Below are 131,781 nucleotides of genomic sequence, written 5' to 3' on the forward strand. Positions count from 1 at the left end.
AAACACATTCTCCACACATGCTCTGCTCCAGGGAAGGAGTGTTATTTTTTTACAATATCCTTGCATTTATTTGCCTTTCTTTCTACTATCACAGGCAAAAGGAACATGGTGATCTTGCAGACACATCAGGCATGTAAATTAATTCACAGAGGTCATTCTTGCAACTGATGTTTTCTTAAGTAAGAAGACATTTAAAGATCAAGGCTTCTTAAATAAGAGTGTTTATTTCTAGGTGTAGTGATCTGTTGAAGCATTCTGGGCACCTCAATAAAATTAGGAGTGCATACATGTGTATGTCTATTTTTCCCTATCTTGTAATGGTCAGAGGAAAAACTGGTTTTGAATTAGTGCTATGTTGAGTCTAGCTGGACTTTGGTGTAAACCTCCTGGAAATAGTTTTGTCATCTGTGGCAATATTAAATTGTCTGCAGTGGATGACTGCAGTTGATCAAGTTTTACTGCCTATAATAGTTCAGTCATTAGCCTCAGTTTGACTAGTACAGTTGGGTTTATCATGCAGCCTAGTGCATGCTGAATAATGATTTTTGGACATCTTTATAGAGATTTTCAACAGAGCTGATGGGACTTCATAAAGCAGCTTGGTCTTTAGTAACAGAATTGTAGGCACAGTTCTGTATTTCCAGCTTAGCACACTTCCTCAAGTCAGCAGAACTATATGAAGCAGGCTTGTGCTAATTAATCAGGGCACCACCAGCGTAGCCTTCCAGCACGGAGCTTAGTTTGTGCTCCCTGCACCAGTGATTACCATGTTCTTGGGCAGTTTCCTCACTGGCAGGGTTAGTGCTTGCTCAGGTGTGTGCACCTGAGCTGCAGAAGTGTAACCCAAATGATAGGACTGAAGTGGTTCACAGATCAGAATTTCCAATCTGCACAAAATAATTCCATAATACTTTCCCTTTTAAGAGAGCAGGGAGGCTGATGAGCGACTGTGCTTTTTGAGCTATAGGGTAGATGTACCTCCCTCAGTGCAAACTTGGGTGTACTATGGGAGTGTGTATGAGATTCATGGGCCCACTGCTTAGAAGGCCTGAGTAAGGAAGTATGTGCAGTTTGATTGCTCATTGAAATATCTTCTGAAAATATAACTTTGAAGGTCTGTGCACTTGCACAAAGCTTTAGCAATCCAACATATATGTGCGTTATGGAATTGCCCTGGGTTGTTTATGACAACTGTTACTGCACCTATGCTCAGCTGGAGTTTTTCCTGCATGAGCGTGTCTGTGCATTTTAAGATACACAGCAAGATCAGCTGAATGCTTTTTCCCCTGGGTCCATTCACTCAGATGATGTCCTAATTAGGTCACTGAGAAAATCAAAGATACAGAAACTGTACTGAGTTCTCACCAACCGGCCTCTACATGTAATTGCTGTATTTTAGTTTCATTTGTCTTAAGATATTTTCTGATGTCTCTGAGAATGTTAGCCATAAAAAGGCAGACTGCATGTCAAGAAAGCAAGTGAACGAACACATGAATATTTTGAGCTGCAGTGTAGCATTCAGTATTTGTCACTACAGGAAAGAGGCATGTGACTTCTCTCTCACATGGCAGCTCCCTGGTTTATGCCTTACTGATTGGAAAATAGCAGAAGTATCTGCAGAATCACTTCTGAAGAAACGGCAAGGCACTGGAGCGATCCAGACAGCTACCATTTTGCTGCAGAATGATCCCCACTCAGCCCATAAGAAAGCCCTGTGTACTGGAAGGGAATGGACTTGCTGAAGGCAAAACAATCCCTCAGTTTGTTTTCTGCTTAAATAGAAGTGTTCTGCCACAAGCATGACCTCAGAAGTAGCAGTGTGACCTGACAGGCAAGCATATTTAATCTGCTCTTTGGTGGAGTTGAATGTATTTTATCCATGAAAGCACATGCTGTGTCTGCATACAGGTAGGAGTGAGTGCATCTCCTTGTTGGTACAATTTGAGGGGGAGCACTTCAGGTATTGCTACTTGGCAAGAACACACATACTTCAAGGCAAACAGATTTGCTCAATGCTTTAATGAATCTCTGAGCTCAGCTGGTTCTGGCAGGGATGACTTGACTTCATCCAGCGAGTCAGTAGGAGGGGAGATCATTCCAACTTTCCCTTTATTTAGGTAGTGGAACATGAGTAACTTCTTCCCAGAGCTGTGAGAGTTGCCTTGGGCTCCTTGTCATGCACAGCGTGTCATACCGCATCTCTTGTGTCCCTCCACAACATCTTGTGCAGATCCCTTGTATGGCCTAACCATAATGCAAAATGTAATTGCCTCTGATGCAGCAATTTCAGCACAAGCTCTTTGGGCTCTGTGGAATAACAAATAATAATAAAGAAAATAGTCTTGCAATAAATGCTAATCATACCCTGTAGGATTGCACTGAGCTTGTCATTAGATAGTGGATATTAAGTACAGAAATACTAACTTTTCCAGAGCCTCAGAGAGTTTAGAGCTCTTTTTAAATATGTATTACTCCCTCTAAACATACAGTTTATTTCCTAATAGAAATTCTTCATTATTTCATCTTTATGGCTGAAAGGCCTCATCATTTACCTGAGTCAGAAATGCCCCTAAGAAAACACAGAGAAAATTTACAGAGATGAGCAAATTCTGGAAATTGAGGCAAAGGTTCTGTTCTGCAGGTGAAACCAAGCTGCCACTGTTTCTGCAGTGGTGCGGGGTGTGTGTTTGTGACCATTTAGACAACTATAGCTTGGCAACCTTTACTGTTCCTCCTTTTTTTCTGACCTTTTGATCTTGATTATTGCACTGTCTCCTGTTCTCCTGAAGCTAGAACTACTGCCTGCTTCTGTCTCACTTACCTCTCTCTTTTGCAGTATTCTGCAACTAGACCATATCGTCTCTGTAATGCATTCATTGCTTGGCATGTGCTTATAGTGCCAACTAATGCTGTTCTGAACTTATGAACATCATTTATGTCGAGCATGTGTCTCTACTATGTGCAAAACTGAGCTGGAGGCTGATTCCTATTTTAATCTTTCTCCTGTCTTAGCAGTAATTTTCTTGATGACACAAACCAAAGGATAGAATTTTGATGCCAACCTATTGTCAGCCGTAAATAGGAAATATATTAGTCAAATTTTCAGAAGAAGAGCAATGTGTTCCTGAATTCTGATATCCCCAAAATATATGTAGATATTTGCTTTGGAGCTCTCCAAGATTTTTGTTGTCAGCTGAGAACTGTCATGTGATATTTATGTTGGCTTGATCAACATTTAGCAAAAGAGGGTAAGAACAAAACTGGGTATAAAATTGGAAGGTTTTTTAGCAGAAAAATTGTCTTTCGATGATACAACAAAGCAGCAGTATGTTGAAGTGTGATGTTTTACAGTACTACATGTTTACAAGAGCATTTTGTGTTAGCTTCCTTTCCTGTGGGGTATATGTAGGGAAGAGTGGATAAACGCACAATCTCTTTACGCTCTGCTCTAACCAAGCTATGATGTTTATCAATGTGATTTTGTGATTAAAAATTTGTGATTCCTCCATTACACACCTGAAATGATAGCTGTAATCCTAGCCTAAGCATTAAAAAAAAAGGCCAAGCACTTAAGTATTCTGGAATATATTTATTTAAAATAATATCGGGTTTTTTTAGTGGTCATCTACTTTTTTAGCATGTAAATTGTGGTTTTGATTGCCACAACAGCTAGAAGTGTATCTTTTGTTCAGGTGCTCTACTGCAAATATTAAAACAAACAAACAAAAAATCATATTTGTATGCTCAGACCCAAAAACCTGGAAATAGGAGGAGAAAAAGAATGGAAATTTTAGGCCTAAGGTAGGATTAATATGCTAACCATTAAATTTAGCTTTTCACCCTTCTCTCACGAAACCTGCTGATCTCTAGGGCAGAAATCCCTATACGCTCTCTGTGATACTCCAAACCCCAGGTAATTTGTGCTACTGTATAAATTGTGGTATATATGCAAATACGGCAAAGAAAAGAGCTAAATAGTATGTGCAAGCAGGTAGGAAGGCTGGGAAGAGATGAAGATAAGATACACTGTTAGCGCTGCTGGTGAAGGAAGGGAAATTGTCACAGCTGTGGCTCCTGGCTGCTGCTGCCGGTTATGAGTGTCAACACCAGGCAGTGGCACAAGCTGCTGCAGGGAGGACGCTGCACTCCTCTGTACCCTTGCTCTGCTTGGTGCTGTTGTCATTGTCACAAACAGCAAAGCTCATCAGATGATGTCTCCACTGCCTTCTCCTTCCCCACCCAAGCAAAAAAAAATAAATCTGTAGCAATGAGATATTATCTTTTCTTTTCTTTCTTTCTTTTTTCTCTTTTTTTTTTTCCTTTTTTTTTTCTTCCTGCTGCTATACCTGCTGCTATAAAATTTCAGGATGATCTAACAGTGAATTTATTTACTGTATTTGAGAGGTGGTGTTTAAGGGGGGATTCCACAGCTGCCTCTAAACCTTCAGTTTAAGGTATCCTGAGTTGACCCCTACTGAATGTATTTCATAAGGTCTGAAATATTTTGTGACAGGAGCACGTCAGCCTATGCCTTTCACAGGAATGGTTTCACCTATTGCTTGCTGCTAGCTTAATAACCTTTTACTATCCTTTCTGCCAGATTATTTTTTCCCCTGGGGTTTGTCCATGCGCTGAGTGTGTAAGGGACCACTAAACAAGAAGAAAAAACCTCCAGAGATCTTAGCTGAGCAACCCTATTTAAGTAATAAAAACAACTGTGTTTGAGCTAATTGCATAGAACAAATGTTTAAAGGATGGAATGGCAGACACTTGTTTGTTAACCCAAGCCTTTATTAGCAGCACTGTTACAGTTATGGAAGAATATGATCCCTTTCTGAGCCTCACAGACTACCTGGATCCCTGTAGTAATTCAAAGCGCTGCTGGATGGGCTTTGTGAGTGTTGTAGGATAATCCCTATGGTTCCTTGATTATGAGCATGTGCAGAGCAGCCGAAGGTACAGTCGTGCATGTAGAGCTAACACACAGAGGCTTGCCTTGCAATGCCATGTTTGTGCATGTGCTCCTACAACTGAGGAGGATTCAGGGAGCCTGCCTGCCTTGCTGACTTATCTGATGTTTTCTTGTTTCTGTTTTAGCATTCAGGATAAATCCTTCAACTCAACAGCTTTAGCAGAGTAAGTGAACACTTTAAAGATGTCCTTATTTCTAAATAAGAATGATGAGTTTAATTGCTGTAGAGAATAATTGTAAGTAGTATGTAGAATTACAGAGCTATCTTCCATATATTTTAATTCAGTCTTCTGTTATCTAAGTATATTATTAACTGTATGGGAAAGATTGCATGAAACAGCTGCCTTTACATGCTCTGTGACCATTTACCAGTGAAATATTTTTCTGGGAGAATGTATGTTTGCTGCACATCACACGTGTTTAAATGCATGATTTTCAGTGAAGGATAAAACTTCCGTGAAAATATTGTTTATTTATGGTACTTGACAAACCCAAGTATGTCAGTTTTCTAAGAACACATGGTCTGTACTTCCTGCAAGCATTATTAGAAAAAAAAAATTGCAAATATTGTGAAAAAAACCCTTGTATATTATTTAGACATACCAAGTACCAAATATGTCATCTCTTTATAATCAATTCCATAAACTCATTAAAAGCCCTTTCATATATATAATGAGCATAACAATACATAAATGTGTTGTTTTTGTTTTTTTTTCTGTCTTAAAGAGACAGCAGGACAAGAGAGAACATTAAGAAGTTAGAAAGGCAAAGGTTTTAAGGAACTATTACCAATGAAATCATCTTTGTTTTATTTCAGTCTAAACCACTTCAGTTTTGGTGTTCTCTATGTTATTACCTTACATGCTTTTGATTGTTTCAAAAGCTTCTTGGGAATATTCTTCAGCAGTAATGTGCCAAGCAGTTTCTCAGGAAGGAAATGATTTATAGATTTATTTGTGTATTAGGTGAGTTTTGCACTGGAAAATTACTCAAAATTCAAAACACACTAGCTGGGCAGTGAGCTGTTTTCCTAAGAGTTGTGGGGACAGGATACATTCTGAAAGCAGGCCGCATTGTAATTGTTTGAGCCATCCCAAAGTGTTGCTAAAATCCCTACAGGGAAAGTAACATTTCATAGGGATTCAAGGAATTTCCCTCTCTTACATTGTTGTGCTTGTTTACAATGTCTTGCTTTATTTAACATATTAACTTAGTCAGACTTTCTGTGTGACTGTGGCAGATATGGGAAGATTTAACAAAAGATAATAAATTATTAAGAAATTTCTTAAATAAATTATTTTCTCATGTCCCTATTAGTTAAGTCTCTAAAATTCTGGGATGCTCCCCCTTCGCAAAAGAATAACCACATTACAGATAGTACAGTTTTCATTAACTTTTTTTTTTTCTCTTTCCCTTTTCTCTCTCCCTGAGTGCATCCATTGTTTCCCACAGAGATTTCCTTGGAGCAGTCCCTGTGCTAGCCTCACCCTTAAGGTTTCTGGGACCTTAAGGTGATGCCTTTCTCTGTAGTACTATGTGTGACCATTATGGCAAGGGCCAGGTTGGCATGAAAGTTGTCTGCATAGTGTCAGCACTGCCCCTGGGGAAAGGGCAGAAGGGTGCAGACAGTGCTGTGTTGTGCCCTGATGCGCCGCAAGGCAGCAGCATGGCAGAGCCGAGACTGGGCCAGGCATTGCCTGAAGGATGAATCTCCCTCATTTAAGCTGCTTTCGGTTTTGTTTCAGAGGCTTTGATTTTTAATCTTATCTTTACAAACACGGAAGTAGAAACATGTTTTTAGAAAATAAAGCAAGTGAGCAATGACATCTGAAATGTGTTGTACAAATAAATAAACTTGGTTTCCAGAGTTGACTTCTCTAATTCTTGTTTAGAGCCTCCTTCCATCCCACAAACCCCTCCTCCCAGCCTGTTTTTAAGAGCTGCAGTTCTTACTGATTTCAGCTCTAGTTGCTTGTGCTGGTCAGATCTAAAAATAGGTTACTTTTGTTTAGCAGAATAGAGAGCTTGCCATGCAACTTTAGACATCCTTGTTTAACATTTTCTGTCTCTGTTTGTGGTGAATTCAAAATCAAATGCTCCTGAATGGTATAAAATCGGTGATACAATACTTTCAGGAACATTTCTCCAGACAATGCGAGTGCCTGGGGCTGCTAAGCAAGCCATGGGTGCAGCCTGGTTGAGTAGTTCATGTGAACATCTTAAAGGTCAGGTCAGCAAAAGGGAGCAGTTTTCAAGTGGTACTGAAATGGCTCCTATGGAAAGGTGAAAATGGAAGAAAGTTAAAAAAGTTAATCCTGTTAAACCAGAAATCCTTGGAAGAATCATAAGAGGCAGTACTATAAAAAGTATGAGCAGCAGTCCATTTAGACTGGGATCCCATTTCTGACCTGACTGGCTCATGACATGAGATGTATTTACTGCTGAGAGGATGTCCTTACTTCTGAGAGACATATCCATCAATCAGTAGGTAGATTGGCCACTGAAGGAAAATGATTCACATCACTGTTTTGGTCAGAAGACATGCTTCCTGCTCAATGTAATCTTCAGCCCATATGGATTTATATCTTGAGGCAGTTCTGGCATGTTGTCAGATGTTTTAGGAATGCGTGAGATGCTGCTATAGTTTTTGGATTGGTGAGAACTCTCATGTAGCCACAAGCTGTTCAAAACTGATCAAACTCTTGCCTATCCCTTTATCTGTTAAATATAGCTAAAGTTGGACAACAAGATTTACAAGTTGCTGGTGAGAAGTATGCGTGCATGTCTGTGTTGATATGTGCAGACACGTGGCATGAACATGTAAATTACATTTCTTAAAGAAGCCAAGGTAAAAACACTGTGCTTTAGTAATGGATATATGCATTATATCAGGAATTTGTCTTTTTAAAGGTCCTGCTATGGTCTTAGCCTCAAGCACAGTCTGTGTGAATAAGCTGTCTTGGTTAGTATTTATTTTTATGAGGAGAAAAATTTCTGTTAACAATTTCAGTGTGTTGCTTCTGAACTTCCTTGCAATCTTTTATTACATGATGGCCACAGTCTTCTCTGATTCATTATTGCTTATCTTTCTTATCTAGTGCTATCTGGTTATTCAAATACATTTTGTCATGCTCACTTGTGTTGTTTATAAGTTCTGTCTTGCTTTACGACTTTAATCAGTTGATGGATGCTAAGTTAGGATCTCTACTTCTTCAAGATCACCTTATGACAGTCAGTTTAGGGAAATCAACCCCCAGGGAACTTTCCCAAATTAGGGAGCGTGCACATAAGTATGTGCACATAGACTTGGCTGATAGACTTGTGCTCAATCATCTATTGTCCCTCCAGTGAGCGTTCCCAGTTACCAGACTGGTCTTTCAGGACTGAAGATTGCCAAGTGTGGTGATTGGTGAGAGAAGGAGGTGGATGAAATTGGTAGCAGAGCTGCTTCCTCCTACCTCCTCTTCCTGTGGCACATACAGGACAGAGAGGTTGTCCCTTTGGGGAGTCTTTGGGCTTCCTTCTTCATACCCCCAGTATGTCCTATCCTTATACCTTGCTGGTGTTCATAAGGTAATTAGTGATAGACCAGAAGGGAAGGTGTGACTGGCATCTTGGAGGTAAAGGCAACTAGATTTCTACAGTGAATTTATTCATTTTGTACATCAGCCTCTGTCTTCCATCTGTCACCCCACTTTGCCTTGTGGGGAAAATTGCACTCACTGAAGGAATATTGTGTGATTAGGGGGGATATGCAACTGTATTTATGTGTTCCAGTTGTGAGCAGCAAATGCTTTCATCCGTATGCTGATGTATTCAGGAAGTGTAAACACTTGAGTGTCCCTTTAAATACTTTCTGCTGCAGTCTGGCTTTTGATAAAGATACTAGCAGAGGACTGGTGGGAAAGAGGAATATATTTAAAACCTTGCTATCAAATTGCAGCACAGAGCTGTTATCACTCAATGTGCTCTGTCCTTAAGCTCTTCTGAAAATTTAACAAGTCAGCGGAAGTACAGGCTGCTTCCCCCATAATGAAGAGATTCCTCTGCCAGGAAACTTCAAGTGATCCAGGCCTGCTTAGTGTCTGTACTCTGTGAGTATGAACATAGGGGTGACAGGAGGACCCCAACTTTTGCCCCCAAATAATACCTTGAAAGGATGTATGCCTAATTTTAGAAGTGTATGTAAACATATGCATGTATATTATTTGAGGAAAGACTGCTCATAGCCTTTGCAGTTATTCTACAAAGTTTAGCCAATCTACACAATATAGTGTTCAGCACTGAGTGGTTAGCATATTTATCCAGATTTCTTTTTTGATTAGGCAGCCTTATGTTTTTAACATAGGGGATGTAATTGATTATGATTCTTCTTGTATCTTAAAAAAAATCTGCTACTTCACTTTTTAAGACTTTCTAATGTATTTGGGGATTTATTTTCCTGCTGTACAAAGAATGACTGCTCTAATATAGTTAATATTTTTGAGAGTCTTGGAGAAAAACACCCTTTGCTACTTGTTTCTATTTTTTTTTTTTAATGTGAAGCACATATAAGCAATTAAAACACAGTAAGTTTCCTGTATTTTTTATGTAACATTTGAATTCTTCTTCATCATTATTTCCATCTGGCTGAAGATGACATACCAAATCATGTACACTTCAAATCTCACATCCTTTTCTTCCTCTGAGATTTAGACTATCATGGAGCAGCTATGGAATTAAATGACAATGGCTAATGTGAGAGAAGGAGAAATGTGTTTATGCTTTGAGCTGCATTGTCACGTTATTAAAAGCTAAATTTCTGCAGCTGGCAGAAAATCATCAATTATCTTCTCTCCATTTTCAAGGTGTGACGGCGATTCCGACTCTGTACATCAAGATCAAGCAGGCAGTTCCAGCCCCAGGTATTCTACTGCAAATTTTGTCTGAAATCACTGGCAACAAATAAAGCTGTCAGAATGCTTCTGTAAACCATTAGAAAGAAACTGTTATTCTTAAGGGAATGCAGAATTCCTAGGGTATTAACTGCTAAGGCTATTAGTATTTCTGGGAAATGCATATTTGTCTTGTATACTTTTGTGTAAAAGATATTAAGTTGTTATTATGTAAGTAAATTTATTATGGTCTGTGTTCTTAACTTCACATCAAATTGCTTCCGTTCAGATGCACCACTGATGCTAATTTTACTGTATAGCAGCTAGTACAAAGTACTAGTACGTGGAGTTTTGCAACTCTATAAGGATATGCTGATACACTCATTGATGAGTATCTCTGTGAAAAAAACATAATTCAAATTGTAATTCAACTGAAGTATTCTTGAGGCATGTATTTCTCATGGCTATGTTAGTTTATGTTGATTGTTATAGGATGCAACTTAACCTTTCAGAAAGAATTTAAAGCTTTAAATCAGATGTTACCTTAAAATTAGCAACACTTCTGCACATTGTTGAAATGCCCTAGGATATAAAGCACCCTACCCTGTAACTATAACAACTGTCTTTTGAGCACACTTGCATAAGGCTTGGGCAGCAATGGTGTTTAACTCATAGGCACCCTGCAAACATCCATCTGGATGCTGATGGGCCACAGATGGAAAGTGAGTTTGGCAGCTCAGAATCCTTAGGAAAAACCATCGAATTAACAAGTTATGCTTGCTAAAAAAAAATCTCAGGGGCATTAAATCAATAGTTCTTGAACCCCTCAGTTATGGAAGTTCCACACCAGGAGAGAGGTCGTCTCTCAGCTAAACATTAGGATTTTACCAGCTGAAACTGACATCTGGAATTTCACCTGCAAACTGTGCAACAGCCAGGGAGCAGTAATGCCAATCTGCTCACCCTGCCAACTAAGCAGGCAGCATTGCATTGTGCGTTGCGGTAGCTTTCTTAATGGTACCAGGGCAATGCTCCCAGTGAAAGGCATTACACCAGTCTAAGTGTGGATTGACAGGGTGTGGATAAGGCTAGCAGGGTCTTAGAACAGGCTGCAGATTGATGGCTAGGTCTGTAGGCTAGGCGGAGATTGAAAATATCAGATTCAGTGATTACCTGAGCATCCATGAGCAACAGTGTCTGTTTAAACCACCATATGTGCTGTTACACAGGAGGACCTTTGCTCCAAACTGGGAGTACATGACGCTTGTCCCTTCCACCCAAACACACCTCTGGCTGTCCAAACCCTACTTCATATGCCTGCCTCCCTCACTTTGTCCAAAAGCCCTCAAAAGCAGACTGTCAGACTGTCAGAAGGGAAGTGAGACTCTATAAATGGGGAGGAATTACTGGATGTGATGACATTTTTGTGACATTATAACCCAGATGGGGAAAGGTCTCCTGCATGAAAAAGACAGTTTCAGGTTTTATTTGGGGTATATGAACTATAGGGCTGAAACCAGAAAGTGCCTTTAAAACTAGTCTTATTTAAATGGCTCCACAGTTGAATGTGTAATAATACTAACAGTAGTTTAACTTGTGATTTTACAGTAAACAGTAGCCTCTCAGGTGCATGTTACTAACATATGCAGTGTTTGAGGTGTAGACTACTCAAATTGGTAAAATTAAAATGCCATGAAGAGTTAAGAACTTATAGCTGTTTTTCCTTCATAATGTTTTGACAGGTGTCTGAAGTCCTACCTGATACATTTCAATTTTATTTTCTTACAGAGATGATGATAACAAAGAAAACTATCCGGACAACACTGCTGTCTTAGAAGAAAGGCAGCTGCCTTTGCAAGATACTCAGCATCACAAGCAGCAGGCTGTAATTGACTATGCTCTAAAGCCTGAAATGGGTAACTTGAAGCTGAGAAAACCTAAGCCCATTGCAAAGCTAGAAAATGGAAAAAGCCATGAGGAAAGTCAGGTAAAGAACTAAACTTATCAAGGGTAGGTTTATGCCACAGTGTCTGAGCAAATACACTTTTTGAAATGCAAAGTGGGACTCCCTGGTAATCCGTGATGTAACTGAGATCCCACAGTAATCTACCCTCGGTTTTTGACAAGGCTTTTTCTGTTTTGTTTATTTCACTGAGGATCTCTTACACTGGTATTTTGGCTGCCAACAAAGAGTTTTCATACTTTATCTGACTTTCTGGTTTTGTTTGTTTGTGGTTTGCTTTGTTTGTTTGTTTTTAATTTTAAAATAATAATCTATTCCAGTGGAGATTTTGGTACCAGCACTCTTTCCCACAGGCTTCCCAGGTTGAGCTGAGGGGAGCAGAATTGTAACTTTTCTAAAGGCTATAAAAGAAGACTAGAAATGAAGAAGCTTCTGCTGCTGTCTGTGGTGGTACATTGCTGTGTAGACTCCAGAGTTACGACTTCCCAGCAGTTGCTGGAAGTGCCTCTATTCTCTCTGGTGCTTCCCAAGTCATGTCTTATGTGAGGTCTAAGGGCTAGAGTTCTGGTCCAGGTTTAATCCCTCAGCTGGAAATATTTTCATAACCAAGAGAGTTGATGTTAATGTGTTGGTGGATTGTTGGACTGTATTTGGCACAAGACCTGACATTGTTAAATACAGATGTTTGCATTTACATCTCTTCTTTGATGCATAATTATTTGGTCATTTACTGTCTCTCTTTTCTTGTTTGTGGTTAGAAATTTGCAGAGCGCTTTCTAAAATGCTTTGAACCCATCATAGACCAGGAACTATTTTGGTTCAGTTTTTCAAACTTAGGGAATTCATAATTTTGGATGGCATGTTTTACCCTGTAAGTGAGGAATAACCTTTTGAATTCCAGAAGAAAAAGTAAAAGCAAATGGCATCCAAATGGTATTATCACGGTCTCTTTTAGAGTATTAATGTCAGGTCTTGTCCTACTCTTCTTGCATGCTTTTCTGGAGTTCACCCCTGAGGTGAAGTGCTAACTTCTGATCTTTTGCAACTGTATTGCTTTACTAGGAAATATTATTGAGGCTGCAGGGAGGCAAGATGTGCATGTTTATCGGCAGATAAGAAAAATGAGGAAATTTTGCCATGTAAAGGGCAAGTGGAGGCATATCAGGAAGAAGAGTCATGAAGAAGTCATGAACAGGGATGTATCATAGATCATCTGTTGCTCTTTCAACCACTTCTGAGTCTGTCTGCCTGTTCCCTGCATATGCCATGCATATATCTTTCATCCAATGAAAGCTAACAGCACAGATTTACTGCTCTATAGTATTTTATGTGGCTTGAAGTGGTTAACTGAAAATGTTGATATTCTTTCATGGGAAACTTTTTAAGCATATAATTAGACTGCCATAACATACCAGTGAAACTTAGATGTGCAGCCTCTGGAAGTAAAAACAGTGTCAGGCAGATAATTTTCACATGACTCAAAGGCCTGAATTAGGAAAGACCAAAGTGGTCCTGGGACCCTACAGAACTCATTGCTCCCATTTCTGGCATACTGGAAGAGGTGAGATGTTTAGGTACCATTTCATCTCACTTGAGGGATGAGAGCTCATGTAGAGCTTTGAGTATAATATACAACACAAACACAAAGCGAACATTGCTCCATAATAGGAACTCCAGTCGTTCCTACAAGGAATTGTATCCTAGTACTGAAAGACTTTTCGATAGGTATCTTGTATCCACCCTGATTTCAGTTGTGCTTGCTGTAGAGGAAAGAGCTTGCCTCTTGGAATAGTTTGCAGAAGGAAGCTGTTTTGGAGAACACATCTACAAAGCCTTTCATTTTGCACAGCCTTCATATTCATTAGTAAGGGTGTGCATGCTCCTTGACCCTGAGTGCTTGCCTTTCTGCATCTTCAGCTACCACAACGGCTTTTCTTCTTAAAGAAGCCAGCACCTGGCTCCTGGCTTTGGTTGCAACACCCATGAAAACAAGGCTCTGCTTGCAGAAGACTTCTGCAAAGGGTTTGTTTCTGTATGTGGATTCTCATTGGGATCTTCAGTATGTTATGACCTCCCAAACGCTATTACAGCTGTCTATGTTAGCAGCCCTAGTTGTGAACTGGTAGCAATTGCTTCTCTCCATTTTGAAACTGAAAGCAAGGTGCTCCTGTGTTGTTTCTAGTAGCTGCTAGATAGATAGAAAGAATCAGTTTATTTACAATTCATTAGTCCCTACAGTTACATATGTACATGGCAGGTTGTTATTACCTGGAAAAGTGAGCCAGGCTGATGCTTTGAAATACTGTGCAACTCCATATAAATTCTTTTTGTGAAACACCTTGCCACCAAGTCACTCAGTGAAACAGGCGATGTACTTAGAAGCAGCTGAGGTTGAGCTGACAAACAGCAATATCTGAGTACATGCACTTAAGAAAAAAAAAGCATGATGCACTGCGTATCGTGTTCAAACTTCATCCTCATTTTCCTGAGTTTATTGATAGAGCACTCTTTCAACAGTCTCCTCAATTCCCCAATCTGACTTCTCTGAAGCATCAGTGACAATATTGCACTGACAGTATCTCTTTCAAAGGCATTGTTCTGATAAGCCAAGGAAATATTTGCTATTTGCTCCTATGTGTTATAAGCCCACGAGTTGCTTTTTCAGAAAATTCTCCATTTAAAATCAGTGGGTTATTGTGAAATAAATAAGTTTGCTATGTGTGTTGAAAGGATTAAAGTCGATTTGTATGGGAGCCAATTTTGCATGCCTTTCTACTGGTGAGAATTCAAGGGGTTTCCGTTGTAGAAAGGTCAGTGGGAGTGAACAGTCCGCTGTGCTCAAGTAGACAAGAGATGGCTGTCTTGGGGATTTTATGCTTCACAGCCTGCTGAAGTGTGATTCCTGTACCCCTGATTTTTTTGGACACAGTTGTAGTATTGTGGTCATGTAACCTAGGTCTTAATGAAGAAAAGGTTACTACATCTACAGATAATTAAGAGGATCAAGTTTAATAAAAGTGCAGTACCAAATAACTTCACTTGACCACTCATAGGCTGATAAAATGTCACTAGAGCTATTTATTCGGGGGCAGGAGCTGGGTATGGGGGGCAGTTGGAGCCTTTCCAAAGTATGGAAAGAGAGGCAGGCTGCTGGAATGTGATTACACCTCTGTACTCCAGCTACTTAGTTTAATCTTTCCTATGGTTTCATGAACTTCTTTAGCAATTCTGCAATGTTAATCTATAGGAAACCAAATTAATTAGGATTTATTTGGCTTCAGGGGGTGAGAAAGCATATGCTCAGAACATACACCAGACAGTCAGTGTAAGAACAGGTGGTTAGGAATGGAAAGTCTGCTTTCCTTACCTAATCCTCACTCACCTTTGATGCAGTCATAAATATAGATTATTAAATGAGTCATCCTCAAATTCCTTATTGATACTGAGACATACTTATAAAATGACACTAAACATGCTAGCTAGCAGGTAGAGACTGCAAAAATTCAGTTTTATTATTAAGGTAAATGACTATAAAATTAAATAGTGGCTTGACAATCAGTGCCAGGACAGGAATGTTGAAAACTGCTGTGTGAAATATTGTATTTTGAGTATAAATTATGTGGGCAAATTGCACGGATTTCAAATTAAAAACCACAGAGCTGATGGTAACGCATTAGCTACATAAACACGTAAATGTCAGGCAGTCTGCAAGTTCCACTTCAGTTTTTAGTTACACTCTGTTTATGTCTAAACAGGACCTCCATCATGGATTAAATCTGCTCAATTCACTGTCCATTCACTGTACCTAGTTATTTTCTTGTATGAACTGGCATTTTCAGGAGGGGTAGGAGGCACTTCTGCTGAGGACTTCAGTTCTGGCTATTTTCTAACTGACACAGCGCCATGAGGTATGCCAGGGCTGGGGTCCAAAATGCCAGTACAATGTTTGCATGGTCCTTGCATTTGAAGAGAGATGGAAGTGTTTGTGTTTTGCATAAAGCATATAAAGGATTCAAGGCACTTTCTGGAGTCCAAGAGCAGATGAAGCTACTCCATAAACACAACAAAAGTTTGTATGCCTGTACTATAATTCAGATGCTCTGACAGAGATGGGTTATGACATGCTGTGGCTTTTTTGAGGGAAATAGATTAAAAAAAGATAGCTTGTGAAGCAGAAGCTTTAATTTTTGTCTGCTTTTTAACCCACATATTATTTAGTATATAAAGCAGGTATCATGGCAAGTATCAGTGATTATGCAGCACTAAGACTTGTTGGAGATTTCCTTCTTCACAGACTTCTTACCAGATGCAACCTCGTTGTACAAGCTTCACTCCATAGTTAAGAAGAAAGTAAAATACAAGACAGCACTATACTGTTGAATGCCTTTGACACATGAGGAATGGATTTCATTGCTCTCAAGAAACAGAGACTTCAAGGGTGTTCCCTTAGAGATTACCTTAATCACATTGCTGATGAGCAACAACAAAGGGAAAGAAGTAAAGAAAATGAAAAAAAAAACAAACACCAAAGCAAAACCCACCTATGTCCTCAAACATCAAGCCTGCAAGTGAGCACTTATGACCAGCATATATTCTTGTCCTCAGCTTTCCATCTAGCGGAAAGCATCTTGTATTGCCATGTCCTCTCTTCTGATATTGGAGAGGGTTATATGTTGCAGAAGATGCTTCTGCTGAAGAAAGTTTACTACTGTAATGCAGGTTTGGTTTTGCACCTTAGCTGGACTGACTTTGCTTAAATAGTACAACACTAAATCTTCAGCCATAAGAAACAGTTGCTTAATTTGAAATGCGCTTGTTTCACTCATTACATAGCACCCAAAATTTTCTTATAAACTGTATTAACAGCTTTTGCTGTCAACGTCTAAAACTAAGCATATCTAAATGTAGAATGACCTTAGCCCTCCATGTTCCCATTCGAACAGTCCTATCCAAACTTCTGACCTCCATTTTTGTTTTGCAAAGCATGTTGTATGTTAATTTTATAAACTATTAGAATAAAATACTGGATGATAAAAGCTAATAAAGACGTAGGAAGAAGTCACACTTTTATTATAGCATTTTCAAAGAACTTCATTAACTTACCTCTTTGAATGCAAGGGAAATATTATAACCCACTTTATAGGTAAAGAAATTAAGGTGAGCTGAACATGTCTTGTCACAGCCATGCAACTGGTTTTCAAAAGCTTCAAGTAAAATGCATAGTTTTCTACTTCCTACTCCCTCAATTTGTTGGAATAAATTGGCTTTTTTATTTTCTGTGGCAGGTTGGTTAAAGTGATTTCTTTTTTCCTCCCTGCCTTTCACTCCTTCTGCAGTAATGCTCTATTCATAAAGCTATGCATATGCTAGGGAAGGGAAAGAGCAAAATTAAAAAGGAAACTGGTTAAATCTTGCAAATCTTACTTAAGAGAATTTCATTTGCTTTTGTCAGCCAAAATTTTTCTGATAGTGGCCAAGTAATAAAATATTACTGACATATGAGTAAATAATTTCAAATTAAATGTGAGTGTATATATAAGCAAAACAATGTTAAATTCTGTGTCTAGTACCTCTTAGCTCAGAAGCTGACATCTCTTATCTAACTAATAAACAGAAAATGGGTTACAGTCTGCTTTGGTTTCATAAAATGTTTTACAGTGAAAGAAGATACTACTCTGTTTAGAACCTTTTCTAGTCTGTATTTTCCAGTTGTTTCTAGATAATTACCAAAAAAATAAGAGAGAAACACAATCAGCACCTGGTCTCATGGAGCTCTTTTTTTCTTAAAACAAAATATTCAGCTAAGCCTGATTAGTGCTGACAGGGCATTCAACATTTCTTTTCTTTGTGCAGGAGCTGGAAAGTGCATTGCCAGGCCTCCCAGAGTGGCAGGGGAAGGCTGGATCCTCAGCTAATGACTATGCACAGAATGTAGCTTTAAGATGCCAGGAAGCAGTCGTGAGATTTCAACCAAGGTAAGCCTTGGCATAAGACAGCACATTTCGCTTCTGATTAACTGTAGGAAAGGCTAATTAATTTGCTGCCTTTTGTATAAAATATTCAGACTCCTGGCTCTCATTGACAGGTGTAATCTGTATTTATATGACTAGAACTGGTTGGAGAAAGTGAAAGGGATGAAGATAAGAATGCAAATTTCATCATTCTTTAAACCCCTTACATTTTAAGCTGGAAGAACATCCTCAGTTCAGAAACTTCAATTCCTCTGTGCCAAGTTTCAAAAATATCTTGGCACTTCTTTCCCTTTCCCCAAAATGCTGATTTGCTTTTCAGAGCTGTATTCTCACTGAAAAATGGGAATCAGCACACCTGATTTTAGCAAGGGTATGTATTTATGTGTAGTTTAGACTCCAGGTGCTATGGCAACTGTACTTGTCCCAGTTGAAGGGTGCAGGTTAGGCATTAGTTGAGTCTTGATGGCAGGTAACTCAGCTGTAGTGACTGCTGGAAGTCATAGTTCTCTAATCCTTCATGGCTGTGCAAAAGGCTAAAAATGGTGTTTCAACACAACCAACTGACCCAATCTATCAGTCAAGGTGTGTCTTAAAGATAAAATTTAGCTCTTATTTCAGGCTTGGACTGTGCAAATCATAGAATCATAGAATCATAAAATAGTTAGGATTGGAAAGGACCTTAAGATCATCTAGTCCAACCCCCCTGCCATGGGCAGGGGCACCTCACACTAAACTATCTCACCCAGGGCTCTGTCCAACCTGGCCTTGAACGCTGCCAGGGATGGAGCATTCACAACCTCCCTGGGCAACCCATTCCAGTGGCTCACCACCGTTACAGGAAAGAATTTCCTCCTTATATCAAATATAAACTTTCCCCATTTAAGTTTCAACCTGTTACCCCTTGTCCTATCACTACAGTCCCTAATGAAGAGTCCCTCCCCAGCATCCTTATAGGCCCCCTTCAGATACTGGAAGGCTGCTATGAGGTTTCCACACAGCCTTCTCTTCTCCAGGCTGAACAGCCCCAACTTCCTCAGCCTGTCTTCGTACGGGAGCTGCTCCAGTCCCCTGATCATCCTCGTGGCCCTCCTCTGGACTTGTTCCAACAGTTCCATGTCCTTTGTATGTTGAGGACACCAGAACTGCACACAATACTCCAGGTGAGGTCTCACAAGAGCAGAGTAGAGGGGCAGGATCACCTCCTTCGACCTGCTGGTCACACTCCTTTTGATGCAGCCCAGGATACGGTTGGCTTTCTGGGCTGCGAGTGCACACTGAAGCTGGCTCATGTTCATTTTCTCATTGACCAGCACCCCCAAGTCCTTCTCTGTCGACCTGCTCTGAATCTCTTCTCTGCCCAACCTGTAGGTGTGCCTGTGATCATGCTCTTCACAGAGCATGAGATCATGCTGTTCACAGCCATCAGTTTTCAGGGCACTATTTTACCCATTTCCCATGCTCAGGTGCTGTTTTGACTTTGCTTTGATGTGCACATAAAGTTTCAGGCAGGTGAGCCAGGTCTGTGCTCTTTGCTCTCTGTTTTGAGGTGCGTGACAGATTTGCTGCTGTGTGGCAGGGACTCTGGCTCGCTTTGGGGGCCCTGGAGCAGCAGCTGTATATCCCAGGGATGCTCAGTGCCTACAGGCACAACTAGCTGACATGCAGAATTTGTTGCCTCCAAGGCCTGTTTCAAGCTCTAGGTTAGCAGTGACAGTTGCCATCCAATGGCAGTTTAGTGCTTCATATGAAATGAACTGGTTGCCTTCACTACAGCTTTTAGTAGGCGATGTGGTAAATGATATTAATTTATGCTCCCAAAGGAAGTTTTAGCACAATGACCAAACATTTAATTAGCTTTCACAAAGAACCTTTCCACCCTACAGTGCTTGTATGTGCAGTTGAAACACTGCATCTCTGAGTGTTTCTAATTAGACCCAGCCAAGGAAACCTGGCTTCTCTTTTTCTGGCATTTTTAATGGTAGGAAAATATCACATGGATTTCTTGTACAAAGGGGCAAAGTGAGTTTGATATCAGAGAGTTAGACCTATCTAAGGGCTTTGCTGGTTGGAGGTCTGTGTATGGGTAGGTAATGAAATAACATTGGTTAATTTTGATTGATGAAAGGAACATGATTAAATAAATATGGACTTTAAAGATAAGGAGTAGAGTATGCCCGAATAAAACAAGCCACAGCAAAGTTTCCCACTCCATTTCAACAGTTTGGCCTTTTTAGATTGCTTGGTATTAAACCATTGTTCATTATGCCATTCATTCCCATTTAACATCAGGGTAGCTCCTTAGGAAGCCTGCTGTCCACAAGTGCTAAACCTGTTAAATAATGGTACCTGAAGTTAACCACGCTAAGAGCTATGAAGGCATAATGATCAAACCTCAACTCTGCCCATGTCTTTATTTGTTTATATTACAACAAAACAGAGGAGGTTTTACTCTTAAATAAGGAACTTGGAGTAGAAAAGCATTAATGGATAGTGCTTTGCCTTACACGCACTCTTTGTTTACTTTAACTGCCTTAAGTGTCCTTGGAAAAAACATTCCCACCACCCAGGTGGGGCAGAGAACTTTGAGTCACATATGTTGAAGTTAGTACTTTCAGTTTGAGGGTTACTGTGTCTGCTGGCTCTTTTGAAGGGTCGCCAGCAGCTTGCCCCAAACATCTGCTGTCAATCAGCTTTGATAGGGCCTGAGCAATTACATGCCCATATCTCAGCTCATGTACGTCTCTGGCTGCTACATCAGAAGAATAGAACTGGCTCATGAACAGGCTGTGAAATATAGCTGCCAGAGTGTGACATCTTGCCTTGTTTTCTGCCTTTTCTGCTCTAGGACATGGCAAAGGTTAAGTATTCAACCTTGGCAGCAGACAACAACCATAGCTAGATTTTGACAGAACACATCTGCTAGCCTCACAAAAATCGAGTTTTACCATCTTCCACCTTTTTTTTTTGCAAGGTTACTGCTAAAATTAGCAGTGCTTTGGAACACTACATCTGCATAGGATCCCTAAGTCATAGACCAAAAGCTGAATGGTCTTTTGGAGAACAGGAGATGGCCACACTGCTATAAGTGTGCCACTTGATACAGTCCTAGATGTCTGTGTGGAGGGTAGGACAAGAAGGATTTATTTGTCCCATACTAAGAAGCAATGTCAATTGTTTCTAGTGTGGCTTGTTACTTCTGCTCTAATTCATTTTCTGCAGACTTCTGTAGCTCTGTCATTAGTCTTACTGGAGTTTCAGGTAAATACCTCTGAACTGTACAGAGTTTTTAAAAGATCTGTTCTAGTGAGTATGGAGCAGCTAAAACCAGCATAGTTTTAATTTGTCTAAATATGGATCAAAAACTGCTGAGATATGAAAACTTTTCAGTATAGTCCCTGTTAAGCAGAGCAGTCTAAATTCAGGGTAACCTAACAAGGGATATTCATAAACAGGTATGTGACAGAAAAAAACAGGCAATATAAGAGAAACAATCTACAAAAATACAACTTAGAAGTATATATGTTGATTGTGTTTTTTTGGGGGGGGAGTGTGTGTATTTACTTTCATTATATGATAACCACTGAAACAGTGAAAGAAAAGTTTTAGTAGGATTTGAGGGAAATGGAAAAATACTTTATGAAAAGACTACAGTCAGAAGAATGAGGGAATACTGTCTTTTTCTTGGCTAAACTATACATGACCTGTAAATCAAGAATTTTCATTTTAAGAAGTATGTATCATGCATGATTTATGAAAATCAGCATCAATTTAGAATATGAAATACCATCTGCAGGAAGGAAACATTTACATTTTATTACAAGAACATGAATTTCTAATACTATTTCAAGTGATTACATTGAATATTGCTCTAGACATTGTGTGTAGTTGGGTTTGGGTATGACTGTAATATAATCTGCACCTTTGGGAGGTAAAAGTTATATGCAGGCCCCAGGAACAAATAAAAAGAATTTCCTTTTTTTAAACAGAGAATAGGAAAGCCAGCGTGGAACAGTACAGATGATTACAAAAAGCTGCTTTTACCGATTGCCTTCTCAAAGGCAATCAGCAAAGCTGATGTGGGTTGCAGAGCTGTGTATGCAGTTACCCGAATAGAGGATGGTGTTTTCTTGATGCCTGTACACAGAGAGGGAGCTGAAACATGGGACTCCTGGGCAATGGGGATATCAGTGTTTCACAGAAGGTTGCATTCCAAGTCAGTGTCGGAATTACACTTTGGGGTTAAATTTTATGCCAAAGAAAAAGTCTTTGAAAGTTCCCCCTCTTCCCCATTCCCCAAATAAAGTGGGAGTGGAGTGGTTTAATTTAGTAGGAATCAGCTGGTCCCTTGATTGGTGCCTAATTTCTACAGAGGCTATAGGGTGGCAGTTTCTGTTAGACCTATGACTGTTCTTCAGGAAAACTGGGAATGCCAGGAACAGGCTGCCCTGGATCTTGGACTCAGACAGTTTCTGTGCTCCCCTGTGGGAAACTAAGCTCTAGTGAGGCTTTTAGTATTGAAGCTTTCAAGGCAAGTAGCTTTTGAGAGTGCAGTTCAGGTGGGGACTCTTGTATTTTCCATGCTTTCTGCTGAGTACCTACAACTGAGGGATGTGTGGGAAGAAGTAGGGAAGCTGCAGAACTGCTGATGTCCTCATGCCATATGGCAGACCTGCACAGTGAGGCAGAGCTTGCGAGGCTGTGTTCCCACACAGGCAGCCAGGTGAGCAGGGGGAGAACTTGGCTGGATTCCCTCTGAGTCTTGCCTCAGACCTGGCAAAAATTCATCAAAACCAGTATGTGTTTGTGAATAGCTCTCTGTCAGCAAACCAGGATTTGCTGATGAAACACTGATTTGCTGGGAAATGACTGAACAGTTCCTAAGAACAGTTTCTTCAGGAATCTTCATATTAAAACATTGTTTCTGTGATAATTCCTGTATCAAGACATGGAAAATCCCTGAGCAAGCTCTTGGGTTGCAATACACTTAAGGAAAAAAAAAACAAAACAACCCCCCCCCCCAAAAAAAAAAAGAAAGAAAAAAAGGGAAAAAGGCAGAGAGACCAAAAAAAAAAAGCCATCTTACTGTAGCCCAAGTAAGGATTGTGCCTGGTGACTGGGAGAGGTGCTCATAAGATGAAAAACAAGTGTGGCTGTCCAGCTGCCCACGGCCAGCCTTTATGTAAGTGCTGTGATTGATGAAACACGCACTGGTATGCTAGCTCTCTGGCTGGTTGCTTATTCCAGCAATCAGGGACTGACCAAGGAGTAGCCTAGGATGTATCCAAACAGCCTTGGGCCCTTAATGGTGTTGTTTCTTTCACTGCAAATGTGCACTTCATCCGGAGGCCTGTTGCAGTTCTGTATTGCTTTGTAAGGACTCATAGGTCTGTTTTTGAAGTATTCATCTGCAGGCCTGTATTAGGGTGGTGACTATGAACTTCATAACACTTTTTGCCAGTTGTGGAGGTCTCAGAAAAGACCTTTGTGTTTTCCTGGCACTGAGGTGTGTTGGTTGCAGGTTCTGTTCTTCAGTGAAGTTGTGTAATGTAACCCCTGGATAGGCTGGATCAGTCCTCTGATGTGGTACTGAGGCTACCCTTTCTGAGCTGGTGGGTCACTCCTATGCTGGGATTACTAGACTAGAGACAGGGAAGGAATACTGGGTCAGGATAGTTTGAATCTGGAAAAAGGGGTTCATCCCACAGCATAGTGTGCAGTTTGTTTGCCAGAATTTATCTTGGCACCAGTAATGCATTAATTGGGCCAAGATATGGAGCAAGTGTGGCATTGTGGTTCATAGACACATAAGCCTCCTGAGGATAGAGTTAGTGTAACCCAGGGTTGGACTGGATTAGGGCTTGCAAATTACAGAATGTAATGCTCCTTTATGGGTTTAGTCTGGGAAATAAGAAGTGAATTTTCTTAGGTTATGTTTAAACATCCTTTTTAGTTTTTTAAATTATGTGGTTTTATTTGAATTTTATGCAAGTTTAGAAGTGATATGCATAATTCAATAATTTACATGTTCTGGTTGGTTTTTTAAACAGCGTACTGCTCATGCAAATTGATCTTCCCTTTGCAGTTTGGTTGGAGCTCTGTTATGATAATTAGTATTTGGATTTTATTTTGTGATGTCCACAAGCTTCAAATGTACACGTTACTGAGCTGCATCTTTCTCATCTGTGCCATATAGAAGAGGGTAATTCTGCCAAAACCAGAGTCTATAGGGAGAGTGGGAGATCAGGCCTTTCATATTTTAGAAAGCATATGGTATAACATATATTTGAGTGGTAGCCATGGAAAGCATTCCATTTTCATTATTTTACATTATGAAAATTATACAAAATAAGGGTTGCCTACAATTATTCAAAATTTCAGCTAAGTCTTAAAATACGTTTAATGTACTCAGCACAGATGGAAAATTAGGGCTTGCTCCTGCTGCTTTTGAAGTTAATGGATATTTTGTGATTGACTTTTAATGTGAGTAGGATCCAACCCATAGTTATTAAATTGCAAGCCCCTTGTTGCCTGGTGACAATCAGATTAACTGCTCTGCTAGGCAAATGCAGGTTATCTTGGTGAAAACAAAAAACAGACCCCAAAATTTTCTATATCGAGTAAGATCAGTTCAGCATACTGTTATGTAAATGGTCTTCTCCCAGAAATGGTTATTCACCTTAATGATTTAAATATATCCAGGATCCAAAAAAATGCAAACAAAAAGCATCTTACTCCAGCATTTTCAGTTTAAAGGAAGCAGCAAAATGCAAGACTTCTGCTAAAAGACTTATTCTAAAAAATCAGACAAGATCATCAGCCTGAATGGGAGAGAGGTGGTACTTCAGGGATGTTCTGAACTTTTTAATCTCAAGACTGTGTGAGTGATACAGCTCTGAATTATGTAGAACATTGTATTGCACATGTAAGAACTGCTGCTAGCACTTAGTTTTTTGTTTTCTTTTCCTAAGGAGAGTTCACATTTACTGTGTATTATGACCTTGAAAGGAGTCATCCAAATGAGAAGTGTACAAATCTGGCATGTGTCCTTTTCTTCTTTTTTTTTTTTATGTCTAGCTCTAGTTCAGTGAAATAAATCACTCTAAGTTTTTGGTTTTTTTTTCACTACTGAATTAATTCTCCAGCTGTTTGTAGCCTTGCTGGTCCTTTTTTACATGTTATTAAACCAAACTATGAATATTTCATTTTTTTTCTATTAAATTACTCCTTTTTTTCTCCCTATGCTTTTTCTTAGTTTTTTTTTTAACCCTCTTCTGCAGTCTCCTACAGTTCTCTCTCATCCCTAAAAGCTAGAAGCTAGTTGTTTGGCATTAACATTTTTGATTCTGTAGTTCCATTTTCTTTCTGTTCTCTTCACATTATGGTGACATTTGCTATTCATTTTCAGGTGAAATGGCAGAAAGCATATGTATGTAGAGAGCTACACAGAGATCTAGATAAGTGCTTGCACAACAGTCAGTCAAGGCACCTTGCTGATAAAGTGTCTCCAGAAATCACTCGCTTCTGATCATGTGCATCTTGAAGGGGGTTAAAGCTGGCTGGTCTGTGGAACTTCCCATTCTGGTGCTAGATGTATACCACCTAAATGACTCATTTTTTGTTTCAGTGTGAATTGCACACCTTGTATCCTGTTTGGAGTCAAGTGTTTACTCTCGTGTAGATATCTAATATGTCTATTCTGGTAAAGAAAGTGGCATATCCATCATTTCAGTCTTTAATGTCTCATAAATAACAAAGGCCTGCGCATCTGTCTGCACTGTTTTTGAGGTTTCTAGACTTTTAAAACCATTTGGTTTTGCTTAGAAGACTCTGAGCACAATAGGCTGAAAAATATTAATAAATTTGGCCAAAGGAATCTGGATTTTGTGTTACTTTTGATCATGTGAGCCTCACAGGGGCCAGCAAACATTGATGGTACCTTTTCAGCAATGTGAAATCTCATTCTCTGAGGCAGCAATAGTTTTCTTTCTTCAGCTTTCTTGCTTTCTTGTGATATACCCATGTCAGGCTTTGAAGCTGACTGGGGAAATCTGTTTGCTTTGGGGAAGGACAGTGCTGTGGTATGAGCCTATACAGGTTTCTCACCTAATCCATGGGAAGGTTTTTTTTAGGCTTCAATTTCATTCACTGGTAAAGTTAATTTGTGACTAACTAATCCTGAAGCTGGTAGGCTGGTAGGTGTGTGGAGTCTTAGGTCATGACCACATCTGCCTGGATGGGGCACAGTTGACTCTAGCTGTAGTCTGAGGGAAAAGATTTTCCCCTTGCCGGTTCAGGACCTTCCTTTCCTTTTTCCATGTGATACACTGAGGGAAAAACAAAGGTAGGGACATATCCAATGGCTGCAAAGTGACACTAGAAAAACTTTCTTAGTCAAAGGATTTCCAGCTCCACATAAGAGTCCTTTGGGTCTTTGTGGAATTTGCAAAACAGAACTTAAGCAGAAAGTTGAAGATTGGGAGCCTGAAATACTATCAAATTTAAATATGGAAAGAAGTATTCTCCATGGCTCTGATACAGGAAAACTCTTGTTCCTGACTTAAAGCATGGGGGACAAACTGTGCTTCTATCTAAACATATGCTAGAGCTTTCTCTTGGCTTTAATTCCATTAGCTCACAAAGATATTGGGAGCCGATCATACTTCTGTAGAACTTTTTCTCTGTGGCAGAGCAAGCCAGATTCTAATGTCATAGTTTCCAGGACCTTATTCACAGTTTAAATACATTATTTAAGATTCCAGTAAAATCACTGTTGTTTTGAATAAGGCATAAAATACAGATGTAACTTTGATAAAAATGTTATTTTTTAAATAAAAAAACTTTATCCCATAACTTGTAATTTATGTGCAGACATGATGGAAGGTTTTAAATATTTGCATCACAGATAAGCAATCTATTGAGTGAACATTCTTGTTTTATTTCGTAGAATAGATCAGAACACATGCATTTCACCAAAAGAAGCAACTGAGCAATTTAACAGCTTAAATGAGGTAAGCTTAACCAAAAGTTGAAATATGATGTTACAGCTTTGGACTTAGATGTTTGTTTGTTTTTTGTTTTTGTTTGTTTGTTTGTTTTTTGTTTTGTTTTTTGTTTTTTTTTTTTTTTTGTTAATTTTAAGGTTTTGGAATAATGTAATTTCTTGAGAATTTAAGGTTAGCTTTTCACTAAATCATCCTAGTCATGTTTTTGGAGAAAAGCTTAAAAACGTGATACAGGACTGCTATAATAGTTTAAACGCCAGAGGCGAGAGATTTAAAAAAATATTTTAAGCCAGCTTTCTTTTTGTGCTCAGAAAAGAATTAAACATTCAATATTGGCTGAGTGAAATGCCACCTTTCTAGAACATTTTATTTTTTTCCTCATATTAGAGCTTAAAAGTGTTCAGCTACCAATTATGTTTTGTTTAAAAATGAGTTCTCAAGATTTCTACATCCTACATAAATAATCTATGAACAGTACAATGTGGTCTAAAAGGTACTTTGGTTGTAAGGTGGGAAGAAAAGAGAGTTGGAGTGAAGGGAGAAAGTAAGGAAAGTCCACTAGCACCTGTGACATTTGAAACGAGCTGTTCTCAAATGGATTATACTAGGAGGATGGTGAGAGAGTAGAGCACAAAGAAGTTGTTTGTGTGATCATGTCAAAAAATAGATGAGCCCGAGCTAGATTCTCGAAATCAGCAAAATGCTGGAAGTCAAATCCAAGTTTTGCAATTATTCAAAGTGAGAAACCTTATAAAGCATCTTCCATAAACAAGGGTATCTGCATGCTAGCATAGAGTATGCTTACACATGGCAAGGCAATGAACAATACTGGACTTAAACACAGAGCAGGTAATATTTCTAAGTGTAGACCAAGACAACAGAACATTGGAAGCAGTGGAAAAAAAGAGTTGGGAGGGAAGGGAATCCCATTCCTTTCAAACCATGGAAAAGACAGCTTTGTTTCCATAATCAGCCAGAGAACATGTATGTCTATTAATAGATGCCTGCCTTTCATTAGGAGAAAACCACAATGTGTCCTTTTAAAGGAATTCAGACTTAATCTTCTCCTTACAACGAATTATCTCCTGTGCATTTGTGACATTGTTGTGCAGTTCACTGTTGAAAATTGTGATGCTAACTAGTGAGGCACATCCCATGACCAATACAAGGGATTATGTTCAGCCTCTGCCTAGCCAGTTAAGGCTCTGGAAGAAATCAAGTTATTGTTTCTTTTGAGAAGCCCCAGTGCAAATAATCACCAAAGCTTCCATCTGACAGCTTCCACTTAAAATCCTTGCAAAGGATTCCTTAAAGGTTAAGATTAAATGTAATAAATGAAATCAGTGTAAGATATTGAAACAGATAATTAGACATTAAAGCAAACTCCCAGTAATTTATGAGGAATGAGGAAGGGTTACCTTCTGATGGTTTCTTCTGCAAAATTTTAGATTTTTTGGTGTCTCAGGTCTACTGAAAACCCAAATGAACATGGGTTGTAAGAAAATAAATTCTCTTCTTGATTTAGAGAAAGCAGTGTCTCTCTTCACTGCTCATCCATGGCATTGTACAGACCCAGGGCATATCTTGTTCTATCTTACTGTTGCTTGCTTGTTCCCCATAAAGGAAGCTCTGAATTGAAAATGTCATATGCCTCAAGACACAAATATTGCCATAACAGATACCACAGAGATTTATTTATGTTCACAAAAAATATGCCTATTTTATCTTAACCTGAACTCTCAGATTAAAAAGCAAGAAGATGCTGTTATACATCACTGTTCTAATGTGACATATAAAAGCATTTATTTCCTTAGAGTGAAGGAATTGAACAGGTTGATATTTGCTCAGTTTCTTTTCTATATGAATCATTTCAAAGGCTATTAAATGCTGAAGGGTTGGGTTATTCTCCTTCTCTGCCCCAACTGATTTCATAAATCCAGTAAATCCATCAATAAACTAGATAGAATAGCTGTCTTGCTGTCCTGGAGAGGCAGGAGCAGGCCCAGGGATAGGGTGCAAGCATGCTTAATATTCAGTAACAGTGTGTGTGGGGCAGGGTGTTTTCATTTTAGGCAGAAAGCACTAAGTTTGGGCTTTGCTCCTCCTCCCTTCTGCCTATCAGCCTTCAGACTGAGACAGAGCAGCATCTATGGGTTGGCAGATATATTTTCTTTCCCTCTTCCCTCAGTTATTAAATTTACCAGTCTTTAGGATGTCTGCAAAGCTGAAACAAAGGATGCTGATGAGGCTTCATTTGGGATGCTCTTTCCCACCAGTCCGTGGTCCCTTGGATATGCTGACAAGTCACATGGCACTGATCCTGTGGGCCCCATCCAGCTGGAGAGGCAGTTACTGATGGCACTTATCAAGAAAAGGTTGATGCCCTTTCAGGGGACTCTCACTCATTGCCAAAGCATTTTGGTGATAACTTGGAAGAATTTGATCATTCATTGTTCCATTCTCCAGAGGCATTTAACAGTGTGAGTGTAGGTGTGTGATACTTAGATGTAAGAGGTTATCTATCATCACAATAATTCCTTGTCCTAAGGCCTCAACTCTTGTAGATGGAAGGAATGACAGTCAGTGCCTTACCTGTTTGTAAAGTCAGTTTATTAACTGCAAGGCTAAGCTTCCTCTTCAAATGGTAATCCTTTTGTACTGTGTGTTCTCCAGCAGGTGAGAATATGATTCCTTTATGCATATGTTTTCTTAAAGCATTAGCGAAATTAATAAATAGACTTCTCTCTTTGTTTTCCTCAGACTTCCTGTAAATGTCTATTTTTCCATTATCTTTGAACTGGAATAATGCAAGATGTTTTCTCTTCTAGTGGAATTGGCATAGCTCAAGTTCTCTGAATTGTCAGTTACTTTAAGAGGACAGAAGAAAATACAAGAAACTTTTCTCCAAGACAATTATAATTGCTTCCTTTTCAAACTTGCAAAATGCTGTTCTTAAGAGGCAACAATTTTGTTATTTTTCCAAAGAAATTTAAGGACCCATCTAAAATATAATAATGTCCTTTCATTTGCATTAGCACGGATCAGGAATTACTGCATCAGAAACACTACTGTTTACTAGAGTAAAACTGGACTGAATATCAGTTCTCAAATATTTGAACTTAGATAATTAGCTGATATAATATGCCATATCTTAAATTACTTCAGTGATATTGGTTTTCCATAGAAGAGCTTACTAAAATTTGTGATGGCACTCAGCATGACCTAACATTTCCCTCTCTATGTATTTTAGCTGTTTGTGTTTGCTTCTGACGTGTTTTGCAACTTCTTTTAAACAGCCAAGTGCAAAGATGGCCCAGTTGGGCCCAGGGACAAGTCTGGACCGTGGCAGAATTTTAAGTAACATGTGCACAGGCTGGTTCATCTTCAGATCAGATGTATTGCTGAGTGTGGGCAGGACAGAAGAGTACACATCCCCACTATTGTGGCAGGATGCCTACAGTCACATCAGAGCTGTACAGGTACTGGAAAGCATTGGAGAACTAGGGGGAAGTTGGAAGTGGTGAGCAATATTTAAAATTAACCTGAAAGGGTTTAGAAGATGAAGACATCTCTCTTCTTGCCTTCTATTTGCCAACAGTTGGTAGCATGTTAGCCAGCCCCCTGTGAGCCCAAGGATAGAGAACCTGCTGCAAGTTGCTGATATATGGCCATGTCCTCTCGCAGAGCACCTTCTTTCTGTGGTTGGGCTGCAGCTACACTGCTGCCAGAGAGAAAGAGGTTTGAGGCTGGCAGGATCCAGTCCAGCTGGTCTGGCATTGTTAGTACTGCAAGCAGCCCTGAAGGGGGCAGGACAGGCCATGCGGCAGGACAGGCAGCAGCGTCATCCCTAGCATTTTCTAGGATGCTGCTGTTGCTAATGAGTTAGTGAAGTGAGCAGCATTGTGTTTGGCCTTTGCTAAAGCTATGTCTCCTTACATGTGTTCCCATAAATGTATGATGGTTTTTCATTTATAGTGTGCTGTGGCAGTACCATAGTACTCAGCTGTGTTTTAGGAGTAAGATGAGGTTGATGGCGTACTCCAGATTCATCGTCTCCCTGGTAACATCAAAGTGATCACAGCTACTTACCCCTTTTCTCCCTACATCAAACCCCTGTCAAGGACACAATCACGAAATTCTGTAAGGTTTTCCTATTGTTGTTGTTGTTATTATTATTATTATAATATGATTATTTTTTTTTAGTATTTGGCAGTGACTGTAAATTTGCCGTCTATCCACCTTCCAAAGATGGATGAAAAATATCACTTTGAGCAACTGAATATAAACCAGCTGGTGAATTACAGCCTAAGCATTGCCAAAATACAATGTTTAACAATGTAGTCTGTGTGAATGCTTTTATGCTGAATTTTCCATAAATATTAATGTATCATAAGAAATAGTGATGCAAAGGGACATATTTTCTTGGTATGGAATATTTTTTGGTTTTCAAATGCTTGAAGTAACAGCCTGTGATGGTTAGGTATTTTTGTCAGTTATTACCCTATGCTCTCCTTATTGGTATGTTCTGGTATGTTTGCCTATGTTCTCCTTATTGCCATCAGCAGTTCTTCTGGAAAAGGTCTGGTCTGGGATCAGTCTTCACTGGTGTGTAACTGGTATAATCATCTTTCGCTAGATAATATTACTGACTATAAAACACAGCCCATCTGCAGTGATAATTACACAGCCACTTCATTGGGGCCTAGCTGGGATGACAGGAAGTGGAACATGAGGCCTGTCATATTATGGAATCCCTCCCCAGAACAGTGTCATGGGTATGATTCAAGTTAGCATCCTCCCCTTGACAAGGAAAATTCACTGCTACTTGAAAGCTGTTGAAGGTGAGGTGGTTTCCATCGTTCTGTCTCTAATTGAAGAAAGCCCTGTAGAGGATTAAAGAAGACTTTGAAAGTAGATCATAAAAGATGCTCAAATTGATCATAAGAATTCTACTAAATGCATCAAAAGCAGGAATCTAGGTAGGGGTCACTGTGACTGCTGGATGACACATAAAATGGGTACTAATTTCATATCACTAGGTGATATGGCTGTAAACAGAGAAGCTGAGTGAATTCATCATATTGGTCTTCACTTACAAAGACCATGTTCGGGACATTTGCATACCCGGCACACTCTTTCTAGTAGACAGGTCAAAGGAGACAGATCAATTTGAAATAATATATGTAAAATATTGGACCAAACAGTGTCAGTAAGTGACGAGGAACTTAAGGCACTGCTGGCCAAGATGGATAAATTATCCTTACAAATGGCAACAGGAACAGAGGATGCTAGGTTGTTAATGCAACTTATGCCTGTCAATAGTAAGGGTACCTTCTGCCTTATATTATAGAAACCAGCTCTAGATCATGCCGTATTTTTAAAGAACAGTAGTGCTTGATCTTGCAATCACTTCTTTCTGGTATTATAGGAGGATATGTCAAATTATATCTTGACAACAGATGAGAGGAACTTAGTCCTAAAATGTATAACACAAGCCATTTCTTTGCTCACATGTCTCTAATTAAGCTGCTTCTGATAGGAATGGTCAGAACTGTTTGCTCTGGGACCAGAAGAAGGAAGTTTTTCTGGATTTTCCTTTTGGCCTAAGCTGAGGCCAAGGTCCAGGTGTTTGCAACCTGATCTGTTTTGTGGAACAGGATACAAATTTTGAAGCACTCCTGACATAGAGGGTCACTGGATCTAGTTATGGTGATCTTGTGCTTTTTTGAAACTTCCCTATTTTGAGGTATCTCCTAGAAAGCACTACTTTCTGCTCCTGTTTCACCACCTGAATTCTAGAAAAGGAATGAAAGGATCAAGGCTGAAAGTCTTCCCCGCTGTTTTCAGCCAAATCAGGTTCCTTCTTTATTTTTTAACCTAAAACCACTGGCATCTCTAGGTTTATAAAAGAGCTGTGTTACAATTAAAATAATGCAAAGACATTAAACTACTCACTACATAGGTGAGAAACTTACACAAAGGAAATGTTTCCAATAAATCTGTTATTTCATGAAATGAATCAGTAAATTGATTTCATGTCTTTGACATAGTGGGGAAAGAGGCTTTTGAGGATCTTTTTTTTCTATGGCAACTCATGTTTTTTTTTGGGTGGTGTTTTTTGTGGTGGGTTGATTTTTTTGTGGTTTTTTTTTTTTGTCTTCTTTATTTGTTTGTTGGTTGTCATTTGGTGGGGTTTGTTTTTTTGTTTCCCCTTTCTCCCCCCCTCCTTGCCCCCTTCCCCCCCCCCAAGAAAATGCTCTAAAAATATGTACCATTTCAGTGACTTAACATTTCACGTATATTCTGTTTGTGCCAGCTGTGTGATTATTAATGCAGCCTTGTGTGATTTTATTTATGTGACAAGATGTGTTTCCCTTGGAAGAGGGGAACTGAGTGCATGAGGTATTGGTAGCGACTCATTTTGCCCAGTCAGATGGTGATAAGGGCTTTCACAGCATTTACATCACAGCAAGATGCTTGTGTCAGATTGTACAGCTGAATATTGCATGCAGCATTAAAGATTAAAATGAGAAATGGACCAAGCACGACACAGTAGCTGATGTTATATTGTGATGTTATAGATAATGAGCATTGTCTTCATTGATTTATCTTCAGCAAGTGACAATGATCTGTTAATTTTGCCTTTCCAACGGATAGGAAATGATCTGATTGCCCTGTAGCAGCAGCTGCTGCCTACATGAAAGCTACATCTACATAAAGAAGTATGTCTAAAAAAGCCAATTAAAAAATATTTCTTCCAAGAATCCCATGAGGGAGTGTGTTCTCAGTAACTCTTTGTTCACTGCTGTGTATGGCACTCAGTGGCTGGAAGAGGGAGACTTGTTTTTTTATGAATGGTAAGTGGGGAGGGACAGAATGTCATCAGATCGTGATGTCAGTCCAATGAATAAAATACTTGCTTAATGTATTGCTTTGAGACCAGGAAAAGGGACACCACCTCAGCTTGGCTTCCTAGAATAAATCGTCTTTTGCTGACGAAGTCATCTTTCCCACGTGTCATGAATAATCCATGTGAATTGGGATTTAAATAACCAGAAGTCAAGAAACTCGCAGAATAGTGCACGTTTGTTCCCTTGCACGTCCTCGCAGAGCTGTTAGTGAAACACCCCTTTGCAGGAGCTGCTAATGGGCTGAGTTGAAGAGCTATCGCTGTGTTCTGTTGTTCTCAATCTAGCCCAATGTTCTGCTTTTGTCTGCAGAATTCTTTATTGAAGCTACAAGCCCTTGAAACCGATCTGTGCTCTGCATTTCTGCCAACCCAGGAAGAAACACCTCAGCTGCCGGCATCCAAGGATCCAGCCCCTTCATCAGCCCAAACCAGTGTTCAAGCTGATGGAGCCAGCAGTGGAGGTAACTGATCATGTCGTGATGTGTTCTCATTTGCAATTATAAAAAAGACTTGTGACTTGCAGTTTAATATCAGATTTGCAGTCCTTTGGGAAGCAATGCAGAGCTAATGCTAAGAACCATTTCACGAGGTAAATGCTGTGTAACGTAAAAAGGGGCGATACCGCTTAAAAGAGGTATAGCATTCTGATTTTCTGAGAGGGAGTCTTGCTTTTCAGACAGGTTTTAAGAATCCTCATTCTTTTATTTTCAGTTTGTTTTCTTTTTGTTCAAGTAATTTTATGCTGTTCCTATTTCTGTATTGTGTGAGATCACCTGCCATACCATGTAATTCTATTATTGTCATTCTTTTTGTCAGAGCAATATCACTTCACTTCTCCTATTGTTGATTTTAATTCAATGCATCAGCAGAGAAATAGCGAAAGTGAGTTTTACAGCACATGGATTTTAATCATTCACGAACCTGTATTATTACCCGTCTGGGCAATCTGTGGTGTGTTATCACTCTTTCTTTTCTCAATATGGAAATGAATAGCCCTAAGGCTCAGTGCTATTTTTGTCAATTCATAGCTTGTAGTCACAGGGCTGACAGAGTCGTGATGCTCAGTAGAAGAGGAATCACTGTTTGTGAAAAATAGGTCAAAGGCAATATGACTAACACATCTCACAGACAAGTGACATGAATACACAAATACTTAAGTCATTTGCCATGTATGGTTCAAATTAAAGCAGATAGGTCAGTAACCCGTTTGCAACTGATGTTATATGTCAGAATAAAGATGATGTAGAAGAACATATTTAGAAGCTGTTTGCTCAGAATTTTCAGCAAGAAATGAGTTATTTACAAAAAAAAATCACAAATGATAGTGATCTACTTAGGAAATTTTAGAGTATGAGGTTTGCATTGCACAATAAAGGAAAATTGTAAATGTAAAAAATACTAAATAACCTGGGGGGTTAGGTAAAAAAAAACAAACCTTGATACCTTATAAAACTTGCAATGGTGCTAGTCCCTCAGCATGGATCTGAGGCAGAGACAGGTCTCATAAGTATGCTGCACAGGCAGAGACATTTTGTAGTCCGTAGAAAATCTGCACTGACTCTTTTCCTTTATGTCAGGGTGGGGTTTTCCTCCTCTTCCAATAGTTTACTGAACTATTTTGTTCTGGTAATTTCTCAATTCATTGTTAGGATGGTTCATAACTGTTTCCTTTTCTTATTTATGCTGTTTTGACTGGATTTTCTTTTAATCCATACTGGTAGTGACTTCTGCTACCCTCTCTAGCTCCTATTTGCCTGTCTACAGGTACACAGGCAAATACTGGATGATGTAGCATTTCTCTCACACAGTTCAGAGCATACTTTGTCACTCTAGCAGTTCAAATTTGTGCTTTAGTTAAAACTTACCTATTTAATGCATTTCAACATACTTCCATTCCTGCTAGCATCTGCTTTGTGGTTTGTGGTTTTTGCATAATAACTTGCCATTTTGCATTGAGAGAGCTAGTCCTAATTCTGTCTCTTAAATTACTACCAAAATCTTCTGATACATTGAGTTAGGTACAGTTGTCACTTGGGACTGTTGGCTATTTCAGCTTAAACTTGGATAGAAGTCCAGAGAGTTTTCCTGGGCAAAGAACACAGTTAGAGGATGTGCCATATATACCACATCTCTAGTTATTAGCCTTTGCTCAGTGAATTAGACAATGAAAATTTTAATATTACGAGTGTATAAATACATTATTTTTAAAATAAACATGATTCTGTAGTCTATTTAATTTATTTTGTTTCACATTCCAGTCAAGAAAAATTACAAAAAATACATTATTTTAGGTATTTCAGAATGCAAATTTTAAGAAATGAACAGGAGTTCTTATCTCTGAGCACAGTCAGAAAATTCGAGTTTACTTTTGTGTATGTAAATACTTGAATTAGACCAGAAGTGAGACCATGAAGAATCACAAGAGGGTATGAAGAATTGCAAGGTTTTTTTAAGGGAAAAAAAGAAAAGCAGAGCTTGAGTAATTTCTATAGCTTTTTAATATGAGTATAAATTGATTACGTGACTTGAGCAGTGAGCAGATGAACTTGACTACAAGGTGTTCTAAATGTCCTTTAAGTCATAAATACTGATACTGGCATTCACAAACATAAAAATACACACATTACATCTGCATAACCGTTTTAGATACAACAGATTTCAGTGTATTATTGGTTTACTTCAGAAAAAGAAATACAGACTTGTACCAAATGACTTGTCATATGATCCAAGTCCACATTATGAAGTATGCGGCATATTGTCAGTTACCAGATCTTGGCTTTAACTCCTGTGGTAAGATCTTGCCAGTCCTAAGGTGGGCTGAGTAAATGAGATGGAGTAAATACAGGCCAAAGGGTAACTTACTGGCTTAGCTAAAGATGGCTTTAGTTCACATTTTTGGCAAAGATAGAGGCTAAAATCAGACACTTGAAGACAGGCAGATGTTTGGTCCATACATGGGCTACTCCCAGGATAATGCTTAGAGTCTTTTTTAGGATCTGTGCAGAACTGGAATAAGGATGATAGCACAAAGTTTTAATTAAAAATGGGTCTGGTTACAACTTACCATCCAGAGATGTTCCTCTATTATAGTAATCAGGCTGTGTAAATGAATAAGTCTGAACGACTTGCTGACCACTTCTGGACATTAGATAATGATTTAATGCATCTGTAGCAGCGTTGGAACTAAAACCTTTCTTGGAGCCATACCAAAATTGCACCAATTTGCAAGCTTTAGTAGAGCAATGCTGTCAGGAAGCCCTGGTGCCAAGGAAATTGAAGATCCCTGGCCTTTGGAAAAATTCTGAAATTCACCTGGAACACAGGTTGTCTTCCTTTCTTTGCTAACTGAATAAAAAAACCTCCTTGAATTCTCTGCAGCTAAGTGTGTTTGCTTTTATACCTAAGCTGTTCCAGCCACTACTTGTCCTTTGCATTTATCTTCTAGGAGTGTTTAGTCTTGAATGTGTGCTTTTCCTCCATTTTTGAGTCTTGGTTGGGGATAATAAAATTGCCTGGTTGTAGATGTGAAAAGCAGCAAATACCTGTAACTGTGTAGGTTATCAGCAGTACAGGCCGCCTCCTGCAAGACAAGTACTTCTAGGTCCACAGAAAATGAGAGTACAAATGCTGGAAACTTTTACTACACTGACCACACACAGACTGGCTCCATTTTTTTTTTCATGACATTGTTTTTGTTTCATAATATGGAGACTGCTACTTAATATGATGATAAAAAAAATTTATTACTTTTAGTAACAGTGTTTGAGAAATAGTGAAACTATTCTTAGTCACCCTGCTTCACTGTGGTTGTTTCTTGAAGTTCAAAGATGGTCAAATAAAAGGAAGGAATCCAGTTTCTTCTCATTGACAGTATTGTTTTTCAGAAGTAAAAGAAAAACCCAAACAAACCAAAACCCAACAAATCAAAACACAAACAAAGCTATTAATTTCTTTATGTCTTACGGGCTAAGGAAGGATTACTTACCATAAAGAAACAATACTTTTATTTGTAGAAGAACATTTATCACTGTCTGTTGTCTGTGTACATAATTTCCCATGACTGGTACAATCTCTACACTTGCTTTTCCCACATGTGTTTCTGGATGTCTCAATGTGTGGATTTGAATCTCATATACAATTTTGAAGTTTAGGGTGTTGCTCTCGTGCCTTGGAGAATTGAATTTGACTCACAGAGTATGAAGTACTTAGAGGAAAGGATCAATAACCAAATACATTGTCTCATTGTGGAAATGCTTAACGTATTTATAATTGATGGCATTGTTAGAGTAAGATGAACTTAGAGATACAAAAGCTGTGTAGGCTTTGCATGACACGCTGAATTGTGATCATGTAGTATAAAGTTAGATTTTTTGTTGTCTGTAAAGCAAAAAGAGTTGGATAGTGCCTAATAAAGTGATATTTTAGACCATTACAACTATTATTTTTTAATTCAGTAGTTGCGTTCTATGCAGGCAATGGTTCTATCAAGGGTAGCATTCAGAGCTGTTTTGTTCCCACTGTCCCAGTGCAGCAATAGGGATTCGTAGCTTCCATATCTCTTGGGCAGAGGTCAAATAAAAGCTACTGCAAAGGTTCAGTTAAAATCCAGAAAGAAATACCAACTCGCTATGGGAATGTCCTGTCCCATGTACAAAGGAGAAAATGGAAAGAAAGTGAAGATGAAAGAACTTTTCTAAATCTGACCGCTCTTTTGTGAATAAGTCCATGTACAGTTTTTCTGTGCAGTTTTAGACTTCCATTGAAAAAGCAGTTTCTGTGAAATGTATTAGAATGCATGCTAGACTGCAGGTATAATACTGATTAGAAATAACATGCATGCTGCCTGAAAATACATGGTTTTAAAGGAAAAAATATAATGTGGCTGGTGTAAAAATATTATGCACTATGGAAACTGATATAGGGGAACCTGAGACAGAGCTCATTCTTTGTTTTAACATATACTAACTCTTTTTTTTTGGAGGGAGAGCTTTTATGAGATTTTATGGATTTTCTTTCTGAAAGTATAATCTGCTTTAAAGCACAATCATCTGATAGCAAAAAATTGATTAGGCTAGATCATCCTCACTCATTTTACCCACAGAGGGTGGGGAACATTTACAAGTTCTTTCCGTGAGCATAACCAGGTACAGCAAAGGGAAGATGAACTCTTCGTATTCCCTGGAGGTAGGCTCTGTAATGTGCCCATTATTTTCCATGTTGTCCATAAACAGTGCAATGAGGTTCACCAATTCCTACTTTTCCAGCCCAGAATCAGTCATTCTGACTTCTAGCTTGGCCATCTCTATAAATCATCTTTTACCTTTTGAGGCACCCAAGGTGAGGCTTCCCTGTATAGCCCAAGACAATATTAACATAGTACTGTAAGCATGACTTCCAAGTAGCAGTGACTACACACTACCTTGAATAACTACCTTGAAAGTTATTGTTTGTTTTTGTTTTTTTTTATTTTCGCATATTGTGTGTTTTAGACCCATGGGTATGCAACTTCAAACATTACTGAAATTCTGCAGGATATAGCAAGCAACACTGGAGGCTCTTAGCATCAGGACATGTTGTATTTTTGACCTGCCTTTCTCTTGACCAAAGGACTAAATGCTACATCAGAAAATAAACTTCTTTTGTGGCTTTCAAAAGCAAACATATATATGAAAATGTAATTAATGCTGCTATTCTGGAAAACTCTCCATCTTTGTATTATACTTTACATTATAGCTTACAAACATACCTACCTACCTTCTCTCCTGGAACTCAAAATTGCTTTATGCTAAGGTAGTAACCATCCTTTCTATTTTCTTATCCTTTGTAGTACATTCATCCTGCATGTGATACTTTGCTGAGCTATTTGCTGTTTACTTTGAATACTTATGCTTTGAATACTTCTGTAAGTGTAGATATGTATTTATCTGGGTAGCTAAATATCCTGTGTGTGACCCTCAGTCTGTATTGGCTTATGCTTTCTTTCTAGAGCCTGTGCCAGCTCACAGAGACTGGCAGAATGACATGGACAGCAGCCCTCAAGAACATCACTCCCTAGGGACCAGTCGACTGCTGTATCACATTACAGATGGCGACAATCCTCTTTTGTCACCACGCTGCTCTATCTTTAGCCAAAGCCAGAGATTTAATCTAGACACAGAGTCTGCCCCTTCTCCACCAAGTGCTCAACCTTTCATGATGTAAGAAATTATATTTTAATTCTTATATATGTTAAATAATTTTTATACAATCTACAATCATAGAATCATATCATCATAGAATCATAGAATGGTTTGATGTGGAAAGGACATAAGATCATCTAGTTCAAACCCCCCTGCCATGGGCAGGGACACCTCACACTAGGCCATGTAACCCAAGTCTCTGTCCAGCCTGGCCTTGAACACTGCCCATGATGAGGCATTTACCACTTCTTTGGGCAACCTGTTCCAGTGCCTCACCACCCTCACAGTAAAGAACTTCCTTATATCTAATCTGAACTTCCCCTGTTCAAATTTAAACCCATTACCCCTTGTCTTATTGCTACAGTCCCTGATGAAAAGTCCCTCTCTGACATACCTGTAGGCCCCCTTCAGATATTGGAAGGCTGTCTTTGACTCTTCAGGTTTTTTTCAGCTATTTTTTTTCTTACATACTTCAGCTACAGTTTTTTCATAGTGTAGCATAATTTGGCATGGTTAATTTGCGATATGAGAAACAAGATCTAGCATTTTTTCACTGATAACACAGCAGGCTATTGTTTGTCATCTTTGTTAATTATAGTTAGCAAGAAACAGTTTTAAAAGTTAGTGATTATTCTGAAGAGTGAATGTAGAGAGGGCTATCAAGGTAAAAAATTTCAGCTGTAATAACACAATAGCTCCCATCATTCACTAGATATGAATGTCAAAGAACATATGAACAGCCTATATATGTAATCTCCAGAAACCAAACTTTCTTAAAATCTTATGTATATAGCTTTCAGTTGCATATGAACACTAATCAGACCTATTATTTGAAATTGTAAAAAATCACAAATTGAAGAGCCTTCAAAATGAAAATGTTTATTTCTGGTAATAAAAATCTCCCTGAGCTTACTTTGACAAATCATGGTGTTACAGTCTCCCATTACAGTTGGAAGATTTGTGAAATAAGATGTAAATACTGGACCAGGTTGTGACCTACTAGATTAAACTTTTGAAAAATATTAAAAAATCCCACAATTAACTAAAAAAAAAAAAAGGGTAAAAGAAATATGGTGAACCCAGTAGTATATTCTAGGGGTATCTTCAAGCAAAAGAAATTATTTTAGTTTCGCTTTGTAAGACTAAACTGCCTCTAGGTGAAAGAACTTAAATATGTATTCTGGAGTGCTAGAAGAGCATTAAATGTGCCTGAAACAAGGCATGGTTCATTATAGCCACTTTTTTGATCCAGCTACTCTGCTTTCGACTTTTGCAGGCCAAGAAGTTCTTCTAGATGTAACTGTGAAGACTGCAAAGAACCACACACAGTAGCACAACTTACCAAGCATCTTCAGAGTCTCAAGAGAAAAATTAGGAAGTATGAAGAAAAATTTGAGCAAGAAAGAAAATACCTGGTAAGATAATAACTGAAAAGGTAAAGGGAAACACTGCAAGAGGCAGGCAAGAATCTCAGTGTATTAAAACTTATGCAGAAAAAATAACAGAAAGGGTATTTTTGGTAAAATGAAATAGGATAATCATCAATGAGGGAATATGTTTTTATTATCTTTCAGGGTATGCAGTAGTTCTGAGACTCTAATTCACATTTTCTTTGAATTATCTTTATTGCAAAATACCCATCTTCTAGATGCGTGAGAGGTGCGAGTCAGTGAAGCATAGCTGACTGCTTTTGAACTGAAAGGATCCAAAAGATGGAAAGCTACTTATTTACTTTGTAGAAGTCATTTGCTTGTAAACTGTTACTTCTCAATGAACATTCCTTCATTTGGGCAGACTTCTGTAAGCATTCAAAGCGTACAGCTCAATAGAAGCTACTGGCAGAAATTAGAGAAATAAAAATTAGGATGTGTTGCTGGGGGGAGGTGGTTGTTTGAGGTCAATGGTATGCTTTATGCAGTGTATGCAAGATCGTTGCTCATATCAAGTTAATTTTTGTAAGGTGAATTGTGCAGTATAAATGTAACAAAACATCTGTCATGTTATGTACAGTATGAAACAGGGAATTTTGTGATACCTTATGACTACGTTAAAATGAAAATAAAGCAAATTATATATTACCTTGTAATTTCATCAATGTCTGCAAACTTAATCATACATTTGTGAATTGTACTGCCTTATGGTCATTATATATGTTTAGGAGTAAAATTTCATACCTAAACAGTCATTTCTAGCACTGTGACCAGAAAAAAAATTATTTCAGAGGTTTAATTTTGCAAAACTGTTTTGCCATTTTAAATGTCTGAGTGTTGAAGATCCAGTGTAAATTGTTTTTAATTTGGAGGCAATTTCTAAATGCAAAGAAAGGACTGATATGCAAAGATTCTGTGGTTCATCCTCTGTTGCACGGGACTTTTTGATTAATTCAGGAGTTCAGTTGAAATTTTTTAAATGCTGTTTCACAAGAGAATCCCTGTCTTAAAGCAGTAAGAGCTTATCCTTTTAAGGGAAAGAATGCTTGCGTTACTAAGCTGGAAGATACTTACGAACTTGACCAACATTATGTATTTGATCAGTACTTTGAAGTCACTGAAATTACTTACCCAGTTAGTTAAGGACTTAAAAGTTTGGTTTTTTTTAGGATCAGAGCCAAAATACTCAGACCCATGTAGCACTGTGTCACAATGGGGAGAGACAAGTCATGACAAATTTGTATCATGATCAAGCCAAATGCTCTTCGTGACACTATGATATAGTGCAGTTGGAACTGTGGACATTTTTCAGCACACTGTGTGTGGATAAGTTTTTATCTGTTTGCTTGTATAACCACCAGTTCCTTTGTTTTATTCTTCCCTTTATGCTTTATTTTCAGCCTTCTCATGGTGACAAGACTTCCAATCCTGAAGTTCTGAAATGGATGAATGATTTGGCCAAAGGTCGTAAGCAGCTCAAAGGTACATATAGCATGTCACTTCGCTTTTTGCCAAAGCTTTTGGAAGCATCAGTGTATCTGGAATATTTGAGAGCTAATTTTCTAACCTCTATGTTGTGCTTATTTTTCACAATGCATGGCAATAATTCTCTCAATGACAACAAAGTTTATTAGAGGGTATGATTTGCCTTGATTCCTGAAATCAGGGATAAATGTAAGCCAGTTCAATCCTCATAACAAGGCTAAAAAGGGGAAGAGGAAAAAGATGTCACCTCTCCCTCATCACTATAAACATTCATATGAAAGGCAATTCTGGATATTTTTATATGTGTCTGAAATACAGAACTACAAAGTTGAAAGTGTCCTTGTAATAGCTCAAATGTAGTGCAAAATGTTCCTTTAGGACTGAGGTTATGCAATTTTAAAGTTTTTACTTTTTTGATCATAAAACCAGATCTTTCCCTGATATTAGATTTGGTCTTCAGGGTCAAATTTTGCCCTTGACTGTCTGTGTACCACCCCACTAACGTCTGTGGGTGTGTCACATGCTTGCCTTCAGGGAGAGTGTAGACAAGAGTGATTGATTTTTTTTATTTTTTTTTTAAAGGCTATTTATAATTTATCTATTTTTCAATTATAAATGGATCCTCACTACTAATTAAATTGTAGTATTATCTTTCATCTCTGGTTTTGATATTGTTAAGAATGTAGCTATAGAAGGTGTGACTGTAGTAAATAAAGAAACTCATCACTCAGTAAATTTCTTCTGGAAAAATCTCTCTTAAATACTATGCTGCATGATTACTAGATCTGAATTTTTTTCCCCTTTGAACTTTGCTGCAAATCCAGGAAGGGCAAATGAGAGGAAATAGTTAACTTTCTGAAAATTATCTCTCCAACTAAACCATTCCTTCAACTAGCCAAGGAGCCTAGCTTTCATAGATCAGCCTCACCTTCACACCCAAAATGCCTCAATCCTGTGAACACCCTTGAGTTTTTTATCCTGCTTTTAACTGAAGCAAGATTCACAATGTTCATGAAACAAGTACAACTAAAAAAGAAAAACACTCAAGTGCTTGTAGGTCATTCAAGTCTGTAAGGCTTTGTCCATCCTTCTTAGCTCTCTGAGTTTATTGTTTTCCCCTACAAACCTGACCTGTATCCTCAGACTGTCACAGCTGAAAAAAAAATTTCTGTCTCTGTGCAGATTTCAATTAATCAAACATATTTGGAGCCATCAGTCTCCTGCCTTGCACACTGTCCCTCTCCAGCCAGTCATACGACTGATAGGTACAAAGCCTGAGTTTGTGTGCGCTAATTCCAGCCTTAAGTCAATTTCCCTGTTGCTCTGTGCAGGTCTCTAGAGCTCCATGGTCTTTGGCTTGGTATCAGGCTAGTATATGTACACCTTTACTGCATCCAGGCAGGTTGCTGACTGGGAAGCTAGGCCAAGCTGTAACCTCTACGTCTTCTGCTTGGTTGCTCAGGTACTCTTCTGCCAAGGGAAGTCATTGAAACAGTGTCTGGTTCTCCATGTAAGGACCAGCTCAGCAGCCTGGCTGGGATAGCAATGCAGCCTCTGAAAGGGAGCGTTATGGTTTGAATTGCCCTAGAGAAGAGCTGGACTGGTTATGCAGACCTGGAGTACATGGCTTCAGAAGCCTGGCAGCTGGCATGGAGGGCTCTGTGACACAGTTTGGGCTCCCCAGCCATGCTCAGGTGAGGGCTTTCACTCTCCTCACTTGCACAGCAGCACAGGAGAGCAGGCAAGCACAGCTGGAGTGAGAGCATGGCAGGTGCCTGCGGAAATGCTACCTCTTGTCCAGGAAGGTGTCCAGGAAGGACTGCATCCTTAGACAACAATCCCCACAGCATGCATGGACATGTTTTTACTCATCCAGAAATCAAATCAATTGAGAGTGCATGGGTTTGGTGAGAGGAAGAGGGGGAGAGAGAGCTCTGCTTCCACATCCCCTCTTCTTCCCCCTCAAACCTCCCACAAATATTCTCAAGGGCTGTTTGTCTTTTTAAGCCCCTTTCCTAATCTCACTCCCACAGAAAGTCTGCATTGATTCTCCTACCCAGGCCCACTTTTTAACCCTGTGTCTCCTCAGTCCTCACCTTTTATGTCAAAGATGGACTGCGAGGGAAAAGAAAAATACATAATTGTGTGCAAGAAATAGGATTTTTTTTTTTCTTGTAGTATTGGAAGAAACTTCTTTGCAAATATTTCTAATCAATTTACTTACCAAGTAATTTTCCTTTCAGAGCTGAAACTAAGAATGTCAGAAGAGCAAAACTGTACCTCTAGAGCACCCCAAAGAAATGATCATAGTGAAAGCACTGGGACCTCTAAAGAGGCTGGGACACAGGAAGCCACAAGCATGGAACCAGGTCCCTCAGTAGAAGAAACCATGGACAGTGTATTGAGAAGATTAAAGGAGAAAAGACAGCACTTCAATCTTCCTGAGACTATTAAGGTATTTAAGAAGTTATGGCTGTTTCTTTCAGAGCATTATCATCTGAGGCAGATATTATTTAGCGTGTAGCTGTCTCAGGGTATGCTGGTGCATGTGCATCCTATGACTTCTGGCACTGCAGTGCATTTTCTCTCAAGATGGGAACTCTAGTGCAGTTTTCTGAAGTCTACTTTTCTGTCAAGAGTTGCACAGAAAAAGAGGTGCAAAAGGGGTTTTCATATAGTGCTAAATGCTTTTTGCTCAGAGATGCATGTATAAAGCTGTTTGCCAGGCACTGCTGAAACTTACCTACTTGAGGTTGTGTGTGCAGTTAAGTGTGTATTCCAGTGTATTGAAGGTAACATCAGCAAAAGCATTCCAGTCCACAGAAACTGTGTGAGTAAAAACATTCCTGAAGTTCCCCTCTCACCTGAGAAATGCTGAAAGCCTCTCTCCTGTCAATAGATAGCACTGCACTAGGATCATGTGGATAACACAACCATCCAGACTGCTTTGCCCTTCTGATCTGATACTGCTTCTGCTCTTCCACGTTCTCAATTATTGCTCTAAATGTAGGAGCAATATTCCATGAAACATGCTTGCTTGGGTGGCAATTTATTTTTGTTTTGAAATTAGTACATATTGAAAATCCTGCTGTACCTTCACACCCCTGGCATGTTATAGATTCTGCCAAAAGCTGTTCTGCAAGACATACTGCTCATAAGAATGCTACTTTTTTGGCTATTTTTGCTGTCAAATGATGCTGCTATTACTGATGATATACAGCTGAGCAAGGCAATGAATTGATCCTGGGTGGATTTCAGTAGCAAAAAATACCCAGCAGATAAGTCTTTGTTTTGTTAGTTTGGTTGCTTGGTTGGTTTGGTTTGTTTTCTTCTATTGTTTGTTCTTAAACAGCCAGTTACTATATAAAACTGTGTATAATGATATGTGCTTCTGAGGATCTTGAGCTCTGCATACATGACTGATTTTTTAATAATTTCTTTTTATAAACTACTGATTTTGAAAACCTGAGATGGAAAAAGTGTTTCATAACCAGAACTCCTTTGTAAGAAAATGAAGGATGACAACAAACCCAAGCTGTTCTGTACGTAGTCCGAAAATCCCAACAGTGCAGACTGTACTATCCTATTTTCATTTTTTATTTTAATTATGCAAGGAGTGAGGTGAGATGACAGCAAAACAGATGCCATGAGGAAATCCTGGCCAGGAAAAATCTCTTATAAGTTGGGTGTGCGTCTCTGTCCCACTCATTTTTTTGGTTAATTACACTTCTGATTTTCTAAAAGAGGACCTCCTAAATCTGTGCAGTGGCAGTGCTGGCTTGAAATATTCACAGAGAATTCTGTAAATGCAAATTAAATGTTTGCACAGTTAATATTTTCAAATATTTTTTAAGATCCTATTTATTTTCTTCTTGTATTCTTGTGGAAAGAACTTGCTTTGAGAGAGCTACCTGTTAGCAGAGGCATTTGGTAATAGTTCTAGGTAACTGTTATGGAATAGAGGCTTGAAAATGAATAATATGAAGTCAAAAATATCTATTTCACAATTATATATTTTAGTCGGTCTTTAACTATAACATTAAAAAAGATTGGCTTTTAGTTATGAATTGGAGGAGAATGAAGTTTGTAGCACTAAGGAGGTGAAACGAATCAAGGATATCTGCAGGTTACAGCAGATCAAAGTCTTCATTTCAGCTATAGGCAACTTTAGTGCTGCTGTAGATACTTTTTATGTGCAACATTTTATTTTGTATATAGCATTTAGATGCTGTACCAGAATCTGAGTTAGATTAATAATAAACTAGTAGGAGTTACATGTTTCTTCTTTCAAGGTTTAAGATTTAGTTATTTTGGTCAAGGATAGTGTTTCCATAAAAGCCTGCCAAGTTCTTCCCCAGAGTTCAGCTGTAGAAAACCTCTAAGGCCCTGCTGAAACAAAAATGAGAGAATGTGTGTCCTTGAGAGAGGCACAGAGTAAAACCCTGAACCAGCCAGTATGTTTAAAAAGGACAAACCACAAGATCTGAATATGAAATAGCAAAATGTGGTTTTAAGGACAAAACACCCCTCTCACAAAAAAGCCTGTGAGTAAATTTATTGAATGAGAAGATGTAGAGAAAATTGGGGTTAACCTGTGAGTGATTCAGTAACCCAAAAAGGGATAGGCACCTGTTGCTGTTTGTGTCACTAGCTCCTTGTGCTGGGAGCTGGCAATTTATCTTAACAGTTCACCGCATTTTTAGGTACAAGACTTCAGGAAAGAGAAAATAAATTAAGATCATGGACGTAGGATCCTGTTCAGGAGCCAAAAGGCAAATTGACGTAATTTGAATTATACTGCTAAAAAGACCCCACCAAATCCCCAGACTCCAAATTCAAAGCCCACCTCCTGATTTTTAAGCCAATCTGAATGTTTAATGGCCGGCGATGTAATTGGTGCCTCAGTCACACCAAGGAGGGGCAGCAGCCCTGCGGTGCTCCACTGTGGTTCACCAGCAAACATGGCCTTTCACAGTGGGGCTGCAGTCAGACTTGGCTTGATCTTCAGCTGAAGGAAAGGGGCATTGTTCTGTGGATGTATCATGTCACTTGCCTTCCTTAAAATTTTTCTTACTGCTTTTGGGTTAGAAGCTGCTACCACACAACCATGTGTCAGACATAGCAGGCCTTGGGAACCCAGACTTTGTGCCTGCATGGAAACCAAATGCTGCCTCTGAGAGCGAAAGGCCTCACCCAGGACCAGTCCCCACTATCATACTGCCTGTCCCCAGAGTTTGTATTTTCTGCCTGGGAAAATAGCAGTGAGTTTAAAAGGCATAATCATTCAGGGAACTATCTAGTGAGGAAGACAACTTCAAACAATATTTTGTATGCCCTTGTCCTGAGTTTTGAAAACCAAACTACAACCTGAACTTTATTTGCATGTGTCTGTACCTTTTTTCTTTATATGCAGCAAATAACTTCTGCCGTATGTTTAGTTTGAGCATTTGCAGTCTGTCCCCCAAGGCTTTTCTCAGTCTGGCTGCCTTTATGTATCTGTCCTCTCATTATTGATCTGCTTCAGTTCATCTTCTCCTTGGCTATGAAGCAGTGTTTTTATTTAATTAGCATTGAAGTTTGTGCTGTTGTATGCAGCCTACAGTCCTAAGATGTCTCAGATAATTCCGTAGTTTGAGATTCTGCCTGCCTTCTCTGATTTTGAAATTATTATCCCTTTCAAACTTAGCTGAATATAAACTGTCTTGAGATGGCTAATAAAATGAGCTAATGAAATAGGCCCAAATGTTAAACCCTCTTGAGATTGTTTCTCATGTGTAAAATCAATACTAATGATCATCCCATTTCCTCCTAACCATGCAGCTGCTCCAGGCTTAATAGGTTTTGAAAGAATTAACCTTGTATTAATTATAAATAAACAAATTAGCCACTTTATAATACTCTTGCATTCTAGTTGCATTCACGTGAATGACAGAGTTTTGGAGTGATTAACTCATACAGACCTTCAAGGCAAAATGTGATTAGTGGTTCTGCACTGGTTTTGCATTTTGGCAACAAGCAAAAAAGGTTTTGCTCCTGCTGAAGTTAATAGCAAGGCACTCCTTTGACATCAGAAAAGCATTCCTCCTTCTGCACTTGATCTGTTTTTAAAAAGTAGAGGCTAATTATTAAAAACGCTTCTGCAAGTTGTCAATACAATGACCTAGTCATCAGGCCATGACTTCAGAAAGGCACTGTGTTCTCCCCCAGCCCCCAGTGCCACTTTTCTTCACATTACTTCATTGCGGTGGATGAGCGCTCCTCCAAACCTCCAAACACTTGGCCCTCATTTATACAGATCTGTCATGCCTGGCAGAGACTGTGGAAAAGGACATTAGCTTCACGTGCTTCTTGCTGTTCCAACCCAGATGAAAACATGCAAGTGCTAGGAGCAGATCTTTTGGGGAATAAGGGGAAAGGAGAGAGGAGAGAAATACCAGTTAAATTGTGTGCTCCCGGCACATACACTAATATGGTCATCTGTATATATACTAATAAATCACCAACTGACAAACTGCACTGATGAAAAACAAACATTCTTTTTTTCTGGTAGCAGTGTATCATATTGTTACTTTTGAACAGAAACCAACAGGAACCAACTGCAGTGTTAGGTCAACAGCAGAGCAAAAACTGTGAGGCAACAGAAAGAAAGCCTGCCCTCATTCCCAATATTATTAAAGGGCTGCACTTTCTGCAGCTTCCCCGTAGCAGTTCTTCAGATGTGTATGTACACTTCAGCTTCAATTTCCTGCTGGCTGATCAGATTATTCTTCCATTTCATTTTAGAGATAGCACCTTTTTCTAGTAGGCTCAGCATTTATGGGTTATTCACGTAGTATATCACGATGGTTGGATATTTACAGATTTCATTGTGAATCTGTCATTCCACTCTGTAAATGTTATGTGTTTGCATAGCTGAAACTTTCTGTTCTTAATCCCCTACAAGCCAAGGCAAATCTCAATCTTTCTCAATGAAAAATTAAAAAGTTGAATTATGTCCTCTCTGTTTTTGCAAGTTTCTATGATTTTGTCTAGAATGGTGGTTGTTCTCATTTATTACAACTAAATCATATTTAATATATAACAGGGAATGATATCTATGATTTGTGAACTGACTTGGCAAGTAGAAGTTACCAACATACAGATCTCATTAATTAATTTCTCCCTAGGATGGATGAGAAAATATTTCTTTAGTTTTCTGTTACAGTGATTACTCATAAATGTTACCTAAACTTTGGAAAATGTTCTGGGAAAGTACTGCACTTAAATCTATGCAACCTTCTGCTCACGTGCTGCAGTGGTCTTTTGTGAGCCAGCCTTTCCAAAATGCAATCGATGAGATATACCTCATGTGCATGCAATTTGGCTACAATATTGAAGCAAAAACCTCTGCTTGTTCAGACTTTCTGTCAACCAGTATTCCCAGAAACAGTTTTCAGATGCACGCTCTGATTGAGTGACACACAAAGCTTCTTGCCTTATTGACTGAGACCATAGTTTGTACCTTTGGAAACTTTCCATCTCAGGATGAAGTGTTCTATCAATAGCCTAATACCGCTTCCTGACTTTCAGCTTGTTAAATTGCTTTCATAGAAAAGTGACTTTGAAAGAAATCAAGGCAATCAAGTACTACATCTTTGTATAATGACAGTTAAGAAAAGTAAGGTTCCAGCCTTTCAGTAGATTTTTATTCATGCCTCTTTCTTCAGAAGAAAGAGCACAAGTTCAGACCTCAAGGAGTCCACTTTGGCCGGGCAAAGTAAATACAGTGTGTTTTCTGCTGGGAAAGGCCTAACCTAAAGCCTACTTTAATCAGTAAAGTATCTCCACAGCTCTCATCAGCTTTGCATTAGGCTTTCAGGGGGTAACATATACTTTGATTAACTTGAAACTTCAGTCATGTAAATTTGGACTCTGCTCTTGCTAAGTCAATGCCAAGTCCCTATGACCTCAGTGCAGACAGAAGCAAAATTCATTATTAATGTTTATCTGGGGAGAAAAGATTATTGAGCAGATACGTACCTGTAACCTTGTCATGAAATCCTGACTCATAATCTTATAAATAACTTTTTTAAATAGGATATGACAAAAAAAACAAATGGCTTTGGAAAAAATCAGTCTTCAGAAATGTCTACTATATTTTGAGACTATTCATGGACAATCTGTAAGTATACCATGGAAAGATTGGTAAATTAAAAATTATCTAACTTCTCTAACAAATTTTTTTGACTCATATATTAAATATATTTAATGAATTTTACACAATTAACATAATTTTAATTATTTCAAACTAATCTTCAGATATAAATGTTATTGCTGGATACTGATGAATTTGGTTTTTATTTAAAAAAAATAAATTAAAAAGGCAAGTTCCTAGTGACCCTGTATCTCTCTTCATGATTGGAAGTTGCAGGTTTTTGTGATAAACGTGGATGAGTCTATATCCACAACAGACTTTGCTCATGCATACGGTAACTCTGCTTGGCATATGAAAGGTTAGAATGCATAGCAGTGGTGAAAGGCTTATAGGGCATCTGCTGAGACATGAATGACAGGACCTGTCATCTGTGTTTTCCTTTATTTCACAGCAGCACTTATAACTATTAATTAAAATCCTTTCAAGAGACTTCATTGCTGAATGCAGGTACAAAACAAAGAATTGCCACCATTGGTGAGATGATGAGTTGAAAATTGGTCTACACACAACTGAGGAACTCCTGTTTGATGTCTACATTCTTATGACTGTCTCTGTTTTTGACCTGTAATTGTTGCAGTAGAGGAAAAGAGAAACGGCACCAGCAAGTGTCCAAAAATATGCCAGCTGTTAATATTATTGTGATCTGTGTCTGATCTCTCTGCATCCTGGATAAAATAATTTTTGTCCATCTTCTTTGGGCTTGGAAAGAGAGCTGAGGGAGAGAGAGAATACCTAGGAAGTGTATGAAGAAATTGTATTTCCTATGAAGAAGAACAAAAAAGAAATTGAGTTATTAGTGCCATATAGAGGTAAAAGAGATTTGAAGATGCAAAGAAAATAATAGGACGGACTTTGCAGCATGGGGTTCAGAGAGTCTGTTTCTTCTCAAGGTTTAAGGAGGTGAATAACCAGCTAAGCAGGAGGATGCTAACTGCATAAGGAAAGAGGTGATCAGTGATACTAAGCTGTCATGAGGGAGCCTTAGGTCTGCCGAACAGCTCTGACTTGAGGTCACACAAAGATCAGGGACACGAAAGAATTTTAAGCAAGGAAACTGAAGTTAGGCAACATTTTTACATCTCTTTTTTTGTTGTTGAAAATGACCAAGCTATATGGAGATGTTCCACACAAGGTTGCACGCTTAAATAATCATGTGTCTTAGAGAAGCAAATTTTAACCTTTGTATCTATATGATTGTATTTTCCCGAGGGAAGGAGTCTGCATGCATCCTGGGCACCAAGCACAGCTGGAGAGTGAGGCCAGCGAGGCCTGCACTCAGTGGCCAGCGCAGGCCTTGTACACAGTTCAGAGCTGGAGGGGCCCAAGAGGTACCTCCTAGAGAAACCTGCACAGGTTGTAAAAGCCAGGGGGTGATGACTTGGAGAGGGCAAATTGATGAGTGCACAGGTAGCAGAACTCCAGTGACATTAGCTCACAAACCAGATGCCTCTCTACTACCAAAGAGGTTTGCCAGTGCAGAAAATGGATTTTCACAATACTGTACAGCTATTTCTCTCCTTAGTAGCTGGTGCAGTGCTGTGTTTTCAACTTTAGCCTGAGAACAACGTTGATAACAGACTGATGTTTTTAGTTGTTGCTAAGTAATGTTTAGTCTGACCAAAGACTTTTCAGTCTCATGCTCTTTGAGTGAGGAGGGCCATGGGTAGCCGGGAGGACACAGAGACAGGACACCTGACCCAGACTAGCCAAAGGGGTATTCCACACCATAGCACGTCATGCCCAGTATATAAACTGGGGGCAGTTACCTGGAAGGGTTACATCGCTGCTTGGGTCAGGCTGGGTATTGGTCAGCAGGTGATGAGCGGTTGTGTTCTCTCCCCTTGTTATTTCCCTTATCATAATTATTATTGGTGGTAGCAGCAGTGATTTGTGTTATACCTTAGTTACTGGACTGCTCTTATCTCAACCCGTGAGAGTTATACTCTTTCGATTCTCCTCCCCATCTCTCTGGGAGCAGGGGCGGGAAGGTGGGGAGTAAGCGAGAGGCTGCGTGATTCTGAGTTACCAGCTAGGCTTAAACCATGACAACTCAACATTCCCTACTTAAGATGTTTGACCTAGGAACCCATGACATGCCTTGTCATTTAACAAATATCACACCATGGCATTATCAAAAAGTTAATTTGAATGGAGTGTACTGGATTTCCATGACAATTATCAAAAATTTAGCCAATTATGCAAAAACATTGGTGGTTTGCTGCAGTTTTTGTTTTGGTTTGGTTTTGCTGTTTGTTTTTTTTTTTCTGCAAACAAAAAGCAAAATTCCTAGACAATGTCACAGTTATTGTAGAAACTTTCTTTGGGAGTACAAAAAGAGAACCCACCAGAAAAAAATATCAAGTTACTGCATGTTCTGAGTATTCTGGCTACAGCAGCCTGGAAACAGTGGAGAGTACTGGTGATGATGTTTGTCCTCTTGATGTGTAGCGTGGGTGAACACCATCTTTATCCAGACTTATCTAAGCAAAGTCAGATGGAGAGGGCACTCATAAGGTTTTAAACAAAGAATTATCTGTTCTGGCTTGTTTGGCATTTCCCGGTGCTCTTGTGTGTTGCAATCAAATGGAACATGAAGACTGGGGAAAAGAGGTGGACTTGGCTGCCTAAGCAAGCCCTGACATTCCCTGGTGAAACATGGCTCTAGGAATAGTTCCTAACTATTCACTCAGCCAGAAATATGCAGTGTCACCAACCTGCATTTGTCTGCTGTCACCCTTGCTCCTGCTGATCAGATATTTGTTTTTGCACAGCTCTGAACTATTGTTCATACTGTCAGCCAGTCTGTCTCTTCAGACCTGCTGTTTGTTCACTCATCTGAGCATGTGTAGCTGGGCTTCAATGCAGCACTGCAGTGTCAAAAGACAGTGAAATTGTACTATGTGTGCTGACAGGCATGTGAGTTGAGGAACAGGGGCTGATAGCGGACTAGTTTGCAAATGATTGTTTTGGCATTTACTCACTGGAGAACATGTTGGTTTTCTGTTTGTTTCTTCCTGTGGGATTTGCTCTTTTTTTTCCTAAACACAGTAACTTGGTCTACTGCACAGATAGTTTCCATAAGGTTTTTTTTATACTTACAAACATTTGTGGCTAGATAAGTCTCTTAATACCTGCTCTAAAATACTATTCTCCTCCAAATCCATGCTCCTAGTGCTCATAAGAGCCCAAACAAAATGAATAGACAGTTAATCCCTATTGTGGAAGGCAGTTCCAGCAAGGGATGCACACAGCAATTCTGCATGGAGCCAGCTCACTCGCTGAGGCTGTAAAGCTGCACTGGCAGCTGTCCCCCTGGGCTCCTGAGTATATTGTCCCAGGTAGACTGTCACATTGCTGTAGCTAGCCTGCTGCCATTATTAGAGTTAATTGAGATACCAGTGGCACAGTAGAAGCATATCTTAACCTTTATGACTCTCTTAGCATCTTCAGAAAGAGACAGAGAATAGTTTACCCTCTGCCTAGGCCATGTGGCTCAAGGAAGTGAGGAAACCACATTGGGTATTTCCATTGCAAAACAGATTGTCATTTTCCTTTTTAGAAATTTTATGGATTAAATTACAGTTCCCATGAAGTATCTGCAAAATACACATCAGGTCATATTCTTCTAACATCTTTCTTAGCTTTACAGGAGCAAAATTTCTGTATTTTTTTATTTTGGAGGAGTATATTTTGTTATGATTTCTCTTTAGGTAACTAAGCAAGAAAAGAATCTCATGAAACCTCTTTATGACAGATACAGAATTATCAAGAAACTTCTTGTCACTCCATCTTTGATCACAACAATTGTAAGTTGGAAAGAATTTATATCCATTGTCAATAAAACATGCTAAAAGCTGTGTTTGGTTTGTACCTGCATGGGAGTTTGGCAGCAATAGATCTACTGATATGTGAAGACTCTGCTCATTGGTTAAAGCAGGGTGCTTCACACAGAGCAAGTGCTCCGCAAAATTCAACGTCTAAGCATGCCAGAGGTTGCAATGTGTGGCAGTGGCTTCTGAGGCAATCACTTCAAGTGACTGGGTAAGAGGTCAAAGGCTGGTGTTAGTTTTCCATTAAGGCTAACACATGCAACACAGAAAGAAACTTACCTGTGTCCATGAAGAACTATGGAGTCACTCTATGTTCTATATTTTGTTTTTATCAATCATGTAGCACATGAATATAATTTGTAGTACTTTAATATCAATGTAATGTAACGGTGCTGGTCTTACTTTGCGTAGAGGTAATGGAATCTGGCTGGTTGGAAGTTAATTAGCATGCCTACCAAAAATACTAATCTAATAGTAACTGGGGAGGGGTTGATTTTAAAAATTATGAACTATAGATGACAGTGGAGCTTTAGATTTATTTGAAAAATCCCAGTGTAGACCTGTGTACACATGGACATTTTATTTAAAAATTTAACTGAAGTTCCCTTGTGTTACTTTTTAGGAGCCTTGCTCCATGGAGTTTTTATGTTTAAGCTTTAGTTTCAAAAGCTCAAATTTTCTTCTGAGGATGAGGGAACATGAAGAAGGCAGTGAACATCACTCTATTTTGCTACTTAACGTTTGTAGCTATGAAACTGGAATCTCTACCTCCAACTCTTGTTACAGGCAGAATTTCTGGGCATAATACAGTCAGTGGATGGTATATAAGAGGACTACAAGTTCCAGCAGGCTTTTGAGTAAACAGAAATAAATTGCTGTCTGGAGATAGTCAGAAGCAGGGCAAACTTCTGTGGTTTTTAGCCTCAGTGGACAATACACAGTAACTCAGGGGGCCCTGGGAGAGCTCTTATGAACAATCTTGGGCAGACCAGGGTGAAGCTTTCAATATGTGTAATCTATTTCAATGAATACATCCAGGAAGTTAGATCCTAATTCTTTACATTGTCATCCTATTCATTGTTAGTATTGTAATGTAAACCCATTTAATAATGCTTTACATCTTACAAGCAGGAGGAGGAAGACTCAGATGAAGACCATTCTCAAAGCAGCCATGAGTTGTCATTTGGTCCAATATCTTGCCTTCCTGTTGACGAGCACCTGTGTTACTCTCAGGAGGAAAGTGAGCCTGCATATGTTTCACCTCTGGATGAAAAGAAGGTTTTCAGGCAAACAGCCTTGTCTATGTCCAATTTACATGAGGCAACAATGTAAGTTCTTTTTTTTTTTTCCCCCCAGATATTTTAAAATATTTCATGTAGACTTTGTAATTTAAACATGATCCATACTTATTGCATGGGAATACTCTATACCAAACAAGTGATTCAGTGTTTTCTTACTGGAGAAAAGAGGCAGAGGATATTTGTTATTTGGGCAGCTACCTATGGTTTGAGCAACTTATTCAAAGTTTTGTGCCAAGTCCATGAAGAGAAAGGTGGAGGAATGTAAGCAGGTAGGAGAAATAACTACATATACAGAGTGGTAGGTACAACACAATGACATAGTAAAGATATGTAGACCTATTATTCAGACCTGTTATTACCAGATAATTACTGCAAAATTTTTAGATACCTAGTTACTTATGTTCTTACAAAGCAGTCATAAAACAAATCACAGTTTGGCCAAGCAGGGTAGTCTGCTCTCACGTGCTGGGACTGACAGTGTGAGTGATGCAAAAAGGCCAGAGACATGAGGCATACAAACAGCCACAGGTGAACTGAATGAGGGATCAGTCATGTGGGGGGCCACTGAATGTGTGTAAAATCAATTTCTTCCTTGCATAAGAATAGTTTAGTGTCTGGATGCCCAGAACACTTAGCACCACCCTCCTACCTTCCATTATAAAACTCAAAACCTTCTGATTTGTAGTTAAGATTTTCTGGTTGCATGACACAACAAATCTCAAGATGCACATGGGCTTTTATCACTCAGCCCTGCAACTTGCTGGGGAATATGCCTTCCAGAAACAGATGCTCTTATGACAGAACTGTCATGTTGCTGTAGCTTATGATAGAACAGAAAGTTTATGGATACTATCTTTTTCTTGTTTTGTTTTTTTTTTGTTTTTTTTTGTTTTATTGGGAGCTCTTAGGTGCTTAAATGAAGTTGACTGGGCTCTACCAAAATTGAGTAAATAAAAATACCTTGATTTTCTAAGTAACTCAACTATGTATGTAACAGTTTGGTTGCAAATGCTGTGGAGATATTTCTGTGATGTTTGTTATTATGGAAAAAAAATACCAGCTGCATATATCATGACAGAATTTTTTCTCTGCTTAACTTAATCTACAAACACCAGCTGACATGGCCTCCAAAAATGTTGATTCTTGATACCACTAGCATTTCCACTGCATCACAGTAATGTCTAGTAACAGCTGTTTTCAGGAGTAGGGCTTGGATGTTGACTTTATTAAATCAGTTACAGAGATGCACATTTCCTGTGAGATGCCGAGCCCTGTAAACTCCATTAATTCCACACAGAATCAAGACCACAAGCAAGACTCAATCCTCAGTCCTGAAAACTTTTCCTCCTATGCTGTCCACAAAGGCTCTGTCTTCACTTTACTGGAAGGGTGGGAATGGTAGTGTAAGGGAAGGTGCACAGCACAACTGTTTATCACATGTGATGGTACAGCTAGTTATATCTGTAGTTGGGAGGGATGTGGTGGAATGCCTAGGGGCACTGAGAGCAGCACCTGCTGTGGCCCATAGCAGCAGGCTGCTTATTACCCAAAGTTGCAGTGTTTACAATACTTCCAAACACAAGGGTTCCATGTTCTTGTCTCCGTTTTACAGGCCCGTCCTGCTTGAACATCTCAGAGAAACAAGAGCAGATAAGAAAAGGCTTCGTAAAGCTCTGAGAGAGTTTGAGGAACAATTCTATAAACAGACAGGAAGGTAAATAACCAGCTCAACAAAAACCCTCTCCTTCTCACTGAGCTCCTATGCAGGTGTGTTGGGTTCTGCTAGGGTAGCTACTCTTAGGTGAGCAGGACAAGAAAGCTGCAGCTAGAGACTTGAAGATACCATGGAGGTGTTTGGTCTCTGTGGAGATGTCCATTTCTGTGCTTAGTTCCTCTGGGATGTGGGCATCCCTGAGGAGGGTCTATACCTGAGGATGTTCCAGGACATGTCTGCAGTGGGTATAAATCCTACCTCAGCACAGGATCTTTCCTGGGCTGAAGGGAGGCTCCTAAAGACTCTTTCTGAGGATGTCAATCTGCAGAGATTACACTTGGCAGTTGGGTCATTTCTAAAAGGCCAGTTTTCAAACCAGAAGCCACTGTTTCTTTCACCCAAAGCGAAATATTGGTTACATTTCACTCTTTGCTTATCCTCCTCCTCCTTTCATTTAGCAAACTTGTTTGGTGAAAATGGAAGATATGGGCATGTAGTATCCTGGTAACAGTTTTCAAAGCACTATGTGGTGTCTTCTCTGCATATTTCAAAATGAAGTAGTTAAGCTTGCATAGCTGACAAGAAAGAAAACTACTTGGTATATGAAAAGTCAATATTTTAAATACTCTTATTTCATTTCTGCCCATTAGAGCTTTTTGGCCCTGTCAAATTATCTTTAGAGACCCACAGTAAAGGGAGAAAAAACAAACCCCAACCCAATCCTCACTAGCTGTTGCTGAATTAATTTTAAAGACTGTTTCTCCTCATACTCGTAAAAGTGATGGCACTTTCATTTATTTTTCCTAGAAGTCCTCAAAAAGAAGATCGGGCACCAATGGCTGAGGAATACACTGAGTACAAGCACACAAAAGCCAAAATTAGGCTCTTGGAGGTTCTCATCAGTAAGCATGATATTTCCAAAACGATTTGAAGTGAATGTAATGCTGTGTATTGTCCTGTAGCAAAAAAGAAACAAAAAACCACAAGCAAACAAGTAATGAAAAAGAGGAAGCAATTTTACAGGTCTTGGTCCACTGCACAATTGTTTAACACTGAGATTTTCTCATGCACTTTACCAGTTATACTAGCTGGGATGAGGGAGGACAGCAATATGCAGGAATATTAAGCACAGGTGAGTGGACTATAGTATATATTTTTTTCCTTTTGAAAAAAGCCTTGAAATGCACTGTGAGAATGTTAGAAATTAAAAGTACACTGATGTAATGTAAACCCTCAGTTTGACCTGCTCTTAGTTTAAAAAGGTGCGAGGAAATACTCTGCAGGTTTTTAGTACATCTTTCTTAGTACACGGTAATGTACCACACATTTCTTACCAGAATTAACTTGCACCATAATTAACTATTAATGTTGCTTCTCAATGTGTAATTCACTAGATTAAAAGAAACAAGAGCATAAAACAAATGAAGGAAAAAATCATGACTATAATCTTTCGAGACAGAGGTGCCATTCAATTACAGTAGCTTCAAAGAAAGGTGCATTCAAAGAACCAGGATTTGGTCTAAAATTCTGGGAGTAAAATAAAGCGATGCTGCCTATGCAAATAAAATTTAAAAAAAAGGAAGAATGGATGGAATGTGACTGCCAAATAAAACTATTGTTTTTTCAGAAATAAGAGAAAGACTTTGACAAAAGAAAATAGATACAGTTTACTGGGAAGAGATAAAACAAATGTACTGGCTGCTGTCCTTTTCAATACAGTTCACACAACCTGGCTCACCATACTTAAAATTCAGTAAATAGATCAACTACATGCTAATTTTAATTTCTGTATTAAACTTTGCACTTTATTTTGCCTGATGCTATAACAAATATTTGCTTTTCTAAGTACCAAAGCTCGTTTAGATGCATGCACTTTGTAAAATGTCAAAGTATTTCTTGTGTTACAGATTGCTACGTATATATATATATGTATTAAAAAAGGCTAGATAATTGCATTATGCTATTTTGGATAGATGAAGTACATGGTATATAATTGTTACAGTTATCTGATGAGGAATGCTAGACTTCTTGTTTACTAAAAAATGAGATTATATAAGGTTATTTTTCCATTGGAATTATGTGTCTTTCTTAACTTTCAGAGCACCACACTTTCTAATATTAAGATTTTTTCACTATTTGTGATAGACCATTTGTGTGAAATGTGGACTATTAACAGAAGGATTATCAATGGCTTTTATACTAGAAATGAAAAGCAGGGATTCTAGGAAATAGCTACCCCAGACATAAAGGAAGGAAGTATTTCACAAAAAAAAAGGGACTTGAATAAGTTAAATCACATTTGGTATTTTGCTTTAACTGTCATTTTGTACTGCCCCTGTCATATAAGCAACCTCTTTTCTATCTTGTAAGAAGATTTTCATTTTATAAAGGCTATTATGTACCACTCATGTTTGTATTTACATTGTATGTAATGGCTTGGCATGATTTTGAAGACATACACATCTTGAAGTAGTTTGGAAGAAAAAGTATGAATACTAAAGAAGGATTTTTTTTTTTTATTTCTCAGAGGTTTGTTGTTTGTTTGAGTGGAGTGACTTAATTTATAACATTTATGAATCAGAAATGGTCTCCTTCATAAATCTGTTTTAATTAAAGTCATCTAGAGCAACAGGAACAGATACAGAGCTATTTGAAGTTTACAAACTACATCTTTGATAAGGGAAAATGATTTCACGACATATGTATACAATTGATATTAAAATGTAATCTATATATTCTATATGATTGTATAATATTTTATACAACAGTACAAATAAAATATTTTTCTATTATATTTATTATGTTGAGACACAGTTTCTGTTTTCAGTTAGCTAATATAAATAACATAAATAACACTGTCAAACGACACGTTGGAAGTGCTGACATTTCTAGGCTCCGAAATTCAAATCATGCTGCAATTACAACCTTTCATGCTGTTTGGAATTATCCCAGTATTTGTTCAGTAGTTAAAATGAATGCATATTTAAACACCATTTATAAGCCGTTATTTTTATTTTGCTAAAGCAGTTTATATAGGATTTTGTTACATTTGGCAAGAAACAGAAAACAATTTTTGCAGCATCTAGTTATAAATGGTTGCCAGAAAGAAATCCAGGACTTCTAATCATTTAAAGCATTAGGGAAACAGAAGGGAAAGCGGGAGAGAAGAAATACTAAAAACTCTATTGGAGATTCTGAAGACTCGTATTTGCTTTTGGTGACAGCGGCATGTGCATGCTTCCGACAGAAATGTCTGACTATGGAATTGGGCAACAGAGGTTTGAAGGCTCCTAAGTAACGAGGGAAGTTTTAACGTCCAACACTGATGTTGCAGGTTTTGCAGCTGGGATCTTTCTTTGCATTTGCAGTAGACAAGCTCATTAGTTGGTGACCGGTAATTTCTGCAACTGTGCCGAGGGAGAGATCCACAGGATCAGTGTAAATTACTTCCAAAATAACATCCTGGGCATGATGGTAAACCATAACACCGTCTTCTTCATCACAGGTTAGAAATTTATTATCTTTTATATTTAGTTGAGGAAGGCGCTGCTTACAGAATTCATCTCCTGGTGATCCAACAGGGGCGACAACGAGAATGACATAGTGGTAGGCTGTGTACATGCAGTAGAAGTCTCCAAAGTACAAGTTAGTGTTTGGGTTGAAGAGTTTTTCAGCTTCAATCTCAAACCTGTATCTTCCATAAGGTGAATCTTGTGGTGGCTTCCCAGTGTTAAACTCAGTGTTGCAGCTAAAGAAGATGCCTTCCAGCTTCCCACTGATCGGAGAGCCGTGGCTGCCACTGTTATCCTTAACAGAGGGCTGCATAGCATTCCCATGATGCTCTCTACAAATGAATGACTGGCATTGTTTATTTTGTAACACATGTTAAAGAAAAAGTGGAAAGTTCGGTCCTCATGCTCTTTGGTAATAGTACGGAAGGGACATAAAGCAAAACCCTTAAGCTGAGAAGTGTGGTTAGTGTCATGATTTCAGAAGCAAGGAAACCAAGTGATGCTAGACTCAGGAAGAGCTAGAAAAACTCCTGCTGAAGGGGAAAACCTGATTTTCCAGTCTGCTTCTCTGTCAGCTGTGAGCTGTGTGGGTGTTATGTGCAGGCAAAGAATAGCACAAACAAAAAAGCTCCCAAACCACCAATATCTTTAATTAGTCGATTTGTTCAGCCTTCCACTACAGTTCTAACAATAAACACATATTAATTTAATCACATGTTGAAAATTGCAAGTCAGTCTCAATATGCTGGACATACTGTATGTTACCATGTATATTTAGCATAGGCAGTATATATTTAACATAGAAAACTGCCGGCGAAAGTTGTTTCTAAATAATGCTTTTCAGAGAGCTTATAGGAACAAATTTACTGTCTGCCATTGTTGTTTTTTTTTTTCCCCAAATGGTAATTTCAGGTCTAGTTTCTCTACTGCTGACTTTAATCAGAGCATAGCTGGGCACAGAATATTGTTTTTTTCCACTTTGTTGGTATCCAGCTCCTGCAGTCACCGGTCCTAAGGGGAAAACATGTACAGGACTAACTCCTTTTTCTTTTTGTAAGCTTAGCTCAGTTTGGTTCCCGTGAAAAGAAACATTCAGTGCAACAAGTGAATTTTTAAAACCCTAAATCCCAAATTGCACTGAGCAGCATTAGGCCTCTGAATTCAGGAGAATAGTCCAAAACACCTCATCTAATCCTCCTTAGCACCTGAGATTTTGTGTCTAGCAGGATGTTTCCTAGAATGTGTGCCCAACACCTCTCTGGAAATGCCATAGTGACAGTTTTGGCATGCTCTGCACCCAGGACATACCAGAAAGGGAAACATCCCCTTTCGTAAGTCCTGCAACACAGCATGTTTACTAGGCACCCTATGAAAGCGCCATTATACACAATGACAGATCAAAAATGCATGAGGCTGTGGGGCTGGAGAGTCTTTCATCCATCTCTTGCTTTACTTTTTTTTTTTCCTTTGAAGAGAGAGGAAACTAGCCAAGAAAGTCTGTCCCCTCCCTTGCGCTGGTTTTAACTTGTAAAAGCACCAGGTAAATGATGCTGTGCGGGAGAAGGTTTTACTTGGTTAAAGTGGAGGTAGGAGTCAAAGCAAACCGATTCAGGTGTACATACACAAATCAACTCTAAATAACTCAGTAATGTCTCCAACTGCGATTTTGTCATTATTTCTAATCTCTGCAGCAGCATATCTTCATTTAACTCTAAAATAAATTATTACAAAAGTTTTCTGCCCATTCAAAGGCTACAGTTGTCTCAAGCCCTTTTTCACAAGACGTTGACTGGTGGGCACGTGTATGGGGGTACAATTACTATTTTATGACTGAAGCTATTACTACAGATAAAAAGAAAACCAACAAAACCATCTTGAATAACCCCGGTTTCTGCAGCTTGAAAATCCAGGCTCCTTGCAGTGCCATTTCTACGGCAAGATACTGACATCCAGCGGCCAATTAGGCTGCAAGATACTGACATCCAGTGGCCAATTAGGCTAATTATAGGTCACGCTTCCCGGGAATCTGAGCTGCTTTATGATGCTCCCGGCTGAGGCAAGCAGCAGAGTGACATGAACACTACTTACAAGCTCACACTTTAAACCCTGCATTTAGGGGTTGCTGTCTTAGCACCGTGACTGTTGCTTGTTTGGCAGCGTACTAGAACTGCTCTATAAGCTTTTCCAAGATTGTTTACTACTTATGACACCACAGAAGCCATTGACAGGCATGGTATGACAAGGAATTTTTCATAAAAGGAAGCATGCGGTTAGGGTTTTTAACCTAACATGTGGAATGGTGTATTGTAGAAGGACTGGCCCTTGTGACCATATGAGTGCATATTGACCTGATGAAACACAGCTTTTGGTCTCTATAACTCACTAACACAAAGGAAAACAAACTTGTCTCTATTTGTAGTGACTCAAGAGAGAACATAATAGGAGGGAGGGGAAAAGATACCATGTAATCAGATTCACATTTGGCTGAATAAGGCCAAACGCACAGCTACAAATGCACTTCCATAGCAATCTTCAAAGCTCTATGAATACAAAGGCAGGTGACTATGGTCACATAGCTGAAAACAAAGCTATACGAAAATCAGAGCTATCACGGGGTTTTCCCTTCTGTGGTATCTAGTCCAGGATGGCAGCAGAGATTTATAAAGTCCTCAAAGAGCCTCAACAACTGCAATTAGTTTTCTACCTCCATTGAGATTTGCAGCTTTGTCACTATGTGCAATAAAATAATTCTTCCAAAACACAGAGGGAAAAAGCAAACTCCATGCTCTGTAATATACACAACACTTCTGGAACTGAGCAGATACTCATGACTACAACATGGGGACATTTCCAAGAGTGGTGGACTCTGCCCTTTGGAGTTGGACTCCCTTGACTATTTTGTTTCTTCACCAGTTTTAAAAGCCTTCCAGCTCTAGACAGGTGCTAGTGTGACACCCACAGGAAACTGGAATTATGTGGCACAGCAGCAGCCCCATCTCTCAGAGAAGCAGTCAGTGCTGCTGCCCTTCTGACACAGTGCTGAAACAGCTTTCCACACACTGCTCACCTCTCAACCACATCCTTCTAATGGTGGAAGGTTACCTCTGCATGGTGGCTGCTCCTGCTCAGTCAGTGCGTGAGCCGTGACTCCTTCTACAGAAAAGTCTTCTTTTTCTGTTGTAATGATGCTTCCAGATGTATGTACAAAGGCACACTGGGTCTCCAACGGGAATAAGGAACCTACCTCCAGCTATCCCATTTATCCATTCCAGCTGAAGCAGTGTTGTAGAATTGTCTAAATATCACCCCTCTCCTTCCCCACTTGAGCTGTAAATTAACATTCAGATTGCAGAGCCCCACTTACTACATCTGGAAATAGAAGTGGGTGGTTGCATGTGAAAGGGAAATATTTGAGATGGAACTCTTATACGCAGGCAAATGCCTTACGCACACTGTTGTGCCCTCCTATCATTAGACATCTCACTCTGAATTTCTCAGTACACTGGGAGTATTTGGCTACTAAACACTCCACTATGACAACAGACCCTTTAATCAGGCTGGAGACCCTGTGCGTTCTTCAGTTTCTGCTTCAAAACATAAACTTTTGCCTAATGGAAGTGCTGAGTTAAGCAAGGTGGAAGAAATGAGTTATATATTTTTCTTCCCTTCTTCTGAATTGGCAAATAAAGCATACAGACATTGTGCACCAGCTTTAGTACAGCTGCCTCCATTTTCTTATTTTCATTACTCCCTTAATTTGACAAACAATGTTGCATGTGTTTACTTCCTTACCTGACATAATCAAAATATTCTTTGTGCTGATTCCGATAAAAAACAGACAGTTTAAGCATACGGCCTGCAATAACTTCAGCTTTTTCCAGTAGCTGCGTTAGGTGAACTTTTGAATAATCTGGAAAGAAAAGACAATCTGCTAGTACAGGGGGCAGGAAAACCCACATGACTCTCCAAAAGCTACACAGATGTGCAGCAGGGAACACAGCCTCAGTAACATACCTCACATCACGCAGCAGCATCAGTTTCCAGTGGTGGCAACAGACAAATGGCTGGAACACCCATGTTTGATTCTCCCCACTCCTTTCCCTGAAAATACTCTGCAAGCCTACACTAACTTTCAGCTCAGAATTTCCTGTGCTGGTTAGAGCTGGTTTCCTTGTATTTGGGACTGCAGAGGAGGTGAGAATTGCCCTCTCTGGCTCATGCCATTTGATCAACTGTTTGCTACAATGTGCACAGTTGTGAGACAATAATAATTAAAATAAAAATAAAAATAGCTTGCTTAGGACCCAGTCTAAACAGTATCACAGCCAAGACGGGATTCAGAGAGCTCACTTCAGCACTCAGCTTTCACACAGGTAAGCACATCGGCACTAGGCGACAAACATCCAAAGGAAGACTTACTTATAAATCAATGACAGGCTAAACTAATCATCGAGACAAGGTGTTGGTGGTACTCAGGCTTTGCAGCATCCAGAGGAGGGAGAGCAGTAGCAGCCTTTAGCAAGCTACCTGCTAGGGAGATGCCACACTGTTTTCTCCACTGGTGCTAGTAGCCAGCAGCAGGCATACAAATGGCCCTGCTCCCCTTTGGTTCACTAGCCTGCTTTCCTACCCTGGCACAAGCAGTGGTGCCAGGCACAGCACTCTGGGGCAGCTACACTGCTGCAAAACAAAGGGGCAGCCCAGCTGCCTCTCATTAAAGCACCAAACCTGAGCACATGCAAAGCCTGAAGTTACAATTCTAGTTTCCAAGTGTGACTGTTCTAACTCTACCAGCCTAGCTGGCACTGGTAGATGGCTGACGCACTCAGACAGCACAACAAATGTTAATTGCATACATCCTGTGGTGCATGTTTCCTCAGCAATATTACCTGCTGTGCAAAACTCGATGATTTCACTCCACTCAGAAACAACGTAATCACCATCAACTTGCTTTGAAGCTGTCTGCACTGCTACTGTGTATTCTGTTCTTGGGCTCAAGAACCAGTGCCCGCGGACTGTCATAGGCAGAGGAACAGCTTTGGCCACCAATTTCGTAGGGACATCCTGACAGAAATAAAAAGACAAAGCAATACACAAGTCAGCATGCAACCAAATCAATTCACAACCCATTGTTTTTGCAATGTAATTCCCAACCCCTGTCTCTCCTGCACAAACCTTAGTTATGTCTCACAGTTGATTGCTGCAGCAATGAAAATTATACAAAGAAAATTAATAATAAAAATAAATATAATAAAAAATATCAGTGGCAGAGGACAGTGGTCTACAGTCTGCTATAAAAGAGCTATGCTGATAACTTGTATGTATATTATTGGTTCCAAGTGACTATAGACTGATACTGTTATATATAACCCAAACATATAATTCAGACTAGGGCCTAAGACATGCTACTGAGCACAAGGATATCTTTAAGAGCTTCTTGTGCTCTCATTGCCATAGTTTTCTTTCAAACAAAATTCCTTCTGCTGTCAATCTGTCCACCTCTACTGCTGTTGTAATCTTCCAAACCAAACCTTCACAGATAAAATCAAACACATCATAGCAAGAGTAATGTTGTGTGGTTCACATGTATCAAAATACCCTTACGTAGAGGAAGGGATAGAGCAAGCCATCCAGCTAGACAGTTTGCGCCTGGCAATGCACCTCTTGCTTCCCACCCAGCCATCCAGCTAGACAGTTTGCGCCTGGCAATGCACCTCTTGCTTCCCACCCAGTCACCATTTCAGATTGATACTCTTTTGCTCTTCCATTGTATCGCACTACAGTGCAACAAAGAATAACTGCTTGTTGTTGAAATTCCTCATCTCCACAACATCAAAGGCTGTAGCACAGACCACAAAGGGGAAGAAAACAATTGAAGAACTGGGCAGTTTATGCTAGAACTGTGGGTGAAAGGACACTCAGTGAAGTCGAATGATTCTCTGCACAGTGTACCCGAGGAGCTGTGATAGAGAGAGGTATAGACAGATAGAGATATACTCTTGGATGTATCAGTAATCACAGAATAATAAGATGGCTGCCTTGTGAGAAGCAGGAATTTTAGATAACATCCATAGCTCTCCACCTATAAATACTAGTCCATAGTCATTATATAAATACCAGCACAATAGTCCCTTAAGGAAAAAAGAAATAGAAAAGAGACATTTTCTGTTCATGATCTGTAAGCAAGACTTAAACCATTTTTTTTTTTTTGTACTTGTCTTCTATTATGGAAAAATATCTTTCTTTCATTGTTTTTCTGTCAGCAAAAAATATTCTTTGGTTTCTGTATTAACAAAGTGTAAAATTAGCAGCTTGTGATGTAACAAGAACTGAAATGTGACTGACTGATAATCAAGGGTAACATTTTGTTGTCCTGATTTCTTTTTTGCTAATTCTTATTTAAATCAAATAACAGTTGGGAAAAATTACAAGGGAAAATAAAAGAACTCCCAAATGACATTTAAAGCTGCCACCCTGGAACTGCCTTGCAAAGGCATCCCACTGGACTGAATTTGCTACTGCTAATTCTGTCAACAGCTGTGACAGTAAAAATCATTAGTCTTCTTGTCATCTTTTCTTTGGCTATGTTAAAAACTGCCTCCAATAGGGTCAGGTCTCTGTGCCCACACACTGGTGATGGCTTTACCCCCCATAAATTTCGCCAGTTTTTATGTAATATTAAAAGCCTCATTGCCCCCATGCATCAAAGCCTTACCTTTGAGCTGTGTATCAGGAAACTCTTCAAATGTACCAAAAAAGGGGCTGACTACTTAACCCCATATTAAACAGAGGGCAGAGGGTTTTATCTCTTGCACAGCTGTGGAGGATGGGCAGATATGATGCTTTTCAAAACTCTTATTTTGTTGCTCTTTTTCTAAGCAAACACTTTATTTAATTTTATTTTTTTTCAGGTCCCTGACCTCAGAAAAAAATGTTCAAATGTTCATGTTGGAATTCCTCTGGGGATTCTCCATTTCTTCATCTCTTTTCTGCTCAGCTCTCATTCCTGGCTGAGCCCCCAAAGAAGTGCAAAGGAGGTCACATGCCAGCTCAAGGGCAGCAGGGATTCTGGTGCAGCAAATGGCTTCTCCATCACCAGCACCCACCAGACAACTCTGAAAGTACCTAGATGGCAATAAGAACAACCTGCAAGCACTGAGTAACTAATACACAAGTCACACAACCTCTTCTCCTCTTTGGGAAAAGATGCCTGCTTTGCAGTTCCTTTTCATTGCCAAAGCAGCAGCTTTTATTTTTCAGCTTTGACTTTCTTCCATTTCATCTTACCCTTCTCTTTTCCAAGTCTGCTCTCAGGACACATTTTGGGAACTCAGCACACCCAGGTTCTAGTCCTGGTTCTGCTGAATACCTGAATATCTCATTTCCTATTACATGGGAAGAATGTCTTAAAAAAAGAAAGGAGGTATGCAAACTGCATTGGGAAAAAGACAAAGCCTTATTAAAATTTTAGTCTTTGCACACTACTACCAATAGAAAACTCCTCCTTCACAGATACAACAATAGTCTTAAATAATAAAGCTGTGCATACCCTGAGTATGCTGAATATACTTTATATATTTGCAAACATTTTAACACTAGTCTCATCGCTGTGATACAGGTTTTGAAGTGTATACAGGTTTTAATCTGCCAAGGTGGCTCCACTTTATACAAAACCAAATTTTACAACTTTACACCAGTTTGCACATGAATTAGAAAAACCCATGTAGGTTAATAAAATGAAAGGCATTTGTGCCTTGGCAAACCTTAGCTTTTAGAGATATTGCCAAAATAGTTTTTAAATTTGCAGATGATTGTGTTGTTTAATCTTCTATCTATCTCATTCCATGTTTCCATGGATATGTCAGCATTTCAACTATTGTGAGGTCAAAGCAAATTTTGCTGGGCTTGATAAGTACAGATTCTGCAGTGCATTCAGTATGTCCCTGCATCAGTGGCTTGAGGAAAGAGGACAGATGAATATTCAGGTCACAGTGCTGAATGCTACAACCTAAAATTGCTGGAAGCCTTCTAGAAGTGCATTAGAATTTGTGACTCTTCTGTTGAAAAGATGTGTTGCTTTCATGAGTCTGTCGCTGAACAAGGACAGGCACAAAACACATAAATTGTTTAAATACTGATTAAGAACTAGTCAGGAATAAAAATATCTGTCTTGCAATACATTGTACAGTCACAAAAACTGTTTTCAAATGAAGAAGGGAAAGGTAACATTCAGTTTTATTTGAAATAAATGCATCTGTGTGTACACAGGCTAGAGATGGAGAAGATATTCAGAGTTAAAAAGTAAACAGTCGATCAGATTGTCAAAACCCACCTTTGCTGGATGTCCAATACGTGTCTCTCATGGTTTGCCTTTGAAAGGTTAATAAAACACTGAGATTCAGCTATTTAAACTCGAGATTTTAAAACGAAAATTACCTTGTGTTTAAATTTGTTGGAATTCTTGTTTTCTTTCTTGTTGAGATCAATGAAGTAATGAGTAATACGGTCCTTGGATTTAGAATCCATGTCCCAAGAAATCTTGAAGGAATCACATGTGATGTTACTTATTTTGATGTTGTGTGGCACTGGAAGTTCCTCCATCTCTGCAATCCCACTATCTTGTGATTTATTCCCTGCATAAAAAAAAAAGCACAATTTGTTCATTCAAAGAACTATTAGGTATATGCTTTCTGTGTTCCGATACAATCCCATTTCTGAGCAGCCTTCAACAAAGGCTCATAGGTGGTACTCAGAAGCAACTATGAGTTACAATTATGCAAGTGTCCATGTCAGTGATGGAAAATGCTGGAAAGGGATGAAATTCCTCACGTGAATAAGCACTAATAACATCTAAGCAGGCTGCAGAGACTGGTTAATATCACAACTGTGTGCAGCTGCAGTTTGAGAATAAAAAACATTTGAAGCTATCTGGTCCTACAGCATTTTATTAAGATGGCAGCAACATCCACAGTTCATATAATGGCCCTATCTGTACCTGTCAGTGAGATAAATATAAATAGAAATCATATTAATCCTAAATCTATTTTTCAAGAACAAAGTAAACCCAATCTCTTCAAGATTTATAGATGGCATATGTACGTACACGTATACATAAAGTACTGTATCCTTCACAATGAAACAATTAACATTGCTCACCTTGTTGAGCCACAGTAAAAGGGACATACACACCCGTTTCATTTTCTGGTCTATTCTTTCTATTCTGTTTGCCCAGTTGAGATCCTGCAGTGTTCTTGGGATTTTTTTTCTAATTTTTCTAAAGGCATATGGCAGATGAACAAATAACCACTGACCCCAAAAAGCATCACAGGTTCTAAAACTAGGTTTTCCCTTAGTTCCCAAGGCTACCTTGTAGTAGAGCATTCCATGAACATTAAACTTCAGAAACATTAGGTGATATTGTACTACATAAGACACAAGTCAAAAGTGAATAAACAATTTTTAAAAAAAGCAAAAATATGAGAAAAATGAGTGGGTAAAAAGGAAAAAAATACCGAAGATGATGTAAGAGAAGGGGTAAAGAAACACAGCATCAAAAAAGAATAAAAAGTCAAACATAGATAAGATTATAAAGAAACAAAGGAGAAAAACAAGACTAAAGCCTGTGTTAGAAAGAAAGGTTCCAAAATCTGTCTGGATGAGGAAGACAGGAAGCTCATGCAGAGACGTGAGGCAACACACTGTCAGGATTGTTTTTAGTCACATCTAATTACAGAAAAACATACTATTTATATTTCCACCATAACTGATGAAAACCTGGACACAGAAGGTGAATCTGGTCACTAATAATATAAAAATTTGACTTGGAAACATTAGGGACATTTCAACCTCCCAACATGCTCTGTCAAAGAATTACACCAACGCCTCAATGCAGGAATATTAACGTTAGCCTCGTTCAAAATTCTCATGGACATGTGAAATTCAATCATAGAGTTTGCAAAATCCACAGATTTGCAGCTAGTATTCTGAAGAAAGTAATTTTACTCATGATTTCAAGAACCAAAAATAACACTTCTCTGTTTCCTGTTCCATTTTGTGCCTTTACATCCAACAGGTTACCTATTTTTTACACATCCTATCACCTTTTTTTTTCTTTACTTCTTAACTAACATCAAAGTCAGAGAGTGCACAGTCTTGCTAAAATCCTACCCTATTTGTGCCATCCACAATGACATTATCAACAGCTGGACTGGCTGCTGTAGATGCAGAAACAGCAGTCATTACTGAAAGCTTCCTGTTCATATAAAATACACAGTAAATGCTTTTCCCAACGTGAGACTTCAGGAAGCCAGCAGGGAGAAAATGGCACTGCTTTCTTTTATAACCATTTTTTATTTGAAAAATGACTCAAACCTCTACTAAGTACACTGAAAGGGTTACATATGATCACTTGCCTAGGAGCAAGGGTCTGTGCTTAAGCAGAGAACAGAGTGATGCTGCTGCAGTTCTCAGACCTGGAGAGCTGGACAGACTTGGATCCCAGAACACCAAGTAACTGAACAGGCATGCAGTTAGGAAATCCAAGCCACATATATCCACCATGTGTTAATGCGCAACTTCTTTTCCCCAAAAGTGACCTTCTGTACTCCATACCTATGTGCCTTAGTCAAGTTACACAGAGCCACAGTAGTTTAAGCTTCAGGACACATTTGCAAAGCAGAAATAACCATTGACAACAAGTAACAGATATGAAAAAAGACTTTTTTCAGGAGCAAAAGTGCTTCTGTAAATAGGTATTGTCTTCTGTACATTTATTGGAATTGATGGCTGGCATACACCTTTAGATGTCTGCACCCCTGATCCTTTTAATTTTGTTGCTTAAGAAATGAATAATAGTTTAAGTAAATGTCTAGCAGAAAATCTTTGGGTAATCCTTAGCAACATTTTAATATCAGTCTAAGAAAACAAAACCACTCGCATTACTAAGTGCTAAGATATCCTTTTCTTTACGGTGGAACAAAATCCAAGATAAACACTTCCCTGAAGCATTTAAAGCTCTTTGAGAGTGAAAAAAATAATTTCACACATTTCTAAATACAAACAGAATATAAACAGAATATTAAACAAGAAAGTAAAATACAACACAATCATCACTAGCAAGCAATACTCTGGTTTCCCTTCTATCTAAAATACGAAATATCTGTGATATTTGTAATGCATACTTCTATTTTGATACATATTTGTGTTGTCCTGCATGTCAGAATCCGTTAAGTTGACATGCAGTAATAGGAACCTGATAATGATACATAGTACTAATAAGGAGGAGGATGATTCAGTGAGCATTGGTAATGGTGACTTTCGAATACCAACCGGTATACCATTGCATGGGAACAAGATAGAAAAGGGCAGAGTACGCTCCTCCTTTCTTAGATTTGACTGATCCTGGGAACCAAACATACAGTGATCAGCTTTACCCATGCAGCAGACACCCTAGCACTCAGACCACCAAGAATTTTTGAAGAAGCATTCTCTTGTAGAGCATAAGCTCTAACTGGAATGTGGGTTCTGAAAAAACTAGTGCTTTCCAATGTTAGGAACAGCATTCTGTCCTGAGATGTACCGCAATATGACATAAAAATGTGAAATAGAGGGCTTAATATCACTGCACCCTAATTAAGATGACAGGATAGCACAGAGAGTAAGAATATCCTATCCAGTCTGATAATATATGTACACCATTTATAACAAGCACATAATGCTGAATATTTCCATTAGAGTTTATCAATATTATAAAAGCATCACAACTACTACAATACACAGTTACATATTATAAGTCAAAATAGTAAGAACAGGCAGAACTTTCAATAGCACAAGGTTAACTTTGAGCTAAACTTGGAAGTCAGGTGTTTAAGAAAATACTGTTTGGTGTTCAAGTGGGGGTTCAGTTAGAGTGTGATAGTATTGTCATCCAAACCACTTAAAAATGCTGGTTGCTGCAAAACACTGCTTAGCAGACTACCTGCTAGTTAAAACTGGAGACTTCAAGGGTGTTGTAAGAGTACTGTAAGTGTCATGGAGATCAAAACCTGACAGATATAACTGACTAAGAGATAACACATTTGTACCTTGCCTTTTTTTCCGCTTGTGGTTTGGTGAGCATTTTGAACTGGTTTTCATACCGGAAAGCATATCCACTTCAAGACACTTCTTTATACCAGGATCAACTTAAAGAATAGATCAACACCAGGAAACAGGATCTCTACTGAAAACAGAAAGAGCAGCTGAACTTACTCAAAACCAGCATATAGTTTCCCTAAAGCACTCAAAAACTCCAGCTGATATGGATGTGAAACTATGTGGAGAAGGACTTAGATCTGGCTGCTTTCATGTTCATCACTTTGCCACTTCACTGAAGCTAAATTGATCTTTCTTTGATGAAGCATCACAACACAGACAAAAACTGAACATGAAAGTGGTGTAGAAAATGCTGCTCTGAACAGCTGCATATCAAAATAAAATAGCGTCCAGTTAAAATGGCCATTTCATTGTGCACATTCATGCTGCTTTAACACTGGAAGCCACAGTGGGACTGTATAGAGTCACTGTTTTCAGGTCTTTTGGGCAGAAAGAACTACTAGTCAGACAAACCTGGTCTCCCCTGCCAAAAATACTAGGCATGTCACCCCTGTGTGCTGCAGAAACACCTCTAATTTAACAAAAAAACCACAAAACAGTTCACCTTTAGAACAAGTGAAAGGGTCCAATGATTCTTGACCCGTGTAATAGGAAGACAAAGACCACTCACGTGTGCATAGGTCACACTGGAAGTGAAAGACTAAATTTCTTGAAAGCCAAAGAATAAATACAACATGCCAGCTTTATTGAGATCAGCTGGAGAACTGCAGGATTAATGTTTTATGCTCCTATTCACAGGCTTATCTCTCTCTGCCATATCCAGAGTTAAATTTCAAGTTAAATTGTCTAATGAATTTTAAAGCAGTTATGATACTCACTGCTGCAGCTGAGCCAAAATGCTGGCAAATGGATAGCAAACCAATTTTATTTATATACACACAGACACACTTAATTTAGTATCTGCATTATAACTTCTGCTTACATAAATTATCTCTGAAGTGGGGGGGGGGGGGGGGGGGAAGGCAGAAAATTCCCATTGAAAATTCGTGGCTTTCATCTGTCACTACTGGCGACAAACGATGACTTGGAATTTGTTAAGTCCACACTGAAAAGATCTGGAAAAGGATGATGGGGTTTTTTTAGTTTGCCTCATCACTCAAAACAAGTTGAACCCTTACATCTGCAGCAGTGGAAGGATGGTGAAAAGAACCTTAACACACCCTCTGATTGGTACTTACTGGGTATTCGCAATCACAAATTTTTATCAGTTTAGAATACTTGTTCATTTTTTATCCCTTAGTTCTAAAACCACGCAACTTCACAGCAGGGCAAGGGAGTATGTGCCTACTGATTTTTAATTTCATATACAAACTCTTAGTTATCCACAAAAGAAATACTGAAAGGGCTAGTCTGTAATCTACCCTCTAAGCATACTTACAGCTCACAGAAGTGAGTTTTATGAAACCAGGTAAATAAAATAATACATTTCTGGGTTCCTCTGACCTTGCTTATAGAAGTTTTGATTCATATTACCTTGGCAAACACATTCCTGCTATTGAGCATTAATAATGGAAAAAAATTAACTGCAGCAGTATGATATGCATTTAATGAAAATATACAATCCCTATACAGACATCCCATAGTTCAAATGTTATTATTTAGTTGGAAACATTAGAAATACGGTCTCATGCTGAAAGGTTGTATACCAGACACACTGCAGTAGAACTCAAGAACTCCTAAGTATTCAGAACTCATGCAATTTGTATTCAGCAATAAAATCACACCCTATTTCCTAACTCCATCCATAACACTAATACATCACCTTTTGCAGCTTTAACCATGTAGCTTGCTGAACTATGCAAGCATGAAAAATTATCCAGCAGTCAAGAAACAAATTCACAGAATACAGAACCTGCAATGACTGAATACAATGACATAATAGCCATCCATCATCAGAGGAAAAACTACAGATATTTCAGCCATAATAAGTGTGATTGCTTCTACTCAGTGTGAAATAAACTTGTGAAATATTCATTCAACTGCAGTGATGTCCATCAAATCTGGAGAAATTAGAAGGCAGCGCCAGGTAAAATCCTTTTCTCTCTGCTGGAGCTGTGAAAGCATCCCTTCAGTAATCCTGGATGACAAAATATAGCTGTAAAATATTACCTTTTTTTTTTGCAATTTAGACTTGAATACTAGGGGAAATGACCAAGGTAATATACGAAGGCTTTTCAGATAGCTATTTCCCCTTCATGGGGTCTAGATTCAACCAAATCAGCTATTTGTCCTATATCTGGACAAAAATAATTTACTCAATTTGTATGTGGAAAAAAAATGTAAATATCTAACCAGATTTGGAATAAATGGGGAGAAAGGGGGTCTGTTTGAACCCTCATGCCACCAAAATCAGAGCTGTCCTAAGTAGTGGTGGAAAGTTGCACACCTCTGAAGTGAGGTAAATGTGCTTTATCTTACTGAGCCCAAACACGCCAAGAGAACAACCAACAGAAAGGAGAAGAAACAGTAAAATAGCTTTTCCTTGCATAATTTAAAATCTCTTGTCAGTTGTGTTTCCTGCTAATGCTTTGTCCTTCTGTCCCTCAAGATGCAAATTGCATCAGCTTAATGAAGTGTAACTTAACATTTAAAATTTAAACACATTATGAACCCTCCTCAACATGTATAAATAGGCTTGCCTCATTGGGCATCTTCAGTTGTATGGACCAAGACAAATCATTTGGTTCCTTTTTTTTGTACTCAGGAATGAAACTTCAGTGTCTTTAGCGTCATGTTGTGGGAAACATGAACTTCTGATCCTCCTGGGGCAGACATTCAAAAATCACTATTATGCCCCTCCTGAGCTGCCAAACCATTGCCATGGATGAAAACACATTCGAGAAAACACATTCTCAAAGGATTCATAAAACCATGAAGGCATTTTAGACTGTCAATTTGTAAATCTCATGCTTGTCCTTGCATCTGAAATGGTTGCTATTAAGAAGTTTCTTTATCTGAGGATAGCACTCTTTGCACTTAACACAGTCTAGATTTAAAACAAAACACAACGCAAACAGTGGAATGCTTGGTAGTGATGGCTGTAAGTTACAGTGAAACATCCTAAGAGCTCACTAGTTTAGCTACCACATTTTCAGCTGACGAGGTGACAACTAATACTTGAGGACAGCAGTTTCTTAAACTTCGACTTCACAATGATTTGCAAAAAAAACAACTGTTAAAAAACTCAGTTTAATTTTCCAGAAGACATGCCTGTATTTAGAGATTTCAAGTAAACATAGTGTTAAAAGTCATGTAATCTAATAATTCCCAAGAATCTAATTAAGATACAGAAATGTCAATACTTTTAAAGTCAAGGCACTTATTTAAAGCTTAATTAAAACTTGCTAGACAAAAGTTAAAGTAAATAAGAGGTCCTACTCAAAGTCTGTCTGAAGACCGGCTGTTCTCTGAACATACCACTAGCAGAACAAGAAAGAAAACAGTTCAACACACTTTCAAAAAATGAGATCTTTTGACATTTGTATGATCAAAAATGGCTTTGTGATGGGGGGGGGGGGGGGGGAAATATGGAAACCTATGTGATACCAAGCACGTATTTCAATCAGACATCAACTTGATGGATGGACCACTTGGTGGATAAAGAACTGGCTGGATGGCTGCACACAAAGAGTTGTGGTCAATGGCTCAATGTCCAGCTGGAGACCAGTAACGACTGGTGTCCCTCAGGGATCAGTGTTGGGACCGGTCTTGTTCAACATCTTCGTCGCTGACATGGACAGTGGGATTGAGTGTGCCCTCAGCAAGTTTGCCGATGACACCAAGCTGTGTGGTTCAGTTGATACCCTGGAGGGAAGGAATGCCATCCAGAGGGACCTCAACACGCTTGTGAGGTGGGCTGATGCCAACCTTATGAAGTTTAACCATGCCAAGTGCAAGGTCCTACACCTGGGTCGGAGCAATCCCAGGCACAGCTACAGGTTGGGCAGAGAAGAGATTCAGAGCAGACCTGCAGTGTAGAGAAGGGCTTGGGGGTGTTGGTCAATGAGCCAGCTTCAGTGTGCGCTAGCAGCCCAGAAAGCCAACCGTATCCTGGGCTGCATCAAAAGGAGTGTGAGCAGCAGGTCGAAGGAGGTGATCCTGGCCCTCTACTCTGCTCTTGTGAGACCTCACCTGGAGTATTGTGTGCAGTTCTGGTGTCCTCAACAGAAAAAGGACCTGGAAGTGCTGGAACAAGTCCAGAGAAGGGCCACGAGGATGATCAGGGGACTGGAGCACCTCCCATATGAAGACAGGGTGAGGAAGTTGGGGCTGTTCAGCCTGGAGAAGTCTGTGTGGAGACCTCATAGCAGTCTTCCAGTATCTGAAGGGGGCCTATAGGGATGCTGGGGAAGGACTCTTCATTAGGGACTGCAGTGACAGGACAAGGGGTAATGGGTTGAAACTTAAATGGGGGAAGTTTAGGTTGGATATAAGGAAGAAATTCTTTCCTGTGAGGGTGGTGAGGCACTGGAATGGGCTGCCCAGGGAGGTTGTGAATGCTCCATCCCTGGCATTGTTCAAGGCCACGTTGGACAGAGCTTGGGTGACATGGTTTAGTGTGAGGTTTCCCTGCCCGTGACAGGGGGGTTGGAACTAGATGATCTTAAGGTCCTTTCCAACCCTAATTGTTCTATGATTCTATGATTCTATTTCAGGGGTACTATCTATGCAGGCAGTATAGAACACTAAGCCTGTGTATTATGCCAAGCTTCTGAAGAATCTCCACCTCTAACACTGATCTGTGACCTGACAACTAGATTCAGTTGTAATTGTTCCATTCATCCAAACTCTGGCTGTTGGTGCTAAAGGACTTCCTGGAAGCCTTTAGGTTGCTGCAATTTTTTATGGGAGGTGAGATACCTGGAAGTTACTGAACTAACTGGGAATGCCAAAAGCACAAGGAAGCCTTTGTGATATCCCACAACCATCAACTGGAAAAGGAAAGCCAGGGGAACAGTCATTATGCCACTTCTATGTCACTGCAATATTCTCCCACACTGATGTAATTTCACTCATCTGGTGCATGTAGTTTGGTGTTTATCTGGGCTGTTGTCATGCAGAACATAGTGCAAAGTGCTGCTCTGTACTGTCTGTAGAGAGACACGCGAGATATTAACCCCTGCAATTATTTCTGTAAAATGTCAGCTCCATGAAAACCTAGGAGTTTGATAAGGGAAATGTGGCTAGGGTTTGTGAGACAGAAAATAAGCAAGGTGAAACTGTACCCAGATAGCACAGTATTAGAAGCTAACACTGGATCCTTAACACATTCTGGGAAGGTATCTGAAAATCAAAAGATATGTACATAAGCTTGAGAGGCATAAAGCAATAAACTGTAAGGTGAAGCAATTTTTGAGACCCCAGAAGATCAGGTTTACCTTATACACAGATACAAATAGCACATTTAATAAACACACTAGAAGCCGAACAAAACCTTGTGATACAAATCACTTTTTTTTGAAATGTCTCCTTTTGGAGATCTTAAAATATATACATTAGGTAAAAGAAAGCATTTTTCACAAGTTAACTTTTTCAATACATGAGAGACATGTATGTCAAATGAGAGACATTAGCTATGACCTTTTGAAGTAGATATGTTTGATAAAGGGGGATCAACTTCACAAAGATCATACAGATATGACATAAGAAATCCTCTTACTAGATACAGATATAACAATTGAAAACAACTGATAAAGTAGAAACAGTAACTCCCATGAAAGGAACAGAGACATCTTTACACCTTCTGAAATGGAAATTTCTGCCTTTCCTTGTCTTGATAATTCAGCTAATTGGTCATATATCAGCTCTACAGAGGTGAAATATTAAGTTTGTAATTCTATAAAACTTATACAGACTAACAATATTTGAGTGCTGTAATTCAGACTAAGCTCTCCAACTTACTGTGGAGGCATTGTATTTCCTGAAAAAAATCGATAGAAAGGAGAATTCTTCTTTCTGTATAGCCATTGAAAATGACAGGAAATTACATATGAGCTTCATACTTTAAATATAACTAAGTAAAAATAACTAAGCTTTGGAATGAACTGGTCCCTGTCCAATTGCTAGCTACATAAAACTGTTTTACAGGACAATATGTCCCTACCAAGCAAATAATTAACCTGAATATAAAGAATTTCAATGTTCACCACAACACCTTGTTCAAAAGAGACTGATCACACAGAGGAAATACAAATACAATAACAATTGCAAAACTATCAAAGAAAGGGTGTTATTTGTTAGGCCACATAACAAATAGCTCCAGGATAGCTATTCTATTTCAAAGTTCAACTTGCTATCCATAACCACTTAAGTAACATTCACACTTTGTGCTTTTTTTCATGTACAAATAAGAGACTGAATAGTTTCAGACTCTTAAATGTCTCTCTCCTCACCCCCACAATCATGGTACACTAACTCCCAATACAGATTTTTATATTTTTAAAAGCACATTCAAGAATAGTTTCTAAATAAATGTCCTTGCAAAACCAATTCCTACATCAGATAAAGAGAAAATGCCTGTCTCTATAAATCCCTTTAGAGGGATAAACCCCTCTAAATCTAAATCTTCTCCCCATTTCTTCCCCATGTCTGATACTACTGTTGTGCATTTTCTAGTAAGATACTGTGCACTCTGACCAATGTACAACTATAATATGTATATCTGTATTTACTGAGTGTTTCTGAAACGTTCATATACGTTCAGATTCTCTTGTTACTTGATTTTAACTCAAGACTTAATTTAGCTGTTTCCTACTAATCTACCATTGACTTCAGCAGGAATATTCCACATTGCAAAACAAAGAGAACACAACTGTTGTCTGTGAGCACAATTTTGCCTTTACTACAGCCATTTCTTTCAGCAGAGAGGGTAACCAAAATTATGCCTATGTAAAGTACTGATCAGTCTCCAGATCATCTAGTTTTGCACTCAATTATTCCTCCATCTCACATGGAGAACAAATGTACTCTACCTGGAATACATTTTATACAAAACATGCATCCTCTAATTCAAAAGCAAAGGCTACTTTCCAAAAGATTTTTTATATATATGACTTGCAACAATGTTCCTCTGCAACACTGATATGATATACTGCTGTGGAAACCACAATACTCTTACTATGCTAAGAACAAAGAAAATAATAACAAAGACCAACGTCAACTTTAGGCAGTGAGAATCCTCAGGCTCACTTACCACTCAGTGAAGAAAGACAGTGTCCTAAACCAGATAATCTGAGTACCTGCAGTTAGCTCTCATATTTAACTTTGCCCTGGATGAGTCTAAATTCTTTTCAGAGGCTGGGGAGGGAGGTCATAGAAGTTAAGAGCTAGCCGAAGCCACCCCTTCTAATTATTTCCAAAATTACATTCATCATTTCTGATGATTCAGATGATGCAGCAGCAACCTCTGATAATTTGTAAGATTCCTGATAGAGAGAAACAAGGAAAAGAACAGGGGGGAAAAATGAAGTATGACACTGCAGCTAGTTTCTGAACTCCTAAAGTAAAAAAAAATCTACATCTGACTCATAAATACCCTCTAGACTGATACTTTCAAAGGTATCAACTTTCCAGAATAATTTCTCTGCATATACTTCAGAGTTTTTCACTTATTCCCACGTTATTATTTCTGAAAGCACTAATAGGATCAAACATCTCAGGACCATTTAATCTTGAATGTGGATGGATTTCTATCTTGCTAACTGCAATTAAAGGTAAGTTATTCAATAACTGTATTTTGATTAATTTTAATTAAAAATAAATAATGCATTACATTGCATCATTAAACTAACTTCTCAAAATAATTGTTTCCTCTTATTACTATAAAGAAAGTTCAGTTATATCACTGTGAGTTGCCCTCTGTTGTTGTCAGCCAATTGCTCCAATTTAGTGTTAATTCTTCCTTTGATTTTTGACTCCTCTTTACTTGAAGCAAAAATTTAAGTAACACTTGGTAACATCTTCAGAAGTACCTAAATGATTTAGAAGAGTCTTACTGAAATCAACAGGATTTAAGATGAGTTACTTGAGAGCTTCTGAAAACTTGACTGTAAATATCTAATAATTCATACCTATGGCTGAAAGTGGAGGCACACATGATCTCCACAAACCCAAAGCGTAGGACAAAACCTGACTAAAAATCTGGTCCAAGGCTAATATGGCAAGGCTGACCTTATTCTTTCACTAAGATTACATTATTATTGGATATCCTGATGTCTTAGAAGCATTTAGTATTTATACTTTACTCTTTCAAAACTAAACCACATTTTCAGAATGTCAATAGCAGCCAAAACCCTAGACTTTCAGATAGACTGAGTACTAAAATGGAAACAGATGCAAGCTTTTGTTGATACAATCATACCTTTTTAGAGTTTCCCTTGCTCTTGGTGGATATTTTTTAAAGAACATTTTTCTGAAAACTGGTTGTCCCTATGCTTCTGTAAAGTACTTGGTGTTCCACAAGGCTGAGCCCCTATTACCCAGTGTTTCCTCTTTCCTTTGCACATGTTTATTACTCATAAGTTGAGGAGTGTTTTCTCAGTAAAATGCTAAGCTAAACAAACGCGTGCACACAGAATTTAATTTTCATTGTGTTAAAAAAATGCATGGGAAAATTATGAAAAATTAAGAATAACATTATCAGATAAAAGTGTGCAGCTGGAAGGTTGTGATGTAGGTACACATTTCATCATTAAGGACCGGGAAAGATGCTAAAAAAACACCTAGCCCAGAAGGTTCAATTGACATGCCATCATGCCTACTTTTTCCCTTACCTAAGATATGCAGATCTACTGATCCTAACATGCTCTAAGGCCTGACCAAATCTTTGTGGTAGACAACTGAGGAGAAGCGGTGGGAACTCCTTTTATGACCCATGGATATCAAAACCAAGTAAACTGAATTGGCCAGATAAACTGAAACAGAGAATGAATACCACCACCAAACATGAGCACCTTGCTCCTCATCCTGTCTGCTGAGTGGCTCATATAGCAAAAACATTGATATTGATATACTGTTCCCACTGAAGTTCTCTTAGGCTGCTTACACTAAAGATGTGGGTTTATTTTTTTTTTTACTATTCCTCATCACACTGAATCTAAACAAGCTTCTCTGCAACCTTCTGTGGAACGAGAATTGCAGCATGACAAAAATAGCTACATCTGCACTGCAACTCCTACTGGCACACCATCAGTTTTTATGCCTCTGATCACTTAAGCTAGGCTACTGCAATTCTACCTTCTTGAAATCAAACAGGACATTATAGTAGACCACAAACACTAAGCCATGACAATATTTACTACTAATTAAAGTAATACTCCCATTTTGTTCAGCACAGCAAGCTTATAGTGCATGGGTGGTAAGCGGCTCTTCTCAGCATGGGTTGACTACAAGATGCATTTTAAAAACAGATTTTAATTAAAATGAGTATTTCTCAGATGCTGAAATGGAAAGAAGGTAATAAGGGATGCAAAAAGCTCTAAGCCATCTTCTAGCTTAATTTAAAAGTCATTTAAAAATTAAAATGAACTTTACAGCCACTTATGTATACTATAATTTGCATATAATGCATACCTTCAGTTACATGGAATTTCAGATTTTGAAAGCAAGTAACAACATCAAAAAGACTACTATAAAAGCAGATCAGTTTATCACATGTACTTTATTCAATTGGCAGGAGAAGCCTATCTTGTCAGGTGTCTATGCCTCCTTATGAAATCCTGGCCATACTTCAGACTGCGCTCAGACTCATTTTGTACTGTATTTTTGGAGGGCTGCTATCTTAGTCCTATTTTGCTGGAAAACAGGGGAGTGACATTTTTCAGCAGACTTCCACCCTATTGATTACTAAAGGGCAGATTTCAGAGCAGGAAGGGAACTGGAGCTTCTTATGGCATGAGGATTTTCTCTCCTGATGAATGAACAAGTAGAGCTGCTTCTGGGACTGTGGAATTGCCTATGTCTCCAAGGCAAGCAATGAAAGAAAACAGACCTCAGAGATGAAAGCACTGACTGTATGACCCTGAACAAGTTGCTTGGGGCCAGATTCCAATCCAAGTTACACTGCCCTGGGTCACTGGCCTAATTGCTCCAATGCTCTTCATCTAAAACAGTAACTGAGGACAAAGCATTGGCCTTAATCTTCTATTTCTTTTAATATTAGCTGTGTATTAGAGAAGTGGCCTTTCACAATCTGCATTTTCACATATCACTAAACAAAAGAGAGAGACAAATTAGTTCATTACTATGAACCTCAGGCTCATACTTGTTTACCTCATTCTTATTTGGCTGGCAACAACTCGTGCCATTTATTGCAGCTGTGTCTTAATCAAAACTGAAAATACATCCTCTACTTCAAGTTAAGTCATGTGAGTTCAAATCTAGCAAGGAGAGGAAGCCTTGTATTCACATGAGTTTTAATTTGACCTGCCAGCTTGTGTGAAAACTGCAAACGCCTTGATAACTAACACAGGATTCTCATTTAAGACCCACTTTTCTTTCAAGCAAAGGGAAGCCCAGAGAGAAAGACAAAACTCATCACTTGGAGGGCAGCAGAGAGAACTCAAGGCTGGGGAACACAATTTTGTAATGCGTTTTGCTTGAGAAAGTAGGGTGCTTTGTATAAGCGGGCTTTTGTAACTCACTGGATATCCTGGCAGTCTGCAGCATGAATGAGCATTTCTTCACTTCAGCACAGTGGCAATTAATTGCTGTGTGCTTTTCACACAGATCTCTTGTAAGGAATAGGCTTTGGCTCTGTTTTACACCACTTTGTGCTTTTTAACTGCGTGTGTTTTGAAATGTGTTACACATTCACAATAGTTAAGGAGATTCTACTACGTAACCTGTACTATTCTTTAAAATCTATTCTTTATGTAGGTATCAGACTGTCTCTCAGGCCAACAAATAAAGGACATAGGGGTTTTGAGATCCTTTTGTTGGCAGGAGTGGAGTTGTTCTGTTTTGTTTCATTTTCAGTTGGTTTCCTAGGGCAACCAAACATAGTCAAGGTCTTTGAATGTAGGTCTGCCATTGGGTGACTGTTACCAACTTTTGAACCTCCGACAAGAGCAGAGAGCTGCTAGATAACTTAGGTTGCTGACAGTTTCATTAAGGTAGGCAAGCACGCAGAAATGAGAGACAACCCATTAAATATTCCCTACCCAGGGGAAGGCTACAATGAGCTCAACCTTTTCACAGATACTAGAATATACAAATATACAGCTATGAATACAGCAGTGAAAAGAAATCTTTAAGCAGAGTTACCACTGCACCAGAATTCACCCCTCACTCAGACATGGTATAACGTATAGATTGTGTGGGTTTATTACAAGACTTGACTCCCGCTCAAAATTTTTCTGTCCTGCTGTCATTCATAAGAGATCTCTCATGTAGATTCTTCAGTGAAGATTGTCGAATGGAGAAAACTCAAACTGAAGTTCCAATGTAATTAAGAGAAAAGAAACAATTCTGAACCATCACATCCAAACCCATTGGAACGCCATGGTCCTCAATAGTTGTTTTTTTTTTTTAAAAAAAAAGCACAGAGTTCAGTTGAATACTTTAAATAGTTTCTGTTACAAAGTCTTCTGTAGTCTTATCATTCAGACCATCAAACAATCATTGGATCATAACACGTGATCAACTGTGATCTGGATTACTACCTGTATACGAACAGCTGCACAACCTACTGCAAATTCACTAACTGAACCAAGTCCCCTTGGGTATGTTACTTAAAAAGAATTCGTATTTAGATTAATTTTTCATCTTTTGGATTTATAGCATTTAAAAGCATCTCAAGTAGTGCTTTCCAACTCATACTCCCTGCTACAAGAGCTAAATATAACAAGCATAGTGAGATACATCAAAGAATTTAGTTTTACTGTATGACTTGCATTAGGGTTGACAGCCTCACTAGACAGCCCTCTCGGTTTGCTGAAGGTTTGCTCAAGAAAGCAATACAGAAACCAGCTAAGCATTAGGGAATATATAAAAATAGAAGGAGGAGAATCAGTATTTTATTTTCACATATGGGATTCTGTCTGCCCTGCACCTGTACGGCTATGAGAAAGCAGAGTACCAGCCATAGACAATGTTCCCACTACGCGGGCCATGCTGGGGCACCTTACTACCTGATGTGTCATGGAACTTGAAATTAAACTCTCATACTCTAGAAAGGCTGTTGTACTCAGATCCCTGTAAATCAAATACAATTTAAGAACTCCATGCTACCTAAACAGAGTGACAAAGTGAAGTACAGAAGCAACACATTCAATGGGTTGAGGTTCCAAAGCATGGTACAAAGCAGTTCACAGACAGAGGAAACAAAGAAATGTACCAGTAGTTTCAGTTGCCTCCATCTAGGGGGGAAGGGAAAGTAACCTCTACACATGGGCAGAGGTGAAACAATACCAATAAAATGTGCATGAAGTCTTACTGCTCAAACCTGTCCTTTCATGAAGAGTAAGGTGGTAGTTGTATCATGAGTGCACAGGTGACACTGGCTAAAATTCCTGTATAGTTCACACCAGAGGGACAGAGCTTTTCTATGATGCAATGGATTCAGTGAGAAGATAGGCTTGGGGAATTTTAATTCCTGTGATTAGAGATATGCCTAGAAATTATAGTGAAAGTGTAAAGGCTAGAAATTTGTCAGAAACATTAGTGCTCTGAAAGCCACACATTTACTACTGAGCATTTCTATTAAATTACCAGTATAAATTCCATCATAAGTGCATAATATTTACTTTATGTCATGAGATGCATCTTAGCAGCATTTAAAATACAATTTGCTGCATACTTTGTTGTTAATTTTATCCCTTAGTTTATATAAACTCATGTATAATTTCCCTTTACATAAGTTAGATTACAAGGACTAACGACAGCATGAATCACTCCACTGATACTGTATACTAGTACTTATGGCGAGCCAAGACTGAGCGAGCCTTTTAACATCTTTTTATCCTGGTGATTTTGAAGTCTGTATGTTTTCGACTATGAGTACACACAGAAATGAACCGCAAAAAAAAAACAGAATAATTTTTTGAAAATATTATTTCTAGCCAAAAAGTAAAGATGAAATCTAAACAAACTTCAAGAGAGAAATTCCAAATTAGATGTCTATCTATATGAAGTAAGGTAGAATACATACAACAAAATTTAGGAAAGTACAGTAGTTGTAAATTCTGAATCATGCTGTGTTACAAACACAAATGTGTTTTTACATGAAGTCTTACTGAAGCCAATGGAAAGGCTCAGGGAATAAATTTATGGGATGCTTCTGACAATTGCGAATTGCAGAATTCTTCTAATGAGAGTGCACTGATATACAAGGCTTAATAAGGGAGTCCCTCAAACTATGCTTCTTCTAGTGCTACCAGCAGTGTCGGACTTAACAGTATTGGAGGAATAAACTCCAAATGACATTCTGTCCTTGGAACTAAGAAAGAGTGCAACTCTGATAATACTTTCTGTCATTCTGCAGGAATGAAAGAGTAACACCAAACTTGTTTTGAGGATCATTCAAGCATAAATAAAACAAGAACATTCTGTGAAAACAATAAAATAAAAATGATTAATGATTCACCTACAAACACTGCTGTGAAAATTGATCCAGCTACAAACAAGACAACAAATTCTAACCAAACTGTCTCTGCAAAAGGAAACATTTTCAAGGTCAAATAAAGGAAGATCCATCATGTAACAAAACCTAGTATGGAAACCACGGGAAGTGATCCTGAAGCAGAGCTTTCCTGAATTCCAACATCATAAACATTGTATTTGTTCATAATTTCCTATAGCAGTGACATGTTTTATACATGTATCATGTATTGGCAATGTAAGTAGTATTTTTTTCTACATGTTTATAAATTTTTGAAGAAAGTAGTCTGCAAGCAAAATGCTTAAAACTTCTGTTGAAAGAAAGAAAACAGAATGGATGATTCTGGGCTGTGTTCAGCCAGAATTGAATATAGCCTTCCAGGTCACATAAAGCGCAAAAGGCCATGCGTACTTGCGGCATGGCAGATGTACCTCCTGTAAAAAGTGGACTAAGAAAAACAAACCCAGACTGCAAGTATTTTTAAATATTACCTCCTTGATTGTGGTTAAAAATGCTGGCACTGCTTCAGCAGCACAAGGGGAACTGAAAACTACTTCATTCAGAAAGTTGGGGCCTCCAAACCTGCACTAAGGAGGCTGGGAATAACAAAAGGTGAGGAAATTACAAGGAATGGGTAAAGGAGAAGATCCTTCTAGATTCTGGGGGAAAAAAAAACGGCAAAAATCAATGAGGCAGAGAAGGCTCAGAAGGAAAACCAAGGTCAGGAAGATAAGCTTCAGCATGCCTTTGGAGACAATCAAACATCATAATGTCTGACTGGAACCCATTCAGAAATGGATGATGAAATACCAGAGGACTCTAAATAAGAATGTGATGTAGTCTCTCCTCCCCCCACCTTACGTGACAAAAGTGATATTCTGCTTGTTCTAAAAGCTATGGCTCTGGGAGCAGGGACCTCACTGGAAAGCTGCTGTAAAAGCTGAAGTGGCCTGAAGGGCGAACTCTGATCTAGATTATACAGGCATAACTGCAGAGTAAATAGTGAATTCGAAGGTGTAAACTTGGAACACAGCTTACCAAGGTGGCAGAGCCATCAGATTAAGTAGGCTGAGAAGAAAACCGCTACGTCAAGTTTAAGAAGGAAGATGAAGCAGATGAAGAAGATATTAATGGCTTAACTCTTACTGAAGAAAAAGAGGTTTATCTTTGAGATTTGCAGAACATAAATGAAATTTAAAGTGAGGGGTTGGCTTGGCATTCCTGCTTCTCAGATGCTGGAGGGAATAGAATTTCTCTTCCCTAAATGATTCCTCCTGCCATTGTACTTATTAAGAGATACTGATCTGCAGGGCTGAACACTGGCTGACAGATGAGTGATACAGCTGAAGAGTTCAGGTGTCTAATGGGCTACCATAGGGCCTGTGACTAGTTCCAGGCTAAATAGGCATCTTTATGAACCATCTGGAAAGGGAGATCAAATTTCTGTATTGCAGACGATATTAAAATAGAAGGAGCTGCAAGCACAAGATGGCTTAGAAACATAGGCAGAAAATGATAAAATGGATTCAGTGGCAGAATAAATGAATGCATCTGGGAACTATAACCTAAAACAAGCGCAGAGAAGAAGGGACATACATGGGAGACAGTAATTTTTAAAAAGCCTTAATTATAACAATGAATAGAAATTAACAAGAAGACCGACACTGCATATTTGAGTTTCAACCTAGCAATATCAGCGTATATCACAGTGTATGTCAGTCTGGCACAATTACACATCAGGCATTTCAGTTGCTTTATAAAGGGTCTAGAAAATTTTCAGTGAAGAATAATTAAATCAATAGGGCACAAATAGAATACCAGGCAAGATTTAAGTACCTAATAATATATAACTTGGTCATTGCCAGACAAATCAGTTAGTAATGAATTACACAGATTTGAGTGGCATAAAGCTCTAAAAAGAGATGAGGAGTGAGGAAGAAGGAAGGAAAATAACTCTAAAAATTAAAGAATATAAAGGAAAAATGGGGACGATTATGTTTCTTGACACAGGGATGTTGAATAGTCAAAGCCTTGCTAGTTATTAGTGGCATCATTGCTTATGATATAAACCAAGACAGGATAAAATACTTGCAATGGTGGCCTGAAGTGAAAGATAGAGGCAAATCATCAGTTTTCTTCTCTTCTACAATTATAAAGACCATTTATGAAGCCTTTAGAATTGTTGCTTGGCTCCATTTAGTATTTTTCTGTGTCCTAACAGTCAGGAATATTACATGTGAAAATCTTAGTCTCTAGTAAGAACATAAAATTAAAACCATAATACATATTTTTCTTTGCAACAAGACAGCTTTCGAAGCTATATACTAGATTTTAGCTCCTACCTGAAGCAGCATTATTGCTTGCCACAAAATCAACAAAACCACAGAACAAACAAAAAACCCCAACACACACACACACAAAACCCCAAACCTCACCCATGCCATTTTTAAGTTCAGCCAGGTTAGATGAAATAAAATTCCATAAAATGGAAGAAATATATTTCCTAGTCAGCCATACTATCATTCAAAAGCAATACAGTTTGTATTATTTAAAGTGAATTTACATCTCCAAACTTGCAGCTGGGGAGAGGAATAAGAACAACAATAAACATGCCTCTGAATTTTGTTTCCTATCAAAATATCACAGTTACAAACAGCTCTCTATTATGCTGACTACAAAAATATGAATTGTTTATTCCTGTGCTCAGAATTCCCATAGTTGGAGAAAACCTAAACAATTATGCAAGACCATCCATACAAGACTCTATTACTGTAAAATTTGAATCTCACAGTTGTCCTTCATGTAGAAGTCTACCTAGAAATTCAATTTTTCCCTGTCTCTGAGACTTAAAGTATAACATTTCAGAAATAGCAGTGATACTGCTCCACAATGCCAAAAAAGGGATTTAAGAATGCATCCAGAGACTGGATGATGCCACTTTATCCCTTCTCTTTTAAAGGCAAATGTGCACATTATATGGCCATAAAAAACCCTGTTTACAAACTCTAGAAATACCTTTCGGCATACTAATAAACTTCTGAAATAAATAAGAAAACATGAGATGTGCTCAAATAACATGGTAAGACAAAGATGCAAGCTGCTAACATAAAACAGAAATGACATCTTAGTTTGTATGATGTAATGGTTTTATACAAGCTTGTTGGACTGAACAACAATTTTGATGGTGTCAAGTGTCTGGAAGGTGATGAAATTGACTTATGCAACTGAAACTGGCCAAGACACCAATTCCAGTTCTGATCCTGATACCCAAATGCTATCTTTAAATATATGTAGTGAACACATTAAAAGCACGTTAGTGAGATTGTATAGTTCATGCCATCAACAATTAGAAAATACCAGAATGAAGCATACTTGAATAACTTTAAATAGGCCCCTTTGTATGTTCAGATTATGATACAGTCTTTAACTGCATGATTACATACTATTTTTCCACATAAATTCTGACTCATTCAGCATACATAATGAATACTGCATACATAATGAACTATTTTTCTTGTAACAGCTATTCACTGCTGTTCAGTGTGTAGTTCCAGGACTTACTTGCTACACATTATTCACATTCTGCTCTGAAGACAAAAATGGATTTCATCATTCATCATAGGTTTTTCCATGCACCTCATGGGTTTTCTAGGCTACTACAGTGCCTGGCTGCTTAACAAACATTTATTAGTTTATTCTGAAAACATCTCTATGAGGCAAAGCAATAATACCACTTCCATTTTACACATGGAAAACTGAGGCACAGACAAGTAAAACATGGTTAATAACTTTCACTGCCTATTTAAGGTGGTTAACATCTCTTTCTCCAAGCATTTAGTAGTGTGCTTTGTATTTGCAAAGTCCTATTCTTGCTGAAGTCAGTTGCAGCTGTTGACTCTCAATATCCCTGAAGCCCTGATACCATGGTACCATTCTTTGCTGGCAAATGTACAACGAGAATTTGGCATCCTGAAGCCATGAGCAGCTTTGGAAGATGACATGTGCTGATACACATTGACCTTTCTCTGGCTGTCACACCAAAACATGGCCAGTTCTGCCCTGTCCCTTGAACTTTTCCCTGTCCCACCCCTTCTTCTACTCCCCAGTCACACATCAAAAGTCCTGCTCTTTATTACTAAGGCTTTCCTTTCAGTCCCAGCCTCTTTGCTCAGCGAGTCTTAGCTCCATTCCTTTACTTCTAACCTCTGTGTACAATTCTCTCCTTCTTATTCTTGTACTTTGTCTCTTCTTTGCAGACAGATCTCCAGGTTTACTCTTCACAGGTTCCCAGTTCTCATTCCATCCTCAGTCATCCAATTCATCTGATCTGGATGAATGGCCCCTCACCTTTTTTTCCCAGTTTTACTTCACTGGGCACCCTGGCTGAAGTTGGATTACCTTCCTTGCTCCTTCATCTTCCTCTCCTGTTCTCATTCAGGGTCATTTTTCCTATTTCTGCCTTCCCATATAACCTAATTCTCACAAACATACCCAGCTTTCACATCTTTCCTGTTTTTCCACCCTTGAACAGCCACTCCCAAGTCTCTATTAGTGTTCTCTAGACCAGATTTCTTGCTCTTTTCTCCAGTCCATGTCTCTGAAATTCCAGCATCCTTGTTGAATGTTTGTTGCTCTGTGTCCCGGGTTCAGCAGTAGTAGTCATTTTTCTCCTTAGTAGCTGGTGCAGTGCTGTGTTTTTGACTTTCAGCCTGGGAACAGCGTTGATAACACTGATGTTTTTAGTTGTTGCTAAGTAATGTTTAATCTGACCAAAGACTTTCTGAGTCTCATGCTCTGCCAGGGAGGAAGGGAAGCCAGGAGGAAGCAGAGACAGGGCACCTGACCCAGACTAGCCAAAGAGGTATTCCATACCACAGCACGTCATGCCCAGTATATAAACGGGGGCAGTTACCCAGAAGGGTTAGACCACTGCTCAGTCAGGCTGGGTATTGGTCAGCAGGTGATGAGTGATTGTATTGTCTTCCCTTGTTATCTCCCTTATCATTATTATTATTGGTGGTAGCAGTAGTGATTTGCGTTATACCTTAGTTACTGGACTGCTCTTATCTCAACCCAGGGGAGTTACATTCTTTTGATTCTCCTCCTCATCCCTCCGGTAGCTGGGGGAGGAAGGGGGGTGGAGTGAGCGAGGGCTGTGTGGCCAAGTTGCCAACTGGGCTTAAACCACGACACTCTGCTTTTCTCGTTTCTGTATTTTGACAGGTGTCTGCTGCCTTCCACCTGCCTATGCCAACTGTAAAACCATGGGAAGCAGATGACACCATCACTGTTCTTACTCTAGCAGGACTCCAGCAGTCAAAGTGCAGTATCTATAGGGGGGGCGCTGCGCAATCACAATGTGGAGTTTCTGGAAATTCAGCTGCTAAAATCCAAGATGGTTCTACCAAGTCTGTAAAAAAGCACAGTATTTTCAAAGTGTATGATTTTCTGAAGTTAGATATATTTTCATAGAATTGGCCTGCTCATGACACAAAGGCCATCCATCTACTAAAGGATTAATCCCTGGGTAGAGCTAACACAAATTTTATAAAAAAGTCACTGGAATTATTAGCAGAGATTAAACATTCTTCCCTGACCTAAGTTTACAGAAATATAGCTGTGGTGTTCAAATATGGCAAAGGAAAATAACAGATGATACACTTTTTCCTATATAGAAAGTGAGTTCAGCAGAGTTCTAAGGAACTACATATTAGATTGTGTAAGAGACTAATATTAAGCTGTGCTAGCAGACCTTAAATAATAAGAAAAATAATGCAAGATAGATTTGTAAATAACAGAGAATGTTGAAAATAAGAGCTGATTATCTACTTTAGAATGTTGCATTTGCTTTAAACCAAATCTGAGCAGGTGTGTTTATTTAAAAAAAAGAATAATCTCCAAAATGCATACATTTGTTTTCTTTTATTTGGCATTTGTAAGTTTTCTAAATGGTCTTGATTCATTAAGAAAGATGATGGTACTTGGGAAAAAAAATCATAAACCCCAAAATCTACAAAGATCTTAATTGTTGTGATGTTATTAATTGCTCACTCCAGTTCCTGGATTTCTGGGTCTTGCATAAACCTCCAAAGGAGGTATAACCCAGTTTTTTAATACACAGTGTTTCAATATTAATCCCCTCATCTCATAAAACAAGAAAAATATTTTGTTATCTGCATAGAAATTCAATTATTGCTTATGTTTATAGTGCAGCATTGTCTGAAATGCCAAACTAAGTGTGCTGCAGAATTTATCATGGTTGGATATGTAATGTTATCATTTAATCTGTTGCCTTTACAGTTACTACAGCTCAGAGATTGAGGGCATTTTCAGAATATTAAAATCTAGCACATTTTTATTTCACTGTGGGTAAAATACTGATATTTATCACAAAACTTTAATTAATCCCAATGATGCCAACATATCACCTTAAGAACCACATCTTTTACAACAAAGATACTCTAAAATAAATTGTAAATATTTGTAATATAATAAACTAACTAAACCCATGTACACAATTAGGAATCTAAGCATGTTACATATACATTTACATGCTTACCTAGAAAGATTAATACCTTAACCTTTACTTGCTTGTTTTTATGTTCCCATTAAAATGAGCTTTTTTGGTACGTAAGTGCCACCTGTAGGAAATAGCAAAGTATGCTCAAGTGCAGTCTTGTGCCAAATGAGGCACTGAGTTCCACATCTGACATGCCCAATATAGATGCCTCCTTCAGAAATTCAACCATGTATTGTAGGAAACAGTGACTCTGTATGATAGTGGCTTACTTGATTATGAAGATGAATCTCTTACAAAGATTAGTTTGTAAAGCCAGATCTACAGGAAAGTTGTTTTGCAGTAAAGCCTATTCAAAAGGGAATTAAAACTAAAAAGACTACATTTTTCCATTTGCTTGTCTGTATGACACTGTTCCATAGAAATTGAGCAGTCCTTAACTACAGTATGCGGAACCACATAGAATCTGTAATGATTAACATGGAGTTAACAATTATTTGAGGTAGACAAACAAGGAGGATTGCATTATTTATCTCTATTAGTACAATAAACAAACATGAAAAGGTGTTTTAACTAAAGAACAGTCTAGACTCCACTACTATAAACATAGTTCAGTTTCTCTGGGCAGTGAGTTAGGCATGAATAGATCCAAGTGTGTATTATATTATAATTCAAACAACAGAAAAATCAAAGAACTTGCAATGCAGCTATGAAAATTATTACTGAAAAGACATTTTTAATGTCTTCTCGATTTCTTGAATGTTTCAAGAAAAATAAAGTTCCTACAAAAATCCAGCATTTAAAATATTGAATCTGCCTCAGTCAAAAAAAAGCAAAATATTCAATCACAACTAATTTGTAAAAGAATGACTGAGAAAGCTGGACGGTTTCTAAATCATCACCTATACCAGTTATGCTCCAAGAATACACTCACAACAAGGAAATAGCTTCATTTACTCAGTTGTGCCATTCACCAACACGGTAATTCCATTCCTTGGTATATTTAACAGGTAACATACATTCCACACCCAAAGCATATTTTGCACTAAAACATTAGGAGTTATTTTTGATAATTCAACATCAAATGAGAAGATGAGAATAATCTGGTATATGAACATAAAATATATGCCACTCTACAAGAAAATATTTTTTCATTGCTTGACTATGAGTTTCTCTGTCCAGTTTGTCCGTCATAGTTGTGCATAAACAATATTACTCTATTCCACCATAGTCAGCTCTCAGTGTGCTTTAAGCATGTAAATTTGTTTTGTCTATCCCACACCACCACCTTACATTTATCTGGTTGCTTCGACCCAGATAATCTTTAATATCCGCACCTGCAACTCTAACCCCAAACTTCACCTGTTTGCGGTGTAGCTGTGCCTCCCAGAAGGGCTGCCGCTGGCTCTAGGGCACTGCGGTCCCCCGGTTGTGCGGCCGCCCGGCACGGCACGGCACGGCACCGCACGCCGTAGTGCTGTCCGCGGTGCTGAAACGCGGGGCCCACCGGACCCGCCGCCTCCCGCTCTGTCTCCCCACGAGCCCCATCTTGCAACCCCCAGTATCGGTCCTCTCCCCGCTTTATCGGTGGCACAAGCGACAGGTAACAAGTTTCGCCGTTATCCCCCACCAGCCAGTGGATTCGTTCGCGCATTTTAAGCACAGGAACTGTCCCACGATACAAAGGAGTTTGGAGCCCACCAGGGCCATCACCCCGTCTCTAGACCAGGGCTCCCGGCAGCGCCTGCTGTAGCTCTCATGGCCTCTCCCAGAATAAACCCCAGCGTCCATTCCTGGCAGGGGCAGGGCTGCGCAGCAGGCTCGCCCAGGGGTAAACGCACTGCAACACGAGGGATGGCTTAGGGAGCGGCGGCTTTCCCTCCCTTCCCTCCAGCAAGGTGCAACCTTCGCTTTTTCTTTTGTTCTCAGTGGCAAGAGGGTGGTGGCGGCGGTGGTAAGGGTGGAGAACACTTGAACCTACAAATACATGGGGGATAACAAAGAGCCATACGCCGCGAGGATTAATCTGCATTAGCATCCATGAGGGCAGCAGCATCTTGCGTCTGCAGGGATTAGCCTCGCCGAGCCTGGACTTACCGTCCCTATCGCAGAGCTGAATCGCCTCCAGGCTCAGGTTCTTGATCACCTCTTCGCAGGGGCTAGTAGGGCTGTTCATGGTGTGCGCCAGGCGCGGAGCCTCCATCGCGCCCCTCACCGCTCCCTGCTGTCGCGCCGCCGGGTCTAGAGCTAAGGCTGCCTGCTCCGCGGCGGGCGGGCGGGCGGGCGGTGCAGAGCCGCGCGGGAGCGCTTCCCGGCGCCGCCCGGCTCGGCTGGGCTCGGGGAGGCGGGCGGGGAGCGGATTTGTCTCTGCAGCGAGGCGGGGAGGGGGCAGCAGTGAGGCGCGCTCAGCGAGCCCCAGGCTCCGCGTTTAAAGGGGCCGCCGCCGCGTCAAAGCGCTCCCTGCCCCCACTCCTCCTTATGTAACGGTGGCGGCGCCGCGATCGCCTGCGCGTCCCTTCCCCCGCCCCTCACCGCCCGCAGTGCCCGAGAACGCGGCGACCGTTATTAACGGCCGGGGGAAGGCTCCCCAGCCGATACCGAGTGTCTCCCGGGGCGCAGCGCTGCCGCCCGGCCGGGGCCTGCGCGGGGTGCACCGAAGGTCCCGGGGGCCAAACCCCTCCGGTTCACCCGGCCGGCTCTGGGCACGGCTGCCCGCACCTGTGCTGCGCGGAGTGGGGCGCCGCCGGATGCTTTGGTTCCAGGCTACCCCGTAACCCGAGGAGAGTCGCATTAAGGCAAAAGCCCCACGACCCGCGGCCACAAATTGCCCTTCCCTGAGCAGGCAGCCCTCCGCCACCGCTGCACATAATTCACACTAAACTGCAGAGGCTGCGAGCATCCACTTTGATCCTTCATGTATGCAAGAAGTTGGAGGCGGACAGGGTAGCCGATGTTAAATTGATACGAAAAGCTGACAGAAGGTTATAGGTGGCAGGACAGAGTAAAGGAACGAGCAATTTCTGGCTATGTGCCCCGCACACTTCCCTCCTGCTCCTTTTGTGGGAAGGAGAAATAACCCGCAGTGTATGGTGCTGTATGTACCAAGCTTTGAAGAAAAGTAAGCTTTGTTGTTTTTTTTTTCAGTCAGGGAGAAACAATCCAATCTTGGTTTGCAGTTTCAGGAACAAGAACAGGGCTAGAGAAGGAATAAAAATAAAGAGTAACAGGAGAATAAGCCGAAACTTGTGTGGCACTGCACCATCAGTGTGTGACAGCTCAGCTCTCCTCCTCCCACAGGTCTGCAGGCTGGACGAAGGAGTAGCCTCGGCTTTGGGTGCTGCAGGAGCACAGTGCTTTCTCCAGGTTACAGACTAACTTTGGGATCCAGCTCATTGTGCTGGGATGGTATCACTGCTCTACAGATAAAGTGGTTTCAACCCATTTCCTACCACATGTTACAGTAAGCATTCCTGGTACCTCTTTGTTGTTTCACTAAACCAAAATCAGGACCGTTTGGGCATTGATTTTGAGACACCAGCACTGGCTGCTTTAGGAAACACCATTTCATTGCACACAGGTCCATGACAAGCTTGGGGCTGTGATGATTCTCAGTCAGCACTGCCTGCCAGCAAGTCCAGAGTCTTAAAGCTACCATTTCCTATTTTAGAGTCTGAAGACCACCCAGTCTCCTCCCAGTCTGATATGGCAGCTAGCTCAGTGCACTGCCAGATGTTTGTCACTCAAAGATGGCTTTCCACTGGACTTTGGGATTATTCTATTCTTTATGATGGTTTCTAGGGATGCTAATCTGAGGAAATGAGCTCTGGCCTTACCTTTCACAAAGCCACTGCCAAGTGCTGCTGCCTGAGAGAAAAAACAGGTTTTAAGAGCCCTGACTCCTATGACACCTTCAAAAATCTGTGGTTCAGCATGGAGAGAAAGTGCAACACTGAGCACCCTTCCTGCTCTGTCTGCTCTTTGCCCCTTTCCATCCTCACTCATCTTCTCTTTTTCCTTCTCTTTGTGTCTCTGCTATTTTTTCACCATGAAGGAAAATGTGTGCAGAGAGATCAGGCAGAGGAGAAATGGAATGAGTGGGAAGGAAAACTAAAGGAAGAGAAAATTAAAAGGAAGCGATAACAAACAGGGAGGGAGTGTGTGAGTCAATGGGGAGGTGGGAGGGGAGAGGAATGTATGAATGAACACACAGACAGAATGAGGACAAATGTAGAATCTTGAGAGAGAAGAAATGAAAGCAGGTGAGATTGCATTCATCAGGTTTTAATTTTGGCTCTGAGAAGCATTCATTCCTTGCATAGAACCAAAACCTTTCTCCTCGATATCACAACTGTTCTTAGCACACAGTCATCTCCTACGTCAGGCTGGAAAATTTCTTTCTCTGAAGACAGTGTATTTAGTCTCTCAGCCTTATGTTCCACATTCATTCCTCCCCACAATGTGGCAGACGTTTCAGCAGCTCACACAATCTTGTTACTTTTTTGCTATAACATTATATGAAGTCCATTTAAAGCAGACCATATTCTTGAATACTGAGACAATTCCCATTTTATTCTCTCTGTCTCTATTCTACACACCTTTCTCTCCTCTGCTTTTTATTCTATGCAACTGAAATCAGGTTTTTAGGAACTAATGGATTTTGCATTGCTCTTTGAAAGCAGGCAGTTTTGGGGGTGTTTCTGTTCCTCTAAGGCCTCTCACTTCTCAGCTGCCTTATAGCAAGAACCCCTGGCTGAGCTATATCTATTTATCTCTGCACACCAGTATCCTTTTTTTCAATTTTTTTTTTTTTTTTTTAAGAAAAGACTGGTTCAGTCTACAAACACTGTCAGACTTCAGTGGAAGAGTAAAGGAGAGAAACCTTTTCCACAGCTCCATGTTTCCAAAGCAAGAAGCAAGCTGGACCTGCCTGTGACAGCATTTTGCAGAGTCACACTTCAGACTTCATGCTTCCTTCAGCCAATCACTACTCCCATCACCTGGGCTAGGGCTCAACATTTTTTAAAGCTCAAATTACTCCCAGATGTGATTCCATGCAATCACTCAGCAGTGAATTTAGTCCTAGGTATTTCAGTCTCAAACCACACGATACTCTCTTGGTGTTTTTCTTACCTGAAAGAACTGTACTCTACTTGTCTTAACAAGAAATGGCAATGTCTGAGGCACAAGTTGCATTTGTGCTAAAGGATGACAGAGTCTTAACGTATAATCAGAAGGTTTGTTATGTGACAGATTATCCCTGACAGTGTTTAGCAAAAAATGCCACATATAACAAGTACGGGTCAACATTATGTAATGGAAAGTCTGCCAAAGGCAGGACAACATTACAGACAGCAGTGTCGTGTTTAGAGCTGCAAAAGCTTGCAAAGAATTTGCCAGAACAGCAACCTTTCACACTTTCAACATTTAGATAAATACACAACCAATTTCTATAGTTTAATAAGAGTGTCTCTGTTATTATTGCAACCCCACATAAGGGGAGAGAAGCAGCATTTTCCAGCAGTGTACACATACCAGGAAACATGAGCTGTGACACACACATCTTGCCTGTCTAGGTTCAACAATCTCAGCTCTTGTGCCTTAGCCTGGCATTTGCAGCCTCCCAGGTAGGTCACCAAGATTTTGCTGCAGAGCTACCATTTTACAACAGACAGGCAGAGAGGCTGCTAGCCAGCTGGAGAGGTGTGTGGCTTCTTGCCTACAAGCTACAACCTCATTCAAGCCATAAAGCGAGAGGTAAAGGTGCTGAGTGCTCCTGTTCTCCTCGCAAACCAGCCTACACACCATTACAAAGTTCTGTCCTGCCTTTGTTGCACTCCGTTTTGGGAAAACTGCTCCACAGCAGCAGCAGAATACAGCACAGAGCTGTAAGGCAACCCCATTCTTCCTATTTGAAAACACTCTTTTATTTCACAGTAGCAGGTTTTTATTTGCAAGTTATAAAAGAAACCTCCTTTCTCAGACTTCAGCAAGACTCAGTTCCAGCTCTTCCTTCCCACTTGGGAATAAAAAACACTTGTGTTATTGCTCAGTGGACTGTGCAAGCAGAAGGCAGAAAGGCTACAGACAGTTTTCAGGAAAGAAAAAGAAGGAGGGAATAAAGCCAGCCTCATTTTTTTTTTCCTCCTATTAATACGTCACTTTTGAGGAGAAAAGCAAAATATTAAAGGACAGATAAACAGAAGGATCAAAACCAGTATTCAGCATTTTGGGTCAGTGCTAAAAGGAACATTGGCTAAGCTTAGCAACCAACTCCTGAAGTTTCATGGAAAAAAATTCTTTGCAATTTCGCAGTCATACTTTGTCTTCAGTGGACATGCCAAGTGTTTCAAGCATGCTAAGGCACATACTTTCAAAGGGCTGTGTGGAAACTGAAGTAAAATTCACACACTGGTGTCAGAAAGACAAAAGAATATTTAAGACCCTAAGTGAAAGCCCTGACTATGTATAGCTAATGTACAGTGTGACACAGCTTTCTTTTCTACGTGGAGACATACTGTGATGTATTACAACTTGGAGAACTAGGCATGGTATCTCACAGGGAAACTCTGTTTTTAACTCAGATAGCAAAGCAGGAACCTCCTCAAGTACTTAAACAAGGAGGATGACGGCACAGGTCCCCCTTTTTTCTCTAGCAAAATCCAAGGCAGAGCAGCAGTGCTCAGTTTTAGCTCTGGAGTGAGTCTGTCCCTCTTCCTCCCCCTCTCTGCAAAGAAAACAAACACAGCCAGGCACCCTGACTCTTAAGTCCAGCGCTGAGGCTGTAGCTCTCTTGGAAAGGGATCCGTCTGCTGTTTTCTGTTTTGATGCTGCTCACAGTGATGGGAAGCCCTTGCTGTATCTGATAACACTCCAGTGAGATGTATGCAGTATTTCATACATCTCAAAAAGTCTGTCCTTCCCTGTTAGGAAGACTTCATTTCAGCAGTAGCATTCAGTTCATGCATTCAGGCTTTTCTTGCAAGGCCTTTAAGCATGTTTTAAAACATCAAAGATACAATATTTTTTTTTACAATAAAGGTGGGTGAAACACTGGAGCAGGTAGCCCAGAGACGTGATAGGTGTGCCATCCCTGAAGACATTCAAGGCCAGAATGGATGTGATACTGAGCAACTTGATCTAGTTGAAGATGTCCCTGCTCATTGCAGAGGGGGTTGCACTAGATGATCTTTGAAGGTCCCTTACAATCCAAGCTATGTGATTCTGTGATAATTCTGAGGTAATCTTGTGACTTCTGGTGCTAGGGGACCTACTCATGAATCTGTAGGTTTTTGTGAAGTATGATGTGAAAATGGCTTCTGTATGGGGAAAAGCTAGTCTGCTTCTCAGATAAAAAGATAATTGGTCTGTGAAAATGGCAACCAAGGGGATATGTTATAGAGATTCACTAAAGCACAAATAGTACAAACAGGGTAGCCAAAGCTTGACTGTTTGCCAAGTCTCCCAGTATAAGAATTAGTGAGTGTCAATTGCAATTAATAGTAACAAGCTTCAACAAATAGAAGATGTGCAATTTAGGTTCAAGTTGTAAGGCCAGAGAACAGTGTCAGAGCTAAAATTTTTCTTTGGTTCAAGGAGAGGCTGGAAAAGTTAAGGGAAAAGAAATCCTTTAGAGTTACTCAAGCCACAAGTGATTCAGAGTCCCTAAGCTGAAAATTATTAGGAACTCTGGTGAAAAGTTAAAGCTGTTATATACACTTGTCCTGCTCTTCATCTTCTGTAAACATCCATGTGTCCCTCCCTGTCCACAGCAAGGGTTTTGGAACTAGATGATCTTTAAGGTCCCTTCCAACCCAAACTATTCAATGATTTTATGATTTTTAGCCCCTGCTAAGAGATTATACTGGCCTAGGCAGGTCTTTGGTCTAACCCAGCAGAATTGAGAAAATATCCTGGTATGTAAGCCTTCATTCCTCAACCCACAATCACACTGTCTTCATTCATAATCAACACTTCAGATTACAGAGCCCTCCACTTGTACCAGCTGGTGTGCAACTCCCAACTTCCTCTGAGCAATGTAAACAATTAAAAGGAAATGTTCCTCTTAGATAAACAGAAAGATATCAAGCAAATTATCATTTTATTAATGCTTTTCATGGTGCTGCTTTTTGAATTTAATTTTTCTGATCAGATTTATAAAGCCTGAATAAGTATTTAAGAAAGAAAATGTCTTTCATAGAAAAAAAATATGTATTTGAAGCTTCATAAAATTTATTTGTTGCCTAATGGGCACAAAGTACTGCTAATGCTTGTTTATTAATTTGCTTTTAAGTTTAGCCTTGTTTTATTAGATCCATAATATCCTTGGAGAATAACTAGAACCTTCTGTGTTTCCTCTCTCCTGTGCCGTTAATCATTCTTCCTACATAAGTAATTGTTTTCACATTTAATTACTGCTTTATCCTCCAGATATTGGAACATATCTTGACCTTTAAGGGATACTAGCAGTCACCTATCCTTGACAATGCTGTCTGCTATTCAGATTTACTTTCTGTCTACAGTTCAGTGGCCAGCATGTGATACCTTTAAGTGAATTTTAGCCCACGCTGACTGGTTTCAGTAATTCCTTTAAGGCATTATGTGGCAGAACCTCAAATGCCTTTGCAAAGTCTTGGTGCCACTCTGTACTCTGCTGCTGGCTTAATCTTAAAAAGAAGTGGCGGGATAAAAGTTCTAATTTGTCTGGCTTAGTTTACTGTAGTACACCTGTGTCATGTCAGGGTCTCATTATACTATTCACCTTCATATACATACATTTTCCCCTTCTGCTTTAATATTTCAGTTTGGAGCCATGCCCATAAGACCATAGTTTCTATAGTTACTCTTAATTCAATTTTTAAAGACTTAAGGCATGCTGACACTTTATTAGTCTCCAGCTACTTCCTCAATTTTCTGTATGGCTTTTTTTTTTTTAGCAACTAGTTGTTCCATCATTTCTTTAAATACTCAAAGGGACACCTCTGATGCTTTTGTTCAAGTGATGATATTTTGTTATGTATTTTCAGTTACTTTTTCCCAGCAGTTCACAATTACATCGATGATTTCTTAACCAAGACGTTACTCAAAGTTTAATCCTCTTTCCAATAAACTGCATGGCAAAAGTCCAATTAGCTTCATGGCAAAAGTCCAATCATGGGAATAAGAACTGGTCTCAAAATTTATCTCCTTATTACAAATTAATTACAATTAATATTTTCTTGGTCAAGTCATTTTGTGCTATTGTGCCTTCAGGACTTATAATACAATACCATCGTTTCGTATTAACTTTAACATCCTGGCAACTGTTTCAGTGTATCCTCATGCTGTCCCTGTTTTTCTCATGTGCACTAAGCTTGGAATACAGAAGCCTGATTTGGTGGCCCTCCAGTTTTCTGTTTCCAGTGCAGTTCATATTTTACTTTTACTTGCTTAAGTAGCCCACAGTGACTCATTCTCTCTCCAGTGTTGCCCATGTTCATTGGAACAAGACACATTTCTGCTGGCTTTCCATTACATTATCTTCTCAGGTCTTTCTTACTGCCCTTCAACTTTCCAAAAGCACTTTTCCTAAACTCTCTTGACTGATCCTGTGAATGAGATTTTCCTCATAATACCACATTTTCACTAGATGATGTCAAAACTCCTCAAGGACAGCCAAGAAAGAGGTATGGTTCAGTAATACATAAAGTTAATTAAGAAAGTCTAAGTGACTAGTTTCTCAATGTCATCCACTTACCTAGTTTTCTTATAACTACAGAGCTAGTAGCCAGCTTTTGTACCATCAAGATATGATATGAATGAGGTGATATGGCAAGACAGGAAAGACATTATTATCTTACTCCCCACTGCTATCATGAACATAGCTAATCAACTGCTAAGGAAACAGAAGGAAAACTGTGTTAAATGAGTAAGAGGAGGAACACCCAGATATTCCCTCTCCTTGGCTCAGAGCCTGAATATGCAGTGAGACTAGTCTTAAATTTCACTCACTTGACTCATAGCCACTTACTCCTATACTGTCTTTCAGATCTACGATTATTTAAACTGTGAGCCACAATTAGAATTTCACAAGGAAATATGTTAGAAACAGCATTTAGGAGCTGGTTTTTCCATGGGTTTTACTCTGGTAGAAATGTGTGCCCACTTAGCACCCATATACATGCAGATTAGATAAAGTCTACAGACAATAAAGTGACCATTAGTTTATAGCACTGTTCTGTTAATAACATACACAAACATTTTAATTAAACCATGTTCTGCTCTGAATGATGTCCTATCACTGCTACTTGTGCTGTGAATATATGGCAGCACAGCAGTATGTTATTTATTGATATTATAGCAACCCATACAGATTTCCAGTTGCTGTACATACACAGTGCCTCAGAGGGCTTAAAGTCAGCGGAGGAATTGTGGCATTCTGTAAGAACCTTGAAAATCATAGAACTGACTCCAAAATCTGGTAGTTACTCACCCACTGCTCCTGGGTCTTAAACCCGGCTGCACAAGAGGATATTTGCAAAGGCCACCTTTAGCCTAAGGAGCTTATTTGCCCGAGGATCTTTCTACAGCCAGCGGGGAGTTGAAAATCCTCAGCAGAGTGTCTCAATGGGAGCTCATTGTAGGTGCTCTGAGTGGCCCCAGAAGAAATGCTTTCTCTTGATTCTGCAGGAAGCTGGGAGCAGAAGTATCCTGTGGCTAAACTTAGTCTTTGTGAATACCCCCGCAGATTATTCTTATATGTGTTTGCAACAGCCATCTCTGATAACCTGCAATACATTCTGGAATGAGAAATGAGAAAGCAAATAAATACAGCAAAGTTCTCTCTCCTAGGCTATCACTAGCCCCTCACCTCCTTGTCCAAAGTTCAGAGAGCTTAATCTGCACATGCTCACAGGAGAAGTGCTGGCTGCAAGGCAGAAAAGTAGTCATTTATACAGGCACAGCTGTTGCCTAATGACAGAGGTCTGACAGTGGCTCCTGTGTGATGGAATGTGGGTCTGTTTCAGACTTGTCTGATCACTGTTTCTTTTGTGACCTGCAGAACTCACTTCAAAAGCCCATCATCAGTGAATTCTGTTTCTCTAATTTCCTCTTTTCCTTCCATGCTAACTGCTAACCTGATATGTTGGATGAGCTTTTTTACGAAATTTACTAGAGTTATTTCACTATTTTTTTCTATTTATAAGAATTTGTACATATAAGTGCCAGAAAATTTCTACAATGGCAGCAGAGCAACAAAAGTAAATGTGTATGGTGGAGCTATACAGAGTTCTGTACTTTAAATATCAGTCACCTAGATTAGTCCCACCATTTTGCGTGTGCAATAGCTACACTGTTACAGTGTATTTCCTTGAATTTTAGAAGTCACTATCCGTTTAAAGATATTTTGTAGCTGCAGCTCCATCAAATTAATTTAGAGGTTGCACCAGCCTAATTATACAGACATCTGTAGTGATACAGCTAATGTCATACAAAAACTGAGCATAATCCCCCCTTAAATTCTGTGTACCACTAAACAGCTCCTGCCAGGAATGAATTTGCCCTCGTATTAAGACAGTACTGAAACCTGTGCATATTTCTGGAGCAGAACCAAATATTCATTTATAGTAAAAACTCTAGAAACGTGTTACTGCATGTGTGTTTACCTTCATGACATTTATTCAAGCAAAGTTATTCAGAAAAGGCAGATATGGCAGATTGAGCCTAAAGGGAGATGGAAAATAGAAATTCTGTAGCACCAACTAAGGACTATTCACATTTGCCTAATAGCGCAATAGAAATTAGTGTCAATGGTGCTAAATTATATCCAAATCCTCCATTCCCTGCAGAGACTTTGAGACCTGAGCAAAAATGCTCTGTGATACTTTTTTATCATCTACCCTGTGGTTTTGTTCTTTCTTGAAGTTGAGTTATATGTATCACTATAAACTAGGGGGAGCAAAGGAAGTATAAATCAAGTTAAGTCAGAGGGTTAATGAGATTAGCAGTTATCAGACCGATCAGCTATCTATAGCCTGACCACTAAGTCTTATGCCATCAGGAGTTAATAACAAGGCTATCAAAACCACCAAAAATGCACATAACTGGCCTTCACCTGAATTACAAGCAAGCCTTCCTGCTTCCAGCACAAGGTGCAGTGATGTCCAATAAAAACACAACAACAAATAATTCAGGGAGAAAACACATGAATCTGCTCCAACATGTTTTCAAATCTTCTTCCATGCTTAGAGGGGGTAAGAGATGCTTACCAACAAACAAGATACAGCTGTGAAAGCAGATGTTGGTCCCCCCACTCCCTTCACCAGGTAGTCCAAAACTACATTCTTAGTTAAAACTTGCAAAAACTGATCTAACAAAGTATTCAGTGAACATGATGGTTAACATAGGGAAAACGAAGCTATCTGGATCCTGTTTTCATTTTGGTGCACACTACTTCAGCGTTTGAAGCCATGCTATCTAGAACTTATGAGAACAGTTGTTATCAGCAAACATTATTGAGTAGCAGACATTTTGGACAAAGATGCTCACTCCCAATGTGCAGCTGTTTGGTTGCAGAAGGCAAATGACTGGGAGGTGCCAGGAGTGTCAATACAGAAATAGGAGCAAGCAGTGGGATTAGGCTGCAGTTGGTTTGGGTTTTCAGCACTCATTAAAATGACTGTCTGACAGCCCTGTCTAAGTGGAAATATTTTGCAAGCTTTATGCAAACTGTGAATTCATCTTGGAATAAAATCTCCTTCCTGCATCTTGCTGGGAAAAACGCTTTATCGACAAATATATTCAGATTGAAATAGATGATGCAACCAGTTTTAGAGAGAACGTATGTCCATATCCCTATTTTCTCAATTTAGATTTCTCCACCCTTTCTGGCGATGGTGGTCTGAACTCCTTACACTGTCACACTCTCACTGACCTTAACAGAAAATTGCTTGTCTCAAAACACAGCTGAGCAGATCAGCCAGCTGCCACTCCTTGAGCCAGTTCCCAAACTGAGGTTGCAATCCTGCGAGCAGCTGCAAGGCCTGCAACTGAGAGTAGGGTCAGTTCTCCAGCCTATTATGTGCTGGTTCCACAGGCTGTGGAAGCAAAAGCTTTGCTTCAACAATGATAGTGGTATCTTCTTTCATTGCTTTTAAATTGTTTTCTCCTCTTCCTCCCTCTCAGCTAGCCATAGAGTCTTATTACTGCTTGATCCATCTGAACCCTAAGGCAAAGTTTTCAGCACTGGGCACACTCCTACCGAGAGAATTTAGTATGAATTATAAAGTCAGGGCATCCAAATAGTACATCAATTCCCTTCCCGCAGGCTGTCTTCATGAACAGTTATTCATCTTGAAATGATGGCAAGCTAAGAAGTCACATAAGCTCTTAAGCTTTCCTGATCTCATGTCACAACTTTTCAAGAACAGCCAACAGAGAGGAGAATGCTCAGAAAAGCATAAACCCCAAAACCATAGTCAGAAACATTTCTTTTGTTGGAACTATTGTTAAATAAAGAGATCACTCCCTGCACAAGTAAAAGGTAACAATTTCTTCTGCTATATAGCTTATAGCAAATTTTGATTCAGTCCAACATTTCTGTTATCAAAAGATTATTGCTGTGGTGTCCTCCTTGTTTTGGCAAAGTAGACAGAAAAGTTTTTTTGCATACATCTTTCTAGTGAGTGTAAAGGAGGAGAAGCAAATAGCAAAGAGATATCCATCCCTCTTCTGTTGCGGGAGGACTGTCGGCTGTAGAGACGTATTTTTAAAATTATTTTTTCCTGTCATTAAGGTTAGCAGTGTTGGTAGCCTTTGCAAAGAACTCTTGTATTTCAAAGATAACATTGCCATAGGAATGCTAGCTGTACCTCTCCAAAAAGATGAAGCAACACTTTTCTTACATCCTTAAATCACGTCTTCCAGGCCTGCTGGAGATAAGAGGGGTTTGCACAGGGGAGCAACTAAGTGCACGTCGCTTTTAATGTTCTACCTGCTAACTAAAGAATAAACACTGGCAGGCTGGGCTGGAGCTCTGGGCACACAACACTTGCTATACCTCATTTCAGAAGTATAGCATTGTTTTCCTCTCTCTTATGCTCTCTGCCACACACCAGCAAGCAAACAGGAGCATGGGAACAACTGACCACTTCTGATGCCAAGCACTGTATGCAGTGGATGGTAACAGTCTGTGCTCGCCAGCACTTCTCAAAGAAAAGGAAAAGACAGTGTTCCTCTCAAGCCTTCTGTGAGGTCAGGGAAAGGAAGCCACTTTCTGTAGTCTTTATCCTCATATGGGGCTAAGCAGAGGAAGCCAGGTTTGGGAAAACATGAATAAGAGACCATGGCAGGTTGGTCTCTTATACACAGCACAGTAATTGCAGGAGTGTTGTCAAAGCCACAACAGGAGCACTTCATGCCAAGTTCACACGGGTTCGGAAAGTGGACAAGAGGGAGGCACTTGCACTCTGATGCTGTTTTTTTCCCTTCCCAGGACACAGCACAGTGGCTGTGACAGCCAAGGAAGCACACATACGGCAGAGGTGCTCTCAAAACTTCTTTGCCCTTCTTCTCCCCAGGTGCTTTCTCCTGCTTGCTGTTGCTGCTTACTAGTGGTTTCTAGGGGAAAAGAGAAAAAGGAAGAACAGCAAGGGGCAAATGTAACTTGCCATTTCCAGAGATGACACAGCACTGCTGCAGGGACTAGCAGAAACATGCTGGTCGTGCTCCTTTCCACAAGGACAGATCAGGGACACACAGAGAAACAATAACTCTTAGGGGTGAGGAGACATCTTGAGTACCTGACATATACACCCCAAGTAAGTACCCCCTTCCCATGCTGCCCTAGCTCTGGGTCTGTAAGATCCCTGAGCAGCAGGAGGCTGGGAGAGAGAATAGACTCCACACATTTCCCTTGTTCAGAGGCAGTTTATCCATTTTTGAGGACCTGCCCAGGTCAAGTTTGATTCTATTTTCAGAACTGCGTAATGACTGTTGATGGCATCTGCCCACAATTGGCAGCAAGCATTGATGAGTACTGTGAACAACCGTTTTCCAAATGTACAGCCACGTGTCTCCTTTCTGCTCCAGGCGGCTGATAAAGATCCACTGATGGTAGTTTCTGTCTAATATGGTAAATTATTTTGGAGATTACATTTTTCTCTTATGCAATCTCCTTAGGTAAGGACTGAGGAAACTATGTAAAAAGCAGAATTCGAATAGCAAAATAGCAGTGGTTCTAGAGCTCAACACAGGTATTGACATCTTGAAAGTTTTTTTTCTGAATATTCAAAGCTACTATAAAGCTAATGGAAATAAAATTCACCCTCTTTTAAATATAAACAGAAAACTTAAGAGTTGTATTTCACCAAAGAATTCTGTGCAATAATCCACTACCTGGATTATTCACTAGCTAACCAGCAGTTCAGTGAATGAAATAGGAGGTTACTAAACAAGTAAATTTTAATCCAAAGTAAAACTAAACCAAAACTGAATGAAAAGCTCCAAAACCTAGAGTCTAGAGATTGCAAATCGGTTATTCCTGGAGTAGGTTGCTTTTCCTAACCAACCACCGCATGGTGACACATGATGTCTAACAATTTTTGCATGCTGATTTATGAAATTGTACCATGCTACTCCATTCAGTCTCCTCAAGTGCTGTATCAGCAGCTCCTGCTAGAAGTGTCTTGCTTGTTCTCCTGAGGAAGAGTACATTCATTCATTAATTGCTCATTCCTCATAACTCATGCTTGTACTAGCGAAAGTCAGAGGGAATGACTTAAAATGCTTTAAATCTTGATGGCAAAGAGAGGAAAATGTAAAAGAAAAGATAGAGAAGGGAAAAGAAACAAGAGTAACAGAATTCGTATTTATTACTGTCTTTTCATTCATATTTATTACTGTTTGCTCTGTTCCCTTCTTTATCTTCCTTTGCTCTATCATGTGCCATACTGGAAGCTATAAGAACATTGTGCTCAGATAAAATGGCAAGAAGCCAGCACATGCAGGACCTGAAAATACCAGAGAGGTTAACAATGCTTATGGGTGGAGGCTGCTTGTAGTAATGTGACAGTATCTCAAACTGTTTCATACTTACAGAGGAAAAGTCAAAATCAGGAGAGGGTCTGTCCTGTCTTTACTTCTGAGTATGAGGTACAGAGGGCTCATAGATTTACAAAACTCAGTAAGTGGTGGACATTTTTCACTGCTTTTAGATGAGATTTGAATCGGTTCTGAAGAGAGCTGAGAAAAACACTGGAGAAAAAAATCCACCAGCATTTGCTCAAACTTTTTCATGAATTCATTTCAGCTGTGTTCACTTCTTTCTATGTTTGTCCTTCATATACATTCTAATGAACAAATTTGCTGGTGATAAGACTCACAGAAACTGAAATCATTATGCAAATTATCCAGTGAAGGTTTGGAATAATGCATTGGTAAAGGCTGGATTCTTAAAGACAGAAATAGCTAAGGAAATTTCACCTCTGCCCTGTCACTACACTAGTTATAAACAAAAGGGCTCATATCTGTTTGTTTTCTGTTAAAAAAATCTGTAATTCTGAAATTGGCATTAAAATGTTTTTCATACTGGACTTTATTAGCCTTTCAAATGGAAAACAGAGCCTAAGCATGCATATTTTATTAAAAACTTGCATATTTCCTTTGCAGGAAGATCAAAGCCAAACTTGAGGAAAAAAAGTTTAAAGCTTCTGACACTGGTTCCATTTACAATGGAATACCACAGACAGAACAAACCCAAACACAGCATTTGCACTTATCTTCTCTTAAGCCCTGCGGAATAGCATGGAAATACAAGGTAGAGAGAGTGTCCAAAAAGAGGGAAAGTAAGGAGGAAAAAAAACAAACTAGGGGAAGGTATACTTCATGTTGTTTAATGGGGAAAACCAGTAATGACATGTAGATCATCTGACTAGATTCTGTCAATTAAGAAAATGAGACTTTCCCGTGTTTATTACTGAATTACTGAATGCAAGTAGCGCTGTTTACCACAGTGGCTGATGTTAGCCCTACTGAGCTCTCTGGCTCTGTTGCTCAGTACTATTGTTGCAAACACCAGCGCTGAGCTTCCTGCTTTGCTGTCCTAAGCCCAGAAAGTGAATCTATTTATGTGTCTCAGTGGTCCAATATATGCAACCAAGTTCATCCTACTTTTGACAGACTCTTTCAGACCTTTCTGGAGAGCTGGTAACCCACAGTGTGCAGATACATACTTGACTGAAATTTCTAAAACAAGTGTTCTTTTTGAGGAAGGCACAAAGAAAAAAAGATTTAAAAAATCAATTGTTTTAAAGCATTTTGTTATTGTCACACTGAGAAACACAGAAACATGGGGTATTTCATGAAGCTGACAGTCTGCTCAAAGATATTTTTTCTATTAACAATTTTTTTTTTAAATATATCTGCAATTTTTGTAATATTCTTATAGTGTTCCTCCTCCTTCCACTTGCTGTGCTGTTTTCCATCATAAGCAGTAAGCTGGCTGTCTGGATCTCTTCATTCACTGTGACATCAGGTACTTAAGCCTAAGGCATCAATGCCTTTCAAAAGGTTGCACAGGGTAGCAACACTTTGGTTCTGAAGATGAAATGCATCAAGGCACTGAATTCTGAATTTCAATTTTTCTTGACCTATACTGACAATTTGCACTCTTTTTTCCTCCACTCCTATGAGGGAGACATTTGGTTATCCAAATACTTATTTTGGATACAAATATAGCTTAGTTGCAAAAATAACTGAATGTATATGAACAGCAGACCTTATTTGAAATGGCTCTGTTCTGTATATGATTGATTGCCTCCAGTAAGGATACTTAAATGAGGTTGAGCTATTTGTGTTGGAGGCAGTGGCTACAACTCAGTATCATTTGGCAGTCACCAGATAGCTGAGCTTTCTTAGTGCTCTTCTGTACATGCCCCAGCACACATTATAATTTTTAAAGTCACTAATACTGGTTATTAGAATTCTGAAGGAAGAGCTTTTCTCTGCTTCTGCAAATTTTTGGTTTTTCTTCTGTGCTCAAATCACGGTTTTCATTCTCTCCCATTTCAACGGTCTTTTGCCAGGTTCCCCTTTTAATACGTTCATCTAATAACATAGCACATGCAATATAATTTTTTTTTTTATTTATAGAATAATAGAGTCATAGAATTGTTTGGGTTGGAAGGGACTTTCAACAATCATCCAGTCCAACCCCCCTGCAATGAGCAGGAACACCTTCAACTACATCAGGTTGCCCAGAACCACATCCAGCCTGACCTTGAATGTCTCCAGGGGTGGCACATCTACCACCTATCTGAGCAATCTGCTCCAGTATTTTACCACCCTCATTGTAAAACTTTTTTTCCTTACATCCAGCCTGAATCTCTCCTTTTTTTAGTTTAAAACCATCATCCCTTGTTCTGTTGGAACAGGACCTGCCAAAACGTCTTTCCCCACCTTTCTTCTAGGCCCTTTTTAACAACTGAAAGGCTGCAACAAGGTCTCCCTGGAGTCTTCTCCAGGCTGAACAACCGCAGCTCTCTCAGCTTTTTCTCATAGGAGAGGTGCTCCATCCCTCTGATCATTTTTGTGGCTCTAATAAATATATGTAACTTCTATATAATTGCCAAGTAAGGAATAGAGGAAAAGGAAAAGTGTAAGGATAAGACATGTTATGAAGTCCCCTAAAACAGAGATTATGTTATTTCTTCTCAGAGTGATAGCAATAAGGAAGTTCACTGACTTTGACACAGAAGGATACAGCCCGGTTAGCCTCAGTGGGCCAGCACAGGAGGATTTTCACAGGAAAACATTCTAAAATGACATCTAGAACTCAACAGCACTGTATTTCAATGTTGATTAGAATAATTAGTTTATACCTCTTATAACACTATCTCAGGAAATTTAAACATAATATGCCCTGAAACTATGAACAGGTAATTTGGCAAGGATCTGGAGGAATGCTTATATGTGCAGCAACCCTTGAATAAAGTAAAAGAATTAAGTTATCAGAGTCTGATCAGAAGCCCCACTACTTGAAGAGATTTACATACGAATTTATTTCTAGACTTTGCTTCTAAACTATCAAACATGTCCCTAAAATGATGGCTTGGCTTCGCGAGTGAAGATTTGGGAAGGGCTTTAACCACGCTTACTACAAGCACGATGACCAAGGGCAAGTGGGATATGCAAATCTGGTTGGAAAAGGGTGCTTAGGCAATCAGGGAGTGTCCGACCACAACTGTCATCTCCTGAGTAATCTCGAGCTACCCATGCGCTGGTCCGCCCGCATGCAAGGTTGGAGCTGCAGCTTCCCATGCACCTTGTCACCTACCGTTTCAACCCTCGCCTGTCCATGCAGACAAGTGAGAGTGAGCCCTTGCAGCCTGCGCAGTGGATTTTTTAGGTGAGGCGCAGCTTGCGCAGAACTGGTCCCACCCTTTACACCTGAGGTTTAACTGCCGCAGCCTAGCTAGTTAGGACGGTGACAGCAAAGTCCGCAGGTCGTAGGTTTTGTAAGAGTGTCCTTCTCTATGATGGAAGACCTTACAAGGCTAGACGAGCTCCATCAGCCTGGAGTTTTCCTTCTGCTATGAGGCAGGCCTGTCATCGCCAACGAAGAGTCAGGAAGGGCTTTAACCCACACATTCTGAGCAAGACTGTCATTTCCTTGGTCAATCTTGAGCGACTGCTATCGCGAGCCTGCCGAGGCACTGGTGGCGCTGTGGTATCGCTACGTCTAGGCAGGATTCTGACTTAGAGGCGTTCAGTCATAAACCCGCAGATGGTAGCCTGACACTAGTGGCTCCTCAGCCAAGCGCACGCACCAGGGGTCTGAACCTGCGGTTCCTCTTGTACTGAGCAGGATTACTATTGCAACAACACATCATCAGTAGGTAAAACTAACCTGTCTCATGATGGTCTAATCCCAGCTCACCTTCCCTATTAGTGGGTGAACAATCCAATGCTTGGTGAATTCTGCTTCACAATGATAGGAAGATCCGACATCGAAGGATCAAAAAGCGACGTCGCTATGAACGCTCAGCCACCACAAGCCAGTTATCTTTACACCAAAACACAGACTGGGTCAGAAAGAAATATTGGCAAACACCATTGCAATGTAGAGACCTTTCATGTTTCTCTTAAGAGTAAACAGTTCCACGCAACTTGAACTGCTGAAAGAATAAATTATGCCTACTCATGTTTTGTCTCTCCAATAAACATCCTACTGAGAATAATAAAATATTGGATAACAATGGATTATAATATCAGGAATTTTGAAAGCATTCAAAGAATGGTACTCCAGAAGAGCCCCTCTTGACTTTTTATATAAATAACCATTTTGGAAAGATATTGGAATGTCATTTAGATATATTTTGATATTCTGTATTTCTATTTCAAAATATTGAAGTGGCCATTAAGTTCTGAAAGGATGTAAATCAAAAGTTGCAGGTTTTTTTCCTCACAATTTGATGATGAACACCACCAGAAGTGTGATCTTTACAAGTTCATCACAAGCATATAGAGTATAAAATAAAAATACAGGCTCATAGACAAAGAAAAATTATTGCATAACCAGAGAAACTGCATGCACTGAATTGATTTTTTTTTGTTGCTGTTATTTAATCATGAGAAATGTAACTCCATTAAAAAATAATGAAACATATCTAGAAGTAAAAAGGGGCACAAATTCAAGTCTTGAATATGCCCTTTCTGCATATTTTGGAGGTCAACAGTCAGAGTCCATCTTAGATTGGAGGTAAATACATTTTATGATGAAAAATTATCAGAAATGATTGACACCTCCACTTAGTGCACTCAAGAGGGGAATGCAGCTCCCATGCTTTGGCTTTCTAGTAAACATACCATCTTGGGCTGGATAGCACAGTCTATGAGCAGGAGGGCAAAAAACACGTGTGCAGCTAGATACAAATGTTGATCATGGAAGTCACCTTATCTTGTTACAGAGAAGCACCATGCCATGGGGAGCCTTCTGTAGTTGCATATTCCTATACTAACCTAAACAATGTGGCCTCCAGCAGCCACTGCAGAAACCCACTCCTTGGCTAGCATGAGTTCCTGTGTAACTGCAGGAAGACTTCTGTTCTATTACAGCCATGAGAATAGTTGTCTGCCATATGTATTGTAAATAAGTGCTTATTTTAATTAAGGTTTTATCTCCTCAATCTCTGCACTAATCCTTGGTTCTCTTTCATAATATCCCACAGACCACTCCAGGGTATTTTCTAGCATTGAAAAATTCTTTACTTTGCTGGGTTTGGTCTGGTTTGATAGGCTTCTGTGCATCCATCTTTTATTTTCTGACAGAAGCCTACTAAATATGTGAGGCAAAAAAACCCACTAGTGTTTGAGCATTAATTGGATGCGAACAGCAATTTGTGTATTTGAGGAATAGCAAAGGTGCCACTAGGGTGTGTAAGTGGGAAGCTGGCACAGTAGCTTTTGCCAACATTTGCGTCAACGTGGGAGTACAGCAATATGGTAGCTGTTAACATTGCACACAGTAAATATCTCATCATATGTGAAGATATGACTAGCCTTTTGGAGGAGGAAACTGAGTATTCTCTGCATCCACAGCAGGATTTTATATATAATCCCAGCAAATGTCAGCAGGCCTTCATAGGTGCTTAAATACTGTATACATAAAATTGCTTTATTGAAATCTAGTGTAGAGTGAAATAGTGACATAATAGTGAAATAATTCACACATTGAATTATCCAGAGAAAAACAGTGTAATGCTCAACATGGAACTTATTCTCAGCTGACTGAAACCCAAAGGAAAAACACATAGGCCTGCTGTTGTCAAGTATATGCGACAATTTTTGTTACTATGAGGCTTGGTTTCTATGTGCTATATATTTGTGCATCCATGAAAGAAAGCACTTATTTACAACATTTTTTCTTTCTGTTACAAATAGGAATGGTGTTAAAATTATTGGTTTAGGACCAAAGAAATTGTTTCTGTTTCCCGTGAATTTGATGTATTTTGTAACTATTGGAGTTAGACAACAAAGACAATATAGTAGATAAAAATGGCACTAGATCTCAGTGGGAAATGTTTATACAAGTATTTCTTGCTATGAGGTTTTCCCCTGTGGATCTCTTACAATCCTTACAGAAAGAGTCACCACATTCTTCTATTAGGAAAAAAAAACACCTGGTGGTGGGTTTCTGTCTTCTAGTCATGTTCTGTTTTCATTTTGCCATAACATTTCTCTTTGTGAGGAGTGTGCCTGCCCTTCCTCACTTTCTGTGCCTGGGTCCACCACTGCTACTCTCCTGAGTTTCATCCCTAAAACAACTACTGATTTTGAATAATTCCCAGAGCCCAATGCTCTATAGTTCTGCCAGATATGTTCCCTTAGAAGAAAGTTCTCTACAATAAAAATGTATCATGACACCAGCAATTGAAATATCACCATTTAGAAGAGCCAAAATCACTGAGATTTTCAAGAAGTTTTGTCTGTGAAGTTTCAAAAAGGTTGATTTGCAGACACAAATAGCAACAAACACAGAACTGGAGCAAACTCAAAATATATACTATGACAGTTGGCTTGATCCTTTAGTCCATTTCATTGAAAATGAACATACTAGATTTAATAAGCTGATGTAAATTGTTATTTATGTTCAAGACCTATGAAAATTCACCAAGTTAATAAATTCCTCATTCTTATTTCTTCCTACACTGTCCACTAGTATCTTGCTGCTAGCATGTACATGAACTGCAGAGGAAACTTGCTTTTTAACACCAGGGAATTCTGGAACAAATGCCACAAAATGACTTGTCAAGCCAGTAGTAAAACTTCCTGGCTATGCAGGTAAAGAAAGATTTTCATTCAATATTAATGGTTCTTATCCACTCTCCAAATCAGCTTCCAAAATAAGGATTCTACACATGGAACATCACCCGTGGCTTTATTTTTACATTCACAAATTATATACTGTCTTTTATGAAAGAGTTTAGGAATATAAGCTGGTGGAGAAGAAAATGACAGTACTGAATGACAGCACTGTTTCAAACTAAAATGACTTACTAAAGTGCTTTGGCTACTATGATGGACAAAAATGCTCTTATAGGCATAGAATCATAGAATGGTTGGGGTTGGAAAGGACCTTAAGATCATCTAGTTCCAACCCCTCTGCCATGGGCAGGGACACCTCACTATAGACCATGTCGCCCAAGGCTCTGTCCAGCCTGGCCCTGAACACTGCCAGGGATGGAGCATCTACCACTTCTTTGGGCAGCCTGTTCCAGTGTCTCACCTCTCTCACAGTGAAGAACTTCTTCCTTATAGGTTTTTGATTTTCACATGCAAATACAAGAAGGGCCATTTACACTTTTTCACTGAAAAGTTAGTGACTTGTACATTCCGTAGTAACATACTTTCAATAAGCCTCATTAATGTAGCTGTTTGCATTCACAGTTATTGTCACAATCATGAAAAAGGAAGATAATTTTTTCACCCTATGTCTTAAGCCTAAAAGCTTGAAATTTATATCTGTAGAGAAATGTCAAACTGGAAAATTCCTTCACACCAAAAAACAAATCACAAAATTGCACCTAAAGTGAAGATCCTGAAATGTTGCTCCAGAAAGTGAAATATCAGCAGACTGATTTCAGCGGCAGGCAGCAAGAAAGATTATGGGAGATGTGAGTATGACATTTTCTTCTCAGCCCACTGCCTGAGAGGAGTGAAGAGCTCATGGGGACAGGCCAGACCCATGAAGGACTGAGGAGTGAGGAGCCTGACCACCCAGCGAAGCCATCATTTCTCTTCCAGCTGGAGACCAAGGTTGTACTGTAAGCTGCCCCACTGGTATTTACCAAAGAAGTTAGAAGAGCCTCCTGCAGCCATCACCAGCCTGGCTGGATAGAAAAGCTGAGGGATGAATCTACTACTTGTTCTTTCCTAGGGTTTCCGGTGTCCTAAGGACATGGGAGCGCCCCATTAGCCTGAATGCTTACACTCGCACATTGCTCAGAGGTGGCTGAGATGCATCACCATTTCTGCTGTTGCCAGCTCTGATTTCTCTTTGAGCACATGCTTCTTAGTGTGTTAAATCTGGCTCGTAGCCAGTCCACAGACAGCGATCTTATCCTGTATACAGAGTTGTATATTTTGTGCATTTGGTAATGACAGAATAAGGCTTAAGCCATGGCTGTACTGGCCGGCTGTCTCCAGTGTGCCTTCCAAGTGCCAAAAAAGTCTTAGGAGAAATGTCAATAGGGAAATACTGTAAAATAATATTTTATATAGAAAGTACTTCACCATGATATATGCAGTGGTATTTTGGACAAGTTTTCTTAATCAGTCAGTAAACAATCTTGTATCAGAATAAGGGCAGCTGGAACTTAATGCCATTTGTAACTAGCTTTCCAATAGGAACTAAAATTAAAACAAAAACCAATCCAAGCATGCTGACCCCTGTGTGATTCATGAAAATGGAAGGTTATATGTGTGAATTTGACACAGAGTGTAGAAAGTTTTGAGAAATTTATAAAGCCAAGTAGTCTTCATTTTGCAGTGAACCACTGCTCAGTGGGTTTTATAATCCTAAGGGGACTTAGGTTTTGCTGAAGCAAAACCCCTTCAGCTGTACAGTAAAAGAGCTTATTTCTCAAACCATGTGCTAAAATAAATAGTCTGACATCCCACTCAGTAGAATAGATCATTCGAGACATCTATAAATAAATAAAACTCCACTCAGAGAAGAAGCAACAAACAAACAAGAAAACCTTTAGCCTTGAGTATCTGGAGTCCAAATGCATTCAAATCCAAGAGAACAAATCATATTTGAGCTTTGACACATGCTAAAGAACTGTTCTAACCATCTCTTAAGAAGAGGACGCCATCTCTTACATCTTATTCCCATATCACATGCATGTATTCCCCTCCTCAAAAAATAAATTCAAAAATTTATGCCTTGCATGGAAGCAGCCATAACCTTTTGAACAGATGGGAAACCTGATGGACTGAGATGCAGTGAATCCCTTACTTACTAATTTCAGGAAGGGAAACTTTTAATTTTGAAAGTTGTTTTCAGACAGCTTTCATGGCTTAGAAGAAGATCAGCAATGTAGAATAATATGATTTTATATTATTTAACTCTGGAGACATGTGGGAACCAGACACAAATACTTCATATAAACAGAAAAAAAAAAATTAAAGAAAAATGCACATCAGATTTGCCTATATAATGTGGGTATTCCCACCCAAATCCCTCAGTCATTGAATACTCATGATTTTGTATCAAGCCTTTAATTCCACAATAAATTCTTCTTTTGCTCCCCAAGGCATCACTATTCCCTACTTTCTGCACATGTGAGCTTTTCACTGAATCTCATTTCCCTGCAAGCAGTGGGTCATGCTCTTCCAAGCCCTTCCATCGTTTCTCTCCTCTATTTGCCACATGCTTCCCCTAGTTGCTCAGCTCTTTGCTAGCTCCCATTCCTCCCTCCTTCCAGTCTCCCTCTACCCGAGGAGTGCCCTACCTCATGCACTGGGTGACTGGCTGGAATCCTTGATTGAGGAGTCACCCCCACTCACACTGGAGATGGCAACTTCTCCGTGGGCTCTTCTCCTTGCAGAGAGTGCCGCACTATCCTCCTGGTGCTCCTCCCCCAGCACCCGCTAGTCTTCTCATCTGGGCACAGAGAAGAGAGGTTTTGTTGGAAGTTGTGTTGGGGCCCCATGAGGGGAATGGTCCTGCCCACTCTGGACACTACCCAAACACGAAGGACACCTGACATGAAGGGTAATGCGACTAGTCCCATCCCAAAGTCAGGTGGGTGTGAGCTTTATGATCTGAAGGCAGCCTGCCTCCCAAAACCCATTTACAGCCAGCACTCCTGGTGACCTCCCTCTTAGTATGTATACTCTCCAGTTACCAGAGCTGGGGAGGGTGACTGCAAAACCAGGCTTCCCCTGCCGCCACTGTCATCGTATTTGCATGGCAGGGAGATGATCAGGCTGCCTTTGTGGGGCCCTTTGGCAGGAGCCCAACAGCATTTCTGTGCCACTGCTCACATTGTACTGCAGGAGGATAAACACGGGTTTGTCCACAGTGCTCTCAACAGCTCTGGAGAAAATCCATGATCAACCAGCATCAAATAGGCTGAGGCTGAGCCACTCTCTGTACGCCAGCTACTGTCTGTTTCCTAATTTCCTGTCTCTTGTAGGAATATGGAAGTTTGCCGGCATCAGAGAAATAAGAAAAGGGAATATGGTGGGACTGTGATAAATATTCTTACCAGAGCCTGATGCTACAGAATTGTCTTTAATAATCCATTGTCCACACAAGCTGGACAGCGCTTAACATTTCTCAGGACCATGCCAGGATGCTACAGAGGTAGCAGAATGAGATAAATGAGGCAGAAAGTACTTAATGTTTGAGAAGAGAAAAAGAGGGTTACTAGTGAGAGGAGAAAAATTATTTTAAAACCAGAAAAGACCATCTCAAAAAATCCTCTCTCTACCCTACAAATGTTCAAAAACATAAAAGATGTTATCAACATTCTACTCCCTCCTGTCTAATCTCTCTTTGACAGGGAGAATAATCCTAGAAAACATAAAGACAAGATCTTTCATCTACCTGGAAATCCTGATGCCCTACTGTTAAGAAGTATGTATGAACTACCAGAGCATTACGCTGACTTTGCACAGATTTGACTAACCACATAAACTTCAAGGCCTGAGAACAGAAGAAATAGATCAGGAAAAAAACAGCAAGGCTGGCTGTCTCCAACCTTTGAGATCTCTACACTTGAAAAATTTCCCCTGTACTTCCTGAACTTAATGCATGGACTTGAAACCCTCTGGCCTTCATTGTTGAGCATTCTGCCTCCTACAGCTGTAACACAGGTACTGGTCTAGTCTTCTGCAAATACTGGATGATAAACTTCTGTTGGGCCTCACCACATACAGACCAAGAGTTAATGTTGCTTCTACAGTATACTCTGGGAAAATTCCAGTAACTTTAACAGAAGCTGGTGCATGTGCTATAACCTCAAATTATGGTGGTTTTGGTTTTAGTTTTGTTTGGGATTTTTTTTTTTTTCCATTCCTGTATCATCAATCAGGCAGGGTTCCTACGAGGAAAGCCATTCTTGAATGTAGAACCCAAAATCCAGAAAAGCATAGGTGTGCAAGCAGGACCTTCATCTGCTCTCCTTTTCCGGTACCACAACAGAGACAGCAGAGGGCTGAAGCACACATGCTAACATATGGTAAGATAGTGCTTCAGTTGTCTGTAAAACAGAACATGGCATTTCATAAACAGCCCCTTTTCCACAAAGGCAGGATTCTCCTGCTGACTCCCCCATTGCTACAGTGATCAGCTGATCAAACTCTTTGGAGTATAGTGTATATTGTCTTTATTTCACTGTCTTCAGTGAAGCTAGACAAACTTACACCCACTGAGAAAGTACATACTATTGCATTAATGTACTACTGCAGTAAGGAATACAGTTGTGAAATTGCAATGCAAATATAGATATTAAAAGAAAAAGAATCTTTCTCTTTCCTAAAAGCTGTTATCCCATCAGATTTATACAGAATCATAAAAGCACAGGCAACAGACTTGATTCTCTCTACCTTTCCTCTGAAATGCACATTGTTTTAAACAAATCCAACCTTTAGAATTCCTTTTCCTATCCCAAATCAGTTACTATTTCCTGTTCTTCTTTTAATTCTTAACAAAGAATTAAATATGTATTCTGATAAAAAAATAAATCTCCTTTTGAATTACCCAAATGTTAAAATTACAGTTCTGTGGCAAAGAGATGGTGCTCTGAAGAACAGAGCCATCAACAGAAATCTTCTTGATAATGGTGTCCTTCTTTCAAATCCAAACATTTCTTTGATGTAGAATACAAATTGAGCTCTAGTGTCTAAGTCAGCTAGGATTTCAAAGTTGGCCTTTATACTTTGCCATTAATTAATTCCGTCCAAGAAATTCAAACAAAGATACAAACAAAAAAGTTCTCTAAATACGTTACATAAGGCATTCAGAATATTCCAATTCATTCCCCTCCAGGAACACAGCAGAGTCAAAGAATAGTGTACACAGCATCTTTAGACTGTATAAAAAGCACTAGAAACTGTAAGAATAGTTTAAAACCCATTTATTTAAAGCTCTCCATTATAGGAGCTATTGTAGAGTATTTGCTAATCAATCTACACTTCTGAGTTCTAAATAATTGCAGGCTTAATGAAGTGTACTTTTCTTCACTTTCAGATGCAGTAACAAAGACTTTCCTATTAAAAGGGAGAAAATGAAAGCACAAGGCAGATATTGTCTTCCAAATATTACTGGAGCTTCTAAGTGTTTTAAATATTTAATAGAAAGTCAGAAACTCTTTGGATCTGTTATTTTGGTGGAAAAAAGATCAGAGAAAGAGACTTCCTTTTCCAGTACACCCCATGTACAGCTTTAAATCATGTAGGTATGAGTGTTCTCTCTGATATGATGAGGAAAGCCTCCCAAAATCTGGCAGGGGAAACTCATACAATTTACTATTTTTTTATTTTTTTTTTTCCCCCAAATCTCATTTTGTTGCAACTGTCACGACATAAATAAAACAGAAGTAGAGAATTGGGGTCAGTGGTCAGTGAGTATAGAGAGATCTTTCAAGCTGAGTAATCAAAAATGTTTTTTCTTGGGGAGTAAGTGACACAGCATGGAGTAAGAACAGAGCACATATGCCTATTCAGCCTGAAAATAAATTAGTTTTCTTTTTCTCAAGATTTTCTTAGTCAAACTTGTGTAGAAAAACAAGGGAAATTTATCCTCTAACACCTTCAGCATAAAACTTAGTAGTATTCACCCACTTGAAAAATGGATCTGGTAAAGAGGGGAAGAGGGAGAGTCACAAATACTCTATCACACCAAAAGACAAAGTGAAAAGTAGACTTTGTTTTTTCCCCCACTACCCCACAATGCATAGATGCCATCTCCCTCCTGTAGTGTTGACAGTCTTTTATAAGAGGCCACAGAGCAAAGCTGATACCAGGCAGTGCTACAAGTACCATTAACTTCTATGACATTTCCCAAGCCCATTATCTGCTACTTTTAGCTCTTTATTCTTTAGAGCCCAACTCATGAGAACTAACTTTGGGCAGCTCAATATTTGCGATAGGATATTATAATCATTGTTTTTGTGCAGCTCTTTTGATTATTTTCTTGTCATTTTATTTACCTAGGAAAAAGGAAAATTCTACCCCAAACTGTATAATTTATATGACTTAATTTCAAACACTTGATTGCAAATATGTAGCATAAGAAAGGAGGTATTTGACATTTTCTTGGCTTTTTATTTAGAGGTAGTCCTAAAATAATGGTCAATCTTAACAAGGTTTTCAGTTAGACTGTCTTGTAGCATTTCCTGTGACTTTTTCAGAAGATACAATTCCTATAAGGGGAACAAAGATTAACTCCAGTGTCTATATGGGCATAGAGGAGCATGTATATTTCTATTTTTCTTTTGTCATGTTTTTGATAACTCCTGATTCAGCCTTTCTATTCCACCTGAAAATGGAAGATACAACCAAAACCATACTGTGACACATGCCTGAATGTACTGCCCCTTTCACTTAAATATGATGACTGGAAAAAGGGAAATATAACCCCCATTTTCAAGAAGGGGAAAATGGATGACCCAGGGAATTACAGACCAGTCAGTCTCACCTCTGTGCCTGGCAAAATCTTGGAGCAGATTCTGCTAGATGGCATGCTAAGGCACATGAAAATCAACAAGGTGCTTGGTGACAGCCAGCATGGCTTCACTAAGGGGAAATCCTGCCTGACCAATTTGGTGGCCTTCTATGATGGGGCTACAGAACTGATGGACAGGGGTAGAGCAGTTGATGTCATCTACCTGGACTTGCGTAAAGCATTCGTCACTGTCCCACATGACATCCTTGTCTCTAAATTGGAGAGACATCAATTTGATGGATGGACCACTCCGTGGATAAAAAACTGGCTGGATGGCTGTACACAAAGAGTTGTGGTCAATGGCTCAATGTCCATCTAGAGACCAGTAACAAGTGGTGTCCCTCAGGGATCGGTGTTGGGACTGGTCTTGTTTAACATCTTTGCCACTGACATGGACAGTGGGATTGAGTGCGCCCTCAGCAAGTTTGCCGATGACACCAAGCTGTGTGGTTCAGTTGATACACTGGAGGGAAGGAATGCCATCCAGAGGGACCTCAACATGCTTGTGAGGTGGGCTGATGCCAACCTCATGAAGTTTAACCATGCCAAGTGCAAGGTCCTACACCTGGGTCGGAGCAATCCCAGGCACAGCTACAGGTTGGGCAGAGAAGAGATTCAGAGCAGCCCTGTGGAGAAGGACTTGGGGGTGTTGGCTGATGAGAAAATGAACATGAGCCGGCTTCAGTGTGTGCTTGCAGCCCAGAAAGCCAACGGTATCTTGGGCTGCATCAAAAGGAGCATGACCAGCAGGTCAAAGGAGGTGATCCTGCCCCTCTACCCTGCTCTTGTGAGACCTCACCTGGAGTATTGTGTGCAGTTCTGGGGTCCTCAACATAAAAAGGACATGGAAGTGTTGGAACAAGTCCAGAGGAGGGCCACGAGGATGATCAGGGGACTGGAGCGCCTCCCATATGAAGATAGGCTGAGAAAGTTGGGGCTGTTCAGCCTGGAGAAGAGAAGGCTGCATGGAGACCTCATAGCAGCCTTCCAGTATCTGAAGGGGGCCTATAGGGATGCTGGGGAGGGACTCTTCATTAGAGACTGTAGTGACAGGACAAGAGGTAACGGGTTCAAACTTAAACAGGGGAAGTTTAGATTGGATATAAGAAGGGAATTCTTTCCTGTTAGGGTGGTGAGGCACTGAAATGGGTTGCCCAGGGAGGTTGTGAATGCTCCATCCCTGGCAGTGTTCAAGACCAGCTTGGACGAGGCCTTGGGTGATATGATTTAGCGTAAGGTGTCCCTGCCCACGGCAGGGGGATTGGAACTAGATGATCTTAAGGTCCTTTCCAACCCTAACAATTCTGTGATTCTATAATACTAAGTCCAAAGGAAGCTGATATCTGCATTCTCATAACTTATCTATCTGGATAGATTTGTGGTCTCTCATTAGAGAATTTGAATATTCTCTGAGGCATGTGGCTTGGATCTGACACATTATAAACCCTTCTGCTATCTAATTGCAAATCTTAAACTCATATATAAATACAAAAATCTCTGCTACTTCTGCTTCCCACAGTTTAAATATCACTGTTATATCTTTGTATATGCTTTGTACTTGATAAATAAAAGAAGCTCTTTTGTCTTATTGTGTGGAAATTTGATATGGTGTTTCTGTTTATGGTCTGGAAAAGGAAAAATTACTTCAGTAAATACAAGTAATAACCACAAGAATTTTGTGAAGGATAAACAAAACCACCTGTTAGTATGTGAAATCAATGAAATTTTGATTTTGATGGGACATGATGAAGGAAGAGTTGTATCCCAAGTGAGAAGGAAGCTAAGGAGTGTTCATTAAACTACAGTAGCTTTTAATATTAACATGGGTTTCAGAGGAAATAAGAAATTCTTTTTTTAAGGAAACAAAGTCCATCTGATCATAGAATCATAGAATAGTTAGGGTTGGAAAGGACCTTAAGATCATCTAGTCCCAGCCCCCCTGCCATGGACAGGGACACCTCACACTAAACCATGTTTCTTAAGGCTCTGTCCAATCCAGCCTTGAACACCTACAGGGATGGAGCATTCACAGCCTCCCTGGGCAACCCATTCTAGTGCCTAACCACCTTTACAGTAAAGAATTTCCTCCTTATATCCAGTCTAAACTTCCCCTGTTTAAGTTTTAACCCGTTACCCCTTGTCATATCACTACAGTCACTAATGAAGAGTCCCTCCACAGCATCCTCATAGGCTTGATACTGGAAGGCTGCTATGAGGTCTCCACGCAGCCTTCTCTTCTCCAGGCTGAACAGCCCCAACTATCTCAGCCTGTCTTCATACAGGAGGTGCTCCAGTCCCCTGATCATCCCTGTGGCCCTCCGCTGGATTTGTTCCAACAGCTCCATGTCTTTTTTATTTTGAGGACACCAGAACTGTACACAATACTCCAAGTGAGGTCCCACACAGCTTTTTAATGTATAAATAGATATCCAGGCATGGAAACCAGGCTTCACCATTTGTCCATGAAAAGCAGTATCATGCAACTAAAATCAGTATTTTTATTGCGACTACAATTTATAGACTACGTAGTCTGGTGTGGGGACACATGAGTACTTCTGCAGCATAGTGTGGAACGGTTGCCAGTTATGCTAAGGGCTCTGTAAGGAAGGTTTCCATGACAGCACTCTGTGTATCACTGGTATTTTGGAAATAACATTCGGTTTTGATCTCTGACTTCTACAAATGTTGCTGTTTCCCACGAAAAAAGCCAGGACTAGGCACGCATATTTTACATACATCCAGGAATGCCTGGAAATGATATTACCGTGATAAACTGTACAACTATGTGATAAACCACAGAGCTATTTTATAAATGTACCTACTATACACCTTTAATTCCCTTTTCTACTTGCTGGCCAGTAACCATTCTGTCTCAGGACTTTTTCTGAAGTTTTACACTGTTGAGCAGGCTCAGAGAGCTGGTGTTTCCAGTTCGCTGTCTACATTGAAATACAGACCTGTTCTTGAAAACTAACCCTGCCTCAGAGCCCAAAAGAACTTAGTTTCAATCCTGGGCCATTAAGAAAAAGAAAATAAAAACATTTCTATACATTAAAATGTGATGGCTTTTAAAGCACAATATCTTGCTTCACAGAGCTGAGGATGCATTTAGTGCTGAATGAGAAGGGAAGAGTTGGGACAGGAAATGCCTTAAAAATAATTCACATTCAGAGTTGTTCCAAGTGTTTAATCTGTTCTGCAGCTGTCTTGTTCCTCCACAACTGGACAGGGATTTTCCAAGGGGTCTGAAAGAGCTAGCTGCCCAGTTCCTATTGGGTTTCAGTAGCATTTGACCTCTTAACCCTGATGTACTGTTCTGAAGGCTATTAGACATGAAACATAGCCTTTGTACATGAGTTTAAACTAACGCTGAGTGTCTGTGATTTTTCAAGAGCAGGGCCAAAATACAGATCTTATCTGAAATGGAGAGATAGAATCTGCATTGTTTTTTGCTAGTTTGGAGCTGGGGACTTGTCTAAATCCACCTATGATGCTGATAAAGCAAACTACACTATCATATTATGCATATCTGCCTGTTAGCTTGTATGTACAATTATATACAATAAAATATCTAACTAGTTGCAATCTCCTTAAGGAGCTTTTCTTTTAATCTATCTGAGTTTCAAAGTGTAGCTAAAATTGCAGGAGGATTTTAATTGTATACAAGGTTTGAGCTTGGATAAGTGATCCATATGGTTTCTTAATCTTTTGTGGGCAGCCAGTACTACTTAATCAGTGTAAAAAAAAAAAATTAATAATAAACACAAAGAATGGGTGACATTAAAAAAGCACAGATTTTCTAGTACTTTTGGAGGTATGGCATACCTCTGATAAGTGAAAGAAGATGTACTGTTTCCAAAGTACAACTTTTATTAACTGATTTTTCCACATTTGTTAGAGGATTATGAGAAATAATCTGAAGATGGGGTGAATGAACAGCACAGCATTCCTCAGCTCAGAAGACAGCTACCCGCACACCCCATTTAAAATCCCAAAGTGGTTTTCTCCAAAAATGCCAGTCAGGAGCATTAGCCACTGGCGTCCCACTTTCATCGTGCTCCTCCACTTCAAGCTCCAAATACTCCAATAAAACATACCAACGTATGCTTTCATTCTTACGAATGCTTATCAGTAGTCTTGCACTGTTTCAGAAAAGCAGTTTTGCTGGGGCCTGGCATGGAAATAAGCCTTTTGAAGAATGTAGAGATTTAAGTTGTGAAAAGCTTGTGTGTAAAGCATTATATTCTATCCTTTGATAACATGTAACATGAAATTAGAGCTTCTAGTGCACTGGTGACACCACAGATAACCCAAAGCAGCACTTACTTTGTGCTGAGCTATGATACTGCCTAATGACTAACAGAATAAGAATTTATCTGACAGACCAGGGCTAAGAGAGAGTGTAAGACTGTTGGCACAGCCTTAGCAGTGATGATACTACCCATGATAGCTATTTATTTGTCTCTCTAAATTTACAGTAAGAGAAGGGGTGAGATCAAGTCCTGAGGAAAAACACACAGGTGAAGAAGGAAGAGGCCAAGTTTATTGTAGCAATTTATCCAGTGCAAGAGGAAAACAACACTTTTTCAGGGTCAGGTACTTATACTCACAAGTCTCATCCTTACATAGTGGTTCAGTGTTGTCTTGTAAGGTCTTAAATTTGGAGAAGTTTGGTGTGGGGGAAGAGGCACAGTCTTCCATTTCTGCGGAACACTGGTAATCACAACAACATGCAATGGTAAAATAGTTGATGGGATGCCCCTGGAATCTACCTTATAGGGCTACATATAATGTTGTACCTTCTACATCAGAATATTTATAAAGTGATAGGAAAGAGCAAATGAAAAGAAAAATGCTGCTCAACAACTGTCTTGTCCATTTTTCTCACCAAGTTTTTGTTTGTTTTTTGAAAGTTTTTCCTATCCTTGTCTCAAATACAATATAGCCATTTTTGAGGCAAAAATGCATGTAGGCGTTTGCAGACTGTTTGGGATAGAGAAAAGTGCAGAATTTTCCCACTAAACATGCACTCTGAGCCCACAGGGAGGGCTTGTACTTTGCCCTGCAAACCCAGCTCCACAGACCCTTCTCACAGGCTGGTACATTATGTGCCCTACAAGTCTGACAACTGACTTTTTCCTGTTCCACTCTCCTCTTTGTAACTCCCCAAACACCACCTTGCCCAAACCCTGGGAAGACAATCAAACACAAACCTACAGTCAAGGGCAAAATAATGTCATGCCAATAGCAGGTTTTGATGATAAAGTGTTCCCAACCCAGAAAATCTGGATATATATCATGTTCAAGCCAAAGTCATAAATAAAAATGAAGTATGAATTAACAAGCTTAGAAGGAAACCAAAGAGGATTTTGGACTTTCTGCTTTCTGGATATCCTGGCACTTGACAAACTTCTGAGCTGGAGGAGGCTGCCTTACCTACGCTGTCTCTCTTGCACATGGAAGGCTGAATGAAGGCTGCCAAGCACAAGTATGGTCAAAAAGAGCAGCACATTTCAGCAAATTAGAGCATGTAAGTGCAAAGCATTTAGGTGCCTTATTTTAAAAATTAAGTGTCATAGAAAAGTGAAGATGAATGGTACCTGGGAAAGGATTCTACTTCTCCTCAGAATATGTTGGCAGCATATGCCCTGTTATCATGTACTTAGCAAATTTCCTTAAAATCAAAACCTTAAACTGCAAAGTATGCCAACATTTCTTCAGCTCAGAGATGGGATTCCCTTCTATGTTTTTCCTTTTTTCCTCACCAATGAAAATTGTAATTGACACTTGAGCTATGGAAAATACACTGTAAATCCAGCTTTCAGACACCATTTTATAGAAGCTAGTAAAGTCCTTTGACTCCCTACTTGTTTTGATTCCTCTGCCTGACTGCAATGAGTGCTAGCTATGTAATTTCGGATGCCTACAATTCACTCATCATCAGCTATTCTGCCTTTTATTTTTTTTCAAGAGAGAATGCCATGCAACTCTCATCAGAGTTGATGTAGATCAATGATGAACCTTTGCTTTCATTATATTTAAAGGGGCACGAGTTATTGATTTGTGTATCAAATTTTAGCACACGTATTTTCTGTTTTGTCTGCAGTCAATCTGCTATAATGCACAGTAGACCTGTAAATCCACATGGCATCCAGCACAAAACCAGAGTAATACGAGGAAGATAATGAAACAAATATATTGGCATACAACACATTTATGTTGTCTTTAAGTTTGTGGCCGGTAGAGATCTCTATTTGAACACAGCGAAATAAGTTAGTGCCCACAAAGATATTAAATCTGCACGTCCTTGCTTTCAAGGGTTTTATAAAATGGTTACTTGCTGGACTTAAACATGATGTGCTATTTCTAGATATTTAAAATAACATAAAATTAAAAGCTAAAATTCACCTCACTGGCCATGCTTAGACATGCCAGTACATTAGAGATTAAACAACTCTACAGTTAATACAGTAGGACAGGCACCTCACTCTACCCCATCCTTATCTTGGGATCCTCTCCAAAGACCAGCTCCCACCTAGACAGCTACATAGCCGAAATTTATAAAGCCACAAATCCTGGTTGCAGTGAAAGCTGCTGATTTTATTTAAAATCAACTTTGCTTGATTTTATGGGTTTGACCCAGCCCCAATACCTCATTTCAGCGATGAATGGCATCTAATTTCTGTGAGATTAGCACATTCTCACAGTCAGGCAAATGGAAAAAGGACTTGCTGAATCATGCTCTCAGTCAAGAAGATAGATTGATGCTCACTTGTTAAAGCTTGTATAAATCATATGTCATACTTAACAGGATTAATAAACACAGTACTAAGGATAAAGAGTAAGTATACATCTGCAGTGGATCTAATGTATGGGGGGCTTTTAGCACCTTTGACCTTTCCTACTCCCAGGTGAAGGAGTACAGAAATAATGTTCAGATTTATTTCCAGTTGGAAACAAGGAAAAGGAATAAGAAAAATGAGTTAATGAATTACTGTACAAATGAAAAATGAATTACTCTACAATTGTCCACTGTGAAGGTATTATCACCCACTAATAATTCATTTTTTCCAGGGCATAAAGCACATCCATTACATGTGTCTTGCATATTAGCAATCTTGGAGTTGGGCGCAGAGAATACCAGTTTTACTTTTGCTATGTGAGCAAAACCATGATCCTATGTGAATGACTCCTTGCTGTTGTGTAAGCTTGTAAGCATCTTTGCGTGAAAGATGAAGGCATTTCAAACGAGACCACTCAAATCACTGCTGTCCTTTCAAGCTTAGAGGACATTATTCTGAAGAAGACAGACTTGAAATGCAACAAGATTTGAGCTAATGTGTTACTGCAAAAGAAATCAACTGAGGATCAACTAAGAAGTGTTCTTTAACACACAATTCTGCTTGGCTGTGGAAATGCCTCTGGCTAGAATTTCTTTTTGAACTTTGACTCCAGTTACACAGCATTCCTGAGGGCAGGTGTGGTCATTCTAAACTCATTTTAGAAGTGGTAGGTCTGAAACCTACACCAAAGCGTAGCTAGTTTCATGGCAATGTCTTTAAGATGCTGTTTCAATAATAATAGGTCAATCAATCTCTTCAATTATTATTTGCAGGCTTAAAAAGAAACCATTTCCTTATTTTGCCTGACTCCATTTTTCACTGCACTCATCCTGTCACAACTGAAGCGTGGTCATACGAACCCTTCCTTACTACTTCTGGCCAGCACTAGTGCCAGACTTGCTGACTGACTGCAACTGCTCCTGTCTTCTGCTCAGCCACATCCGCTGCTTGGACTACTAGGAGAGGAGAGGAGCTACCCTGGGAGCCCATGGATGCCCTGTGTGCCAGGCCTTATGCTCCAAGATCCCCCTCTCCCCTCTGTGGCTACTGGCCATGTCCCCACATATGGCCTGAGGCATCTAGAGGAGCTACTTGGCTCGCAGGGCAGAACACATATGTTACCTTGGAGGAGGTGATGCGTAGGGAGCCTGGGAAGTGGAGAGGTTTAGAGGAGTTCCATTTGTAAGAACTGGTACATTCCTTTGTCCTAAGACTGAAAGTATATATAGCCTTTATAAATTCAGGGCTATTATTCCTAGCACTAATTCCCACTATCCCACCAATCCTGGAAGTTCCATTAGCAGGTAATGCAGTTTTCAGCAATCACAGTCAAACAGGAAAAATATTGCAAAAATTTATCATCTTACATATGCAGTCTTGCCTAAGAGATCACACAAGAAAGATATTACAAACTTGAGAGACAAAACTTGTTAAACAGGCTCTTGTTCTTTAGCTATCTAGAACAATGTATTTCTCTGTTGTCTTTGCTTCCCCAGGCAATTGCGCTGAAGCCGGAACACTTCTTTCATGCAGCCCAAATGCTATTTTCCATTTTGTAGTGCTACACGATTCGATTTGCTCCGGTGGTTCAAAAGTTCAGTGGGGAAGAGCTCCCGTGGAGAAG

The 131,781-nt window shown here is 39.5% G+C and overlaps 2 protein-coding genes across 7 annotated transcripts; one reads left to right on the forward strand and one right to left on the reverse strand.

Moving 5' to 3' along the window:
* The first annotated feature begins 4,974 nt into the window (after positions 1-4,974).
* Positions 4,975-59,236, forward strand: FAM13C (family with sequence similarity 13 member C). 5 transcript variants are annotated; one of them, XM_061449161.1, is made up of 14 exons: positions 4,975-5,136; positions 9,820-9,876; positions 11,635-11,833; positions 17,663-17,784; positions 26,726-26,789; positions 34,004-34,154; positions 39,680-39,890; positions 41,149-41,287; positions 42,703-42,784; positions 45,031-45,242; positions 54,692-54,787; positions 55,943-56,139; positions 57,725-57,826; positions 58,634-59,236. In XM_061449161.1, the coding sequence occupies exons 1-14, from the start codon at positions 5,075-5,077 to the stop codon at positions 58,755-58,757; spliced, it is 1,818 nt and encodes a 605-aa protein (XP_061305145.1). In that variant the 5' UTR covers positions 4,975-5,074; the 3' UTR covers positions 58,758-59,236. The 5 variants fall into 5 exon arrangements, with proteins under 5 accessions (XP_061305145.1, XP_061305103.1, XP_061305135.1 ...); XM_061449119.1 differs by having other exon boundaries at positions 4,977-5,136; positions 55,940-56,139; XM_061449140.1 differs by lacking the exon at positions 4,975-5,136 and adding an exon at positions 7,704-7,792 and having other exon boundaries at positions 55,940-56,139.
* A 1,181-nt stretch (positions 59,237-60,417) lies between these two features.
* PHYHIPL (phytanoyl-CoA 2-hydroxylase interacting protein like) lies at positions 60,418-119,248 on the reverse strand. Of its 2 annotated transcripts, none has more exons than XM_061449211.1 (5): positions 119,096-119,248; positions 69,775-69,971; positions 66,228-66,402; positions 65,131-65,248; positions 60,418-61,670 (listed from the first exon to the last, which is right to left on the reverse strand). In XM_061449211.1, exons 2-5 carry the CDS (start codon positions 69,937-69,939, stop codon positions 61,136-61,138), a joined length of 993 nt encoding a protein of 330 aa, XP_061305195.1. In that variant the 5' UTR covers positions 69,940-69,971; positions 119,096-119,248; the 3' UTR covers positions 60,418-61,135. The 2 variants fall into 2 exon arrangements, with proteins under 2 accessions (XP_061305195.1, XP_061305186.1); XM_061449202.1 differs by lacking the exon at positions 119,096-119,248 and adding an exon at positions 95,703-96,044.
* Between the last annotated feature and the right edge of the window lie 12,533 nt (positions 119,249-131,781).

The sequence above is a fragment of the Pezoporus flaviventris genome, unplaced genomic scaffold (assembly GCF_033815535.1).
Source record: "Pezoporus flaviventris isolate CSIRO_AGI_PZ_B2104156 unplaced genomic scaffold, CSIRO_AGI_Pfla_v1 ptg000001l, whole genome shotgun sequence".
Taxonomy (NCBI): domain Eukaryota; kingdom Metazoa; phylum Chordata; class Aves; order Psittaciformes; family Psittacidae; genus Pezoporus; species Pezoporus flaviventris.

Coding starts and splice junctions, on each gene's coding strand:
- FAM13C (XM_061449119.1), top strand. CDS start 5,075: ATGTTTTCTTGTTTCTGTTTTAGCATTCAGGATAAATCCTTCAACTCA. Junction 39,891..41,148: donor AGTGCTCAACCTTTCATGAT/GTAAGAAATTAT, acceptor CGACTTTTGCAG/GCCAAGAAGTTCTTCTAGAT. Junction 42,785..45,030: donor AGGTCGTAAGCAGCTCAAAG/GTACATATAGCA, acceptor TTTTCCTTTCAG/AGCTGAAACTAAGAATGTCA.
- PHYHIPL (XM_061449202.1), bottom strand. CDS start 95,808: ATGGAGGCTCCGCGCCTGGCGCACACCATGAACAGCCCTACTAGCCCC. Junction 69,972..95,702: donor TCAGCTCTGCGATAGGGACG/GTAAGTCCAGGC, acceptor TTTTTTATGCAG/GGAATAAATCACAAGATAGT. Junction 61,671..65,130: donor GAATATTTTGATTATGTCAG/GTAAGGAAGTAA, acceptor ATTCATTTGTAG/AGAGCATCATGGGAATGCTA.